Source organism: Bos indicus x Bos taurus, chromosome 24 (genome assembly GCF_003369695.1).
Source record: "Bos indicus x Bos taurus breed Angus x Brahman F1 hybrid chromosome 24, Bos_hybrid_MaternalHap_v2.0, whole genome shotgun sequence".
In the NCBI taxonomy this organism is placed as follows: domain Eukaryota; kingdom Metazoa; phylum Chordata; class Mammalia; order Artiodactyla; family Bovidae; genus Bos; species Bos indicus x Bos taurus.
The window spans coordinates 56,800,894-56,919,983 of record NC_040099.1 but is presented as its reverse complement, the minus strand read 5'-3'; the positions used below and the strand labels follow the sequence as shown (position 1 = coordinate 56,919,983).

The 119,090-nt window shown below is 46.7% G+C and overlaps 1 protein-coding gene and 1 non-coding gene across 4 annotated transcripts; one reads left to right on the top strand and one right to left on the bottom strand.

Annotated features, from left to right (window-relative positions):
* Window positions 1–30,252: 30,252 nt before the first annotated feature.
* ONECUT2 (one cut homeobox 2) lies at window positions 30,253–87,459 on the bottom strand. 3 transcript variants are annotated; one of them, XR_003508429.1, is made up of 3 exons: window positions 86,017–87,459; window positions 40,009–42,529; window positions 30,253–35,010 (listed from the first exon to the last, which is right to left on the bottom strand). XR_003508429.1 is itself a non-coding variant. In XM_027525803.1 (2 exons), exons 1-2 carry the CDS (start codon window positions 87,269–87,271, stop codon window positions 42,243–42,245), a joined length of 1,542 nt encoding a protein of 513 aa, XP_027381604.1. In that variant the 5' UTR covers window positions 87,272–87,459; the 3' UTR covers window positions 30,253–42,242. The 3 variants fall into 3 exon arrangements, 1 of the variants encoding a protein (XP_027381604.1); XR_003508430.1 differs by having other exon boundaries at window positions 40,185–42,529; XM_027525803.1 differs by having other exon boundaries at window positions 30,253–42,529.
* Window positions 87,460–103,355: 15,896 nt separating this feature from the next.
* LOC113883055 lies at window positions 103,356–103,462 on the top strand. Its single transcript, XR_003508541.1, has one exon. It is a non-coding gene; the product is annotated as a U6 spliceosomal RNA (small nuclear RNA).
* The last annotated feature ends 15,628 nt before the right edge of the window (window positions 103,463–119,090 follow it).

The following is a 119,090-nucleotide window of genomic DNA, read 5'->3' as shown; positions in this document are numbered from 1 at the left end:
GGATTTAGCAAGACGCCCCCGTGAAAATGTCCGGTGATTTGCACGCTCTGGGCTGATTGAGTTGCATTCTTCAGATGACCATTTTTAGATGGATTGTCTCTGTGGGCCTGTGTCCTTTTGTTTTCTGGGGTTCAGAGGTTACATCAAAAACCTCCCTGCCTGCTGCCTGATGTGACCTTTGAACTGCGAAGGGCACAAGATCACAAGGCCATAAAATCAGGCACAGACACGAAAGGTGCCATGCCAAGCGTCCTGCGAGAACGTGGAGTTTGGGGCCAGACCCCACGATTCCGGGTGGAGCCGTATGGAGACCGCAAAAAGGCAGGGGGCACCGCACATCTGAATCTCAGTCCAAAGCCAGGAAGGATGAGAGTGCCCTGGGGGATGGACATTATGCAAATTGCTGGAAATGTCAGCTGCATCTTTCTCAGCCATTTCTGGAAGGACAGCCCCAAGAGCATGCACCGGGCTCCGTCTGCAGCCTGCTGGGTGTGAGATGTTATTTTTTTAACTGTGTCACCTTAGTCAGGGTTCACTTTTCTGTGTGACTGCCCTGGGCAGCAGGAAGGGGACAGGAAGCTATCAGGAGAGGGTCTCTGTGCCGGCACTCAGTGTTCATAGTCTTAGGAAGGACAGCGAAGTGAGGCTGAAATCTGAGAACCGCAGCCTGCCCGGAGTGGAAGGAAGAAGTCTGTATTAGCTGTTGGTTTTTTTGTTGTTGTTGTGTCTTTTTTTAAAGGGGAAGAAGCATTGGCTCAGTGTCCAACCTTCCCAGGAGTCTGTCATTATGAAGGGGAAAAAATCCATTTGGAATAATGATAAAGGTCTCCATGTGGCTGGCTAGCATTTCAGGGCAAACCAAAACAAACATGCAAGGGAAATGCAGTGCAGCCCTTCATGGGCCCAGATGGAGAGGGAGGGCTCAGGCTCCCTGACATCAAATAAATTATCCAGATATTCTAAAACCGTAAATGGGCTGCTGATACTGATTTCTGCCGAGCTTTCCAAGGTCTTTCAAAAACGCACGTGAGGAGTGCTTCCACTCTGGAGTGGTGTAAGGAAATGGAGCAGAGCAGAAGGAAGGACCTGAGTGCAGCCTGGCTTAAAGCTGACATCTGCAGATAAGCTGCTGTAGCAGGGAAGCCTGTAAACAGGGTCAGAAGGTGGGGCTGCCTTTAGAGAGAGGTCACAGTCCACTCCGGGTTGTACAGAGGGGAACACTGAGCCCCATGACCAGGGGGACCCTGAGACATCAGTTCCCAGATGTTCCCAGAGGTTGCTCTCACACCCAAACCCAGTGGAAGAAAAGGATTGGTTTTTTAAAAACTTTTTATTTTGTATTGGGGTATAGCCGATTAACAATGTTGTGATAGTTTCAGGTGGACAGCAAAGGACTCAGTTGTACACGTACATGCCTCCATTCTCCCCCAGAACCTCCTCCCCATCCAGGCTGCCACATAACGCTGAGCAGAGTTCCACGTGCTATGCAGTAGGTGTCTGTTGGTTACCCGTGTTAAACACAGCCGTGTGTGCCTGTCCATCCCCAACTCCCTATCTCAGGAAAAGGACATCTTTAAAGGCACAGAATGGACATGAGTCTGAGCAAACTCCGGGAGATGGTGATGGACAGGGAAGCTTGGCGTGCTGCAGTCCATGGGGTCTCAGAGAGTCGGCCACGACTGAGCGACTGACAAGCAATAACAAAGGAGCAGAAATGAGTGGAAATCTGAGCCCCCCCACCTCGGGGGCGCAGAAAGGGACTCTCCTGGCCTGAAACTCTGTGTGGGGGCTGTGGGTTTGAAGGCGGCAGAGGGCCAGGCAGACATTTGAGAATTTTAGACTAAATACTTGCGAGTCAGCTGCAGCTGAGGGAGGAGGGGCCCAGGAAGGGAGACGAGGAGGAGGATAGGGGTCCTAGGGGCGGCCAGGGGGCACCGGGGGTGCTCAGAGGCGAGACGGCTGAAGCTAGAGCAGCGGGTTCTTCTCAAGCTGGACAGGGACTTGCTGTGGGCACAGAACACAGGAAGGACGTTTTCTCTGGAACAACAAGGTGTTACACTTACTGCAGGGCCTGGGTGTTTAGGGATTAGCTCCTAGGCAGAGCCCAGCCACTGGACCAAAAACTCTCATCTGTCTCTGTCCCTTAGAGCAGCTGTTCTGAGATGACTGTGTTTGGGGTATTTGATGCCCCAAGGCTTTTCCGGTGACTCAGTGGTAAAGAGTTCACCTGCCAATGTGGGAGATGCAGGTTCAAGCTCCGAGTTGGGAAGATTTCCCTGGAGAAGGAAATGGCAACCCCCTCCAGTATTCTTGCCTGGGAAATCCCACGGACAGAGGCGCCTGGTGGGCTCCTCTGACAGCCCAAGGGGTCGCAAAAGAGTCGGACACAACTTAGGGACTAAACCACAACCGCCAACGATGCTCAGGTGTCTTTGAAGGGTGGTGTCTGCCCAGGGAGGAGACCAGATCTCCTGACATGGGGTCTATGGGAGGTTCCCTGTGCTTTCTTGGATTTAGACCAGGGGCAGTTCAAGTGCCCGAGTGTCCCTGTTTGCCTGAGACAGAAAGAAGTCACCCTGGCAGGGAGGGGGATCAACCCCAAGGCTGTCGGAGGGGAATGAAGGGAGGACGATTTCCCCTGAGGAGAGCGATGGGAGGCGGGTGGGGAGACTCAGGGAACGGCCCCCTCTTCCACCACGCGGCGGGGAAGGTGCTCCTTCAAGTTCCCGCACAGCTGGTCACCGTGGTCTGGGAGCTTTGCTGTGCGTGGCCTGCCTTCTCCACTGTTTGAAGCCCACCTTTCCTCAAAAGACCCGGTTAAACTGCCCCACCTGCCGGAAGTCTTCCTGGACCAGCCAGCCCATAGTGATCGTTCATTTCCGATCACGTGGGGCACCGTTCATTCAACGTGCATCGTGCTTGGATTCCTACCATCAGTTAAATAGACCGCACGCGGGCACAGGTATATCTGTGTGTGTTTATCTACTTTGACATTTAAGCTCCTTCTGCGACCTAATTAAAGGCTCCTCCAGAGCAGGACATTCATCTTTCCTCTCATTCACCCCGCTCTCTAAAAATACTTCTTGGTTAATTGACGTGTTGACATCTTAGGTGCACCACACATCTTCCTTGGACGGACAGTCGTTTTATTAGAAGCTCAGCAAGAGAGCAGTGACTAGAAGCCCCCTCTAGCTTCCCCACTGCAGTGCTCCACGAGCCGGGGGATGCAGTCCCATGGCATTCCCACACAGTGGAGCTCTCGGAGGGTCCGTAGGAGCGTTTTGATGGGGGTACAGGGTGAATCAGACTGTAAACGGGGGCTCTGACACCTGGCCCCACTCTCAGGGATTCTGATGTAAGTGATCTGAGTTGGGACTGACCTTGTTACATTTCTTACAAGTTCCCCAAAGGACTCTAATGTGTAGTTGGGGTTGGGTATGGCCGGTTTGTATGGGGAAGGAAGACTGTCTCCTCACTCCTGTGTATGTTCACCTGTTATAATTTGTACCCACACAGGTCTGCCGTCTCTGAGTTTCAGTTTCGAGCTGGTAGAAAAGGACATTTGACTGGCTCAGCTTGGCGACTGGGGTCCACCTTGGTCCAGTTAGCCACGATGAGGGTGGCACTGGTCATGATAACGTCATGAATCACCAGCCAGGCTCCTGCTGCTCCTTTCAATTCAGTCTGTTTCCCGAGAGTTTGAGGTTGTGAGCTGGGCAGACACCCCCAGAGATGACTGGTACACCCTGTGCCGTCGTGGAATTGAGCTTCCCTGCAGTTATTTTGAGGTCTGAGAGCTCTTCAAGGGTAGAGCCTGTCATTTTGGGAAGTCCAGTGTCCTGATCATCTTTTTTCTTTTCTATATAATATGATGCTTTGACATCTTGGGACCTTGCAGATTGGGAAAAACTGCCCCTCCCCGTGTTCATTCCTAGAGCTAGCGAACAATGGTCTGCAAGCCCGCCCTGGATATGCAAACCACCAACCCCAAGTTCATGCACCTCACCCGCTTGCTTTCATCAGGCTCTGCTGCAAATCGGGGACATTCTCCTCCTGTCCAAATCACCCCAAGGCTGGGTACCAGAGAACAGGGGACCGCCTTTGTAGCCCAAAGCCTGGGGAAGCTCTGCAGACTGTCCAATGCCAAGCTTCCTCAACCTCACCCATCCCTCCCCGTGAAAACCGTCAATAAGACGTTGGTCCTTGCTTGCCCCTCACTCCTGCCTCCCGACTGACCCCAGTGCTTCTCCGTGAGGCCTGTACCCGGTGGCATGGTGCACCCTCCTCCTGGGAGCTGTAAATATCAAGCCATCTTTTCATTTTCATGTTTGCGTTCAGCCGTATAACACCCGTGCAGAGCCTCGTACAGAGCATGTTTAGCTTCCAGAAAGTTCCTGTGTCCTCTGTGTGCCTTCAAAGTCACCACCCGCCCACCCACCCCTATTCTGACTTCTGTAAGTTTTAGATGTTCTTGAACCTCATATAAACGGACCTCTTTTTGCATCTGGCATTTTAAGAACTTTTATTTAATTGTAGGATAATTGCAATATTGTGTTGGTTTCTGCCATACATCTTGAATGAGCCATAGGCATACACATGTCCCCTCCATCTTGAGCCTACCCCTCCACCTCCTGCCCCATCCCACCCCTCTATGTTGTCGTGGAGCCCCCGTTTGAGTTCCCTGAGTCATACAGCAAACTCCCTTTTATCTATTTTACATGTTAGTGTGTGTTTCCATGCGACTCTCTCCATTTATCTCCCCCTCTCCTTCCTATCCACCACCCCCACGTGTCCATAAAGTCTGTTCTCTAAGTCTCCATCCCCCATTGCTGCTCTGCAAGTAGGTTCATCAGTACGATCTTTCCAGGTTCCATATACACGCGTTAATATATGCTATTTGTTTTTGTATCTGGCTTCTTGTACTCATAATTATTCTCCAAGGTTCATCCATGTCATTGCATGGGTTTTCAGCTTTTTCTCTTTTTATGAGGGAATCTATCTGGCTGATGAAGGTCAGGCACTGTCTTTGCAGCAGCAGCCATCTCCTGATCTGCTGGCTTCACTGAACCTGAATTCAAACCAAAATTCTTGGTACATTTTTAGACACCACTGGCACCTGGCAGAGTGCCTGTCGCACAGAAAGTGACTGATAAATATTTGTTGAATGGTTTGACTTGGATGGATGGCATGGATGGGCGAGAGGACCCTTGAGAATTTAGCGGGGGCATGGTGTTTGGTGCCCTGTCCAGGCCTGGGTGAGGATGCCTGAGCCGCTTCTCTTGTGTTCCTTCCACTGTCATAAGAGCCAGAGGTGATTATAGAGGAAGAACAGAGTGGAGGGACCAAGGGACTGCCCCAAAAACAGCAATCAGACTGAAGACTCGGAGCAGAAGGAAAGGTTCAAGTTTAGCATCCGTGATCTGGTGGCAGATCTTCTTGGTGTTTGCGAGCAGAAATGATGAATCAACATGTTCAGACATCTATATCACCATGCCGGGCCCTCTGTCCCCTTCTCCTTACATTCCTTCTGCAGAATAAAAGACGCTTGGCACCAGAGAACTGGTTTCCCTTCCAGTCAAAGCTAAGGGAAACTGACAAACTCAAGCCTGCTTCATTAAAGCCCTCGGTGAGTTACAGAAAGTGGAGGCCAGTTGTGAGTGGAGGACGGTTAATGAGCCCTGGGCCTCCAGTGATGGACGGATGGATGGAAATGAATGTTAATCTACTCTCACTTGCTCCCATGATGTCATTGTGAACAACTGTGAGCATTACCCAGAAACCAACCTGGAGCCAGAACAGTAATAATGGGAGGCGGGGTTGCCGAGGAGAATGGTTAACTGGGTTTCAGGATCCTCACAGTCAGTCCCGCCACAAGTTCATTTAAATGCTCCGTTTAGCTCTTGAATTAAAAAACAAGACAGGCTAAAACTTTAATCAATCCAATTCAGCTGCCACACTGAGGCACGAGCAGAGAAGAAGACGAAGGTCACAGAAGTCCGGGAGAGAGGATTTGACAGTCTGTGAGATGAATGGGGTGGTGCCACATGGCCTTTGAGATGAAAAGGAGGCCCAGGTGGGCACTTCATTTAGAGCAGCAGTGCCAGTCTGTCGATAGCTGGGGCCTGATTCCTGATCCTTGTTTTTCCAGAGCTTGCGTGTGTTTCACCTGCCCAAGTAGAAAAATCAGTAAGAAGCTGCTGAAAAAAACAAAACTCCTCTTTCATCACATTCACCTAATCAAGAGGCTTATTTATGTCAGTTAGCAACCAATTTCCAGGGAAGGTTAATTCATATTTTGATGTTGCTGGTACTTCTTCACATAATCTGACTGCTTTAGTCTATATTCCTGAACTCAGGGCTTCCCAGGTGGCTCAGTGGTGAAGAATCTGCCTGCCGATGCAGGAGACTCAGGTTTGATCCCCAAGTTGGGAAGATCCCCTGGAGGAGGAAATAGCAACCCATTCCAATATTCTTGCCTGGAAAATCCCATGGACAGAGGAGCCTGGTGGGCTACAGTCCATAGGGTTAGAGAGTTGGACACAGACTGAGCGACTGAGCACACACACACCTATTTGTTTGTTTAGTGTCTCTATCCCCTTGCTAGGACGTCAGCTCCATGAAAGCAAGGCTCTGTCTATTTGCATCCACAGTGCTCAAAGCAGTGCCTTCCTGAACGGATGGGTGAATCCGTACCCTCCCCACTGCTTGGCACACGTGGGGACCCTCCCCACTGCGCGGCACACGTGGGGAACTGGCCTTCAAGCTGCTCCTCAGGGTTTCTGTCACAGACCTCTGCCCTTCGGGACCCACCAGTTAAGCCCTCTCTTCCTTCTACACTTCTCAGCTCCCTCAGCCCAGAGAAACTTTATCTAGCCCGGGGCAGAGCTGTCTGACTCTGACTGATCACCTATTCTTCCAAATCTATTATTTATGCCTCCACCGTAGGCCCTGAGTCCTTCAGGCCTGAGGCTTCTCAGGCTCAAAAGCCAGGCTTTGAAACCTAGAAAGCTTTCTTCCTCCCCCTTAAAACTCCAGTCTCTGCTGTGAGCTTCCAAAAGCCTCTTTTGTAAAACAGAAGTGAAAGCTTGATTCCTGTTACTGCATTTTGCAATGCCATCACTTTTCTAACGCAGGACCTGTGAATGTCCCTGTGGCTGCATGCATCAGCGGGCAGGCCAAAGAGTAGGGAATGTGCTAGGGCTGGAAGAACCAAATTTTATCTGCCACGTACTCTAGGGTAGAGGAACTCCCTCAACGTGTTAAAACTGTAAAGGACTTCAGTAACATCCATGTTTCTCATGGGTGAGAAGGAATTAACAACATAACTGAAAACATTAAAATCCAGTGCTGCTAAGGCTATGGGAAACACGAAACGTTGCTGATACTGCACTCTTTTGCACCAGGATTTCTAGAGAGCCATTTGATAATAGTGTAACAAACAAGAGCTATGAAATAATTAAAACCCTGTTGATGAGTTGGTAGGGCCCCTGGTCATCCCAACTGGGGAAATATACTCAATGAGTATAAGCCAGAAGGAACAAATGAAACAGCATACTTTGTTCAAAGATAATCATGGCATTATAGCAACAATAAAAACACCCAAGACAGGAGCAGGGTTAATCAGACTATGATCTGTTAAGATGATGGGATAGGACTTCCTTGGCAGTCCAATGGTTAGGACTCCACACTTCCACTGGAGAGTCATGGGTTCGATTCCTGGTTGGGGAACTAAGATCCCACATGCCTGTGGGTTGCGGCCAAATTTTTTTTTTTTTTAATGTAGAAAGATGATGGAATAGTTAGCTATGTCTTCGGGGTCAGAGTAGGATAACTGCTCTAACACACAGAATTTTATTTCTTGCCCATGTCACAATCCAAAAGGGGTTGGCTGGGGGAGGTTCTCAGCTCCACTCAGTCATTTAGGGACCCAGGTTCCTGCCATTCTGTGGCTCCACGGCTTCCTCTCTGCATCACACAGGTGGATTCGGGAACAAGGGTGACAGGATGGCAGGGGTAAGTTCATGAACCGGAACCGGAGGCAACCTTACTTTGATCCACATTCGAGTGGCCAGAAGTCAATCCACTGTGCTTAATTGCATGGAAGCCTGGGGAACGTATCACTATCTGCCCAGGCTGGAAGGGCGACGGGGTTCGGCAAACACAGCAGTGACTGCCACATCTTAGAAACGGTGTACATATTGACTATACTGATGTGGGGATTTAAATATTAAATAATGTTCAACAGGAAAAGCAGAACCCAGAAGTGCCAATGAGGACTAATGACTAGTAACTATATAATTAGGACTTTGCAGAGCCACCGACCTTTAAGTGATTTTACTTTTTTATTTGAAAATTTTGGCCATGCCTCACAGCTTGTGGGATCTCAGTTCTCTTACCAGGGATCGAGCCCCGGCCGTCAGCAGTGAAAAGTGCGCCGAGTCCTAACCCCTGAGCCACCAGGAAATTCCCAGAAGTGATTTTAGGGTATTGTGAGCTTTTTAGCTGTTAAGAGTCCTTTTCCTCATCTGTGAAATGAAGAAGTGTGATAAGGCAGAAGGAATAGGGGATGTGGAAATGTGTGACTGGAAGTTGAGTTCCATTATGTGTGTGTGCTAATAAAGTTGCTTTAGTCGTGTCCGACTCTTTGTGACCCCGTGGACTGTAGCCCACCAGGCTTCTCTGTCCATGGGATTTCCAAGGCAAGAATATTGGGGTGGGTTGCTGTTCCCTTCTTCAGGGGATCTTCCTGACCCATGTACTGAACCTGAGTCTCCTGCATTGCGGGCTGATTCTTTACCGCTGAGCCACCAGGGGTGTCCTGAGTCCTTCTTTAAAGAGGAATTACCACGTCAGAGAACACGATTATTTTCAAGGTTCTTGATACACATGGCCAAGCTGCCTTTCAGAAAGGTCATATAATTTTTATTTCTCTCAATTCACCTCTGTAGCACCCGGTACTATCAATCTTTCCATATTTTACTAATTTGATAAGCAAGAAGCTGTATTTGGCGATTCTATTTATTTTTTTGATTACTTTTTCTGGCTGAATAGCTTTTCTTCTATTAGGTGTATTAGGTAGACTTGTGTATTTTCTCTTTTGTAAATTGTCTATTTATAACTTTTACCCATTTTCCCACTTATTTTCCTTATCAATTTGTAGATTTCTTATATAGTAAGAGTAGTAGCCTTTGCCTGTCATGTACGTGGCTAATATTTTTCCAATTTATGGTTTGCTTTTAATTTTTTAAAACTAGACATCCAGATCTTCGTGTGGTATAATCTGTCAGTCTGTTCCTGTGTGGTTTCCAACACTGTTTGATGTTTGGAGAGTTCTTCCAATCAGGGACCAGATATTTACCCATATTTTTTTATAGCTTTTTACAATTGTGGAAGTAATATAATTTTTTAACATATCTTCAATTGGTTTTATGAAAGGGATATTTAGATGTTTCCTACCACCAAGAAAGCCAATTTTTCTAAAAATCACTTTTGAATAATTTATTCCTTTCTCACTGATTTGTAACACCTCCTTTATTAGCCACGAGGCTCTTATCAAATTGCACATTTCAGAATCCGTAAAGTGGAAATAATACTCAGCACCCAGAGTTGTCATGAAAATAGAATAAGATAAATCTGCGTGACATGGTTTCTCAAATTCTGAAACATTCCGCAAATGCTTCAGAGGCTAATAAAACTTAAAGAGAAAGGAAAGAGAACAAAGATGCTAAAGTGTTTACCATTTTCCTAAAGAAGACACATGTGATGACATCCAGTCAACTGTTGATTACTTTGGGTTTGAACCACCGTGAGTGTTACAGGCCTTTTATACCTTTCTTTTTCATAATTATGTCTCTCGTTGCTTGTAATCCCATTTCGCAAAGTTAGGAGAGAAGAAAAGATGGACTGTTTCCCAGCCAAGTCTATGAAGATGGGAAGGACATTTTGGGGAGCGGGAGGTTACAAGAAAAATGAACAGAAATGACACTTAGGCATTGTTTAGAGATGTCCATTTATTGTTATCCTTATTTCCCAGGCCTCCAGATGAGCCCTGGCTGGATTCAACAGTTCAGTCAACCGAACAAGGGTTCGTTGAGTTCTGCCGTAAGCACTGCCCTGGGTCTTGGTGAGAAAGACAATGAAATGGAATGGACTATTGTGTGCTGAAGCAGAGAGGATTGTAACCCAAGAAAAAGCCAATCACCTGAAGTCATATATGGCCAAGGGCCAAAGAGATCACAGAAGAGCCAGTGACTCATGAGCGCCCTTGGTGATGGGGAACAGAAAAAAAAAAACAAAAACCAAAAAACGAACAACAACCAATAAATATAAATACATGCCTCTTGGTGTGTGTGAACAGTTCAGAAGAGAGGAGGAAATGACAGCAGTAGGCCAGTTTGGAATACAAACAAAGACGACTTGAAAGCAAGCTTAGGTCTGATCCCTTGTGGAGTCGACCTCAGTGAAATTCTTCCTCGGATGGAGAAGAGGGGTCGGGGGAGACTGGTGCTGGTGTGAAGGGTGTGATGGTCGGATAGGCTTGTCCTTCCCTAGAAAGCTATTTCCCGTAGGAGAAACTTAGGAATGGCAGACTTCCCTGAGGCCCAGGGGTTAAGAGTCTGCTCCCAATGCAGGGGGCTGGGGCTGGCGGCCTACATGCCCCAGCTAAGACTGGGAGCAGCCAAATAAACAAATATTAAAAATAAAGAAACTTACGGATGGGAATGGGTTTGAGAGGAGAAGGTTGAGGGAAGAAAAAAGAGTAACAGAGAAATAGTTGAATGTTTTAGTGGCATTTTATTTCATTGTACAGACTATTAGACGAAAGTGGTTTTCTGAAGATTTCCTCCTCCAAGTACCGAGTCAGCTGGGGGCTGGTATACTCCTGATAAACCTGACCTGTGATTTTTGCTGGAACTGTGTCTCTCCGGGTTTTGACAGCGCCTGATGAATGAAAGAAGACTTGCACTCTTACAGTTCTGTGGATCTGACCGTGTCCATCCCCGTCATGCAGATCCCAGGGTTCTGGTGCTCACAGCCTTCCCGCATTCCCGACTTTTCTCCTCCTATTTTCAAAACAAGAAGTCATACTGTTCCATATGCAGAAAGCTGCATGTCTCAACAGGGGACTATTAAGTGGGTTTTTTTTTTTTCCCATGGAGGACAATGGTGTAAGATCTGACATCCATTCCACACGGCCTTGGGTAATTTTTTTCTGTCATCTTTAAGGATGATGCACAACGTGTGAATACGGCCCACAACTGAGGCCTAATTATGATTCTCCAGCGAGCGTGCTGCATTTTCGAGGAAGTCTTAAACGAGCACTTAAGCGGTAATGCCTCTGCGTACACCACTGTGGATCTGGAGGGGCGCTCCGACTCCTGCACCAGGAGCAGACGGCTCCCACGCTGCTCCCACAAGCGCTTTCATCACCAAGTTACGAGACCATTACGGTCTACGGTTGTCTTTTACCGCCTTTGCTTTTTTTTTATCCTGTTGTCAGACATGAGGAGAGTGATGTGTAATAGGATCCAAAATGCTCTTGTTTGTTTTAATCCGCTGTTTTAATATATTATGGGCTTCCTGCCATTACCCTCCTCCGGCCAGGCCCTGGGGCCCCTTGGAGACAGCGGGAGCCTGCAGTGTGCCAGGCACTTTGGGGCAAAATGTGGGCATGCGTACTGCTGCCGGGTGGGGACTCAGGTCACCAGGAAGGGGGACAGCCTGGAAACTGGGCAAAGGGAGATGTCCCCCCACCGAGAGGTCTCTCACAAGCTGCGAGTTCCAGCAGGTGCTGGTACAGATTTGGGGTCCAAAGCCTTCCTGGGCTTGAAGTTCAGGTCACTGTCCCAAGACCCAGCTTAGCAATGTTAAAGAAGCCCGTCTCCAGGAAGTGCTTCACAATGAGGCTTCGTGTTGGGGAGAAGTCACATGTGACCGTCACACACGAGCCTGAGCACCTCTAGAGTCTTGCTCCGCCACTAACTGGGGAAGCCCCTTTCCCACTTAGGCTCACTTGGGCCCTCATCTCTAAACGGAGGGTGTGAGTCTAAGTGACCACAGGCCCTTTCACAGTTCCCAGCCTCCTGTAGGCCCCCGTCATCTCCCTAGCCTTCCCAGGGGATTAACGAGTATCTGCTACATAGGTTGTGGTTTTTCCCCCGCAGGAGAAACTGCTGGCTTGGGAAGGTCAGTGGCCAGTGAACCAGGGGAGGTCATGACCACAGCTAGCTTCTGTTGCCTTTGGGGTGATACCTGGGGTCATTCTGGAAAGTCCTCTGGGAGAGAGGGCAGAGCCTGGGCCAGTCTGCCTGCCCTGCTGAACACTGGCAGGGAGGCTGATCAGCTCTGTTGGCCTTTAGCTGCAGAGCAGCAGGCCCTTAAAATGAGACATGTGCCTTAAACTCTTCATTGGATCAGCCAACAAAGTTTGAGTGACTAAGTGTCGATACATTAACTCTTCTCCTCCTTACATGGCCCTGTGAGAAACGCAGGAAGAGTGTTTATGCCCTCTTTACAGCTGAGGCTGAGAAGTGTCAGGAAATTATCACCAGAACTGAGAGTGGCTACGTCGAGACTAGAATCCTGTCACCTCACCATTAGGCCAGCGTTTCCCCCATACTGTAGACGACAAAGCACAGGCAAACCCTCAATTCCAAATCACTCATTTGTTAGGGGAGAAAGGGAGGGGGAAGGGTTGGGAGCATCTCTGTACATCCTTAAAAATGTTTCAACTTAGGATCTTGGAGAGGAAAATTGGACTCTGTTTAAACTTCCATGGAGACATATCACTAGTTAACAACATAAAAAAAAAAAAGACTATGCCTTGGCCAATAGAAGTTCTACCATGAAAATCAAGTTTCAAAGTCAAACACTTGTTTGTTAGTTTATGGGAAACAATGGCTTTAGGAGAGGAGAAATACTTTCTTTGAAGATAAGTGGTCTTTTGGTTTAGATGGCAGCTGAACGCAAAATCCTAGTGAAGTGTGAGAGTGACAGTCACTCAGTCGTGTCCGACTCTTTGCAACCCCATGGACCATACAGTCCACGGAATTCTCCAGGTCTGAATAAGCAGTGGGTGGGGTCTTCTCAACCCAGGGATCGAACCCAGGTCTTCTGCACTGCAGGCAGACTCTCTACCAGCTGAGCCACAAGGGAAGCCCAGGGAAGTGACAGTGAAGAATAAATCTCTCAGAGCAAGAAAGGAAGTGGGGAGGGGCTCCACAGCCCAGAGATTCTAAACACTGTAAGAGATTCCGTTAATGAGCCCAAGCAGAGCTATCTACAGGGAGGAAGTCAGCTGTCTGGAGAAGGCTGGGCTCCTCCTGTGAGTGCTGGTAAAGCTCTTTTAAACTTTTGGCATTAGGGAAGGGGTCTAAGGAGGTGCCAGCTCTCAAGAACTGAGATCCCCATCAGCCACCACTACTGCCCTGATTCAGGCAGGAGGTCAGATGATGTGTAGGAACGCACATCTTCCCAGAGAAAGCCCATCGTGGCTTCTTATGCTAGTCAACTGAGCATTTCATTCATAAGCACGAATGGGCAGTCCAAGATCAGCAGACAACAAACAAGGATTACACAGGTAATGTTTGTTTTAGAAGACTAACATAAAACCCAAAGGAAAAAGGGCACACCAATTTCTGAGCAGGAAAGAGAAAAAAAAAAGACTCATGTCTTGAGGTGAAGTAATATACCACAAAATAAGGAGGCAGTCACACCCCTGCACTGCCCAGAGCCAGTTGTCACATGGCTATTGAGATCGTGAGATGTAGCTGGCCCAGACTGAGATGTGCTGCAAGTATAAAATAGACACTAGATTCCAAAGATTCAGCGTGAGAAAAATAACCGGAAGGATCTAAACAATGACATGTGAAACACTGACTACATGTTGAAGTTCTATTTTGGATATATTGGATTAAGTGAAAATAGACCATCCAATTAATTTCACCTGTTTCTTTTTACTTCTAAGTGTCTGCTAGAAAAATTTTACAGTACATGTATGACTCATTATATTTCTCTTGAGAAATGGAGAGGGAAAGAGAGAAAGAGGGAGGGGGCATAAAAGAATAAGTGTATCGCAGGCACAAGACTTCTTGTCAAAACACTGGAGGACATAAATGATGGTCTTTAAATTTCTGAGGGGGGAAAATCTTAAGTTTAATATAAGAATATTATAGATCTATCAATTAAATATGAAGGTAAAAGAAACACTTTTCCAGCCATGCGGGATTCAGAATGAAACCAGAATGTTTATCTCCTAAGCAACCTTTTTTTTTTTCAATGCTGAATCACATGTGGGGTGTTTTTTTCCCCAACCAGGGATCAAATCCATGCCCCCTGCGTTGGCAGGACAGAGTCTTAATCACTGGACCATCAGGAAAGTCCCAATCAACCTTTCTTTTAAAAATTTGTATTTGAGAGTGTCCTCTATCAAGAGTTGAAGAAGGAAATGGCAACCCACTCTAGTATTCTTGCCTGAGATGTCCCATAGATAGAAGAGCCTGGCCGACTACAGTCCATGGGATTGCAAAGAGTCGGACACGACTGAGCGACTAAGCGTGCGTGCATGCTATCAGGAGAAGCAGCTCCCTGTCCAGGAAACAGAGGTGGAAACCAGGTGTGAAACAGGAGGGATGATACCTCTACCACAGCAGCAAAGGCCCAGTGCAAAGCACCAGGCCAAAAGACCCTAAAAGGAATTCCTCTTAGAAAGAGGATTAACAGGCAGGACAATTAACAAGCTCAGAGCTCTTAACCCAGTGGGGAAGAAGACAAGTTCTTTTTCCCCTCTCAACAAGAAAACAGTCTGAGAAATAAGAAATGCCAAGAAAACAATTGAAAAATTAGAGAAGAAAGTTTTGATTTAAATACAAAATGAGCAAAACTGTGTGTGGCCTGATTACTGGATGGAATATAGGAGAGTTCATTTGACTTTAACCTTGGGGACTTCCTCCTTTGAGAGAGTCAGCGACAAATCATGGTATTTTCAGTGCATGTAATCACACTGCTGCTGCTGCTGCTAAGTCGCTTCAGTCGTGTCCGACTGTGCAACCCCATAGATGGCAGCCCACCAGGCTCCCCCGTCCCTGGGATTCTCTAGGCAAGAACACTAGAGTGGGTTGCCATTTCCTTCTCCAATGCGTGAAAGTGAAGTTGCTCAGTTGTGTCCGACTCTTAGCGACCCCATGGACTGCAGCCTACCAGGCTCCTCCGTCCATGGGATTTTCCAGGCAAGAGTACTGGAGTGGGGTGCCATCGCCTTCTCCTCTAATCACACTACTTCTGTACTAATAGTTAAATGATCATATGGCTCAGAGGTTAAAGCGTCTGCCTCCAATGCAGGAGACCCAGGTTCAATCCCTGGGTTGGAAATGGCACCCCACTCCAGTACTATTGCCTGGAGAATCCCATGGACAGAGGAGCCTGGTAGGCTGCAGTCTATGGGGTCGCAAAGAGTCGGACACGATTGAGTGACTTCACTTTCACATAATTATAGTTAGATGGTTGCTAGTTTCAGTTTTTATGATCAAAACATAAGACCTAATTTTAGCTGTAGGACAGAGTGTGCATGTAATACAAGACGTTGTAAAGGTGACGCTCCAGCTGGCAGAAGTCAAGAGCAGGAGGCAAGAAGGGTTGAGTGTAGGGGTGCAACTCATCTCATTTTACTTTGGGATGAGACGAGAGATAGTATATAAAGAAGACAGAACCAAAAAGAACAAAGCAAGATTATGCACATGACTTCAACGTATAAAGGAACTAATAGAAAAACCACACACGTGAATATAACTAGTAACACTCAGAGAGATGTGAGCTGAATTCCTTCTCCATCAGATAATGGAAATGACTCTATTTCTACTGCTAGTAAATTAAGAAACTGAGATCTAAGCATGTTATTTAGAATTCATGGTGGTAATGTGGAGAACTGAAAACGAAAGCTTAAAAGGGGTTTCCTCTGATGTATTGGGTAGGGGAGGTGATACGTAGTTTTTATTTAATAACAGCACAGTACATAGCCTGTTTGAATTCTGAAACTGTGCATACATTTTAAAATGTTTTTGAAAATATACTTATAAAAATTGATGTTAATAGGCATATAGGAAGCCCTAATTACAGAGTCATTCTTCCCTGCTGGTGACATTTGCTAGCTTCGGTCTTTAGCTAATGATGCATCTCCTTGTCCTTTGGGGGGTCGCTACTCTGCGGCTGAGTTCCTGTTCTCTGTGTTGACACACTCCATCATTCTAAATCAACGTGTGCACTTAACGGTGCTATTTAAGCCTTAATAAATATTGTATCAACATTGGCAGGAGATGGTATGAAGAGAGATGGGAGCTTGTCAGACGGGGATTTTTCTCATCAGGGCCACTGTGCATTTATCTGTCAGAGATACACACAAATAGGAAACACATTTGCACTGAGACTTCCAAAACTGGATGAGAAATGTAGTGAACTTAAACATTTCCTTGGGAATAGGAGAAAAGTCAAGGGCTTTCTGGACTGCTCAGGGCTCATCTCCTGACCCCGGGTAAACCTGTCTTAATCTGTTTCTTTCATTTGGTTTGCAGCCCCAGTACGTTCTCAGCCAAGTGGTCACCCAGAGACCACAGTGTCCGGGTGCTTCTCAGAGCCTTCCCACAGGAAGTAAAGCCCCCGCCCTCCCCTCCAGCTGACTCCAGGACTTGCCCTCGCCTGGGAATGTTTCCTCCACCAGAAGCCAGCTTTCCTTAGCTCCAACCTGGGCTCAGGGCCCCTCTTCCCAACGGAGCTCTGCTCACCCCGGCTCTCTGCTTGTCAATTCTCTGCTGAGGCATGGGCTAGCATGTGGCTAGCTCCTGACCTTACTTCTCTTGCCTTGTGGCTCCTGACTCCTCTTCCCTCGGGCTGGACCCTTTCCATTTTCATTGTATCCCACTTGTGAAGACAAGAGGCCGGCGATGCAAAAATGAGTAAGACTCAGCCCTGCTTCTAAGCAACTCACTGGGCAGTGGGGGAAACAGAGAATCCAAGGTGGGTGGGTCTCAGGCTGGTAGAAACACAGGACTACAGGGACCTCTAATCCAGACACGAGTCTTTAAAGGTAAGCAGGAGTCCATCAGACAAAAAAAGGATGTTCCAGAAAGAGGGAAGAGAGAGCAACGGGGGAAAAAAGTAGACAGAGCTTTTAGGTATTAGTACTTGTGACTAGTAATTTAGGGTTAGGCTTTAAAGTGGGAGGCTGGATGGTAATGCTACCTGACCAGGGTCTTTTGGCCTGATGCACAACAAGCCCAAACGCTGAGGTTTGCAGCAAAGAGAAGGCTTAACTCGCAAGGTAGCTGAGCAAAGAGATGGAAAAACAAGCCTTAAGTCTGCCTCCCCAGGGCAAGGGGCTGGGGGTATTTATAGGAAAATGAATAAAGCAACAGAGGGGTCTGAGGCATGGGGAAGGTGGAGAAAGGCGATTGGGAAAAGGGGTGATAATTATTGTTCTGCCAGGTGTAACGAAGCTACAGACCTCTGCACCTTCGGAAGGTCACCAAGGGGACACCCGTGCATGTCCAGTTGAAGGATCAGTGGTCCTAACCTATCTCTACCAGCCTAGCTCCAACTAGACACAGCTGACTCCAAGTGCCAGAAAATAACTCTTATTTGTTAAGGCTATATGTGTCTTGGAGGATATGCAAGTCTTAAAATGACCTTGATTAGTGAAGGCAGATGACATCGATATACACATTAACAGGTGAGGCTGGAGATGTGGGCCAGTTTCACATGGAGAAAAGCCATGAGAGTCACGCTAAAGATTTTGGATTTTATCCTAGAACACTGGAGAAGACCACTGAAATTGTTTAAGGAAGGGACAAAATCAGATTCACGGTTTAGAAACAGTGAGCTGGCTGCAGTGTAGAGGATGAGCTGGAGGGAAGACAATCTTGGAGGCAAGATTAGTCAAGACCCTTTTTAAAGATCCAATAATGAAATGAGGGATGTGAGGCACTGAATCAGGGCAGTGAAGTCAGTAACTGTGGCCATGATATGTAATTAGATATATTTCTACAAAGCCCAGGAAAAAGTTGGGGCTGTAAATAAAGTTTTCATCAGTATATGGGTGAGATCAGTCAGGAAGACGCTTTAGAGAAGATAGAGTACCAGGGGCTTTTCATGGTTGGTCTGAGGAAGAGGAGCACTGGGAAAGAGACTGAGCCGGAGTGGTCAGAGGGGCAGGACGATGGTGTTTGGGGAGCCAAAGAAGAGTGTTTCCAAAAGGAAGGAGTGGTTAGCGGCGCTACGTGTTGCATAAAGGAACTGTCAGATGAAAATTGAAAGGGTCCACTGGGCTTACAAAGCAGGAATTCCTTAGATTTCTTGACGAAGCGTTTCTTCAGGAGGGTGGCCCAGATGGACATCAGATCACAAAGCGTTAAGGACTGAATGCGTCTTGAAGCAACGGTGATGGTGAGAGTCAAGTATTGTTTCAAATGTCTTGCTGTGTAGAGAAGGAGAGGAAGAGGGTGATCATTAGAAGGAGATACAGGGTAGACAGTTGGATTTAAAATTTTTCATTTAGTTGGTAGGAAAGGAGATTGGAGGGAGACATGTCGAGAACAAAGCAAAAAACAGGGGCCAGTTGATAGAGGCAGGAGCCAGACAAGGAAGGAGTGATGTCCAAACCTCAAGGGGGTGGTTTAGGCTTAGATAGGATGTGTAGCTCTTTCCTGAGATGAATTAGTAGAATGTGAGAAGGGAGGCTGGCAACTGGTTGAGAGAGTTCTTAGAGCTATGGGTGAAATTGAGAGTGAGGGTAGGTGGGGGAGTACAGCAAGCTGGAGAGGAGTGAAAACCATTTGAAAAACCTGGGCCACAATGCAGGCTGTGGAGCTGACCCAAAGATAGAGGAGGAGAGGGCTACTGATTTTGGAAACCCTGTATGTGTGGTGGTACCAGATTCACTGGGATTTTCTCCTTCGGCCGAAGTGTGGAGTCGAGGCAGCAGAGTAGGGTAACTCTCAGGCTGGGCTGTTTCATGGTATGTGGAATGCAAGCCAGCAGAGGTGAAGGAATTGAAGGGCTTGGCAACAGCATCGCTAGAGCTTGTTCAGCGCTCTAGACTGGATAAGAAAGGAAATCAAGATGGCAAGAGCCTAATTAACTGACAGAACAGAGCAGGTTGAGAAAATCTCCTCTGAGAATAGATATAATAGATATTATTTGTGATAATGGTTTCAAGTCATTCCTAGTCAAATCTGCTGAAGGTGTGTGATCAAATAGGAAGCTGTAAGATTAAAAACAACCATAAAAACCAAGCTCGCATGTGGAAGTAGAGAAGCTGGGTTTTCTTTTGTGATCATTCAACTGGCATTGGAATGAGCCCTACAGAAGCTCCAAACATACATGAGCCACGGGAGTGCTTTTGGTATGGGAGGCTTGTCCCTCAAGTCAGATATGTACATGCGCTATTGCGATTTAGAATAAATATATTTGTCTTCATCCTGTTTCTAGCAAAGCTCCTAAATCCTTTGAAATGTCCTAAGTGATGAGAGCTTGAAGGTGTCTCTTAGGTTAATTAGGTGACTTTTGGAAGGCTCCTGAGATCAGGGGTTAGTAGTCAGGAGAACCACGCGACTGAGTGCCTTGAGCACAGCAAAGTCCTGAGAACCAACCCTGTGACCAGAGAACTGGAGCTTCCAGCCCCACTGCCAGACCTTCTGGGAGAGGACAGAGGCTGGAGACTGAGTTCAGTCACCAATGGTCAGTGACATAATCAATCACACTCATGTGATGAAGCCTCCTTTATCACCCCAAAGGAAAGTGTTCTGAGAGCTTCCTGGCTGGTGAACACGTGGAGATTCTGGGAGAGGGGTGGCTTAGAGACGGCATGGGAGCTCTGCACCCCTTTCCCATCCCTTGCCCTGTGCATCTCGTCCATCTGCCTGTTTCTGAGTCCAGTAAGGAAACCGTTTCTCTGAGTTCTGTGAGCCCCTCTGGCAAATTAATCAAACCTAAGGAGGGGGTCTTGGAAACCTGAAATCAATATCTGGTTGATAAGCAGAGGCGTCTGAAGTGGGGGTGAGGGGCAGTTTTATAGGGCTGAGCCCTTCACCTGTGGAATCCGATGCCCGGAGTGGTGGTAATGTCCGCCTTGTGTTCACTGAAGGATGAACAGCTGGTGCCTGACAACTGCTTGCTCCTTGGATATGTGGGGAACACCCACATCAGAATTTAGGTGTAGAACCCCATTCACACATCTAGAGTAGTTGTTTAAACACACTCACGTTACTTTACACTGTTATTTAAGCATGTTAGGTATGCACCTTGACCCTCAACTGGATTATGAGCTCCTGAAGGAATGTGGATTATTCTATATTTTTTGTGTGCTTTTGGTTGCTTAATGTAGATGCTGGACCCCAAAGAAAGTGCTCCTAATTGCGAAAGGAATTCGAAGGAAACGTATTGTCTTCAGAATAGACAGCAAAGGCTGGATGGTCTGGACTCTTACCGACATAGAAGCCCTGGGAGTGGGCTTCTCTGATACTCAGCTGTTGAGAATCATTGAAATTCAGCTGCAGTGCTGGCACATTCGAAAGAGGCCTCATCAAAATGCAAAGTTTGTGCTGTCTCCAGTGACTTCAGCCAAGTCAAAATAAGGCTAGAGGGGAAAATAAACTTTTTTTTCCCCCTAAAACTTCACACAAGGAGAAAGCAAAAAGTTTCTCAAGCTTCTGAGAAATGACTAGTATTTCCAAAATGGGGTTTGATTAGGAATGTGAGAAACCAAAGTGGTAGAAAGTTAATGAGGCAAGTGGGAAGCGCGGGTTACCTTCCTCGGGCTTGGAGGGAGCGATAGAAATGCAAATTTAAAGCCCAGGCTGGGTAGAAACACCTAGAGGCCGAATCAATTTTACTGTTGGAGGACGACTGCCTTTTCTATAGGTTGAAAGCAGAGAGGTAGCTTGCTTTCAACATTCTCAAGAAATGACAAGTAAATGGATTGAAAATCATTGCTTTTGCCAACCCACCCTTTCCTGTTCTGGATACAGTTTTGCAAGCCCAAGTGCTAATGAGCTTATGTTGGTATCTGGCCTAGGAAGTAGGAGAGGCAGAAATCTAGGGCTGGTGGAGAGCAGGCCAGGGTGGGGGTGTTCAGCATGGGGGCATGGGGGGGAGTCTGGGGGTGCCTGAAATCACAAGAGGAAGGGCATCAAAGGAAAACCTCATCTGCTCCCGAGCTCTGCTGAAGCCTGCTCTGCACACGTACCGTGCACACGTGTGTGCTATCGATCTGATGACTGCCTTTTTTTTTTTCCTATCGTGTTGAGGATTAAAGCATATTTAGGGAATGCTGTATGGAATTGCTGAGACTGGAACTTTCCTGGCAATTCTGGGATTGTCGTCTCTGTTAATAGATAACTTTTCACGAAGATAGGGCTGCTCCTCCCGAGACTGAACGTGGGAAGGCCTGAGAGGAGAAGGGAGGCAGGTTTGCAGCTCTGCGTCACTGCGGGTGGCCTCTAGGCGCTCAGTCTAGAGCTGCGCTGAGCTGGAGATTCTGAAAAGATGGGGAACTGGAGGCAGGGAGTAGGGAATAGGAAAGGGATCCCACTCCTTACGTGTGGGCTGCATGCAGTGATTGCCTTCTAAAGTGGATGGCATGGAAAGGAGGAAAAAGAGTACTTTTTAGTGGAGAAAGCTGACCAACATGACCTCAGCCGGGTGGTCAAGGTCAGCCTCAACCACAGTAAGTCACGTTGATGCTGTAAGCCCTTGATCGGGTGTGATGAGGACGGCACATTGATACTGTAAGCCCTTGATCGGGTGTGATGAGACCGGCACGTTGATACTGTAAGCCCTTGATCGGGTGTGATGAGAACGGCACGTTGATACTGTAAGCCCTTGATCGGGTGTGATGAGAACGGCACGTTGATACTATAAGCCCTTGATCGGGTGTGATGAGAATGGCACTTTACCTTTGCGGTCTTCCTCCCCTAAACCCGTGACGTCAGTCTAATCATTAGAAAAATGTCAGATGAAACCCAGTAGAGGGGTAGTCTACAAAACACCTGACCAGTCCTCAAAACGGTCCAGATCAGATCCAGCAATTCTACTTGTGGATATTTATCTGAAACAAAGAAAGACTTTAATTTGAAAAGACATCTGCACTCCCATGTTCATTGCAGCACTATCTGTAATAGCCAAGCTATGGAAAAACCTAAGTGTCCACTAATGGATGAATGAATCAAGAAAATGTATGTGTGTGTGTATAGAAAGAAAGAAAGAAAGTGAAGTCGCTTAGTCGTGTCCCACTCTTTGCGACCCCATGGACTCTAGCCCACCAGGTTCCTCTGTCCATGGGATTCTTCAGGCAAGAATACTGGAGTGGGTTGCCATTTCCTTCTCCAGGGGATCTTTCCGACCCAGGGATCCAACCTGGGTCTCCCGCATTGCAGGCAGATATTTTAACCTCTGAGCCACCAGGGAAGCCCCATATAAATAATATATAAAATGGAATATTATTCAGCTATGAAGAAGAAGGGAAACTAGCCATTCACCACATGGATGGAGCTTGATGGCATTATTCTAAGTGAAATAAGTCAAACAGAGAAAGACAAATACCATATGGTCTCACTTGTATGTAGAAGCTAAAAAAAAGTAAACAAACAAACTGAGCTCATAGATACAGAGAAGAAACTGGTGGTTACCAGAGGCAGGGGGCTGGTAGCACTGGGACGGGGGGTGCCAAATGGGTGAAAGGAGTCAAAAAACTTTCACCTATAAAGTGAATAAGTCACGGGGATATAATATACAGCAAGGTGACTATAGGTAATAACACAGCATTGCATATTTGAAAGTTGCTGAGAGTAAATCTTAAAAATTCTGCTCACAAGAAAAATACTTCTGTAACTTTGTAGGCAATGGAAGTTATCTGGATTTAGTGTGGTGGTTACTGTGCAACATACACAAATATTGAATCATTATATTGTGTACCTGAAACTAATTTAATGTCATATGTCAATGATGCCTCAATTTTTTTAAAAATGGAAAAATGGTCAAGTTCATAAAAAATAAGGAAACTCTGAGAAATTAAGGGGCCTCAGAAGACATGAGGCCTAAATGTAACATGGAATTCTGAAGCAGGGCAAGGATATTAGGTAAAAACTAAGGAAATCTGAATGAAATACGGACTTTAATAATGTGCCGTTATTGGTTCATTAATTGTAAAAATGATTCATACTAATGTAAAATGTTGATAGCGGTGGAAACTGGCTACTGGGTATACGGGAACTTCTCAGTACTATCTTCACAATTTTTCTGTAAATCTAAAACTTCTAAAAATTAAAATTTATTAAAAAAATGAATGTCTACATGAAAAGATGCTCAACATCATTAATCATCTGTTTGTTAGTCATTAGGGAAATGCAGATCAAAACCAGGATGAGATCTGCCTTCATACTCACTAGCATGGCTAAAATAAAAAAAAAAATAGTGAGTGTTGATGAGGATAGAGAGAAATTGGAACCCTTTCACAGTATTGGTAGAAAGTATCAAATGAGGCAGCTGTCAAGAAAATTCATGGGGAAAGGACAGTCTTTTCAACAGATGGTGCTGAGAAAACATAGAATACGTGAAGAAGGAAGTTAGTCTACCTTCCACCATATCCAAAACTTAGAGTAGATCAAAAACCCACACAGAAGAGCGAAAATCATTAAACACTTTGCAGAAAACCTAAGTGTCCAATCTTCATGACCTTGAACGAGGGAATGGTTCCTTAGACATGACAGCAAAACCCAGCCCAGCAAGAGGAGGATGCTGTCACCCAGGAAAAGTGAGGGTGCACTGGGCCCCGTGGCTGAGCAGGAGGCCACACTGTCTCTCACTGTCTCCAGACCCACCCCCCCGATGCAAGTGGCTCAGGAAGAGCAACACCCTCATCCCAGGGCTGCAGGCACCGGCCCAGAGGTCGGGGACTCCCTGTTTGGGGTACATCTGTCCCAGAGCCTGGTACCTACCCAGGGCCGTACTTAACCCAAAGCACACATCGTGCAGTTTGGGGCTTCAGGCACATGTGTGTGAGAACAGCTCACATTTTCCGTATCACAGGCTAGAAAGGCAAGGAAGTGGCCAAGTGTGGCTTCACCCTGAGCAGTGTGGCTAGGTTGGTCTGGAAGGGGCAGCTGCTTCTCTGGGGGCGGGGAGACAAGCTGCAACTTTGGTCCGGCGGGCTTGGGCCGGCCTTCCTCAGCCCAGTGAGGACAAGGACCTGGGGCCTCTTGCCTTCCACCCTGCCCTGCCCTGTGGGTGGAGGCGGGCCACCCACCCAAGCCAAGCCAAAGTCTGAGTTGGGACCACATTCCTCACCTCCTTTTCTCTCTGCTGGACCCGTAGAAGCAAAGCAAGTCTTACCAGGTCACAACAGCTCAGTCTCTTGTTAAAAAAAAAAAAAAAACGAAACCTGTTTTATATAACAGCTGGGTCTTGGAGATGCCCTCCTTTCCTTCCTCCTCCCCCAGGTGAGTGTCTGGCATTTTCATGGGTAGAGAGAGTAACGGGGCCCATAAGTAGGTGTCCTGGTGGGGTGAGGGGGGAGAGGGTGGGCAGAAGTGAGAGGGTAGTGTGGACACACAGACACTGCCAGCCATCAAGGAGCTAGCGGGGAGCCGCGGGACAGCACAGGGAGCTCAGCTCCATGGGCGGGGGTGACCTTGAGGAGCAGGAGGGGGCTCCAGCGGGAGGGGACACGTGTGTACACATAGCTGATTCACGCTGTGGTGTGGCAGAGAGTAACACAACGCTGTAAGCAGTTATGCTCCAACAACAGCAAAATAAATACAAATAAGTCGTCGTTGTAGGTTCGGTCCCCTGGGAGGCAGACTCGGACACCAAGATCTACATGCAGGTTTATTGGGACTTGCTTTTGGGAGCAACCCCTGTGAGTGTGGAGGAAAGCAAGACTGAACAGACAGTAACGCTGGCGGGCAGTCTGGGGGATAAGTTCAACCCAGCAGGATTATATTAGGAAGCCCCTTTGGTCACAATCCAAGCCAGTTCATGTTCTCCAACTCGGCTCTACCCAAACCACAGATTAAAAATGTTCATGTTTAATTTTTGTGTCTTATTTTGTAATTAGTTCTAAGCTTGAAGGAGAAGGCAAGAGAGTTATTTATTAGTCTCCTGAAGATGCTGAAGATGAAGGTAATAATGACAATAAGAATGATGATGATATCAAGGACCACGTAAGTCTCAAGTGAGGTTACTCAAAAATAATCCTGTTAGGAGATGTGTTTGTAGCCACTGGTTTGCACCAACAACCTGCTACTTTCTTTGTGGTTTCAGTTCTGCAGCTCTTAGTGTCCTTTAAAAATTCATTTTTGTGGGCACTTTGAGTACCCACAGCCAACAGTGAGATCTTACCTGCACTTCCGTAGGCTTCTCTGTGGTCTGGGAAGTCCCAAATCATTTCTTGTCATCTCCATGGAGTTCCACACGAATGTCCTAGATGGAGTTCCCAAGAGCAGAATGGAGACTTGGAGCTGTGAGCAACTTCTCAGTCATAACAAAACGAGTGTTCAGCTGTGAACACACCTGGTGGAGACGCTAGAAGGACCTTTGAACTGCTGGTCTTCACTTCCACCCATCTCTGCTGCTTAATGAACAGGACTTCCTATTGAAAGAACCCAGGCGTAGGAGCCCCAGGCTGTGATTACTCAACTCTGCAGTTAACCCAAGGAAACTCTGCAGGTATAAGAGCTCAGCCCTGGAGTCAGGCTGCCTCGTGAGTGACCCACAGCAAGTTACCTAATCTCTCAATACCTGTTCCTTCATCTGTAACGTGGAGATAATTATAGTACCTGCCTTACAAGGCAGTTGGGAGAACAAGATGAGATAAATGGTGTCAAATGTTTTGCACAATATCTCATACATGATAACTATCCATCTGTGTGAGTTGTTATTATTAGGTGAGTATGAAACTGTTTGCACTTAATTATTCCATGAGAAGAATAATACCTGTACTACCGGTTGCAGGAAAAATAAGATGAATAAGTAAAGGAATAGAAAAGTAATTTTTATTTTGTTTACCTTTTTGGCTGCACTGTATGGCATGTGGGATCTTAGTTCTCTGATTAGGGATTGAACCTGTGCCCCTTGCAGTTAAGAACCATGGATATTTAACCACTGGACCAAGTCCCCAGAAGTAGTTTTTAAATGCCAGTGTAAAGTATGTATCATTATTTATGTGGAAATTAACATATACTCTCCAATCTTTCCTAACATAGGATGTGAATAAGGGCTGAACTGTTGTCATAATGACCCTGGCTTACCGTAGCAGGCTGAGCACGGAGAATGTGGTGTAGTGCATGTGCTCAAGCTTCAGTCTGGGCGCAGTAAGCTGCCCTCATCAAGGGTGTGCAGGAACATGCTTCCTAAAGGGTCTTAATCCCGGGCAGCCACTGCTCACATCTGTGCTTCAGCCATCCATATCTCAGTCCGTGCCAGGCTCTGCTAATTAGCACACTGAATGCCAGAAGTAACATCTTAATGGTGAAAATTGTAGCCTATCAACTATTGTGAGAAATGTGACCAATGAACTTTGGTGACTAGTAAGATTAAAGGTATTAAGATAGGTTGGAGAACCCCTCCTGTCTTCCCTTGCCTTCACAGAATGTAAGAATCCACAAAATTTCTCACTTGGAACCTGGGGGAATGCAAGGGAGGTCTGATTCCTAAAGGAACCTATGTTCCATTTCTGGTTTAGGAGGCTCATATGGAATCTGATGCTCATATGGAATCTGTATAAGGATAAAGTTAGGATGAGTTACCGCTATTTTTTTTTTTTTTAATCTCTGTGGATTAAGAATAAGGTCATCTTTACAGGGGCATCCCTAACCCTTTGTAACCGATGGCAGGGATGACAGATCTGGTGATGATAAAACCTGCCTTGCATCCTTTAAGAGGTAAGAAGTTGCTGTCTTACGAAGCAGAACAACTTGACTGTTCTTTCTGAAACCACAACGGGAGGCAGCAGGGAGAAGGACACTCAGACCTTCCCATGAAAAGAGAAAGAGGCCAGCTGAGACATGGTCAGTGAATGAAAGCAGTTTATTTGACATTAATTGCAGAATTTACAGCACTACCATTTAATGATAGGAATAAAAATAGAAAGAATCCAGTGTAAGTAATGTTGCAGACAAAACACCAGGGTGGGAAATGAGCAGAACTGAAAATGCAATTAACATTCAATCAAATCTTCCAAAGGACTGGGAGCTTATCAAGGGGTGAGCAGCCCCGAGCGTGGTGTGCTTCTCGTCCTCACCAGCATTTCAGGGCAGCCACCAAACATCCACCCTGTTGACCATCCCTGGAAAATCTTTCAGCACCGTCGGCCTTAACAGGTCCGAGATGGGGCAAAATCTGGATGATAGTATGCTTTGTCAGTATAGCTGAGGGTTAAAAGGAAATAATGTGAATTAACTAGTGTGTGTGATTTTTTTTTCAAAACAGAAAGGAATGCAGATTTTAGGAGTGTGTTTTCCTGATTTTAGGTAGGAGAGGTGAGGTCTCCTACCTAAAATAAAAGAGGTCACTTTTACTTTGACCAGAAGTAAAAGTTTAAAGTTTTCCTCCATGATTTTCTTGGAGATAATAGCTGTAAAAGCAAGGAACCCGAGCAAGAGGTATGTATGTGACTCTCTGATCCCTTCTCTTAGAATCTGGGTGGAGACCTAGCAAAGGTACCTGGATTTCTAAAGGGCTGGGTTTCTGGAAAAGCTGACCAAGAAGGCCCATGACTAAGCATGGGCTCTGATGGTAAAGCCATTTGTCTGTGACTTAATGAGTCTTTTCTTCCCCTTTTAAAACTTTAAATAGAGCTGGGACAAATTCTTCTCTCTGTCCTTCCCCTTCCTTCTCTCATTTTAGTCACTTTCAAAATCATACAGCAACCAACAGCTTGGAAAGAAGGATTCAAGACCCACAGGCCAGCCTGTGAAATTAAAAGACATTTTTAATATCCAAATTTAACACCTCTGAGGTCATCAGGGCCCAAAGGGAGAAAAGAGCCCTAACTGATTTGATCCCGAGAAGAAAAACCGATGGAAGACATTGGAACTTGTTCTCACTCACTTCGGTGGAAGGACAGTTTCTCTAGTAAGAAGTCATCGACCAAGTAAGAATCTTCAGCACCTGTGCCAGTAAAATATTAATTTGGGTAGAAATATTAGAATAAGAAGGGTGAAAAAAAAGGCCAGGCTTTTTCTTTGCAGTCCGGGGAAACACCTTCTTGAAGAAAAGCAAAGGATGAAGAAGGAAACTAATGGGGATGCTGGTCAATTCCAAACCATCTTTACGAAGTTCTTTGGCATCTGAGACCAGAGGAGACTCAATGGCTCTCGGACTGAGTGAGTGAAAATAAGAGTTGGTGATTGGAGGTGTGGGTTGGAAGAGGAGCCAACACCAAGATTAAGTCTGTATCCTCTCAGTTCCTGCCTGCCAAATGCAGACGTTCTTTATCATTTTCTCAGTGGGAAGGTTATCTTCTTGTTTCTGGAATTCCAATTTGCCAGGTATCTTATAATCTCTTGTGGGTTTTCCAAGTGGCACCAGTGGTAAAGAACCTGCCTGCCAACGCAGGAGATGTAAGAGACGTGGGTTCGATCCCTGGGTGGGGAAGATCCCCTGGAGAAGGAAATGGCAACCCACTCCAGTGTTCTTGCCTGGAGAACCTCATGGACTGAGAAACCTGGTGGGCTACAGTCCATAGGGTCACCAAGAGTAGGACACGACTGAAGTGAATTAACATGTACATTATAACCGTTCACGGTATGAAGTTTGCTGGCCCCATTTAGACTTGTGTAACACAAAAAGACATAGTAAAGAAGGGAAATAATATTCTAGCTTCAAGGAAGTATCTGATAATGGTATGACTACCTGTTCAACAGCTGGATGGTCTTTGAAGAGTTAACTCTGATGTCCAGGTAGCAGGTTTCCTGTCATAATCTGAAAAAATTTTTGCTACATAATAATCAGATTCTTTAGCTAAATGCCAAATTGGATCAAAGCAAGGGAGATGAAAGCTTCCCAGGTGGCACCAGTGGTAAAGAATCCGCCTGCCAAGGCAGGAGACTTAAGAGATGTGGGTTTGATCCCTGGGCTGGGAAGATCCCCTGGAGGAAGGCATGGCAACCCACTCCAGTATCCTTGCCTGGAGAATCCCATGGACAGGGAAGCCTGGCGGGCTATAGTCCACAGGGTCGCACAGAGTTGGATGCAAGTGAAGCGACTTAGCACGCATTGCACGCACGCGTGCAAGGGAGACGGGGGAAGCCCCCACATTGTATAGACTTTTGAAGAGGACTTTCAAACAGAGATTAAAGTAGGCATCAATGGGCCATGTTTTTGGTTGGCTCCATAGCTGTGGTTCAGCCTGTCCTCTAAGAAAAACCAGTAACACGGGCAACGTGCATGGTCCCCCGAGAGAGGGGCCAGGCAGAGAGGCACCGACATCTCCTTTCCCCTCGTCTATTTTCCAGATCAAAGAACTGGGGATAGCCAAAATATAAACTGGAAACAAAACAACAGGAAAACCCATTCATACCTCTCTTTGTTCTCCAAATAATTGTTTGTAAAATCTACAGATGGATTCACTAAACCAGGGTGCAGAGGAAGGGTGACGTGGGGGGCTCTGACTTAAATGAGCCCCACTGCAGTGTGGGACCCGGACCCCTGCAGCACAGTGAGGGCGCAGGTCAAGCCAACCAGATGGGCCACCCACAACCCTGGCTGGCGGAGCCCCGCCTGAGGACAGGTGAGTGTCCGGTGGGCGACCGAGGATTCAGGATGGCTATTTTGACGTCCTGGCCTTTCCTGTAAGAACTGGGGTCTGCCTTCATGCCGGCATGTGCTTAAGGCCAAGGGATGTCAGAGAACTGTTGGGGTCCAGAGAGTGAGGTTAGAAAGTTTGGACCCAGCTCTCTTCAAAGCTGATAGTTATGCAGATCTTGAGGAAATGGCAACCCACTCCAGTGCGCTGGCCTGGAGAATTCCATGGACAGAGGAGCCTGGCGGGCTGCAGTCCACAGGGTTGCAAAGAGGTGGACACGACTGAGCAACGAACACTCTCACATTCACGTGCCCTAGAGCCAAACTCTACCTTCCAGCCCATGACCTTCCTTTCCCAGGCCAGGCCCACATGTCCCCAAGAGAGCAGGAGGGAAACCCAGGCCCAGGTGAGGCACTTCCATAGTTCTGTGTCTCCAAGGAAAAGGACATCCACTGGCACAAGCATTGAGTAAAAACCCTTTAATAACAAAATAACATTCACGATGTAGCTACTTCAGTTGTCTGGAAAACTCAGCTTACACTTGATTCAACATATCACTTTCCACAAAGTTTTTTTTTTTTAAAAAAAAGGACATAAAATGGCATAACAAAATATACCTCGAGTTTCATAAGACAAGTCTTCTTGGCAAATGCTAGTTAATAAGCCAGACCCATGCGTCTCTCATAATAAAAACTGTTGGGCACACTCATGTCTCAGACACTCCTCTGTTTACTTCGGATTAAAATACATTTGAATTTCGTAGATTCTACAATACCTGCTTCGAAAGGATTCGTGTGTAGGTTTGTGAGGGTGAGGAGAACTTGACTGAAACATCCATTTGGTTTTACGGCGGAAGAACATAGAAAGCTTTCTGGAAGATTAAACACGATTACAATCATAAATGGTCAACAAAAATCGACTTAAAATTCTTGTATCCATTCCTGTCTTTGGCAGATTAATAAGGGAAGAAATCAAGACTATCTATTACAAAGCTTTCATTATCACGATCTACTTTATAAGGCCAAATAAAATGTTTCTTGGCATTATTAATGAAAGCGCATTTTCAGTATATTCTCATGGATGGTCATATCAATGTGCTACCGTGGGGTGATTTCCAACATTTTGCAGAGCGGGCTGCGGCCTTCCCACTGCTGTTTCCTAAGCTGCACTCCTATGCAAAACAAAGTGTGCTTGGCAACTGATTTGGTTTTATGTCAAGCATGTTGACTGGGGGAATAGGTATGAAACTTGAGAATGGGCCTCGGGACCCAAAATAAGAAAGAACGAGTTTGCCCAATCCACTGCAAGTGAAAATACTTTTTGAGAAATATAGGGGCCTCAGATAATTAGGGAGTTTATACAAAGAAGGTTTTACTAAACTAGGTTTCAAAACTTCTTATACCCGCTTTAGGATAGATGCAACATTGTTGGGCAGAAAAGAGTAAGCTAGAACCATCTCTCACTCTAGGGAGGAAAATCCATGATATGGGTGCACAGGTGAAGCTTTTAGGAATGGCCATCTATCTTTGCCCCCCAAAAACTGGAACAGCTGGTGGCGTTGTCCAGGAAAAGGGACAGAGAACCCAGAGAACAATGAATGATACTGACGCCATCTGAACTGCCCTGACAGAATACTCCAGTCTTCTTCTAGGAAATCGAGCACGAAGTGGCCATCCCCAAGCAAAGACCCAGGAGAGGCGAGTCCTGGGTCGATCTGCATCTCCATACAGGTGGCCAGTTATGTCTGAGGTCAGGAGCAGAAAGTCAAAAGGACTCTCTTGTGGGAACTTAAGATGCAGAGCTGTTTTTCAGTGCTCGTTTCCAAGCTCCTCTCGCATGGCGTGAGATAATGGGTTATGAGAATCTGGGGGATGCGAGGTGGCGAGCTCAGACTCGGAACGACCCTTCTCCTCGCACGTGAACTCGATTGAGTCTGACTCGGTTTGAAATCCCAACAGAGGTCAAGGTATTTTCGAGGTGAGACAGCTCCCAATAAAACCAATATTACCACTGTCTGAGGCTGAACTGTGTACATTTTCACAGTTTAATGTATACACAACCGTTCCACAACCACTAATGAACAATTTGGCGCCCATGCATACATCAAGTCCATGAACCAAAGGGGAAGATCTAGTTCAAAATGAAAACCGTTGCTATTTAAGACCACAATGCATCACACTGCTAAATTTTTAGCCTCATGCATAAAATTATAGCACTGATTGGCAGTTGCTAATTATAATACTACACTGTTAACACAGAACAATTAATTGTTCAGACCAAGTAGCACAAATGTAGAAAATAATAAATTTTTTTTTTCAACAGAGCAAATGAACACAGATTGTTTCTTCAGCAAAATATGAAACTGTAAACTTTGGGCTCATTCTGCAACTTTCCCCAATCCAGAATAAATAAAATTCAAAGGGGGGGGGGTGAAAACCATACATTTTTTTTTAAGCTCACCTTTTCATCTATTACAAAAGCACAACCTAAAACGTATAAAGCTTTTTTTTTTTTCTTTTTTCTTTTTTTAAATCACAGTTACCAAAAGAAACAGTGAATAATTTATTACATACGCTATAATAACATTACTCTAAACACTATTATCTATGAGGTATATCTGAGAAAATTCGGTAAGGAATTGCGCGGTCTGCATTGCCAACATGCCCAGGTTCATATTAAAGCTTTGGAACCGTGAAGAACTAGAAAAGGGAGAAGAACAGGGGAGGCAGAGGAGAGACAGAGAAAGAACCTTTGGTATTAGTACAAATCTCGTTGTTTGCAGGGTTGCATTGCAAAGCACCACAGTACAATAAGCCCACCAATTTACTGTATGGAGGCCCAGTGGAAGCTGAGGTATTCACAGGAAGGATTAAAAAAAAGCACAGAGAAGTCCAGACTGGCTAAATCGTTGCTTTGGTTCAAGCAAGGCACTCGTCCCGTGGTTACATCACACTTTGCAAGTGAAGCATGAGGCTGAGGGGGGAATTGCTGAGGAAGGGTCTGCCAACCGGGGCTGTTTTCTGTGTTCAGGCTGCCATCCGTCTCCCTGCACTCCCTCTTCTAGGGGCTTGGTGGTCAGAAGGCTGGGGAAGGCGGTGTTGGCTTACAGAGTACTTCGCTGCTCAACCACCAGATCGTCTTGGTCTGGGAGAACACCTGTCTCCCGGGTATTCGGAGAATGCTACTTCAATAGGAATTTGGGAAGAAAACCAAAGCAATTTGCTATCTGAAAGTCAGGCCTTACACCTTTGCCTGGTATGGGGGGACAGATGGTGCTTGGAGCCTGTTTGGACCGGAAAGAAGATTCACATGGGTCAGTACACTGTTTGGAAACTACAGGAAGGGATAACTGAGTGTTATCTTCAAATCTGTCAGTCTAGCTTCTAATTTCCTCTACTAGCTATACTCACATCCATGCGTGGATTGGAGGAATTGACTGGTCTTTTCCCTCCTTAGCTTCTTTGTGTAAATGGTCATTTAAAAAGCTGAAAGAGAACTACGTTAGTTGAAATGCAAAATACTAGTATCCAATAAACAACCAGACTGGAGGCTGATCTTCACATATGTCTGAAACTCATTTGGTCAACAGTTGAGAATGATTTCACCTTGCTCATGTACAAATCACTCTGGTGACTGAATCTTAGTGGTGAATTAATCAGTTAATTGACTCAAAAGAAACTTAAGACCAATTCACTTCATGAGTAAGAAGGGAAAAGAGAAGTAACTTTAAGCACTTGTTTCCTAAACTGGCAAATTGATTCCTCTGAAATTTTGTGGTCATCTTTTGTTCCTAATGAGTAATGTTTCAGCATCCGATGATACATGGCTTAAACTTCTCTCATAAGTACAGAGGTGCCCTCGAAACGATGTATTGTGTCAAGAGGAAAAGGGAAAAGCTGAACAGCTTAAATGTCACACGTATAAATGGTGATCGAATTCCCCTCTCTGACAAATACTGACAAATGCAAATTTTATGCATTTTTTATTTTTATGCAAATAAAAATATGCATAACAATTCAACTCAGCAGACCAAGAATGAATTTTCTCTTCTCACTGAATCAGAAGCTTGTCTTTACAACACTCTGGAGGCAGGAGGTTCAACAGTGATCTCAATGGAACAGCGTGTACTTCCAGGGCAAAAACCCCCCTGTGAGCTCTAATAGATCAAGGCTAACCACATTTACAAGCAACTGATCTCATGTGACTTTATGTTGAGATTCTAGCTAGACAGATACCAAAATACCTGTTCCTATTTCTACCGGGTAAAAATGTCCATGACAAGCTCCAAGCCCTCCTCCTCTTGCCAACGTGTGGCCCGTCTCAGGCAGAGGCGCTTGAGGCGTGAACACAGTAGTGACCCAGAGGCTTGACTGGGCTTTGCCTCTGGGTCAGTTACTTGCGTCGGGTAACTATTTCACTCCTCTGGGCCTCCAGGGGCTGGACTAAAAACTTCTTAAGGTCCCTTCCAGCTCTACCGTCCAATGATTAGGATTCTTATTATTGGAAATCTCAACTGTGGCAGCTCCAAAGCAGGGCACAGAGGTCGTGGCTGGGACCGAAGGCCACTTTCAACCAGGCTTCTTCATCAATCTGGAATTTCAGGACCCAGTGACGGCAACATCTGAACACGCATCCTGAACACGTGGGCGGGACAGCGAACGCATGAAGAAAAACACAGAAAACATCCCTTTCCCGATCAGCAGCCACTGTCGCATAGATTAACTATTTCTTTGGGGTATCTGAGCTGTGGCCATACATGCCATACGTCAGAGAGAAGAGTTAAAATTATAAAAGAGCACAAGCAAAATGCAGACCGCACAGAGAAAGAAATCTTTGGTATCTTTGGTGTCATCAACACGATTAAAATTACAAATGGAAAAAGTCAGTGAGGTAGCCTTCTTTGGTTCTCACTAGAAATAGAAAGTTTTTCCTTTTTTTTTTTCTTTTTTCTGCTTTTTTTTTTTCCTTTTTTGTTTGTTGTTTTACACACACACAGAGTTCATTCTTGGAAGCAGCTAGTGTAAGGGTTTCTTTTTGCTGTTCTGATTTTTTTTTTTTTAATTTATTATTCCAGTTTCTGTACAGAAGCCCCGAAATCCAGGCTGGTGAAGCAGGGTCTCAGCATGCGTTTTCTGAATGCACAGGTTCGGGTTGAATAGTCATTGCTTGTCCACAAACTTTGCTCTGTTGTCCGTCTGACAGCAAACAAACTGCAGTGCTTTCTGTTGTTTTAAATAAAAAATATAAACTATATCATGCACCTTTTGCAGATGCTGAATAAGTTAAATAAATAAGTTACAATATGAAGGCTCTGAGGGCCCCAATAATTAAAAGGTGAAGTTCGCTTGGTACCAGGTGGGGCTGCGAACTTAAATAATTTAATCACTGTTACTTAAACTATTTTCAAAGTTAATTCAAGAAAGAAAAATACCTCAATTGTTTTTTTTGTAACCTGTATTTCTTCCCTGTCTGTAACAGAATTTCTCTGCTTTATAAAGCAGACCTTCAAGGGGATTCTAAAAGGGATTGCGCATCTCTGATGCACCGTTGGTTTAGGTTCTGATAAATAAGCACAAAGAGTAAAATCAGAGTAAGGAAAGATTAAGTAATTATCAAAATCCTATACATTCAGTGTGCTAAAAACTAATTTAAATAAATTAATTACATTAATGGTACTTAGCTTGTTGGGTTATAACCCAAAGAGATAACGGGAAAAAAAAAAGGTTTCTTTGTCTTCATTTTTCAATGGACAAAACGTATAGCCTCGTTCCACAGTCTAAATGAAAATAAAGCAGAAAATTATAACCTCTGAACTTTCTCACATTCAAAAAGACCATTTAAATGTGACAAGCATGAAAAAAATATCACCATGTCCCTCCCTCTAGCTGACACAGCCCCCCCACAACCACATCACCATTTTCTCAACCCTGGAAACCAGAGCCCACTTTTTTCTTTATTAGTTCGTACTTTGCTACTTTTTCCTTCCTTTTCCTTTTTTTTGGGGGTGTGTCTTTTTTCAGGTCTTTGGATTTAGCTTTAGTTAATGAAAGATCCAGAATAAAGCTATTCAACCGAAGTCATCAAGCACGTGTGTCATTCTTACACAGATGATTAAATAAAATGCAAGGTTTCTTGAAAGCTGAGTTTACCTTGGATGTGACCAAATGAGTGGAATTCCAAGTATAGGGAATGAAGATGCTGGAATGTTCCCCCCCCACCCCGCATTTTGGTTTTCAATGTTACAATAAATAATAAAAACAGTGTACACTGTAGAAGTACCACATATATGTCAAACGACCATTGAAAACGTATTTATTGTGACAGGGACAGTATGTCTGGATGTACGGAGGTGTCTGTGCAGTGTGGACACTCACAGGCCATGGGTGTTGCTATAAGATGCCTTTGAGAATACATGGTGAAAGAGGCGTCTAAATCTGTATACACTCAAGCTGAAGACGGTACAAGGATTAGGCAAATGTGTCTACCAAGGTTTATGCGGTGGGAAATATCTCTGCTAAGGCTGGAGCAGAGTGGAAGACTTCTGTGGAATGAACAGATCTGTAGCCATGTGTGTTTTTCCTCCATTAAAAGGGAATGAACTGGTTAATTCCAGGCAACTAAACTCAACACCAGTAAGGAAAGCTTAGGCTCCAGCTTTCACTTGCCTCTGGCTGTCAGAGCCTTTTTGGTATCTGAGAACAGGAAGACTTCCGGTCCCCGTGGGGTTCATGGAACAGCCCATCAGCCTCAACTGTAAGTTCAGGGCCTACCTAAGGGAGGCTCTATGTCATTTTAATACATTAAAAAATTTTTATAACCAATTCTGAGACTTTCTAAAACAAATAAACCAACCCTCCCTCCCCTTGGCCCTTGGAAAGAAAAAAAAAATCATAGGTAGAAAATAGGCATTGGGACAGCCATATTTAAAGCCAACGTCATTAACTAGGTAAGATTTATACAGTGAACTCGGTACACTTGCTTCTTTTAGTAAGGATTTTGTGGCCTTATTTGAAAACTAGAATCTGCTGTTGCTGTAGAGGCGACTTGGTCTTTGCTAAATGTATAAAAGCTCTCCAATCTTACAAGTAAACATCAGAACGTTATAGGCAAACCAACCGTATCCCTTTTCTGTCTACCACGTTTCACTTGCTCTTACTGTAGGCTAACTAGTCTGAACCAAAAGGCATTGGCAGCAGCAACAAAAAAAAATCAGCTCTGATTGGTTAGGAATCGTGACAGTTACTGTCACAGTACTTGGGTTTGGGCTTTGGGGTCAACCTTGCTTGACCACATGGATCATCTTTTTCTCTACTTTTTAATATACTCCATTATTCTTCAATAAGACTGGAACCCAGCCTGCTCTTTTTCTATTTTTAAGAAATTCCTACTTCTACTATACAACCTCCTGAAAATCAGAGTTCACCACAAAGGTATATTGTCACGATGCTTCAGGAACAGCAATCAACGGACATGTCTATAATTCTACCAGCACTTTCAAAACTGGGAAAGCATTCCCCTGCACCCAGGTGGCAGTCACATCTTTCAAAAAGCCGTTTAACTTTAATATATCAGCATGAATAGGTGGACACCCAGCATAAAGAAAAATGGCTGACCATCTAAAAGGCATTTATGTTTGGCTCTGAAATACATTGTCTGACTTAACAAAAATGTGCGTGTGTGTGTATCAGATTTACTCCTAATTTTGATTTTATTTTAGCTAGAGATGAAAATAAGCTTGAATTTCCAGAGCCCTCAGGAAAAGAGACCCTGCAGAGGTGATTTCTCCCAAGTGTCAGGGCACCTGCCTTATTCCCACCTGTACTGCTAAGTGTTACAACCTACATGTTATTTTACATTTTGGAAAGGCCTTTAAATATTGTGGATGAGTTTTTATTGTTGTTGCTGTTTTCTTTTTTTTTTTTTTTTAAGAAATATATTGGCTCTTTTTAAAATAAAAGTTTCCTGGAATGAAAGAACTACATCCTCAGAACAAAAATCACATTGAAAACAAAAACGGAGGCAAACTTATTTCCCCAAAGAAATAAAGAATTTTCCAGCCAATAGCTTTTGGATTTCCATTGTCTCAAGAATGTGAATTTGGTTTGGAACTGTCCCTTCACTCTGCCCTGCCCTTTTCATTGCTAATGCCTGGAATTTTTCTTGGATTGAGGAAATGGATCCTAAACTATAACTAAGTCCAAAGAGTTTTTTTTTCTAAAATTGGTAACCTAAGTTTTTAAATGCTTGAGGAAAGACATAGTGGGTCAAATTCCATTATAATTCAGTTTGCAGGGTTTTTTCTTCTTTCTTTCACATTTTTAACAAATTGAAATTCTGTAGGACTTAACTTTTCAATACACAAATATATAGACACACACATGTATTTATATATGTACGTAAATAATTTTTCAGAAGCAAGCACTTCTCTCTGGTATGGCATTATTTGCTATGAGACATTTATCAAAACCCCGGAGGGAAGTTCTTGCCTTTTTTTTACATTATGATATCTCCCTGTGGTCCCCAGGAACACTGAGGGTATATGTGTCTACACTTGGTTGGACCAGGGTTGAAATCTCAGGCCACGAAGGCAGCCTCTTTCAGTGTAGACATCTTCAGAGGACACCAGAGACCCAAATGCTGAGACTGGCATGCCAAAGAATCACTAACCAAACCAAGCAGGCTTCGCTCCTCAGCCCAGTCCGGGAAGAACAAGCATTTCCATTGGCCATGAGTCACAAAGATTCATTAAGAAATGCCCAAGTTGAAATTTGCTTTTATCAACCCAATAGGAGCACTCCCCTGCTGAAATATGCTCTTTTCTTGGTCATTTGACAAAGGAGACATGGAGAATGAGCAAGAGACAAAGCAACACAGGGCAAAGTCAAGGAACATCCCCGGGTAGGATGATTATAAAAGCCACGGAAAGTTACTTTCTTGTCGTGGCTCCAGGCTGCTGCCTCTGCAAAGGGAGACTGATGTGGAGGGGCAAGGGGCTGGCACCACAGACAACAGGTCTTCCAAGCAAGAATCGGGGATCCTCCCTACTCCTTGCCTTGTGTTTGCTCTCCAGGACTGAGACACCCCTACCCCCAACACCACTGCCTCACCCCAGTGCCAGCCGTGGCTGCACACGGGCTTGTCTAAACAAATCGGTCATTACCACCCTGAGGAAACCTGGTGAACCCACTGCAGCAGGAGCTGGACTTCTGCAAGAAGTCCCTTCGGTGGATCTACTCATTGAGGGGCATCTCGAACACCCCGATGGGACAGGGCTCCTGAAGAAGACGTGTCTGGGCTGGCCTCATCTCTGTAACTGGTGGGAACGGACCACTGAGCTCCCCCAGCAGTTAGAGAAGACGAATACCCACCTCCCTGGCCATGGTGGATGGACGTCACTCACCACCCTGATCATGGCTGAGACAGAGAACAGAGATGACTCGAAATACAAATAACACTCATTTGTCCCATGGACCCATTTATCAACACGTTAAAACGTTGAAATGCTTGAACTTGACTTTCAACCTTTCCCAGGAATTTTCACAGAAATCAGAATACTCGAAATCATCCACACTCTGGGATGGCATGAGAAATGAGCAAAGCTCTGAACTGAGTACTTAAGTGATGAAGCACTTGACAAAAACAAGACGTGAATTTGAACAGCAATAACTTTGGGTTATCACCAATGTCAAGTTGAATCTATATATGTATTCATATATTATATATATCTCTTTCTTTAGAAATGCAACTTTACAGCTGATTTTTTAAAAAGCTAATAGAAAAGTAGAAACTGACAATCATTTTTACATGTCTCCCCCCACCCCCAAATGAAGCCCTGTTAGGATGTAGCAATCACATGAAGATGAGGCTTGTCAATTCCTCTACAAATTCTTTGGTTCTGTGGCTCGGGAGAGGATGCGTCCCCAAGACCCCTACTCCTGACCCTCACTCTCCTTCCCTCCCTTGATGATGAGACTCTGAACACAGAAGGAACCAAGAGTAAGGGAGGGTTAAGCAAAGAACATTCAAGTGACAGTAAGATTCCCCACGCTCTGCTGAGCAGAGAGAACTGCTCAGTACCCCCAACATCTTAAAGTGGAGTTCCATGGAATCTTCTGAGAGATTCCATGTTGGGTAGAAAGCCATAAAACAAAATGATAGGCAAACAATAAAATCAAATAAATGACCCTTTCCTCTCGTTGCTCAGAAACAAAATTGATTACCTTTACACACAGATCAATGGCGCTATTAGTATTTAAGCCAGGCAAGAGGGGATAATGAACTGAAGCAAAGGTGTGAGAAATCCTCATCTTTGGTATTGTAGCTGTTGAGGTTTCTGTTGCTCTGTTCCGTGTTCTTTTGAAAAACTGCATAGGCACAAATTAAAGACAATCTTCACCTTTAAGATTACCGCGTGAGTCGTCGGATGGAGCAGCAGCCACGGAGGCTCTTCCTTATTTCTCTTCCTGTCTCAAACCCTTTTTAAAAATCTGCTTCCAAAAAATGTCCCAAGAGGTCCGTTCGAACACAGTGTGTCTCGATGTTTTTTGTTTCTGTTTTTTTTTTCCTTTCTGGCGTGCTTCCATCTTGGTGGTGGTGGATTTTCATGGATGTCCGTTTTTCCTTTCTGGCGTGCTTCCATCTTGGTGGTGGTGGATTTTCATGGATGTCCGTGTTTCTTTATTCATTTCAATGGGACAGTTTTGTTTGTTGCAGAAGTAGGTGCAGAAAAAGTTTCTTTGGTTTCGATTAAGTAATTCATAAAAAAAGTCAGTCTCAAGTGTCTGTAAAGCATCATCGCAGCGTTTGGCTTGCTTTGAACACCCCTGTGGTGCCCACCTGGGGCCATTCACTGGTAAATATGCACATGGTGACTGTCGCAATCTCCTGGGGTCCTGTGGGCCCTCCTCCACTTGCTGTGGGAAGGTGACAGCCAGGAACCGGAAAGCCACTTGCTCGGTGGCTTGGCTAACATCCTTGGCGTAGCCGGTCCAGTTGGCCCAGGGATGAGCCAAATGCGAGCGCTGAAAGCCATTTGGAGTTGCACAGGTTTTCTGACTTCTAAAAGTAATCACAGTATTTTTTTCAGGCTAGAAAATGGCAAGTAATAAATGTCTTTGGTTCGCAGTATTCTGCTTCTTTGGTGTGCTGTGTTTTTCTCCAGATTTATTCAGCTGTTCTGCTAGGATGATTCAATAATGAAAGAGATTCAGGACTAGATGATGTTATGAGCAACATGTTCGGTGGTTTGAATTCTTTTTTCCCCTTGCTAGGAAACACTGAAAACATCCCTGTTGATGGGGTGGACAAGGGAACAACCCAAATCTGAAAGCGTGAGGCTGTATTATGTGGTGGTCATAATGCACAATAGGAGGAACCAGGTGATGGATAACCAAGAAGGATACATTTATGATCTAAAAAAATCTAGATCTTTTAAAATGCTGCATTTGCTCCGTATACCATAACAGTTAAATTGGCCTCCTGAGTGTGCGTTTTCATTACGTACAAACAGAATTTGTAGCAAACTGCAAAATGTGCTTGAAGCCATATTCCCAATGATTCCCTCTTGACTTCCCAATTGGTGTCTTGAAAATCCAGATGCAGTGAATCCAGAACCTTCCTCACTTGTCTATTTATCTTCGTTGTGCTTGATACTTGGCGCTCAAGTGAACTGACTTGGTTTGTTTTATTTTTTGATGGATCCAAGACCATGTGAGATTTCCAGGAGGTAAGGAAAAGAAACCTGTAAACTGGATCAACTTAAAGCTTTCTAAACCATTCAATGAAAACGATGCCTGAGTTGGGAAAAAACAGGTTCTTGGATTTGTTTTTGTTTTTGTTTTTAAACTTCCATATTTAAAACTTGTGCTCAGTAATTGTCATTCGGATGGTTTTTTATGTTATGGCTGTGAATGTTGGTGAACTACGGTTTGATGAAGCTAAGCACTTGGAAAGCAAATGAGGTCATTCTTGTTGCTAGATTCTTCTCTTACTGTAGCATCTTGGGAACTCAAACTCAAGAGTCCTTATACAAGCCAGAGTCCTACTATTAACTCATGGGAACGCTGACTGCAAGAGGCTGACAGAACCCAAACTGGGATGCTGACATTCTAAGCAATCCTGATTGGCTGACCCTACGCTGGAATTGACTTGCTCTAGGACGGCCCCATTTGGGTTCCTGGGGTGCTTAGCACGCTCGCTCAGAGGACAATGTCCGGTTCAAAGAGATTAGTTTTCAGCTTGCATGTGGATTCCATAGCCATTAAAAACAAACGAACAAAAAAGAACACCTGGCCTATGATTACAGCTAGAATAGAAAAGTTTCAAGAGAATTGTGCTTTCAAATCACCAGTGAAGGGCCCCAGCTAAGAATCCGGTGTCTCTTTCCTCTGCGTTTTCTTTGGGTATCTGTTGTCCTCGTTGGGAGGCGACTTGTGCCCAGCTGAGAGTCCTTCCGTCACGCTTTGGTGCAAGTGCCGGAGGTGGATGAGGCGCCGCCCGCGCTCAGGTCGTCCTGCCACTTCTCCAGGCTGCGGCGCCGGGCGTTCATGAAGAAGTTGCTGACGGTCGTGAGCTCCAGGCCCAGCTGCTGGGAAATGGTGATCTGCATCTCTTTGGACGGGCGCTTGTTCTCCTTGAAGATGGCGAACAGCGTTCGGCGTTGGAGGTCGGTGAACACCAGGCGGGATTTCTTCTGGGAATTGTTCCTGTCCTTGCTGGGCTCTTGCTCTTTGCGTTTGCACGCTGGAAGGGGGAGAGAAAGAGCAGAGAGTCAGGGTGAGGCTGAGACCCGGTCCTCCCCCCGAGCTGATGCACCAAGGAACAGGGGCAGACTCGCAGAGGGGATGTAGACCGTTAAACTTTATTCTGCGAATTGCCTGGCTGTCAGTAACCAGCCTTCCCAGTTCATCTCTGCGTGATGGAGGGCATCCGTTAGTGGGGGGACGGAGAGAGGAGAAAAGAACAGAGCTGTTCTACACACTCGGGTTTTTGAACCAAACGCCTGTTGCTTTCTCTTTCACCCCTGACCCCCCACCCCCACCCCCTTAAAACTCTTCATCTGTGAAATCAGGTATTCTGAAGAAAAGGACCCCTTCCCCGGGGGGAAGCCTGGTTACCCAGTTCCTCTTTCACAGTCTCCCTCTAGAACTGCTGAGAGCTGAGCCACAATGACTTTCTGGAGTCAAAACTTAAAAGTGGTGTCATTTCTCGAAATCAAACCTTCAACCCACATGACTCAAAAAGTTGTGAACAGAATGAAAGGAGTGATGGCATCATCCCAACCCCAAATCCCCTTCCTCTAGACTTTAGAAAAAATTAAAAAAAAAAAAAAAAAACAACATAAAATCAAACAGGGAGGGGAAGTCCATGAAAAAGTTGGTTTAACCAGTTGTAATTTGGCTGGTCTGATGTGAAGCCAGTACATGAAGACCAGGGCTGAGGTTGGCAGAAGAACCCACATTTACAGAGGATCAGATTAGAGCCCTAGAAATGTGAATAAGTAGATGGAGAGTGTCTGATTCAGTAGCTAGGTCTCCACACCTGGGCTGCCAGCACACTTTAATATGTGTTGCTGCCTCGCCTTACCCTACACATTCCTGGAAGGCGGGCATCAGGTCTGTGTGATGCTCCCGACTGGCTCTTTTTGGAACCGCGGATATAACTGAATGCCTGGGATACTGAGGACAAGTGGTGTCTTGACTCTTTCAGGAATGTGCACATTTCACAGACAGAGTGGGTCCCAGAAAAGTAACCTCTAAGGGCTAGTACAGTGCATACAAGTCACAGATTTAAACACGAGAACATGCGCTAAAATCACTGAACAGAAACCTCAGCTCATCCAAGGTTTTTGTGTAGCCTCAAGAGCCGACTCATTGGAAAAGACTGATGCTGGGAAAGATTGACGGCAAAAGCTGAAGAGGGTGGCAGAGGATGAGATGGTTAGATTAGACGGCATCACCGACTCAACGGACGTGAGTCTGAGCAAACTCTGGGAGAAAGTGAAGAACAGGGAAGCTTGGCGTGCTGCAGTCCATGGGGTCGCAAAGAGTCGGACACAACTTAGTCTGTCTGAACAATAACAGACACAGCTAATCCAGGAAAGGCAAGGAGGGAGCAGAAGTCTAGCTTTGAGCATCCTTCCCTGAATCAACTCCTACTGGACATTCTGGCCCCAGCTGAGCTCTCCTTGTACTCTTCTGACGTTCCCCCAAGGCGAGCTGTCTGGAGTACTGTCTGGAAGCCTTTTCAGACTTCTCAAAGCCCTGATTTGTGAGTCTTGCTTCTGAGCTTTGGGTCAGGCCATTCTTCTCTCTGCATTCTGCAAGGAGAATGAGCTGTAGTGGGGCTGCTGCGGTGTGAGTATCAGGGGAACATCCTTCAAACGGCGGGGTCTTAGGATTTAACCTGAGGACCAACACTCACAGGAAAGATATTCTGGAAGCTGAACTCCCCCCGACCCAACTGGCCAGCCTCCTTGTCAGATGCCATCAGCCATAAAGGCATCACTCCTAAAACAAGTAAGAAGCTGTGAAAAAGGGCAGGGGCAGGAGAGCCCTCCGTAAAACTGCTGGGCGACGTCAGCTCTACTAAACCCTCTCCTCCTGACTTTTCCTTCTCTTACTTCCACAAGTAATCGTGTTACCTTTGAGAATTAAACATAGCACACATATGAAAGTGAAAGGTGCTCAGTTGTGACTCTTTGTGACTCCATGGATACACAGTCCATGGAATTCTCCAGGCCAAAATCCTGGAGTGGGTAGCCTTTCCCTTCTCCAGAGGATGTTCCCCACCCAGAGATGGAACTCAGCTCTCCTGCATTGCAGGCGGATTCTTTACTAGCTGAGCCACCAGGAAAGCCCACATATACACACCTATAAGAAACAATTTGTTTCATTCCAAACCCCGATTTCTTGGAAAGCTTGGATTCTCTCAGATAAAGGGCACTTGCCCTGCAATGGGAACTCAGAAACGGCTGAAACAGCTTACAGTTACTCTTCTCCCATAGGAACTTCCCAGTTAAGATTTCTTCTTTGATTATCCCTGGGAGGTCACACTTTTGCTGGGTTTTGGATATTTACTTTAATCTGCGTTGGTAAACTTACTCTCTCTAGTGCAATCCTCTACAACCGTGCTTCTCAAGTTCAGAGTGGGGACTTCCCTGGTGGTCCAGTGGTTAAGAACCCACCTGCCAATGCAGGGGACGTGGGTTCGATCCCTGGTCCAGAAGTTTCCATATGCTACAAGTCAACTAAGCCTGTGTGCCACAGCTACTGAAGCCCACACGCCCTAGAGCCTGTGCTCCACACCAAGAGACGCCGCCTCAGTGAGAAGCCTGCACGTCGCAACTAGAGATCAGCCCCTGCACGTCGCAACTAGAGAAAGCCTGCCTGCAGCAATGAAGACCCAGCGCAGCCTAAATACATGGATACTAAAAAAACAAAGCTTAATTGCTCAGGGATTATCTGGAAAGCTTGTTCAAACGCAGGATCTGAGGCGGTCAACCTGGGTGGGGCCCAACAGTCTGCATTTCTAATGAGCTCCCAGGTGATGTGGCTGGTCCATGTCCTGCTCCTGTTTGACCACGTCCAGTCTTGATTCACGAACCTAACATTCCAGGTTCCTGTGCAATATTGTTCTTTACATTGGCCTTGACTTTCACCATCAGACACACCTCTACGATGTCACTTCCGCTTTGTCCCTGCCACTTCCTTCTCTCTGGAGCTGTGAGGAGTTGCCCTCCGCTCTTCCCCAGCAGCACACTGGACACCTGCCAACCCTAGGGGCTCCCTTTCCAGTGTCGTGTCTTTTTGCTTTTTCACACTGCTCATGGGGTTCTCGCGGCAAGAATACTGGAGTGGTTGGCATTCCCTCCTCCAGCGGACCACGTTCTGTCAGAACTCCCCACCGTGACCCGTCCATGTTGGCTGGCCCTACACGGTATGGCTCATAGCTTCACTGAGTCACGCAAACCACTTCACCACGACAAGGCTGTGACCCATGAAGGGGAACAAGGATCTGTCTGGCTCCCAGAGTCTCAGAGGAGCACCCTGATGGAATGAAATGTTCGGGAGCCCAGCACCTGGATTCTAATCTGGGCTCCTTTACCTCCAACACTTGGCATCTCGGTAAATGACATAACCTCCCAGTGCCCGTCTTCCTCATCAGCATAATGGAAGGAAGATGCTCACCTCTGTAGAGGCTTCCATGAGGCAAAGTGTGCGCATGCCACCTCCCCTCTGGCTGGATTACCCCAGGAATCCCAAGGTAGGTAAGTGGAAGAATTATTCTTACTTTAAAATGAAATAAGTGGAGACCTGAGGGTGTAAGTGACTGAGCTAAGGTCACATTCCAGGCTGGCTGCAGGCCCAGGGCAGGCGTCCAGCCCTTGGGTCTCCCCATCTTCGTCCTCTACAGAGATGGCACTCACGCCCCTGGCCCCTTAAATAGAATCTATCTGCAGGGCAGCCCCGGGGGTCTGTCCCCAGAAATCCTGACTCTCACTATGTGGGGTAGGGTTCTGGAATCTGAGCTTTCACAAACCTCTGAGGGTGCTTCTGAGACATGAGAGCCTGTGTGCTTGACCCCACAGCCAATTCAGGTTCCTGGATTGCTGTTCTCACCCCAGCCTCCCGGGACACAGGTGCCAAGCCCACATTTGGAAGATTCTGAGTAAACAGTGATGTGGGGAAACCGCCTGATAATAAGATCTGGCCACATAGATTCTGCCAACATCGGCTGAGACCCTCAGTCAATTCATTCTCTTTGGGTTAATCACACAGTCCTCAGCCTTCATACCAGTATTGATTATTCTTCAGATAATGCTTTATTGGTGCCTTAAAAAAACCCATTAAGAAACTGAAGTGTAGTTAATTTACAATGTTGTGCCAGTTTTAGGTATACAGAAAAGTGATTCAGTTACACACACACACACACACACACACACACACATATTCTTTTTCAGATTTGTCCATTATAGGCTATTACAAGATATTGGATCTAGTTCCCTATGCTGTCCAGTAGGTCCCTGTTCTTTATTTTATATAAAGCAGTGTGTATATGTTAATCCCAAACTCCTAACTTAACTCTCCTTCCCCTTTCCCTGTTAACCCCTTTGGTAACCATAAGTTTGCTTTCTGTGTCTGTGAATGTATTTTTGTTTGTAAATAAGTTCACCTGTATCGATTTTTAGATTCCACATATAAGTAACATCAAATATTTCTCTTTCTCTGACTGACTTCACTTAATATGATAATCTCTAGGACCACCCCATGTTGCTGCAAATGACATTGTTTCATTCTTTTTTATGGCTGAGTAGCATTCCACTGTGTGTGTAAATGCACATTATGTGTGGCACACGTACACACACACACACATATGCATCTCACATCTTTATCCATTAATCAGCTGATGGACATTTGCATTGTCTCCACGTCTCGGCTATGGTAAGCAGTGTTGCTGTGAGCACTGGAGGTGCATCTATCTTTTCAAATTACAGTTCCTCTGGGTATATGCCCAGGCGTGGGATTGCACGGTCACATGGTAACTCTATTTTTAGTTTTTTAAGGAACCTCTATACTGTTCTCCATCACAGATGCACTAATTTACACCCCCACCAACAGTGTGGTAGGGTTCCCTTTTTCCCACGCCTGCTCTAGCATTTACTACTTGTATTAACAGACTTTCTAATGGTGGTCATTCTGACTGGTGTGGGGTGTATTTGTGCTTTTAAGAGGGTACTTAGGCAGTGCTGATGCTGGTCCAAGTTGGCCTGTCAGGTTATATTTGAAGATATATCCATATACGAGTTAAGAGACAAAATGTTAAAAGTTTAACGTTCAGCAGCCTGCAGAGAAAGAACAGATCAACACATCCTGTATATTCCTTCCCAAGAGCTTCCCAAAGCCAACAGATCTGATACCAACGAATGCAAAGCTGCAGCTTGTGGTTTGACAATGCACGGCAAGTCCAAAAGCCCAAAAGAATGAGGCAGCAAATACGTAACATGCCCAAAGTCCAGACACTTGGCAGCTGCCACCCCATGATTCCTACAAAAGCAGTTGGTCAGGAGCTGAAGGAAGGTACAAAAAGAGGGCAAACACCTGCTATGCGAGTCTAAGAAAAAGCAGACAGATCAAACGACATCTGGGAGTTCGCGTGAAGGCAGGAACCTCAGAATTTCTCAGACAAGATGTAAAGTCAGCTATGCCCAGGGGCACAGTCAAGAGTGTCAACGGTTTTGGTGTCAGAACATTGCATGCTACAGTCAAATACCCATCTCACAACAGCTCGGGAAATGCCAAGTAGCTCCCGACAGCCCAGGAACATGTGCTGGAAACCCAACAGACGGTGCTCATCAGCCGTGTGGATGAGCTGAGCTCCTCCCACTCGAGGTAAGCTCTGCTCCCAGAGGATGGGAGGTTAGCTCGGACTCCTGCCGGCGCTGGGGTCTGCTTCTTCTCCTCCCTCTTCCAGGAGAGAAGGGAGGGCGTGCCACGGGGCCGTGTGTGTGTGTGTGTGTGTGTGTGTGTGTGTGTGTCTGTGTGTGTCTGTGTGTGTGTGTATTGCCGGATGGGAGGAGGGAGTCATTCCCCAGCCATTCCCCATCTTCCTTCCTCTCTTGGGAAGTGGTCCCCAAGTGGGCCATGGAAGTTTGAGAGCTCATGTCTACGGCAAAGACAGGAGAAGTCATTTGCGTGCAACGAGGCTGTCTATTGGGGTTACAGAGCTTTTCCTCCCCTTCTGGGGCAGGAACAGTATTAGCTCAGATGGATAACACTACCTGTCTTTTGTGGCCCACGACCTGGGACCAGCAGATTACAGAGATGGAGGCATCTGTGTTCAACAACAGAGGTGACAGCTACTGCCTAAGACAAGTGGACAAAAGTTTCAGACTACCGGGCTCGCAGGGTGAAATAAGAAGAGGGGAAGCGCTGGTTTGAGGCTGAAGCCCTCTAAGATCCCTGAGATGCCCATTCACCTGTTGGCTGGTGGCCACCCTTCAGAGGGGCAGAACCTGACAAAGAAAGTTCATCTCCAAGCCCGTGCCACTTCCCTGGAGCAGATCTTCCTACACCAGGAGCGAGAGAACTTCCACCACTGGCCCTTTCTCCCTGCGTCCCCCCAACGGGGCCAGGCCACTCCTGGGTATCCTCAGGGGCTCAGCTGTCCTCCGGCAGCCAGGGCAGCTGGCCACAGCGCTGTCCAACACTTGCACACGGGCAGCCAGGCACGTGGCAAGGCTGTACAGCCAGAAGTCATTCCCATCAAGAGCGGATTCAAAGGGAGGCGGGATAGGGTGAGGGACAGCATCAGAGACTCAACAAAACATGCAGGAGGCGCGACAAGTGAGACGCATCGCCATGGGCTTGCCTTTCATGCACAGCCGGGTAGGGCACTCCCCCCAACCCCCACCCCGCCGGCCACAAAGGGCAGAGACCATGTCGTTCCTCTGACGGAAAAGGCTCATTCTCACCCATCACTGATCTTCCTTACTGGGACAGAGGTCTCTGGTATTTGCATGCCCTGAGTGAGAAAGTTCAGTGACTTTAGGGCACATGACGCGAGGAGCCGACTCATTTGAAAAGACCCGATGCCGGGAAAGACTGAGGGCGGGAGAAGGGGACGACAGAGGGTGAGGCGGTTGGATGGCATCACCGACTCAACGGACATGGGTTTGAGCAAGCTCCGGGAGCTGGTGATGGACAGGGAAGCCTGGTGGGCTGCAGTCCACGGGGTCGCAAAGAGTCGGACATGACCTAGCACCTGAATGACAAAATGAACGTCGGGGCTGACACGTAGGCCTGGAAGCCCCTTTCCCGCCGCTCTGAGTCCCGAGGGGCCAGCTGCGGCCCTGCTCTGCCAGTTCTGCTCGCTTTGGAGCTGAGACCACCCCACTCCCCAACCCGCCCCACGCCACGGGGATTCTGCCCCAAGAATGCAGGTCCCTGCTGAGAAAAAGCGCAGGACAGCCTCCCGTCTGTTTCTGGGGAACCCGTCCCACGATCCGCTGCAGAATCATGAGCACCAGAAGGGTCCCGTGGACTCCGGCCTAATTGCCCCCGTTGGCAGAAAGGAAAGTGTTTCACGGAAATGAATAACAGGCCTACGACTTGAAACAAAAAGATGCTGTAGGTTTGCTTTTCTGGAGGCCACGGACACGGGGAGAAGGCTGAAACGGCCGCGGTCAGGGCAGGTCCAGCCCTGCCTGAGTCCGGAGCTCTGCCGGTGCCAGCCGGGTGGCTGGGGCATGGCCACTGCGCCTCCTTCCCCCTCCCGGGGACTGGACCGAAACAACTGCGGTCTGTCCGTCCTCCTGACGATGTGCCTTCCGCCTTCCTCTCCCTCCGCCTGGTGCTGTCTTACGTTATCTTCCCAAATGCAAACGCGGTCTTTCTCCCTGACTTCTCAAGGGGTCCGAAGAATTAAGGACGTCGTCAGCCATTCCCTCCAAGCTGTTACCACACACAGCCCTTTCCTCCTCTCGAGTCCCGTGGTGGGCAGGTGCCTCTTTTGGGGGATACTTACCCTACCTGCCCTAGTGGGAAATGGAATCAGGGTGTCTCTTCCCTTCCAGTCTAGAAGCTTCAGTCTTGTTAACCCTTTGGACCACCTCGCAGGGGTCAGGAACTGTCTGCTGGTGAAGGCAGTCTGAGCAGGCACCACGCGGGAGTTAGTGGGGTCACTGTGGGTACCACGCGGTCTCTGGGGTCCAGAAACATCAGCCTCCCAACGCTTGTGCTCTCAGCTCACATCTTTTAGATTTTTTATTTTTTTCTCTTTTTTTAAAATTAATTTTTATTAGAGTTGTTTTAAATGTTGTGTTTCTGCTGTACAGCAAAGTGAATCAACCTTAGATGCTAGGTATAAAACAGATAACTAATGAGAACAAGCCTTACAGCTCAGGGAGCTCTGCTCAGTCTCTGTAATGACTGAATGGGGAGGAAGTCCAAAAGGGAGGGGATTTTTTGGATGCATGCACGCACGCTCCCTTTTGGACTTCCTCCCCATTCAGTCATTACAGAGACTGAGCAGAGCTCCCTGAGCTGTAAGGCTTGTTCTCATTAGTTATCTGTTTTATACCTAGTATCTAAGGGCTTCCCTGATGGCTCAGTGGGTTAAGAATCCACCTGCAATGCAGGAGACATAGGAGATGCAGGTTTGATCCCTGAGTCGGGAAGATCCCCTGGAGGAGGAAATGGCAACCCACTCCAGTATTCTTGTCTGAAAAATCCCATGGACTGAGGAGGCTGGTGGGCTATAGTCCAAGGGTTGCAATGCGTGTGTGTATATATGTGTGTGTGTGTGTGTGTGTATACGTGTGTGTGTATCCAAAAAATCCCATTTTGGACTTCCTTCCCATTCAGCCACCACAGAGACCGAGTAGAGCTCCCTGAGATGTAAGGCTTGTTCTCATTAGTTATCTGTTTGATGTGTAGTATCTACAGTGTGGATATGTCAATCCCAATCTCCCAATTCTCCACTCCCCATTTTAAACTCCCATCTTTCCTGCTTCCTCTCCGCATGCTGGCTTCTTCTCGTGAGCTTTCTGGCCCATCCCAGTCCTCCAGGAACCCGGCAGCCCTTTCCAGCTCGGCCTCCCCTCCTGCCCCGTGCCCCCTCCTCCAGGCTGCACTCCCCTCTCCCCTCACTGCCCAGCATCATCTCCCATGTCAACCAGCTGGCCTGGGAGTCCTGCAGAGGTAGACCTTTCCTTCCAACCCTCTTCCCTGGAAACCACAAACACACAAAACAAAGAGAGATCCTTGCAGAGGCCTGGGCTGGCAGGGGTGGTGGTGAGGGGGCCATGCCTCCACAAAGCAGAGGAACTGTGGCCCCACCGGCATAGCATGATGCCTGGAGACGCTCAAGGATGGTCAGTGGAGAGCCACCCCTTGCCCCGCACAGTACCCAGAAGACACACTGGCCTCAGATGCAGGCAGAGGAGACTCCTTCTTGGTGTGGTTTCTGCCCCCGGCTGGCTGATGCTGAAGGCGGCCTGCCTCAGCTTAATCAGGTCAGTGGCAGGCTTAACCCCTGCCAGACTGACTGCATCCCTTTCCCCTGGGAAGAGGGCCACTGAAATCCTGCTTCAAAGTCATCCTGCGCAACAGCCCCGGTACAAACAAGAAACAGCTCTGAGGGCAGGTGTGGCGAGGAGGGAGCAGGGCAACTGCAGCTTCTAGGAAGCAGGGGCAGGCCCCGGGGGAAGCAAGGCAGCCCAGCAGCTGGACCAAGGCAGGCAAACTGCGAAACTGGCCCCCCTTCTTCCCTGCCACCATCCCGGCCTCCTGCCGCCACTCTGCAGGGCCTCCCCGCACGAGATGGAGGCGCTCTGCTCTTTCTGGATCCGGGCTGGTCTGGCGATTTGCTCTGGCCAGCAGAAGGGACAGCCTACACCTCCAGAAGCCGGGTGATTTGTTCACGCTCCCAGAGCGCTGGATGTCACGTGACAAGCCCAGGCCAGCCTGGGTCCGCCCACCCCAGCCACCGACTGTAGCGGACCCAGCAGAGACCACCCAAGCATGGCCTTGAACAGCAGAACTGCCCAGCTGACCCATGGACTCCTGAGCAGAAATAAACGTCCATGGCTGTATGCCACCGGTTCTGTGGTTCTGTGGCAGGTGGCATCCCTGTGGCTACACAGAGCTGATAAGGAAGCAAAGAACAACTGTCGCCTTCCTGCCCAGGCTGTGAGTGAATGCAGGGTGAAAAAAAACCTCGGCCTGAAGTCCAAGACCTGGTCGCCAATTTTACGTTGGCCACTTATCAGCTGCATGACCTGGAGCCTCCGTTTCCTCATCTGTAAAATGGGGATGGATACTAGTGCAAACCCTTCAGACATCAAGGGGTAGTTCAATGCTTGGTGCACAGTCGGCAGTCCGTAAATATCCTTCCTTGCTTCACAGCTGCTGCTGCTGCTGCTGCTGCTGCTAAGTCGCTTCAGTCATGTCCGACTCTGTGCGACCCCAGAGATGGCAGCCCACCAGGCTCCCCCATCCCTGGGATTCTCCAGGCAAGAATACTGGAGTGGGTTGCCATTTCCTTCTCTAATGCGTGAAAGTGAAAAGTGAAAGTGAAGTCACTCAGTCGTGTTTGACTCCTAGCGACTCCATGGACTGCAGCCTACCAGGCTCCTCCGTCCATGGGATTTGCCAGGTAAGAGTACTGGAGTGGGTTGCCATTGCCTTCTCTCCTTGCTTCACAGAGAAAGAAGAAAAAAGGGTGGGGCGGGGTAAGAAAGTGAAGTTAAGAATTTAGAGGCTGAAATGATTTGCCAAGACTTGATCAATTGTAGATGAACTGTCCAGAGGTCTTATGGCAAATAAAAAGTTAAAGAGTTTTGTCTTCCTGGTGGAAGTTGCCTCGGAGCCAGCTCCCAGACTCCTAGGAAAGGTAAGACTGTGACGTGTTTTTACATACGTGTCCAGGATCCTGATAGGTTTGGGACCCCTGGTGTTTCCTAGCATCACTAATTTATGTCCAAATACATTCTACACGTGATGGGTATTGTGAGCCCCTGATAAATAATACAGTCGCGCTCTATTCTCCCCGCATTCAGTAAACACTTGCCCTGAACAGTTCAATGTGATCTTGCCGGGGCACTGGGTGGGGGTGGGGCCGGAAGCCATCAGGGTGTGCATTTGACAGAGCAGTCACTTGACCCCCCAGGATACGGGTTTGAAAATAGTGCCCAAGGAAGATGTCTCCAGCTTTCATCTGGAGAGGCTGAAGCCGCTCTCCTCCAAGGGCTCGTGCAGAGAGGGGGCCTAATTGTCTCCAGCAAGGAGGGCACACACAGGGGCTGTCAACCGAGGTGGTCGACTGGGTGATGCAGAAGTCCATTACAGAGGAAGGTCATGTCTGTACCTCCAGCCTCATTCCGAGAAACCTACGGGGTTTTGAGGTCAGAGCAAGGGAAATCAACTCCCTTACTTCTCTGTGTTGCTGTCAGGATGGGAGGAGGGATGGTTGTCCAGGAAGGCCCCTGTTCCTCAGGAGTTAATCTGCACGCTCAAGAGCTTTTGAAATAATAACAGCATGCCTTGCATTCAAATAAGGAAGCAAGAATAGAAGAGTTACGCACTCTGATAGTACATATTTAATGATCGGGAAGTCGTAATGCTGATAAACCGTAGCAATGCGGGCTCCTCCAGCCAACGGGATAGGTCCTGGCACAAGGCCACAGGGACCAGCAGAGGTGGGGTGTGACACCCAGGCCCGGGCTCAGGGTGGCCCGGCGCGCTGATCAGTCCCTGGGGAGGCGGGAGGGCTTGATGCAGGGGAAGGGACTGCCAAGGACAAGATCTCTTCATCATTTATCTTGTGCTAAGATTTGGAAATTATAAATACTTTGCAGTTCAATGCTTTGCAGTTTTCCCTGCTTCTCTGTGACTCCAAACCTTATCATCAAAGGCCACCTTGGTCTAGATGACCATAGAGCAAGTAGGGTAAACTTGACCCCCAAGAGCTAAATTCCAACTCCTCTCTCATTTCTCCAAACGTCCCTGGCCAGAGTCAGGGGGAAACTTAAACCCGGCTTTGTCTCCGGGCTGGGAGCTGACTTTCCTCACAGACTGGCTGCCCATCCACATGGGCAGCAGACCCAGGGGCACCCAGGCCAGTGTCCACTTCGGTGGCCAAGGGCAGAGAAAGGGGGGTTGCGCTTCCCAAACCGACTTGGGGTCATTCTTGGTCGCTGGGGTTTTATCCCTCCTTTTGCTCCCTTCTAATTGGCCTTCCTTGGTGAGAAAAACTCCTAAACCATTTGACACATCATCCTCAGCAGCCAAGGCACTCTGAACCAAACACCACGTGCCAGGGAGCAAGCTGCTGCCTGGCTTATTATCTGAGCAAATATTACTGGCAGGAGATGCTGGAGCAGGAGGGAGAGAGGAGAGAGAAAAGAGACGAGGGAGGGAAAGCGGGGGGGGGAACCACGTGTGTGTGAACATGCACCCTTCATTCTGAAGACCCTGGAAGGGGTCTGGCCCCAAGTGCAGAGAAGCCAGGAGCCCTGGGAAGCCTAGCGTTGCCTGGAATGTTTGAACCCCACCTGGGGCTTCACCTATGACCTGGGCACATCTCTGCCTACCTGGGAGTCCCGCGGTGCCCGCTTTCTCCCATCTGGAAAACATGGGTGATAAGTGAGAACTCGCTGTGCTTCCCCTAACCCCACCCCTGCCTTTACCCGGGCTGGGGGATAAGCGGGATACGTGGATAGGTTTACTCGCTCAGTTGTGTCCAACTCTTGGACCTTGTGGACTCTAGCTCGCCAGGCTCCTCTGTCCATGGGGATTCTCCAGGCAAGAATACTGGAGTGGGATGCCGTTTCCTCCTCCAGGGGATCTTCCCGACCCAGGCATCGAACCTGGGTCTCCTGCATTGCAGGCAGACTCTTTACCAACTGATTCACCAAGGAAACTGGTATAAGCGGTTGGTGGTGACAAGTAACAGAGCACCTCCCCCAGGTCTATTCACTGTCGCATGAGTGGCAACAAGCCAGCCACCACCCGGAGCTCCCGCGCCTCGAAGGCCTCCTCGGAGGGCGACAGGCTTGATCTCCTCTGCCTGTTTGCCCTGCAACACAAAGTCACTGGAGGGGACTCAGCCAGTGGGGTCCTGGGCTGCCTGACCACTTGCTCAGAGAGAGGCCCGCAAGGCCCCAGAGGCGGGTCTCCAGAGGGGGGGTCTCCAGAGGGCGGATCCCCAGAGGGGGGTCTCCAGAGGGCAGGTCCCCAGAGGGCGGGTCTCAGAGGGGGGTCCCCAGAGGGCGGGTCTCAGAGGGCGGGTCCCCAGAGGGGGGTCTCCAGAGGCGGCGCCGGGTCTCTGCATCGTGCTGCCTGCTCTTCCCACGGTCCCTCCAGGTACATTCTGTCCGAGGGTGTGGCTCAGCTGCCCAGCGTGGACGTGCCTTCTCCTCCCCTGCTCCCCTTTCAGCAGAAACTCTGGAGGAAAACAGGGAGCCCCAAGGAACAGGCTTCGAACAGCAGAGGTTCCGGGTCAGCTGGTAAGACCACTGAGTCCTAGACTGGCAGGGTGTTAGAGACCACTTGGTCCTCTCCTTTACTTTAGAGAGATCCAACCAGTCCATCCTAAGGAAACCAATCCTCAATATTCATTGGAAGGACTGATGCTGAAGCTCCAATTCTTTGGCCACCTGATGCGAAGAGCTGATTCATCGGAAAAGACCCTAATGCTGGGAAAGACTGAAGGCAAAAGGAGAAGAGGGCAGCAGAAGATGAGACGGTTAGATGACATCACTGACGCAATGGACGTGAGTTTGAGCAAGCTCTGGGAGATGGTGAAGGACAGAGAAGCCTGGCGTGCTGCAGTCCATGGGGTCGCAAAGAATCGGGCATGACTGAGTGACTGAATTACAAAGGAGTCCGGGGCTCTCGGGGCTCTTAGAGGTGTCATGATTTGCCTAACATTGACCACAGGAGTCAATGACTGAGACCTGAAAACCCAGATTACCTCCCTACTAACTCAGTGGGGTGTTTTTTTTTTTTTTAGTTTCTAACTGACTTTTGCTGTGCTGGGGTTTCATTGCTGTGCAGACTTTTCTCTAGTTGCGGCGAGCCGCGGCTGCTCTCCAGTTGCGATACACGGGCTTCTCTCTGCCGTGGCTTCCTTGCAGCAGACCATGGACTCTGGGCTTGAGAGCATACGCTCAGTAGTTGTGACGCACGGGCTTAGTTGCTCTGAGGCTTGTGGGATCTTCCCAGACCAGGGATTGAACCTGCATCTCTTGCATTGGCAGGCGGATTCTTCACCCCTGAGCCACCAGGGAAGCCCCTCAGTGAGCTTTTTATTCTTTCCTTGGCTATTAGAATAAATCTTTAGGGGGCACTCAGCTTTTGGAATCATGATTTCTGGTCATCTATTCTGCCTATGAAGAAGCCTGGCAAAGAGAGATCTTTAGAACTGCTGCGGGCTGCGCTCCTGCAAGCTATCCAGGACGTCGTGAGTTGCTGAAACAGATATTTAATTCTGGACAGAATGCTTCCCTAAAAGTTGGTAGAAGAATCCAGTACAGCCTCGCCTAACTTCCCACTAAAATCATCTTAAAGACCGATTAATAGAATAAAACATAGAACTCACCAAACTGAACACCAAGACTGCCATCAACTTGCATGGGGGACATTTATGAGGAATTTTCACCTAAACACAAGGCTGATGGAACTGGGTAGGAAAAATAACACCTGAGTCCTCCAGCTGTTCAGAAACTCAAATTAAGCAGCGATCACTCAACATGATGGGTGATGCCTTTTGAAACAGCCAGAGTGCTATCCACTCCCTTCTATTAATACCTACTAGAGTTGAGAACTGCAATTCTCAGAAAACACCCAGGAAAAAAAATGAGGGTGGGTGGGTAGAAGAGGGGCATCAGTGGTGGCAGAGCAAACCCCAGGAGGTACAGTTTCCCAAGGGTGCTCCAGGTGAGAATAAGGACGAGAGGACGATCGGGCTCATGGCATACCAGGGTCTGGGGATTCCTCAAATGGCAAAGAACCTGCCTGCCAATGCAGGAGACGTGGGTTTGATCCCTGGGTCAGGAAGATTCCCTGGAGAAGGAAATGGTAACCCACTCCAGTATTCTGGCTTGGAGAATTCCATGGACAGAGGAGTCTGGTGGACTACAGTCCATAGGGTCACACAAGGTTGGACACGACTTAGTGACTCAACAACAATGACATATGGTGAACTGATGCACACACATCATTTGAGCAGCTTGTCAGCAGCCTAGGAATGGACACAGGTAATGAATCTATGTCAGTCCAGCAGAGCCAGATTACAAGAAAGCTAGTTAAATGGTAGGAGCTGCGTTAGGTGTATTAATTGGCAATTTACTGTAGGTCTACAAGGTTGAGCACACCAACATCCAGGAAGGAGGCTGGGAGGAAAACACACACCCTTTCTTAATTCCATCAGGCCTGACTGGGTCTTCTTCCTTTGAGAATGAATAAATAGGACAAAAGGAAAGAGATGGAGAATATTGGAAAACAGAAAAACAGAAGCTACCTGGAATCAGAGAAAACTCATCTGAAAATATCTTATAGAAGCTTAAAAGAACATTTTAGAGAATTATTTGGTATCTCAAGATGATGCAAAAGAGAGCTGGATTCTCTGAACCAGGATCAGAAAATAATTAAGAAGAAAATGAGACAGAACTCTATAAATAGTAGTATGTAAAAAAATAAGTTAAGGAAAGAGGTGAGAAAGAAACTCTTGAAAGAAAATGAGAAATACATAGCATTGGAGGAAATGAAGAGCCAAACAGATGCCACACTTGTTAGGTTAGAATTTATGCAGTTCAGGTGGTCTTTCCTGCAGGGAAGCATTTTCAATTATATGATGACTCAAAACATGTATCTGTATACACTTTTTGACAGTTTGAAAAAAACTTTTAATTTTGTATTGGGCACAGCCGATCAACAATGTTGTGACAGCTTCCATCTGTGTACTCTTTATGAAGGGAAACTGAAGACATACTTGGAATATGATCAAAATTAAAAGCTCGAGAACATGACATTTTGCTAAAAAGGACTGGCCAACAGGTCTCGTGAATATAAATAGTCCTTCATGCAACCCCAACATCGAAAGGAGTATCATTACGTCAACAAACAGCACCTTTTTGGAAAGATTTTATGAATGAATCTTCAGGAACATAGAAGGGTCAATACCTCTTTTTACAGAAAGATTTCAATGATATTTAAAAAGAAATAATTCCATTATTAATGGTTTTCATCATTATGTAAATAGCAGAGTTTGACAAAAGGAAATTCCTCTAAAAAATTACCTTCCTCTAAAAAGTTATCTCCCTCTTGCAGAATTTAACGCAGGTTCATAAGTGCAGTTAAAGGGGGTTGAATATATGTCAAATGATGAAAACCAAAACCAAATAACCATGCCTTTAAAAAAACCTAGAAGGAATATTTCAAAGTGTTAAGTTTCAGGTGAGGTCTGAAAGCACCAGTAAGATTCAGTATTAACACTGGAAAAGTAGCCAGTGCGATCAAATGAGAAAAAAACAAGGGGAATTTAGAAAGGAACGACGCTAGTATAATTAATAAAATAACAGAAGTCAGCATAAACTGAGTGCTCATGACTTGACAAGTATTTTTGAAGTTGCACGAACTCAATTTTTAAGATCAACCTATGAGGTGGTTTACAATTAATTATCCTGAGTCACAGAGGATTAGGTAAATTATTTAAGGTTACACAGAAAAGTAATAGAGGTGGGATTCAAACTCGGGTAGTCAGATTCCAGACTCCTTATCCCGAACAGCTACCCTATATTGCTTCTCTCGGCAGAAAGAGAACACTCATAATGATAAGTTAATATGATTTTTTTAACCTACAAAACATAAGAGCCTCAACACCCAAATTATTAGAACCAATAAGAAAGTTGAGTAAGGTGGTCAATTTTCAGGTGAACATACAAACATCAATATGGATTATACATCCATAAAAAATCCAAGATAATACACTGGTAAACTACTAGAATTAATATGAGAATTTAGCAAGGCTCCTAGACTCAATATCCACAGACAAAAATCAACTGTATTTCTACAAAACACAACAAACAGAAAATGAAAAAGACACCATTTACAGTAGGATTAAAACATCAAGTACATAGAAATAAATGTAACAATAGGTATGCAAGAGTTTAGCAAAGAAAATGATATACTCTGTTAGAGAAATTAAAGCGTACTATAAATGAATTGTAAGACTCAATACTGTAAAAAATGTAATTCTCTCCATATTGATCTATAGATCCAACCAAATTTTTAGTAAAAATCTTAGCAGATTTCTCTTGTTCCCTTCCTGTCTTCTTTCTTTCCTTTCAGCTTTTTGGATTTAACAAGCTGATTCTAAAATCTAGGGGAGGATACAAAAAAATCAAAGAACAGTCAAGCTATTCTTGATGACGAATAAGAATAGATGGGAGGACTTGCTATATTAACTATCAAGACCTCTAATAAGACTCTAATGGTGCAATAGCGGGAAAGGATATACAACAAGACCAGCGTAACAGCACAGAAAGCCTACAAACAGATCCACATCCGTACGGCTGTGCTGTGCTTAGTCCCTCAGTCACATGTGACTCTTTGCGACCCCATGGACTGTAGCCCGCCAGGCTCTTCTGTTCATGGGGATTCTCCAGGCAACAATACTGGAGTGGGTAGCCATGCCTTCCTCCAGGGGATCTTCCCAACCCAGGGGTTGAACCCAGGTCTCCTGCATTGCAGGCAGGTTCATTACTATCTAAGCCACCAGGGAAGCCCACGAATACTAGTGTGGGTAGCCTATCCTTTCTCCAGGGGATCTTCCTGACCCGGGAATTGAACCAGGATCTCCTGCATTGCAGGCAGATTCTTTACCCGCTGAGCTACCAGGGAAGCCCCATATACACATGACACGGGATTTAATAAGACGGGCACTGCAGAACATGAGGAAAGGTAGTCTTTCTAATAATGGAGCTAGGGTAACTAGACAGGCATGGGGGCAGGGCTTGATTCCTGATCCCCTACTTTATGTCATGCACACACAAAAAAGTTCTGTAGGAATCACAGAACTCAGTGTAAATGGCAAAACGATAAAGTTTTATAAAATAATATAGGGTAATATCTTAATAATCTCAAGAAAGATTTCTTAAACAAGACTTAAAAAATACTATAGCAAGGGAAAAAGACTGATGTATTACAGCACATTAAAATTGAGAGCTTCTGTATAATCAACGCCACAAATAAGAGAGGAAATAGACAGACACAGAGAGGGAGGGAGGGAGACAGCGTGCAAGGAGAGCCACGGATATTTTCAGCGCATGTGACTGACAAAAGGCCTGAATCCAGAATGTATAGATATAAAGTCTTTTGGAAATCAACCAGAAAAAGTCAGACATCCCAATAGGAAAACAGGCAGAGACCTGAACCAGCACTTCACAGAAGAAGAAATCCAGATTTCCAACAATTATATAAAAATGTACTCAAAATGACTAGCAATCCAGGAATTATACACATAAAACACCCTTATATATCTACAAAATGGCTTAAATGAAAACCTCTCAATCTCAACTACTGGCAAGGAACATAGGAACACTTCCAGACCGCTGGTGGCAGTGTAAATTTATGTAACAGGTTAGAAAACTGTCTGGCAGGATCTGATATGGTTGAATATGCCCATGTGCTCTGATGTGGAAATTCTGCTCCTAGAGAGACCACCATGTTGCGGATGCTGTCACAGGCTGGCCTGCCCCCCGCTGGGTTTTTGAGGCTGCCATCCAAGGGACATGAGGACACGCAAACTTTTAATGAAAAGACGTGAGCAGCAGAGGTCTGAGAGTGAACCAGGCTCCCAGAGTCTAGCCCATGCTCAGCCACATAGCTGTTAAAACGGAGGAAAATCTTGTTTTTGTTATTACTTCCCAACTACGAGTTCTTTGGGTAGATTTCTCTGAGCACTCTCCTATCTCAGATTCCGGGACAGGCTCACAGAGATGCTCACCTCCCACCGGGAGCTCCGCCCCTCTGCTGCGCTGGACTCCTTCCAGAGGACCCGACCTCGGTACATCCACAGGGCGGGGGCGAGGGTGCAGCTGCAGCCAGACCCCATCAGAGCCCGCCGGAGACGCGCCTGTGGATCAGAACTAATGGCATTAGGCGATCACTCAGGGAATAGAGCTGCAATTACCCCTTGGATGCTTTCTCCAAGATGACCACATGCAGAACACCAAGAGGGGAGAGAGTAATGAATCACCCAGCGAATTAACTGGAAGCCGCTCTAATTAGTGTTATAATTTTTCATGAAAACACTAATGAATATGAAATAATGTGGCCATGAAACCGCTAGGACAATTAATGCTTCGGAGTAATTTGGGGTCAGGGAAGGATTCTACAGACTGTTTAAATAGACTTGCATGTTGAGAACTCAGTGGAAGCCCCTGGCTTCAAAATCTTCTATTAGCAGGTAAGTTTGTTACCTCAGGAAAAGCAAAGTGTCTGTGGGTTTTCTTCCTTCCTTTCTTTCTTTTTTTCATGTTAAGGCTCCTGGCTTTGGGAATAAAGATGATGCCATGAAGAGGACCTCTTCAGGATCAGGGGAACAAGAGAAAAAGGCAAGATTCGGCCATACCGAAACCAGAAAAGAGGAAACAGTACTTGGCACTTTTAGCCTCAGCACTACCTGGATGTTGGAGAAAACAGCTTTCTGAAATGACTCCCAAACCTGCGATCATGAAGACAAGCCGAGCCTCGGTGGTGGAGCTGCAATTTTTATACGTACAATTGTACAATTCTAGCAAATGCAGAGTTTGTGCTCAACATGTACCACACTTACAGAATGGACCTTATCCCAAAATCAGTCAGTAAGGATGCCAATCAGAACGTACTGCATGCATAGCAGATTCCTGGGTTCTAAGCCCACACTTAGCAAAATGCTTATAATTGTTAAGAGTCTTAAAAGGACCTGGGGGTGGGGGAGAGAGGGAGTGTGGCAGGGTAACACTGCTGCGTGTCTGACCAGCTTGCAAGGGGAGCACCCAAAGACCAGTGTGGTGTCTGGCCATCTCTCTCATCACAGTTCCACCAGTGAAACTGACATAAATTCTGCCCCTGTGAAACGGGATGATCCTGGGTATGCAGGCAGTGCTAAATACTACAGCGTCTCATTTAACCAGCACACCAACTACCAAGTCAGCACCAACCTTGTCCCCATTCTACAGGGAAAGCAACTGAGGTTCCTCAAGGTTAATGACTTGAGTGAGCTCACACAGCTAGCTAAATGGTATAGCTGGCACTGGATCTGTCTAGCCCCAAAGCTCATGCTCTCAGTGACGACACCAAGCAATACTCCTGATATGTAAAAATGATGGAAGAGTTGGTGACTCAGGCCAAATCTCCTGCTAATGTACAGAGAAGTTACAAAGGTAATATTAATCAACTACTACTAATTATAATGATAGCAACTATATTAGCAAGCATTCACAATGGATCAGCAGTTTTAAGTATCTATATGCCTGAGCTAATTTAAGGCTCACAATAATCTTCTGATACACTCACTATTATTTGAGGCACAGAGACTGCTATAGGCTGAATGCTTGTGTTCCCCACCCCCACTGCCCAAATTCATTTGTTGAAATTCTAACCTCCAAAGATGATGGTAGCAGTAGGTGGGGTCTTTGGGAGGTGCTTACGTCATGAGAGTGGAGCCCTTATGAACAGAATTCAGTTCAGTTCAGTCGCTCAGTCGTGTCCGACTCTTTGCAACCCCATGGACTGCAGCACGCCAGGCCTCCCTGTCCATCACCAACTCCCGGAGTTCACTCAGACTCACGTCCGTCGAGTCAGAATTAATGCCCTTCTAAAAGAGGCTCCACAGAGCTCCCTAACCCCTTCCCCCAGGTGAGGATACCATTAAGTCTGCAAGCTTGAAGACAGCCCTCACTAGACCGTGCTGGCATACTGATCTTCCAGCCTCCAGAACCATGAGCACTACGTTTCTACTTCTGATACGCTATGCAGTCTGTGGCATTTTGGTACTGTGGACTAAGAGATAAACAAGATAAACTCTGAAAGCCTTGACGATTCTAGTGAATTCTGAAATGTTTAAAGGTTAATTAACAAAGCAACAAAAAGTCCATCTTTGGAGCTGTTTTATTTTATTTTTTATACTAAAGCTGTGCCTATGGAATGTGAACGGCACGGCCGTGTCAGGGAGAGCCAGGATAAAAGATGACGAGGCTCTGTTTTTCTTGTATTCGGTGGTAGAGGGTGGAGTTGAGAGGTAAGGACTTTCTCCTGGGTTCTGCGTCCAAAGATGAAACACTGGGAATCATGCCTCGTCCACTGGACGCATCCTCAGACAGTTCACCCTGTTTGTTTTCAAACGCCATCTGGAATTCTATCCACCTCTGTTGTGCAAACAAGACTTTTGTATGCCCTGGCTTCCCTCGTAGCTCAGCTGGTAAAAAATCCGCCTGCAATGCAGAAGACCCCAGTTCAATCCCTGGGTTGGGAAGATCCCTTGGAGAAGGGATAGACTACCCACTCCAGGATTCTTGGGCTTCCCTGATGGCTCAGATAGTAAAGAATCTGCCTGCAGTGTGGGAGACCTGGGTTCGAGGAGGATCCCAGGAGGGACCCCTCATACCTGGAGAAGGGTATGACAAGCCAGTCCAGTATTCTTGCCTGGAGAATCCCCGTGGACAGAGGAGCCCGGCGGGCTACAGTCTAAAGAGCTGGACACAACTGAGCGACGAAGCACACACTCGTGCCCTAAAGGAGGGAAGCAGCCTAGGCTGGACTGTGAGCTTGTGAACAGGAGTACCAGAATTCCAGCTCATCCATGAAAGGAGTTACAGATTTTGTTCACAATGCTCAGAATCTGAATAAATCAGCCTAGCAAAAACCACAGACACGAAAACACAAGGACTTTTTGGAATGACAGGGTGAGCAAGTTCAGTAACCAGAGACAGCCTGTTATGAATAACAGGAGACTACATTTGCCTACAGGGTGTCATTTCTTCACCTCCACGGAAAGTAGAAGCACCGGGTATTGATTCATAGGATGCCATTTCATATGCACGCAGAACAAATCCAGCTAAACAAAGTTATCTGCCCAATGGAACTTGAAAATATTTCTCAATTGAATTTTAAACAGACCTCGATGTGAAGGAAATTTAATTAGGTGAGTAATATAGAACACAATGAAATGTCCATCAAAATTGCTTCCAAAGGTTTAAAATGTTTTCCTTTTCAGACAATGTAGTTAGAGCTGCTGAGATATCTGTGTTAGTAGCGTGTCTTGAAAAGTGGGCCTGGGAAATCAATGTGATCACCTCTCTGAATTACGTATGCACAAATGAGAGCAACTGAGACCCATATAAATCAGCTCAAGGAGCCCACTGTGCACCAGACCATTAGGGGACAGGCAGGGAAGAAGGAAAATGCAAATAAACACATTATCTGAGGCATACTCACTAATGGAAGGCATCTCTTAACACCCTCATTAAGGACCAAGGCAAAACCCGTCAAGTATTTTTAACACTGCTTCTGATTTTAAAAAATAAAAGCACACCAGAGGTAGAATCTCAGGTTAAAAAAAAAAACAAAACCCAAAACAAAACAAACAAACAAAAAAAAACCCGTCAACAAGCCTCAGACATTGTGAGAGTCACAAATGAGTAAATCTCTCGATCTTTCTGATATCACCTCCAAACAGCCCCTATATTCATTGGCAAAATGAATCAAGGGCTTTCATTCTTTGGATTTTGTCCACTCAGAATAATGAACCTCTCGATTGGATGGCTTAACTTCTGTAGGCATTAGCTTTGGACTTGGTTCCTCAGATGTTTGGTGATTATTTCAGTGGGAAAAAAACAGAAAAATTTAAAATGAAATCTTATAAAATACATGGAGAGCCACATATGGTCATCTAGTGAGCCTGGAAGGGATGCCCTGCTAGGACGGCAGAGGTGACCCTAGGGATCACCAGGATTTGCTGAGTGCCAACTATGTGTTAGGCACCGTGCCACACTCAAGGGAAGAGGAAGGAGAGGGATGCTTGGGTCCTGCCTGCTTCTATCCAGAGGGCAGGTCAGGCACAGCTACAGACAGACTTGAACATGGCTTCTAACAAGCTAGGCATAGCTCGCTATTTGTATGAAAGTTTGCTACTTTTTAATGTCTTTAACAGCCGCGCTGGGTCTTTGCCACTGCCAGCGGACTTTCTCCAGGTGCAGAGAACAGGGGGCTACTCCACCTGGGGGCACGGGCTTCTCCTCGCTGTGGCTTCTCCTGTGGAGCCCAGGATCTAGGTGTGCTCCTGGGCTCCACAGATGTGGCTCAAGACCTAGCTGCCCCACAGCATGCGGGACTGCCCGGACCAGGGATCGAACCTGTGTCCCCTGCACCAGAAGGCAGATCCGTAACTGCTGGAACACCAGCAAAGCCCAATAACTGGTTTTGAAATATTTCCACATTTATTTTCCATTTGTTGTCCTTATCCCAACCATGGAAATGGCATACTCCAAGAATGGTAGTGAGCTAAAATATGTGGTAAGAGGTAGATGGCAACACACACACACACACACACACACCCCAAACCGCTCAAACTCCAACCCACACTTTCCTGAACCCAGGCACCCTGCTGTGACATCGTCTAGTGTCCCCTGCTCTGTCTGTAGGCTCAGTCACGTGACCTGCTTTTCCCCAGGGAATGTCACGGGGTGTGTCATTGCTGTGCCTTCCTCTTCGCCATTGCTGGGAGGATCCACCCAGGGTACACCAGAGGTCCCCGGAGGGGAAACATGGAGCAGAGCCAGTCACACACACACATGATCAAGCCAGCCAAACCACAGCTGCAAACCCAGCCGGGATCAGCCTAGGTCAGCTGAGCCCTACAGATATGTGAGGAAAAAAATGTTTAGTGCTTTTTTTAAATTCATTTTTTTATTGGAGTACAGTTGATCTATAATGTGTTTATTTCTGCTGTGCAGCAAAGTGGATCAGTTATACATAGACACAGATCCACTCTTTTTTAGATTCTCTTCGCATGTAGGTCATTACAGAGTACTGAGTTCCCTGTGCTACACTGTAGATTCTTATTAGTTATCTATTTTATATGCAGTAATGTGTATGTTAATCTCAATCTTCCAATTTACTCCTCCTCTCCCAAATATCATATGATATTGCTTATACATGGAATCTGAAAGAAAAAAGGTACAAATGAATCTACATACAAAACCGCAATAGAGTCACAGGTGTAGAAAACAAACTCATGGTTACCCAGGGGAAAGGCAGGGACGGAAAATGTTTATTGTTCAACGCCGCGAGTTCTGGGGTGGTTTGTTAGTTACTATTATGGCAATGGGTAACTGACACGTAGCACATTATAGATGTTCAATAAACTATGGACTTTATTTCTTTTCTCTCCTTCGCCCCAACATCCAAGGCCATCTTGTCCCTTAGGTCATCATTCTAGGCAAGGGTTTCTGTGGAAAGTCCTGAAGACAGCTGATCAGCCTGCTACCTGACAAGTGGTTGTCCAGGCCGTGGTACCCCAACCAGAGGAGAGGACAGCCTCTGACTCGGGGCTCAAGGTGCTTCAGAGAGGCCTCAGAGCTGCCTCCTGCTCTGCCCAACCCCACCTGTCTCTGCCTCCGTGTCAGTGGAAAGCTGGTTTGTCCACCCAAAGCACACAAATGACGGTCACTTAGGCCAACTGCTTATCAAGCATATCTAATCACCACGCACCACTGACTGTGGCTCAGACCATGAACTCCTTATTGCCAAATTCAGACTTAAATTGAAGAAAGTAGGGAAAACCACTAGACCATTCAGGTATGACCTAAATCAAATCCCTTATGTTTATACAGTGGAAGTGAGAAATAGATTTAAGGGACTAGATCTGATAGATTGCCTGATGAACTATGGATGGAGGTTCTTGACATTGTACAGGGGACAGGGATCAAGTCCATCCCCATAGAAAAGAAATGCAAAAAAGCAAAATGGCTGTCTGGGGAGGCCTTACAAATAGCTGTGAAAAGAAGAGAAGTGAAAAGCAAAGGAGAAAAGGAGAGATATACCTATCTGAATGCAGAGTTCCAAAGAATAGCAAGGAGAGATAAGAAAGCCTTCCTCAGCGATCCATGCAAAGAAATAGAGGAAAACAACAGAATGGGAAAGACTAGAGCTCTCTTCAAGAAAATTAGAGATACCAAGGAAACATTTCATGCAAAGATGGGCACAATAAAGGACAGAAATGGTATGGACCTACCAGAAGCAGAAGATATTAAGAGGTGGCAAGAATACACAGAAGAACTGTACAACAAAGATCTTCATGACCCAGATAATCACGATGGTGTGATCACTCACCTAGAGCCAGACATCCTGGAATGCGAAGTCAAGTGGGCCTTAGAAAGCATCACTACGAACAAAGCTAGTGGAGGTGATGGAATTGCAGTTGAGCTATTTAAAATCCTGAAAGATGATGCTGTGAAAGTGCTGCACTCAATATGCCAGCAAATTTGGAAAACTCAGCAGTGGCCACAGGACTGGAAAAGGTCAGTTTTCATTCCAATCCCAAAGAAAGGCAATGCCAAAGAATGCTCAAACTACTGCACAATTGCACTCATCTCACATGCTAGTAAAGTTATGCTCAAAATTCTCCAAGCCAGGCTTCAGCAATACGTGAACTGTGAACTTCCAGATGTTCAAGCTGGTTTTAGAAAAGGCAGAGGAACCAGAGATCAAACTGCCAACATCTGCTGGATCATGGAAAAAGCAAGAGAGTTCCAGAAAAACATCTATTTCTGCTTTATTGACTATGCCAAAGCCTTTGGCTGTGTGGATCACAATAAACTGTGGAAAATTCTGAAAGAGATGGGAATACCAGACCACCTGACCTGCCTCTTGAGAAATTTGTATGCAGGTCAGGAAGCAACAGTTAGAACTGGACATGGAACAACAGACTGGTTCCAAATAGGAAAAGGAGTATGTCAAGGCTGTATATTGTCAACCTGCTTATTTAACTTATATGCAGAGTACATCATGAGAAATGCTGGGCTGGAAGAAGCACAAGCTGGAATCAAGATTGCTGGGAGAAATCTCAATAACCTCAGATATGCAGATGACACCACCCTTATGGCAGAAAGTGAAGAGGAACTAAAAAGCCTCTTGATGAAAGTGAAAGAGGAGAGTGAAAAAGTTGGCTTAAAGCTCAACATTCAGAAAACGAAGTTCATGGCATCTGGTCCCATCACTTCATGGGAAATAGATGGGGAAACAGTGGAAACAGTGTCAGACTTTATTTTTTTGGGCTCCAAAATCACTGCAGATGGTGACTGAAGCCATGAAGTTAAAAGATGCTTACTCCTTGGAAGGAAAGTTATGACCAACCTAGATAGCATATTGAAAAGCAGAGACATTACTTTGCCAACAAAGGTCCATCTAGTCAAGGCAATGGTTTTTCCAGTGGTCATGTATGGATGTGAGAGTTGGACTGTGAAGAAAGCTGAGCACCAAAGAATTGATGCTTTTGAACTGTGGTGTTGGAGATGACTCTTGCAAGTCCCTTGGACTGCAAGGAGATCCAACTAGTCCATTCTAAAGGAGATCAGTCCTGGGTGTTCATTTGAAGAACTGATGCTGAAGCTGAAATTCCAGTACTTTGGCCACCTCATGCGAGGAGTTGACTCACTGGAAAAGACTCTGATGCTGGGAGGGATTGGGGGCAGGAGGAGAAGGGGACGACAGAGGATGAGATGGCTGGATGGCATCACCGACTTGATGGACATAAGTTTGAGTGAACTCCAGGAGATGGTGATGGACAGGGAGGCCTGGCGTGCTTGATTCATGGGGTCGCAAAGAGTTGGACACGACTGAGCGACTGAACTGAACTGAACTGGATCACCATGCAGCACAGCAATGCATTCAATCAAAGGCATAAAACAAAGGTCGGGAATGTTTTAAACCTTCTGCTCACATATGCATAGTTTTCATAGTTTGTTACTCGTGTAATATGAACATCAAAATGTAACTGCAAAAGGAAAAAAATATCTCCAGGCAACATATAGTTTCCACAGAAGATACACAGCAAATTACCTTAGTTTCAGTTTATCACCAAAGTTGACACAATGTAATCACTCGATTCTGTAGGGATATTACAGAGAGAAGTGAGGATTTATCCACTCAAATCTTAAAATTCCAGTAAAATCAAGGTGAAAAAAAGCTAGTTTTTCCCTCATGCATAATTACTTAGTTCAGTATTGTGATGGTAGAACCATATATATCCCTGAATACCTCTGAACAACTAGGTTTCAAAGATCTCAGGTAACTTTATGTACTTCTCTGCCAAAGATCAGGAAATGAGAAAGAAAAAGGATAAACTTATAAAAGTGCTGATCCCTGGCTTTTTTTCCTTTTTAAAATCACCACCTTTCTTAGCCTGTGCCAGGCCTCAGTTGCGGCATGCAGGACCTTTAGCGGCCCCGTGGGAACTCTCAGTGCAGCTTGTTCCCCTAGTTCCCCGACCAGGGACTGAATCCCACTCCCTGCGTGGGAAGCGTGGGATCGCCCAGCCTCCAGACCACTGGGCAAGTCCCTGGCTTTTTTCTTTACAGGTAAATTTAAGTCAATAACAATCTAAGAATTTACAGTATATTAAGTAATGGCCATTTAAACGCAAACTTGGCCTACAGATAACCAAAATGACTTGGAAGAGGAAAATAGTCCTCCTGATTTGCTGATGTGTTTGCAGGCTCAAATATTCTCAAATGGGTAACATTTTCAGCTTTGTGTGGAAGCAGAACCACCTTTGTTATTTACAAGACATCGTGAGCACTGTTTCCTCTACACAGGAATCTATTTTTAATTATGTAAGCAAGTATTTCAAGGATTAAAATATTAACAAAAAAGAATACTCCTTTTCAAAGAGCAGAGGCTAGAAAAGAATGCCGGATATAAGCAGACATACAAAACCAATTTCCCCCACCCTCCAACTGAGTGACGGAAATTAGGAGAATCCATTAAAATAGGCAGGAATGCATCAAAATGACTCATTTGAAAAGAAATGACTACTGTGTGTTCCGCCATGGGCCAGCACCTGTGGGAGACACGGGCGTATGGCTTCTCCCCTCCAGAGCCATAGGGAAGGGATACAGAGAGATATAGAGAGTGTTGTAAGACTCCAGCTAAGAAGCTGCTTCGTAGTTTGGAAGAGATGACTACAACCAGAGTTGAGCAAACGGAAAAAAAACAATGGGCTGGAGTTTGTTGTGAACGTTCGGAGTTGGAGGACCCGAGGTGGCCAGGAAGGATGGGGAGGGTCTGGAGAGGAACAGATGAGATGTGACACCCCAGGAAGGAGGAAGAGAGGGTGCGGAGACACGGATGCGGTGAAGAGGGCAGTGTGTGGGCAGGGCGGCAAGAACCACCTGTTCAGCAGGTTCCCTTGGCAGACTCGTCCACCGTAACACGGGTCCCTGTATAGTGCTTAGTGATCAGTACTGCACATCCCTCCCCTCGGTGGCGATAGTCTAAAACTTTCGATAGGATTTAACCCCACTTTAAGATTCCCTTTAAAACTCATACACACCTATAGTAACTGAGCTCAGGAGGAAATGTCATTAATGAGAACTTGATACCATGAAACATGAAATACTGCTTCCAAACAATGTACCAATACTGATGATTCTTTTTCAAATGCCATCTACTAACTTGGGAGGGTAAAATGGGCAGAAACAGCATCATATAAAGGCATTCATTAATTTATTCACAGGTGTTTACTAGCTGCCTGTCATATGCTATATCCAATCTTCGGTCTCGTAGAACTTACAGTCTGGGTGGGGGAGGCCAGTGACAAGTAAGCAGGTCATACCTATCTGTGTTCTATGTGAAACGGGAGGGGTGGTCCAAGAAGATCTCAATTTAGGAGACCAGAGGAAACTTCCTAGAGGCAAGGACGTTTAAGCCGCCAAGATGTGAAGTTGAGTTGAGTTAGTTGAGTGAGGGAAGAAGTGTTCTAGGCTAAAGGAATGGCCTGGCGTGTCTGGGGCACAGAGTGAATGGGTGCGTTGAAGGGAGATGAGACTGGAGGTGGGCAGGGGTCAGTCTGTCTGGAATCAGTCTATCTGGAATCAGGACCAGTCTATCTGGTCCTGGAATCTGGACCTTCACCAATGGGCAAAGGGAGCTAACAAAGAGTCTTAAACAGCGGTGTACTGTGGTCAGATGTGGGTTCCAGAAAAACCACTCTGGCTTAAGGCTGGAAAATGGACAGGATAAGGTTAAGTCTGGAGGTGAAGAGACCAGCTTAGAGGTTGTTGAAATCGGTGATGCCTCCAACAGTGACTGACGCTGAAGCTCCAATATTTCAGCCACCTGATGTGAAGAGCCGCCTTGCTGGAAAAGACGCTGATGCTGGGAATGATTAAGGGCGGGAGGAGAAGCAGGTGGCAGAGGATGAGATGTTTAGATGGCATCACTGACTCAATGGACATGAATCTGAACAAACTCTGGGAGATAGTGAAGAACAGGGAAGGCTGACGTGCTGCAGTCCACGGGTCTCAAAGAGTCAGACCTAACTCAGCGACTGAATAACCACCACCAAGGGCAGTAGTGGAGGGGATGGAGGCAGATATTTAGGAGGTATGATCCACGTGGCCAGTATGGCTAACTTGGGGGGAAAAGAAAGAATTTTGAGTTAACTTCCTGGTTCCTGGCTTGAGATTCTGTGTACAAGATGATGCTACTGAGAGAGAGAGACTCATATTTGGTGATGAGGGGCAGGGGTTAAGAAAAATGAGTTTACTTTGAGATAGACTGAGTTTGAGGACACTCAGGCAAAGATGTCCAGATGCAAAAGGAAATAGAGACCTGCAACTCAGAGGAGATATCAGGGCTGGAAAGAGACCTAGAAGTCCTCAGCAAAGAGAGAAGACAACCTGATGGATGCCCTCTTCCGGGGTGAGTATGTTGAGTGAAAATAAAATAGCCTAGGCCTGAATGATGGGCAGAGTCCACAAAGGAGGCTGAGAAGGAGGAGCCAGAGCTCCAAAAAGGAAAGTAAAAGAGCACAGTGTTCCAGAAGTCAAGGGCAGAGTGGTCAGGAGACTGTCACAGGCCACGGAGAGGCCAAGGGAAGAACTGAGAAGTAGACACTGGGTTTAGCTACAAAGACCTCAACAGCGACGCCGGTAAGAGTGGGCTTAGTACACAGGAGTGGCCAGAACAGGACAGCGAAGGGCAGACTGAAGGGCAAGTCAGAAGCACACGCTGAGCTATAGCAGCTCTTCCCAGAAGTGAAGGGAGGGAAGAGCCCGAGTTAGAACAGGGGTCAGAGGAGCATTAAAAAAAAAGATAAGCAAGTTTGGAGCACAAAAATTCAGATGGGAAAAAGCTAATGAGGTGGGGGGCAGGGAGGAAGGAGAGGGTGGGATGCAGGAAGACAGTAACATGGAAACCCACAGGACCATACGCAGAATAGACAGGCTGCTGCGTGACTCGGGAGCTCCAACGGGCTCTGTAACAGCCCAGAGGGGCCGGGTGGGGAGGGAGGCGGGGGAGGGGCAAGAGGGGGCGGACACAGGTGAGCCTGTGGCTGATTCATGCTGATGTGTGGCAGAAACCAATACTGTGCCAATTATCCCTCAATTAAAGGTGAATAAATAAAGTTAATGAGGAAGAGGTTCTATGCACAGGAAGGGATCGGGTCCTGAGAAAGCAAGAGAGGCAGGGGCCCAGAATGAGGGGAAGGAATGGGTTTTCTTGTTTTCCTCTTCACTTTTTAAATTATGAAACTATGACAACACATTCACAGGAGACTTAGAAGAGACAGGAAAAAGTTACATATAGTTCCAATATATGTTCCAATTATTTTGTAAGTAGATAATATTAAGATTTTTAGTTGGAAGTTTCAATATCAAACTCTCAAAAACTAATAGAATCAATATACAGAGAAGTAGAAGGATATTGTATACCTGAGAAGCACTATGAATCAGAGGAAGTGGTTTTTTTTCCTTTTTTTTGTCTTTTTAAAAAATATTTATTTTTAATTGATGATTGGTTTACAATATTGGTTTGATTTCCATCATGCATCAACATGAATTAACCCCAGGTGTACATACGTCCCCTCCCCGCTGAACCTCCCTCCCACCTCCCACCTCCTGCCCATTCCCACCTTCTAGGCTACTCCAGAGGCCCTGTGTGAGCTCCCCGAGTCACACAGCACGTTCCCACTGGTGTGTTTACACAGGCTGGTGCACACGCATCCCCGCTGCTCTCGCCATGGGTCTCACCCGCCCTCTTCCTCCGCCTCCGTGTCCGTAAGTCTCTTCTCCATGTCTATGTCGCCACAGCTGCCATGTGAATACACCCATCAGTACCATCCTTCCAGAGTCCATGTACATGTGCTAGTATACGCTATTTATTTTTCTCTGACTCACTTCAGTCTGTGTAATAGGCTCTAGGTTCATCCACCTCATTACAGTGGACTCACATGTGTTCCTTTTTATGGCTGAGTAGTGAGAAATCCAGAGAAGGCGACGGCACCCACCCCAGTGCTCCTGCCTGGAGAATCCCATGGACGGAGGAGCCTGGTGGGCTGCAGTCCACGGGGTCGCTAAGAGTCGGACATGACTGAGCGACTTCACTTTCACTTTTTAGTTTCACGCATTGGAGAAGGAAATGGCAACCCACTCTAGTATTCTTGCCTGGAGAATCCCAGGGATGGGGGAGCCTGGTGGGCTGCAGTCCACGGGGTCACTACAAGTCGGACACGACTGAGCGACTTCACTTTCACTTTTCACTTTCATGCATTGGAGAAGGAAATGGCAACCCACTCCAGTGTTCTTGCCTGGAGAATCCCAGGGACGGAGGAGCCTGGTGGGCTGCCATCTATGGGGTCGCACAGAGTCGGACACGACTGAAGTGACTTAGCAGCAGCAGCAGCAGTGAGAAATTGGCTTTCAAAAGGAAGAATGTCTCTTCCTTTTGAGAAGAATGGAAATAAAAAGGGGATCAGAAGGGTTAAACATCAAGAGTGGACTAAAGAATTCACTTTCATGCCTTGAACATAAACTGATATAAACTCTGATATATGTTAGGAGGCATCTGAATCCAAGATTTAAAAAAAAAATCCTTTAGATTTGTGTATCTATCACTCTTTCAGAAAAGCAAAAAGTTCTTTTACTTTTTTTTTAAAGTATTTGGAGTCAAAGAAGACTACAGGAGAGGTCTTGTTTACACTGCAGTCTTATCAAAATAGAATATCTTTTAAAAACCACACTGAGTTCACTAGAAAGGAAATGCATTTAGTATAAGCCCTGGTGGAGTGGACAGACTTATTTTAATAAGATGCAGTGATGCATATAAAACAGACTAAAAAAAATGACTTTCCTTACTGTCAAATCCACGTTTTACTGGAAAAGGTTTTGGTAGTATAACCCAGCAACTACTAGGAAACGCAGGTCTGCAGATTTGAGGACCACATGACGTGAAGAAACTGCTTTAATCATTGTTTATCAAATAGATTTACAACCAGCTCTTAGACCTAATTCAAATGTGTTCCTGCTCATTTACAGAGCAAAATTTCAGACGCAGAAAATGATTTTTTTCCCAACACTGAGACTGAATGCTTTACCAGGTTTGTTTTGCTTGGGGTGGATTTTCTTCCCTTCATCCAAGTCACTTGGAATTTAAAGATGAATTGTCACAGAGAAGAAAATCTCATTTATCATACCCCTGACTTTCTTTTAAAGGGGATACACTTGTCTGTTCCTATGCACCACCTTCCCGAGAACCACTTTAGCAATATATTAGGCTTGAACTCAAGTTCCCTGATATGCAGCAAAAGTTTTACATTTTCATTAGCTTTGGGAAGTCAAGGGCCATTTTACTAGAACTCTAAAGAGATGGGGTCGTGCCTAATCACAGACCAAAAGGACCCACCTGCCTCCTTTCTCTGGACTAAAAGATGCAAATAAAGTGGAGCAACTGACTGAAAACGGCCAGAGGCAGGGGTCAAAGCCTAACGTCAGCTCTCACTGTGGCCAGGGCCATGAGGACGGAAGTGGTGGAGAGGTCCCTCTTAAAGACTGCCCCATCAAGGAATAATCTCAAGAACTCCAACCTGCCTCACTGGAGGCAGCCAGGCAACATGACTGCTGACATGATGTGAAAATCTTGGTTAATATAATGAAAACTGTGTTTGCAAAAATCACGTGGTGGGGGAAATCCGTTTTTGTGCACTTGTGTTTGGGGCAACCAGACGATAAGCCTTCAAAGGAAACTCTAAATCTGAAATACCATGTTGAGAATAGCAGTCAGTGCCTGCAGAAGCCAGTTCAATTCTCCCCCGGCCCCCTCTCTCCCAACACACAGAGGTAACGCTCTTACTCTCCGAAAGGAAGGCGTCCTTCAGCATCTCTGATCCTCACGCCATCATCTCTCTCCCTTTATTACCCTGACCTCACACAGAGAACCGAAGCCGCAGGCTAGAGAGGACAATCGGAGGCCTTGTTCAGACTCGGGCTCCCAGATCAGAGAGCTGGAGCTGCTGATCAGGGAGGGCCCCACCCGGACCTAACCCTGCAGAGGAACCATGCCCCTTCTCTGGGCTGAGATGTAAGTTTGCTCTGCTCAGCGTGGGCGCACGCTGGCTCTTGGGGCGCTCCGTGGCGCTGTTCGTGGTGCTGAAGTCTGAGCCTGGGGCGGGCAGGCGGCAACCCACCCACCGGCGCTCCGCTGTCAGGGGCGGCGGGCCGGATCAAGGGGCGGCGAGCCTGGAAACAGCTGCTGCCCACAGAGCCTCAGCCAGCACCCCAATCTGGTTCCAGGTGTAGCTCGGTGGCTTACTTCTTTGCAACTGCAAAATGGCTGGTTCACTTCTTCTTTTCCCAGGGGATTTTCGAGAGCCCACCTTCTGGCTCATTGACCTGGCATGTCTTTCCTGATGCCCTCTCTGCACACACTGATTCTCTCTCACCCACCTCTCCCCGGTACAATATTTTGCCTTTGCAGAGCACGTTATAGTTGGCACAGTGCTCACTGGCACCATCAACTGAGCCATTTCTCTTACACACATAACATTCCTCTTCTCTCCCACAGATATATATATATATATATATATTTGCTTTCTCTGCCCCTCTTCTCCTCCCAAGCACTTTCCAACTAAGCAGGAGACTGTTACTTCAATGTGCAGGGTGGGCGAATCATCTTACCCATCACAGCAAAACTGACGATTTCTCCTTAGCAACTTATTAGAACAGGCAGAGGTTAGAGTTCCAAGGGACCAGGAAAAAGCCCTCTAAGAAATTCCTAGGAAAATACGGGTAGTGGTCGGGAGGTGGGGAATGGAGACACAGATACTAGGAACAAAGTGAAGCAAAGAGTGTGGCCCTTAGGGGCGCAAGGCTTACTGCAGTTAGGAGACTCCCGGCAGGTGGCGCTCTAGCTCAAGGTGCTCTTGGTAGAAGCCTGGACTGTGCTCCTGGCTCCACCTCAAACCTTCTTTCTGTTAACAACCCCCTCCCCCGCCCAGGTTTGGAGCTCTGTCTTCTTGATTCAAGCACTTATCCAGACTATATTCCTGCTAAAAAGCACCGTTTGCACAATTCTATTTACTGTAACACACAATGAGGAAGGGACATAAATAAGAGGTCAAGGGAGGATTTTTTTCCTTCCGTGTGTGTTTGATGGGTCTCAGATCAAAACTGTGTAATCATCAGTAACATGATTCAGCAATTGGGAAATGCAAACAAGTTGTGCAAGTGCTTGTTCTGGGCAGGGCCCTGGAGGAGCCCACAGGGCTGGACCGAGCTTGAAGAGGGCCATGCCAGCAAGGACACCTCCTCCCTCCCACCAGGGCAGAGCTGGCTGTGCCTACAGCCTGACTGGCGTGACCTTTGGCTTTTGCGACACACACGCGGCTGGGCCGGGGTTAATGGCACTTTGCAGGGAGCTCCAATTGAGTAAACAAAAAATGCCTTGCCCTGTTCTAATGGAGCGCATTATTCTGAGGCCTGAGCCTTCATCCAGGCCGCTGCAGCTGCTCTGCAGGTCAGTGCTACCAATAAAGCAATTAGCCAATGAGAAAACTCTTCTTCCCTAAGGGGGACTTGGGGGGGCTTTGTTGCCATTGCTGTGCTTCTGCTTTGGGTTTTTAAACAAGCAATCCAAGTTGATCTGAGCCTCTTACATCAGACTCCAGGATGAAGACAGTGAAACTGTGTGTTTGCCGAGTGTGATATTTTAAGGAACTGGTCTCTTGTTCAACACAGGCTGGAGAGCTCACAGCTTCCTGTTCAATTAACCTGAACCATAGCTGAACTCTGCCCTTTGAACTCACTCAGCAGATAAATACATTAGCTCACCTAAGGAATCATTAATATTTTCCAATCACATAAAACAAACATGAATGTCTGAACTCAACCCAATAGAGAGCCAATTATGTATACCGCATAGAACATGTTGGAAAAAAAATCACAAATGGATGTTATTTACAGAACAAAAAGGGTCAAGGAAGAAATAAAACAGATCATGCCCACAGTTCTGGAAACAAAGGGGACTTTCATTTTCATCTCTGTAAACATGAGGGGTACCAAGCAATACTTAAGCAATTCCTGTTCCATCTACACTGCTCTAGAAGGAAAAGTGGTTCCTTACTCCTGGTCTGGTTTCTACCCCCTTCCATCAGAAGGCTCCAAGCCCTCTCTTCCAAAGTGACTTCAGTGCTCATGCTCAGATACAGAGTCCAAAACATTGCATATCTGGGGACAAATTTTATTCCCAATCTGCTACAAATGAACCAAAAGAATTTCTGTGGAAGTTTTACTGCCTTTAAGGGAACCAGTTTTAATGAAGCAAGCTAGCTTCTTGATTGAAATAATTTCACAGTAGAAAGTGATGTTCCCATGATGTTAGTCTAGCACCTAAACAGATTTTGTTTTGGGGGGAGAGAGGAGGGGAGGGGAGGGAAGGGAAGGGAAGGGAGAGGGAGAGGAGACGCGTTAAATGCATCTATTTTGTTCTTATCCCTGCGTGTCATCTCAGAAGAATGAGTAAAGCATCCCCAACCGAGTCATTATGTGTTTCAGTTTGATTCAGTTTCACTTCTCACCATTCTGCCTCATGACTCCTCCCCTCCCACCCCCTTTCCATTTCTGTTTGGCTTGGAGTGTGGGCTTAATGCCCAGCTAGCCTAGATGAGGACACTTAAAGGAATATCACAAGCGCGAAGGGTAAATCTATTGAACGAGGGTCTTTAACTATGTGGTTTCCTTAAAGGGAAAGGTTGGATCAATAGGATCAATATGAAAGGTTTCCCTGGCCCTGCATAAAAGGGTAAGGGCTTCTCTTTTCACTGGTTTAACTTTACTCTCTGACAAATGCAAATCAATGGATCTGTGTTTACAACAGATTCCCTAACAGACCCAACTTGGGTACAGCCCAGAGCCTCGCTCTGGGGGGTGGGGCATCCGGGCTTGTTCTGGGGGATGCTCCAGGCCCTGGAGGCGGGGTGGGCTTGCTGCCCACTGGGATCCTGCGGCTACTGCCCGTGGTCTCTCCAAAGAAAACAGACAGAAATGGAGCAATGGAGCACCCGATTCTTCCAAAGATGCCTCAACGCAAACACAAAGCCGAAATTCCTAGGAGTCCATCAACCTACTATTAACTGGTTGTACCAATACAGATCTGGCAGGTTGACTACACAGAAGAAGCTGGAGTGGGATACTTACAATTGGAGCAGCCCATATATTTCAGTTTCTAGAATGTTCCTTCCATCCTTTCTCAGGTGGTAACTGGCTCTCTTAGCTATTACAAGGCAAACCACCGAAAAACTATGGGTTCTCTTCCCCGTCAATTTTACCTTTCCCTTTAAAAATGTGATGCTTTCCGGAGATGACATGACTTCAAGTCAATGCCGGTTACAGAGAAATTATTTTTCTTCCTGCAGGAGAAAGTATATGTATATTTGATTACGCGAGCCAAAGTCCAATGCTGATTAAATTACGTTGGAGGTGTGCTTCCAACCCAAACAAAGTCTGCTTTCGACAGAAGAGTAATGGATCTTCAGATGGTGAGAGGGGCACCAAGGTGGAACACAGCGCCTCCCCTCCCTCTGGGACAGTTCGCGTGGGACGGCTTTCCTAACAAATGTCCACAGCTCTGAGGAATCCTCCCCACACCGAGACTAGCCCTGTCTGCACAGCCCACGCTGGGCCCATCCACGCCCTGCTGTGCATCCGATGGGCTCAGTCACCCAATCGGGCCCCTGCCCCTCCTCCCCTGCCTGCATCCATTTCTCAGAGCCTTAGCCTGGAGATCTGGGGATCATAGAGCTTTCCCCAAAGGCACTGACGTGCATTAGGGGGACGGACGGGGTGCTGGGGGGTCCCCAGCCCACGTGTACAGGCTCCGTACCTGACAGCATGAAGATCCTTCTTGGAATCCCTCATAACAGCCTCCCCCCACCAGGAAAAGCAATTTTCCCAGGTCAGGAAAAGCTGGGGCCTCTGAGCGGGCCGGGGGTGAGGACAGTCCAGGGTCTGTAGATGAAGGTTCAGGCCCCAGGCTCCTCACCATTCACCCTTCTCCCCAGGGCCCTTTATCCAGACGGTAATCGCTATTTATTCCCTCCTCGGTTCCCTTCCTCTGGCAGGAACCCAGAAATGGAATCTCTCTGCTTTTCCTCTGAGGTTTCCATTCCTCCAGGGACGCCCGACACGACGCCACTTCTCCTCCAGACAGTTTCTGCCAACACCAGCCTCCGCAACAGTGAGAACCCTGCAACCCCCTTCCCCCAATCTTTCCTTAGAAGAACAGGTTCTAAAGCCCAGAAAACTAAGGCTCACCCTAAAGCGAGGTTGTGGAATGGAGGCAGAGGCGGCCTCGTTTTCCCTTCTAGGTTCTGGCCTGGAGCTCCAGGAGGTAAACCCTGCCCTGGGCCCCCTGTGATGTCTGGGCAGACCCGTGTCTCTAGGGAGAAGTGGGCCCACTCTCCTCCTGGAGACACAGAGCACCTGGGGGGCTCCGTGTCCCTTCGCTCCACCCTCACCATTCCCCAGGAATCCAGCCCTGTCTGAGGATTCTAGGAGCGGATTGAAGATTCTAGGATGGGGGTGACGAGAGATGAAGAGTCCACTCTGCAAAAGCCTGCTCACCTCTCCAAACCGAGGGCCCTTCCCCTGGGGCTTATGGGGAGGGGCCAGCAGCCAGCCTCACCAGGCGGAACCACTAACCTTAACCCTTTTCGGTTTCTGTATCCAATCACCTGAAGTGATTCACATCCATTTTCAGAAGAGGGGCTAGGCATCAAGGAACCGTTTGAAAGCCCTCTTCTTTAAGGAAACCCATTGGTGGGAAGATGACCCCGTCTCTGGGGAGAACAGAAAGAAAGAACTGCTTCCCCTTGGCCGCCCCTCAAGGCAGAAAAATACCAGATTTGTTTTTGTCCTCTCTCCTTTCCTTGCTCCTTCTTCTCATCTCGTTCTTGGAGAAGGAAGGAAAACACTCCTTTCTTCCAGGCTGAAACTTTCTTGAAGGGAAAGCTTTCGTTTTTCTCAAATTGGAGAACTTACAATTAAAAAAAAAATCTGAATGATTTAGTTCTGATCTCACCTGCACCACTGCCCCAACTTTCTCTTTCTTTCCGTCACCCACCTTGGTGTTCCTTCTGGAAAAGTCAACCACTGGGCCAAGACGGGAAAGGTTGGCAGAGTGGAAGTCTCCCTGAGGAACAGCTTTGAAGTTCTTTCTGTTTCCCCATCAAGGTAGATGTCTCAGAGAAAACTTTCCTACCAGGGGGCCAGGCCTGAGTCCGGGGTCCCAGAAGGAAAGCTCGCCCCAGTCTCCGGGAGACTGGCAGTCCCCCCGGGGCTGTTTTTTCTCATCATCCTGCCCCCAGCCGGGGAAGAAACAAGATTCTTCCCTCGTTGACCCAATTAGCCCAGAGCAGAGCAGACAATACCGAGGGCTGACGCCTAGGCCACTGTCACTGCGGCCTCGTTTAATTGTCCAAATAATGCGTCGGTGGGAAAGTGTGCGACTGGGAACATTTAACTCGAACGTTCTTCCCTAAGGAAGACAAATCAGGATGGGGGCGGATCAGGAAGCTGCGAGGTTGGCAGGCAGCTTTAGAGACCTCGTTTCTAACGTTCAGCTCGGAGTATCCCGTGTAACGAGGGGTGACCAGATTTCCCGGGTGGTTTCGACGGAGGAGAGAAGTTGCCTGGGCCCTGCTGGATCCGATGCGGGCTGCGCGGGGCGGAGGCGAAGGCCCCCGAAACGCGGGACGGGGAGGCCTCGCGTCCCGTGCGAGCCCTTCGGGGACACCCGCAGCCCGGGGAGCGCGGGGACGGGGCCAGAGGCCGGAAGCCCGGCGACAGACGAGACCAAGGGTAGGAAGCGCTGGCTGGGGCAGCCGCCAGACCCGAGAGCCCGAATGGAGCTGGCGAGGCGGCGCGGCGGGAGCGCCGGGGAGCCAGGCTGCTGGTGTGCGCTCTGCTGGGAAGAGGGCGCCCGTCGGGTTTACTGGAAACGCGCCGGATCGGATTCCGGATCAATGAAATCTGGGTCCACACGTTTACGTTCTCGTTGCCAGCATTAATGCTCTTTTAATCTTCTAAACATTATCAGCATCGATCTCCCTCCATATACACATTTGTTTGAGAAAAGTGACATACCCGCACGGCGCAAAGCCTGGAAGGAAAATAAAGGCGCCGCCTCTGGCATCCAGGGCGCGCGGCGGCGGCGCGCGTGGGTTCACTGCTCTCCGCAGCTCCCGCCCTCCCCAAAGCAAATTAGGAAGGTGTTCTCGAGGCCACCGGGGACTTGACCAAGATAGGATGGCAGTGAGCTTTCCAATTATTCACCCGACCAGCCGGCACAAGAGAACACCGTATGTGGCGTACCGACTAGGGAGGCAAAACCGTCAGGAAAAACGCGCTGGGACCGACTGGGAGTCAGCGAGGGAGGGGGAAGGTCTCTGCGAATGGGTCCCTGTCCCCACCCCGAGGCTCACCCCTAGGCTCAGCGTGGCCTCAGGAAGACCCCTCGGTCGGCCCACTGGCCCGCTGCGGGAGACATTCCGGTGGGTTGGGTGAGGGCTCTCCACTGGAACAGAGTTGGCTCCAGATCGGCCGCCTGGAGCGGGCTAGGTGCCTGTCTGACGTGGGGACGGGAGACAGGATCCCTGCCGGCCGCCTTGGGAGTCCAGCTCACAGGAGGCCAACCGGCTGGGAGAGTCGTCTGGGGGCTCCGCTGTGTCTCTCGCTCTGTCTTCCAGCTGTCGGAGGAAACCAACTCCCGCCATGGGGACCTCGATTTTCCTCCAGGAGGTGCCCCTCCACTGTCTTGCCTGCGTTCTCTCCGTATCTCCTGGTTCGTGTCTGTGCTTGGTTCAGAGGCCTCTTAGGCTCAAAGCCAGACAGAGTTTGTGCTGGAAGCCCCTGGGGAGTTGGTTCCCGCGTTCTTAAATCTCTTCCCCGGTTAATAAAAACTGCCCTGCAGGAGTCAACCCTGGACACCGCCGAGGAGGCCCAACCTGGTGTGGTCCCAAACAGTTTCCACTGTGGCCACCCTTTATGAAAGGAGTCCTGCACTTGGAACCCCTTTCTCTGAAATCTAACCTGAGTTTCCCCGACATCTTCACCCTTCCCCTTTAAAATACTACCTGGGGCTGTGGATCCAATACCCCAGTGGTGGGAAAGGAGGAGAGCCAGGCCCCCTTCTGCTGTGATGGGGTGCACTCCACCTCCGGAAGAGGGGGCCAGCGCTGGCCCGAACCAGTCATCTTAATTCTTAATTCAGGGTTCCCTCAAACCCCTGTCTGCTTAGGCCTCTGGCAAGACCCAAAATGAGAACGAGAAAGGGAAATTAAGAAGAGACAGAGAAGTTAAGAGGACCTAGAGAAATTAAGACGAGACTGAGAGAGACTTGGTCTTTGTGAGATGGGGGCCGGGCGCTCTCTGCCAGATTCCAGCACCGGGGTCTGCAGAGTTGCCCTGTGGAGTCACCCGGTTTGCTGAAAGCCCCCTGGAGCCCTCCGCTGCCCTGTGAGTCCACTGCAAGAGTGGGATCGATACTCCTGGTAGAGAAGGCCTCGGAGTTTCTTTTCCATTCGCTCCCATTCGCTAGCGCTCCTAAGCACATAATACCTACTTACCAGGCCCAGCTTCTGCGTCAGTGTCTGAAGAGACTGATCTACTGACCCCAAGCTGAAAAGACTCCTGTGTAATAATAACCACTCGACACACTTGTAGTTGCTGATAAAATGGCCAGATAAAAAGGCTAAAGCTCTTGTCCCTTTTCAACTCGGGGTAATAAAACAGACACGCATTTGAATGCTTGAGCAAAGTGGGGTACCTGGCAGGAGATTTCCACTTGCCGAAGGAGGCTCTTGGTCTCCCACTGAGGGGGCTTTCTGGCTCCTGCTCAGAAAAGCCCCCAGGACTGGCCCCAGGACTCTTTGGCGTTGGGTGATGGGACTGCGGTCTCCCACAGATGCCACACTCTCCCTAACCCCCTGATGCTGTTGCAAAAAGGCTTGAAACCGGCTGACCAGCAAAGTGTTTCTTTCTACCTCACTTTCAGACAGATGTGGGCGGAAGGCTTGCTTTTTTTAAAAAAAAAAAGCTCTGTCCTTTTCGGGACAGGCATGAGGGGGCGGCAGTGCTCTGAAATGAGCCGGAGTAGATCGTTGTCACTCCGTCTTCACCCTACCCTGGCCTCCCTTCCCCGAGACCCACCGCCAAGTTTCTTCTGCTGCCTGTGCCCAGGAAGCCCATCCTCGCTAGAACTCTCAGAGACGGACTAAAGGCATGTTCGGGGGCCTAAGACAAAGGGGGACCACACCGTTTGGAATTGTCAGTAGGCTTCCAGTCCATTTTTCACGGATACTCTTTATTTCCTGCTTAATCTTTTCAAGGGACCAAGAGCAATCAGAGTTTTCTAGGAGAGGATGAAGAGTAAGCTAGGGGAAAGATAAAGTAGGTTTCGAGTTCCATGCAGAACTATTTGGAGTTCACCGACTTGGGGAAGCTCTGGGGGTGGCGGACCTAGTTTTCATGACCTTTTCCGATCGACACTGAGGGCGGTTACGGACTAAAGACTGGAATTCTCCAACAAGCGAAGGCGGACGGCGGCTGTCAGAGTGGAAACGCCCCCTCCCCACCGCCTGTCACATCCCCCAACCCTGTCCAGCGTCGGTAGAGTGCACCCCATAAGCCAGACTCATTGGTGCGAGGAAAGCCCCAGGGAGCCGGAGAGGAAGCTTGTGCTCTAGCTCCGGAAGCCCGTTGTATGCGGCTCGGAACTTCGGGCTCCCCGCTCCTGTATGTAAATCACCGCCACCGCGAATTGTCCCCCAGACAATCTGACTATCGGGAGAGGTGTCTCAGTCCAAAAGAAGCCGCCCAATCCCGGCCTGCAGTCGGGAGCCGTGCGTCCTCCCCGGAGGGGCGCCTGGACACTTCGCCCCTCCTGGCCTGTGGCAGGGTCCCCGGGGGCGCAGCGCACCCGCCACGCATACCGCGCCGGGGCACAAAAGCGCGCACCCGGGTGCCAGCCGCAGCCCGGGCTGCGCCTTTCTCTTGGCTCCCGCCGCCCACACGGGAGGTTTCTGCACTCCTAGAACAATAGAGGGCTGTACCTCGCGGCTCCGCCGCTAGAGGAGGCACAAAGAGCCCAAGCCGGCTCCAGAACAATGTAACCGGCGCGCCGACCCGTCCCCTCCTGCCGGCCGCCGGCCCTCCCCGTCGCCGAGCCCGGCGCTCCATCCGCGTCCGCTTAATGCAAAGGCGAAGCCAGGAGCCCAGCGCCCAAGAGGCGTTAACTAACCTGCATCTTAATTTCTCAGCACCCTCTTCCGCGAGCTCCCAGCCTCGTCCCCGGGGTCCAGCCACACCTCGGCACATCGCGGCCAACGCTGGGAGCCGGGCAAAGGGCGGCCGGCCGGTAAGGCAGGACGCTTCCCGCTCCGAGTTTCCTCTCTCCTATCCTCCCAGAGCGGTGAATGTGGCAGCCCCAACCTCACTGTGCGCAGGGACGCGGGCGCTGGCCCCAGCCCGCTCTTTCCATCACAAAGTCCCCGCGCCAATGTCAAGGCCGGAGACCGGCTCCGGAAGCGTGGTTGTATCCCGGCCCCCCCGGTTCTCCGCGTGGGCAAGGCTGTGCTTCCTGTCAGTGACCGAATAAGTTTGCCCAACACGGTGGGGAGAAAGACAGCAGAGAGAGCTCTTCCCCCTCTAAAGCCCACTACCTCTCGCCACCAATTGCCTCTATATAGGGAGACCGGGCAGCTGGGAGAAGTGAAATGTATTGTCTGAACAAGAGTTCAAGTGCACAGGGTTCTGAATAAAGGCAACCCCGCAGTCCCCGGGAGTCTGGGAAAGACAGGGCTCCTAGTGGACACCGCACACCCTCCTCGTGCCTCCCACAACTGGAGAAGGTCCGAAAGAGAGGGCAGAGTTGTTGGCACGGTGAGCAGAGTGCGAACAAAACCGGGACGCGGGTCGCTCAAGAAGCTCGGGAGACAGGGAGGTGAGAAGGGAGAGAAAGAGCAAGGGAGAACAGAGAAAAGAGGAGAGAAAGAGTAAAAGGAGAAGGTCTGAAGTAGAGAACAAATGGCAAGCCTGGAGGAAGAGGGGCAGGGGACCCGGAGGGGAGGCTCAGTGCCCGCACCCGGGGCCAGGGCAGCCGGCAGCCCGACTCCAGACGACCCTCTGGGCTTACCTGCCAGGCGTAAGGCGGACATGCGCTGGAACTCGGGCTCCTGCAGCCACTTCCACATCCTGCGGAAGGTCTCCCTGCCAGATTTGAGTTTACTCCACGGTTTGGGGTTCCGGAGCAGGTCGGAGAGAGTCCCCTGAGACCGGCACAACACCCTCTGCGCGAAGATCGCCTGTGGGATGCTGTAGCGCTTCAGCTCGGCGGTGATGCGCTGGGCCACCTCTTTGGTGTTGATCTCCTCCAGTTGGCCGGAGGTGGCCACCTGCGACCCCGAAGACGACGAGGGTGGCCTCTCGCGGCTGGGCGCCAGCACCGGCCCGTGGGACTGAGCGTGGCCCGGGTGGTGCAGGCCGTTGAGGTGCGACATCATGGCCGCGGGCGGGGTGCCCAGGCCGCGGGACAGGTGCTGGTCGCCGCGGGTCAGCATGGCAGTGTGGTGCGCGTCGAAGTTGGGGCTGAGCATCTTGTCGGGGCCCGGGGGCCCGTAGTTGGGCAGGCTCTGCTGCGCGTTGTGGAGGCCGCCCAGCCCGTTGCCCAGCGGTGTGGCGGCCAGCGGGGACAGGCTCTGGCCCATGCCCGGCATCTCCTTGTAGGGGCTGTAGAGGTTGTTCATGGTCGGGAGCCCGCGCTCGTCGCGCAGGAGCGTGAAGCTGCCGCTGACGTTGCCCGAGAGGCGCTGCTGGTGGTGGTGATGGTGGTGGTGGTGGTGCGGGTGGTGGTGCGGATGCGGGTGGTGGAACTTGTCCGACACGGTGGAGATGGGCGGCAGCGGCTGCAGCGGCGTCAGCGTGGTGTAGGTGTTGCTCATGCCCATGCCGGGCGGGGACGAGTCGCAGGACATGCTCATGGCGTGGTGGAGCGGGATGGACAGCTCGGGCCGGTAGTCGCCGCCGTCCAGGATCGAGGTCATGCTAGTGACCATGGCCGAGCGCGACGCTGCCGCCGCCGCGGCCGCGGCCGCCGTGCCCAGCTCCTGGTGCGCCGTTGGCGGCGGCGGCGGCGGCGGCGGCGGAGGGCCCCGCAGCGAGCCGGCGGCGCCGCGGCCCGCGTGGTGGGGGCTGGGGCTGGCCAGCAGCTCCGGCTCATGGCCCGGGCCTCCGCCGCCGCCCCCGCCGCCCCCGCCGCCGCCGCCCCCGCCACTGCCGCCGCCGGCCGGCCCGTGCAAAGTGCCCAGACTTTCCATTGTCAGCTCTGGGTTCATGGCGCAGCCTTCTAGGTCTTTGGTGAGGCATCGATAGGCGGTGTAGGCAGCCTTCATTCAGTCCATCGGGGCCCGGGAGCGGCGGCGGCGGCGGCGGCGGGGGCGGCCGGCGGGCTGGCGAGGTGCGCGTGGCGGAGCTCAGCTGCGGGCGGCGACGGAGGGCGCGGGAGAGCGTGTGTGTGTGTGTGTGTGTGTGAGCAGGGAGAGCGCGCGTGCGGGTGTGCGCCCCGGGCTGCGGGCGGGCGCGCCCGGGGCGGGGGCGGGCGAGGCGCGCGTGCGGGAGGCGGGCGGGCGCGGGAGGGTCACCGGGCCCCGCCGCGCGGGCCGGCGCGCTGCCTCGCCATGTCCGAGCCCGCTCCGGCGCCGCCGTCCTCCGTCTGCGCGACCGGGAGCTGTCCAGAAGGGCTCTGCCGCTCGCCGGGGCGGCCAACCTAACCCGCCCGGGCCCGGGGCGGGGCAGCGTCCGATGGGCGTCGCGGGAAGCCACTCGGCGGCCGCGGCTTCCTCGGGAGGGGCGGGCCTCCTGCGCGCCGCCACCAATGGCTGCGGAGGGGGCGGGGCCGCGCGGTTCAGGTTTGGCTGACGGCTCTATGCCTCTTTTTTTTTCCTCCTTGGCCGCTGAAACCAAACGTCAAGGGGAGGGACGGAGGGGAGGGGAGGGTGGTGCGGAGAGAGAGGCGAGAGTGCGGGCGAGGGGGAGAAATCACGGTGGAGATGCTGCTCTGTGTCTCCTCCGAGCTGCCATGACCCGGTCTAAAGGGCTTTGCTTCACCCCTAAGCTTTTCTCGAGGCTAGTAAGCCAACTGCGTACGGCTGTTAAACGCAAACTCACATCTCCTAACAAGCCGCTACCCGAGGGTCACTAGCTGGGAGCCAGTAATGCAGCTTTTTAAAAAACGCAGTTGCCAATGTATTGTAATGCACGGTAAATCCCCGAGACTGGGGAGTGCATAGTCTACGGGGCGAAGGGAACAACCAGCGCCCTCGCCGCCCCCGAGCGGGCCGCTGTGATGCATGCAAAGTTAACACGATCACATCATTTAATTACCCGGCGAGCCCATAAATCTCTTAGTTATGAGCCTTCAGAAGGGCCCTGCTAGATTGCAAAACAAAACTGGAACACCAGGAGCTGCGGTTTCAAGGTGACCATATGCTGGCTGCGGGAGCGAGTTGGAAAGGAGTGGGTGGGGAGTCGGGGTGGAGAGGCTGGGGGTGGGGGCCGTGTACAGTAGGCTTGTTGCTGGTGCCTGTAGCCAGCAAACTTCGGGGTGCAGGGAGTGTGTAAACCGTCCGGGAGATTACCGATCTTTACACACACACGCACACACACACACACACACACACACACACACACATGTCCCTCAAATCCTAGGAGAGGGACGCCCGGGGTTACGGCTGTGGGTAGAAGACCTAGAGCCCAGATCTGCATATCCAAGCCTTGTTTTTGAAAAGAACAGAGCCCTGGTCAGTTCCAGAACGCTCGCAAGTCGCAGCTTTGAAACGTGCACCTTCACGTACCCAGGATTTCCGTTGTTGACTAACCCCAGGTCGGCGACTGGGAGTGGAGCGCGCGTAGAGAGAAGGGGCAGATTTCTGCGGCCCGGGGTTGGGGTGGAGGGCTGGTGGAAGGCCGAGAGCCGCTCGGCACGGAAAGCCTTAAAAGTAACTGCTTCTTCCAAAGCAGGTTGCGCTCTGTTTGCCTCCGAAGATTCAAGCTAGCTGAGGTTGCGCAGATGTTGCCTTTGTTTAAAGAGACAGTAATTAAGGACAGGGTGGACATAAGTTTGAGAAGCGTGACCTATTTTCTTTTGATCAGCTGTCAAAAGAAGAGCAGGGGGTCTCCTTAAGACAGCCCCCTCCAACCACTTCCAGCTGTTAGAGAAAACTTGATAAGAAAACAAGGACACACAGTCTGGAATACTGTATGCCTTCCTGGCGCTAGAGAAAGGTTTTATTCATTTGGAAAACAGTTCTTAGTCTCAGTCACCTTTTATGGCTGCCCTCCTCTCTAGATACAGAGCCAAAAAAAGAAAAAAAATCCTCCCCCCATCATCCTGTCACGTGAATGTACGGTGACATTATTTACAGATCAACTTTATTGAGTTCTGGTTAAAATCTTGCCAATTAGTCTTTCAGATAGCCTCTTCTCTGTGCTATCAAAGCCTGGGCAAGAAAGTGGATGATCCCCTGATTTGCTAGATATACTTTTCTTAGCTGCTCAAATTTTTAATGTCACAGCCCTAGGCAGGTAGCATCCCTCACTTTTCTGTTTCTCTGACTTTTCTCTCTCTCTCACCATCTCCTACCATCTCTCTTCCCACTCTCCACCTTATAGATGGTGACTGGACAATTGGGGATAACTTGAACGTTAAATGTTTGAAATACACATCGAGTTGAACAAAAGTACACAAGAGTGCAATCTCCGGTTGGCCCAAGAGTGTTCAGGGACTCAAAGAGGGCAGGAGAGGAATCCAAGTGCCCTAGTACTAAAGGCGGCCTCCCCTCTGTCCTGGCTTCAGGCTCGAGGAGTGGCCCGTGACCCCAGGCTGGGACTTCGGTAGGCACTGTCGCCGTTTCAGAAACCTCCGCATATAAACTGCCATTTAAATAAAATTTCAAAATGATAAACTCATTTACCAGGCTACCAGGATAAATCTGCTCCTGGGTATTGCATCTCCATGTGCCTGGAAGCAGTCACGTGCTGGGGAGCTGAAAGGTGAGTTGCGTATTCTGGCCTCTTCCTCACTCTCCCCTCCCTCCCCCACTCCTTCCCTCGATCAATATTGGCGATCTCAGGGAAATCATGAAATCGTATTGGCTTCTTTGTGTATAATTTCATTGGGCTAGATTAAAGCAGATTTTTCACGTTGTTTTTCTGATAGTGGTTTGACATTTTTGTATTTCAACCCCCAACCCATTGAAAAGAAAAATTAATGTGCGTGTTTAGTCAGCACCCTAATTTTTTTTTCTGAATTACGTTTGCATGTTTTCCTCCTTTCTTTTTAAACAGGAAAAATATTTAGTATCTACTCGAAGATAATTTTAAGAACATCAGTACTAATTGAATACAATTTTCAAATATGTTTGAAATAGCTTTGATTTTTTTCCCTCTACAGTTCGAGAAAATAAAAAGGAGGAGTTGCTTTCTGACCACCTCTTGAATAGCACATATGCTCTAACCTTCAGAAGTTCTGAGACTCAGAATTATTTTTTTATTTTAAAGTTATACTCTTGTTCCCCTCGACTGTATAGCAATGCGACAGCAGAAATGCTACTTCATGACTATTAAAATTACCAGTCATTATATCAGGAGCAGACTATCCATTACTCAGGATACCCCCATTTACAGCACCGACTTTCTTCAAGACCACACACTTAAATGGGTCAAAAGAACCCTGTAAATAAAACACACTGACAACAAATGTAAGCTATTGTACTTCAAAAGAAAAAAACAAACAAACTGAATTTGAGTTAGCAAGTGCACGAAAAGACTGGAAAATTTTACTGTTGGAGTTTTCATATGTGTTTTCACATTAAAAAAATTTTTTTTAAGCATCTGAGGAGAGAGTGTGAACATTCAATTAAAACAGAGAACTTATAAATTATTCACACACACACACACACACACAATAAACAGACCACAAGTAAACCCAACCTGGATAACGGGCCCAACAGCTCTGTTTTTCACTAAACAACAGTAACCACAGCCCAAACCCCGGGGTAGAGGGGGGCGGCGGCTTATTTTCATCTCAACGTTCAAAATCCTGAAGAAGGTTTTGTGTTGGGGAGAAGGCATTTGTGCTACAACTAGGTTTATCAGAGCAATACAAAAAGACATAATGGTGGGTTGATTTGGACTATTTTATTTTTGTCCTTCCCCAAACCATCTGGCGTGTGAGTGTAGGGGTATTGATCAGGATCTGTGCACTGCAGACCCCATGCCAATCCATAGCGTTTCTGGCAATCAGCATCGCCCATGAATTGCAGCTGTCTGTGCAGCTCCCGAACAGAAATCTTCAAAAAAGTCCCCCCCTTATCAAACACATCATCCGTTCAGGGGTAAGTCAATACCATTTCTTTGTCATTCCGTGAGCAGGGATTATGTAGGAGAAAGTTTTTGTTGTCAGTTGTAGCTGCTGCTGCGCCCTTTTTTTCCTTCTTTTTTTTTAAAGGAAAGAGAGCAATTTTCTAGCCATTGAATGGTAATGGTTTTCCAGAAAGGCCTCAAGCGTTTGTAGGAATCGGGAGACAAATGCTGTTTCAATATTGTGGGGGAATTTTCAAAGGAGGGGGAAATTCTTATGTTGCTATACACAATACTAGTGATAATAGAGGGTTCCTTTTAATGACGTTGGATTTTCTCGGAGCCCCTGGTGATGAAGACGCCGCAAGTCTGTGATTACCCTTGCAGATGGAAGGTGGGTGCTAGTGGCGGAAAGGGCGTCTTCGGAATCGTAACTGTTTGATATCTCCATTACCTCCAGTTTTCTTCGGCCTGAAAGCTCGGGCTGGTTGGTTGGGCACAGGGAGAGGAAAACCAAAACCCGAGCCTAGCTCACTAACTCCCTCCGGCCACTCAGCTCAGAAATTCACTGATCCTTCTCAGATTCCAGGTGAATCTAGGAAAGTTGTTTTTAAAAGTTTTTTATTAATAGGTGGTAAGGCCAAACCGGTCCTTTTTTTTTTTTTTTGTCCGTTTCTGGCGCTGTGTGGATGTTGTTAATTTCGGGAAAAAACCCTACCGAGTTAGTTACAAGAGCTGGTGGGGGACTGCCCTGAACTTTCAGGTGGACAAAGGACACTGCACCAGGTCGGGGGAGAGCGGGGAGTTTGTTAGTTATTCCCACCCTCAACTAGCCTCTTAGGGAAAGAAAAACGAGGCTCCTGGAGCCCTCCCTGCCGGGAGAACTGTTCTCTCGGAGCCCCAAGCCCGTCGTCTGGATTCGAAGGTGCGGAGTAGGGCCGCCGGCGCAACCCAGCGGCAAGTCGGAGCCTGGGCGAAACCCACCTAGCCTCAGTAGTCCGGGAGCGGGAAGTGGGCGGGCTTGGGGGAGGGGAGGGGGTGGCGGGGACCCCGTCTCAGGGAACTTCGGCACGTGCTCTGGGGCGGCCAGTCTGGAGAGGCAGCGTCAGCCGGAACGCTGAGCTTAGCAGCAGAGCTTCTTGCCCTTCCGCCTGCCTAATTTCAAAGAAAGCCCGGGACTAGGTCTGCCTATCTTGATCGCACCCCTCCACCCCGTCAGGTGGGGAGCCTGAAGGACAGACAACACACACACACACACACACACACACACACGGATACACAGAGACACACACACAGGTTTTTGTCTTTCGTCCTCCCTGCCCTCTCTGGGTTCCCTGGCCCTCTCGCTGGGGGAGAACTTCGTCGAGGGTGGGTCCCCCCGGCCTCCGACCTGGATCCTAGGTGACTGTAGCCAGGGCTGGGTACTGGGACCGCAGTCCCTGCCCGGGCACAGTCCTGCCTTCGGGGTTCACAACAGAACCTCGAGTGGAGCCCCACCCCCTCTTTCCGATTCTGGTTGCGAGGCTCCTACCACTTCGGAAGCTGGTGGGAGAAATAATCTGATGCTTGGGGGAAATAAAGAAGTGAAGGAGAATTTGAAGTCTCGAACCTGCAAAGATCAGAGAAGGCTTATTTTATTTATTTAGTTAGTTAGCTGGAGGAGTAGGGGCGGGGGGTGGGGGGAGCCTGACTCTTATGACCTCGTAGCATTTCCCCCCTAGAAGAACGTTGAGCTTTAAGAGAGCAACTTTTTAGCCTGAAAACCGCGTCGACGAATTTTCTTCGCATCGGCCTTAAGTTCCTCTCGCGTGCTTTCTCTCCCCGTAAAGCCCTGAAGTCGGTTTTAAGCCGTGTGGAGCTGCGATCGCATTTTCTTTTTACAGCGGGTTTCCCAAAGTACAATCCAAGTATACCTCAAGTTCTCCTCTCCTCCAGTCGTCAGCCCGCAAAAAGAAAAATTGGCGTGAGGTCCTTTTGTTCAGGTCAACTTGTGCGTGAAATCTTTTTGTTGTTCTTTGAAAAGGAAGGCAAAAGTTGCAGTTGATTTTTAAAAGGACTCTGAAAGTGGAGCTGTTTTCAAGTTGTTCTGAGACACCAAGCACGGGCGTCGCTTTTATTTATTACCTTCTTAAAACGATCATTTATTTGCTCTGGACATAACCCTTTTTGATTGCTGTTTTCAATATTGTTTAGACATTAACACAACTATCCAGCACTTCTCTCTTTGAAAATGGGAGCGTTTAAAAATCTTTTTATATAATTTAGATCGTCTAGCTACCACTGATTTAAAAAAAAATACAGAATTTAAAAAAAAGAGTTGGTCTGATTAAAAGGGTAATATTTCTGTTGGAAAACTAAAAACCAACTGAGGGGTTTAAAATATTCACACGAATCATACCGTTTCTTTTTAAAAAATCACATGATACATATATATTTTTAGATTCCTGGGACATCAACCTCCAAGGATATTAAATTGCCAAGTGAGTCTGAGCTGATCTTTCAAAGTAATACTATCAAAAGTAGAATAGAAAACACACTCGAGATTATTTCAGGAGCATTTAATTTTGGGAAAATTGCTTCGATGGCACTTTTGAGACATTCTGAATTGTTTCACTTCCAAAACGTGTCAGAAAACAGCAAACTCTGACCGACTGCAGGGTTCCGGGGCGGCCGTGGGCGTTCGAGGAACGGGCCACGGTCCCCGCGGGCCACTGCCTCCAGCGCCGGGCCGGGCCTGGCCGGGCACAGGTGGTTCGGCTGCTTCTGAAAGACGCCGGGCGCCGAGGGCATCCTGCCGCCGGGCCTGGCAGAGCGATGCCCGCAGCGCACCTGACTCGGGGCAGAGAGACCTGTTGGCCACGGGGAAGCCGCGTTTGCGCGGAGCGGCGTCGGGGCCGCGGGCGCGGGTTGGTCGCCCGCGGCGGACCGCGCCCTCGAGCTGCCCGGGTTCTGCCCTCCCGACCCGGGGCCTGCGCCCAGCCGCAGCTCGGGAGGCGGAGGAAGCCAGCCAGGATTGATGTCTAAATCAATGCCGTTTCTAGGCGCTTCTCTCTGCTCCTCTCCGTCTTTCTCAAAGGCAGAGCGCCTCCCCAGAGTGGATTTCCTCTCCCTGCGCAAAGTCAAGGAGAGGCGAGTGTCCGCAGGAAACCGAGATCGCTGCCCTGCGCGGGGCCTGGGAGAGGTGGGGGGACCAGGAATAAGCGCCAACAGGGGCCTGGGAGCCCCCCGTGCGTCCTCGTCCTCTTTTTCTCCCAGGTCGCCCGCCACCCCATCAATTCCTACTTCCTTAGCCCACCTCGGAGGGCTCGGCCCCGGCTCGGGCCGCTCTCGTGGCGGTGTAGCCGGCGAGGCCTGACCCCGTGCGCCCTCGTAGGTCCCAGCCAGGCCCCCAAGTTGACGAGACCCGGGAGGGGAGTCCTTAGTCTCCGATGCCAAGCCCGGCCCGGCTAAGGCCGGCCTGGCCGCTTCGGATTTAATTCTTCACCGACGAATTAGGCAGCTGCAATTGTCGCGGAAAATCAGCGGCCACTATTGATCCCCGGGACGAGCAGGGGATGGGGAAAGCCTGGGGGCGCGGGCGGGCAGAGGGCGGGGCGGGGTGGGGGATCGGCTCCGGCCCTCGGGTGCCCTAGATCGGGCGTCCTGGTCGGGCCCCCCGAGGCCCCCGCCGAGCACGCGGCCAGGTCAGGCCTCCGTCCGAGACCGGCTCCTCTTCTCGAGCGAGGCCCGGCGGGGCCCGGGTGGGCGTGCGCTAGGCCGCCCGGCCTGCTCCAGCCCGCTGCGGGCCTGCCCTGCGGAGGAGAAGGAGGGGGACTGAAGACAAAAGGCAGGACCGAGGACGGATGCTCTCTCAAGGTCTGCGGGGGACGCCTGGGCCGGGGCGGGGAGCGGTACCCGCTGCCTCCCAACCCCGGGCGGGCTCCCTCGGTCAGGAGGCTGAGGGGAGGCCCCGGGGCGCCTCCGGCCCCCGCACGCCCGGCTCCAGGCGCCCCCTCCGCCCGGCCCCGGCTCCCCGCACAGGCTGCTTCCTGAGGGACAGGGCAGGCCTCGGCCGCTGGACAGGGGGGACTTCCCGCCGCCACCGCCGGAGCAACAAGTCCTCAAGGCAGAGGCCCCCCGAGGGCAGGCGGTGGAGGTCAGTTTCCTCTGCTTTGTCTCAAACAAACTTGAGAAGGGTGTGTCCTCAGAAAAAAGGAGCTGACCCAGTTGTGTGGACAATGCATGCTAAAGAAGCCGTTTTGGTTCTAACTGATGCAGAAAGGTGGAAAGGTGGGATGTCTGAAGACAGTGTGTAGAAAAGCACCCTCACCCCTTTATATATGGGAAATGCACCGGCAGCCAGAGTAGTCCTCTGACGTCTACATTTCACGTTTTGCTACTTTGGACATCTTAAAGCCACGTGGGTTTCCCTTACCTTTGAGATTACTTTTTTATAGGACGTTTATGGGAATCACATATTATACAGAAAGTGTGTAAGCTATATAGAGCAGAAGTATCAAAGGTATCAAGCTCCTCATTTACTTTGTTTCATTTTTCTCTTTCTTTCCCAAACTGCCTTCTTTTGTTGGAGGGAATGTGTGCTTCAGACTTTATCCTGGAAAGAGTTGAGCACTGGCTCCCTGGAGATCAGATATAGAGTCAAAAAGGGCCTTCTCACTACATTGCCTGCTCCATAATCCATGGGCTGAGTATAGGTCACTGAACACAAAGTGGCCTTTCCTCTCTTGCTTACTGAGATGGTTTAATGGATTTTATAATGGTTTTGCAACTATCAGACTGGGGAAATCTGGTTTGGGGGCATTGTGTTCATATCAACCAACCAAAGGCAATGCATTATGTCAAATTCTTTACCTTATCAATATAAACTGGTGACAACATAATGGAATTTCTTAGGATAATTTTGAAAGATCAGGTTTTGTTTTGAAACACCTGTTTTGAAACACCAGGTTCCAAACATGGTTTGTAATTTTCATTGTGGAAAAATCCTGAAAATTCTCCATTTAGTTGATCTTGGGCTTGGTGAAAGTTCTGAAAACCCTTTTAAGCAGCAATATTCTATATATGTCTGCTACAAAACAATGATGTTTGATCCCATTGCAGTTTTTAGCATGTCTTGCTCCCTCTTTTTTTTTTTTTTTTTTTTAAGTAGAAGACTTGTTGGGAAGGCAGTGAATTAGAGTGAATTTAAACCTCCAGTAAAACAGAGATGGGGGTGAGTGGAAACATTTTTAGGAGTTTACCAACACACTAAGGTTGCTTAGATTCATACATATGAATAAGGCAAGGATTTTGTGTTCTGGGAGGACAGTTTTGCTTTGCAGATGCTGTTCCCAGTGAACTGTGTTCACCCCCTTGAACTTGGAGAATGTCAGCTCATATCTGAAATTTCAGTTGCCATTTTTATACTTCTTTTTTAAAGCTACTTGCATATCTGAGTTTTGGAATTATTTTTACTTCCTTTTTTCCCTCATACTTTAGTTTTCCTCCCCCAGCTTTTAATCTAAACTTCTCTTTTTAAGAATTATTACTTAATTAAATTGCCCATTACGTAAGTGATACACTCATCATGGTAATTAATACTGTATCATGACATACTTGGGGAAATAATGACTAACCCTAGTTTAGTTAAAAAAAATTTTTTTTTTTTTACTTCACTCTTTCATCAACAAGAACTTGCCTTTTTAAGATATTGTAACTTAAATATTGGGACATAAATGGGGGATAACTTTGTAATGATGAACTTCATATTCCAAACGCTTTCAAGATTCTCTTTTTCAAAAATGAATTTTCTTGTAGTTCTAATTCCAAGTGACGTAATTCAGTGAGTGGGTTCTGGGTTTTTTGGTTCCTATCTGTGACTAATTTACAGACCAGGAAAGTCAGCAGAAACAGAAAACAGAGAACAAGAGAATAGAAACTGTCAGAATTTAGTGATTCATGAGACCAAAATTGCTTCAGAATTATGTCATTTTTTAGAATTTGTTACACATTTCAGATTGAGGGAATTTTTTTTTCTGAAGGGACTTTTAAATTTTATGTGAAAAAATTGCTTAAGCCCTGTTTTCTCAAAGTGGAACCATAGTGATATTTACTATATCATCAAAGTGTCCTGAAGGGAGAAATGTGGGGACAGTTTCAAGGGTCATGTTTAACCTTAGGCTTGTTACACAATGTGAGCAAACAGTAGCAACCCTGCATATTTTGTATTCTTGGTATTCTGAAAACAATTGGGTGTCAATCAAATAAGCATATTAAACCAGGGTCACTTACCTTGTAAATGAACGTCTGGGTGGACTCGTTTTAAAAGTGAGTAATCCCTTGGAAAACCAATCGATCATAATTATGTATATATATATTATCTGTATGCTTAAAATATTGATTTCTGTATGCTGGGGTTACATGCAGTAGTGAGTGGAGTTGGGGTAGGGTAGGTGGAGTGAAGTGGGCAGTGGAAAAAGTTACATCTATAGGAGTCTATTGATCCATGACAGGGTAAAATTTTTTCCCTTGGTGTACTCTCCCTAGGACACTTTAGATCATACCAACCTTTAACACGGTGTTTGTAAACTTTCTGGGTGATATCCACAGTGAGAAATGGATTTTTATGTTACAACCCTAGCACATACGTATGTATGTACATTTCAGGAAGGAATGGCATGTTTTTAAAGTGCCCTTTTGTAGACCAACTTGTCTTGGAAATTCTAAAACTAAAGTTTTAGAACCCTGTCTGATTGTTCTGTGTTATCTTCTTCCCAGTATAGCCTCTGTTTTTCTTGCTGCTCATTTAGTACTTGTTTTCTCGTTTGGTATTATTTGTGTATGAGGTTCACTGGCTGTTTTAGATAGTAAGCACAAGGAGGGAAGTGTCTCGTAGTACGACACAGGGCTCTTGATCCTACCTTGTTCATTATTTTTTTGAAGTCTTTACTGAAGGTTAGAAGATCTGCTCATCAAATCTGTAGGTGACAGAGAGCTAGCAGTCATATCTAATATACTGAAAGACAAAATCAAGATTCAAAGTGAAATATGAATGTTGGAATGAAAACCAGTATCGTTTAATCAAACACAGACTGATATAAAATCCCTTTATTGAGGCTGAAAGTAGAAATCAAAAGAGATTCCTGGATTGCCACAACAATGCATGTGCAAAAATAGAGGTGTTAGTTTACTCTAAGTGCAAAATGATATAAACATATTATGCTCCATAAGCAGCTAATGTAATTTTGGGCTGAACTAATAGAAATGTGGTATATAGCTTACAAAGAAGGTAGCAGTTTCCCTGTACTCTGGGCTAGAGGCTTGTCTCGCTCTACCTACCTCATTTTAATACAGATATTGACAAGTTAAAGATTACCGTGGGCTCTCAGGGTGTGAGGGAAGAGGAAACCATGCTTTATGGGGAGGAGTTCGAGCAAATGTTTAGGCTGGAGAAGAGGTGAATGGTATGATTGCCACTTCAAATATTTGCCTAGCTGTCATGCGGCAGAGTTGGGGGAGAGTAGTTTTTGCTGATCCCCAGGGCAGAGTTGGGACCAAAGGGTAAAAGTGTCAGGGGAGTTGACTTTGATTCTAATAATTAAGGTTGCTTGAGAGTACAGCAGGTTACTGCATGAAAAGTGAATCGTTTATCCACATGAGTACTCGGCAAAGGCTGAGTGACCATCTGGCTAGGATGCTATAGTACGGATCAGCTGAATTAGGCATCAGGTTGAAATAAGTGATCTTTCTGGTTGAATTTGAGAATCTTCTCAATTATTTTAAAATATTGTGAAAGTGATTTTACATGTAGATGAATTTAAGAGATAGATTTAATATTCAAGCTTGTAGGAACTTCAAATGGACATGGTAGAGCATTTTCTGTCTAGAAGCTCTGTGAAAACAATCTCTTATTTATAGAAAACACAACCTCGTTATTTCTTTTTTCTTTAAGCTTTTTATTTTGTACTGCAGTATAGCTGGTTAGCCATGTTGTGATGGTTTCAGGTGAGCATCAAAGGGACTCAGCCGTATATATGTACACATGTTCATTCTCCACGAACTCCCCTCCCATCCAGGTTGCCACGTGACATCGAGCAGAGTTCCTGCACGACACAGTAGGTCTTTGTTGATGAAAATGGATTCATTATTTCTTGTCTGCATTTTTTAAATCCAAAAAAAGCTCTGAAAATCAAGTTTTTCGAATCTCATGTTGAAACTGCCTTAACTGAACGGAGGTGAGATATCTCGGTCTTTATCCCACTTGGAATGAACGTTCATACATATCTCTGCAGAAATAGTAGTGTGTTTAATTACCAGGTGCTTTTCCAGACCCTGTTGGGGGTATGCAGTATATGCTTTTTTGCTGCTAACACCTTTCAAGTATGTGAAAAAATGTTCAATTCTAAGCCATCTATTTCCAAATGATTTCCTTAAAGGATTGTTATTACTTACCTTATAATTAGATAGTTCTTGTTTTTTCAGAGTTGCTTGAACCCATTGGTCAGAAATCTAAACAATAAGCCACTTTACTAACGTAGGCTAGAATGATTCTCGGAACAATTATTGAGTCCCTAAACCTTGTCACAGAAGGAAATTGCTTTACAAGCCAAATTTATCCTAGATAATAAAATGGTAAGTTGCTCTGCCATTTCCATATTTATTTTATGAAGAGGTTAGTGGCAAAAATGATCTGTGTCAAAGGTCTCCTCCGAAGCATATTTGATATTACTTAAGACGGGCAGCGGGTGACGGTATCACACTTTGCTGGCCTGGGAGGAGGATTTAGTGGGATCCATTAATTAATGGCTTTCATTTTACAAATCATTTCTGTTGCTATTACTCATCCTGTAGACATTTATGGAACACCTACTCCAGGCTGGCCCTCGGCTGGGCAAGACGAATGAGATGGAAGTAGTATCCTTAACACGCTCACATAGTAATTCCATCCTCAAAACAACCTGTCGGATAGGCAAGGCAGATATTATTGTTCCCATTAAAGATGGAAAAGTGGAGTCTCCAGGGAGTTAAGTGACTCTGTTAGGGTCACACACCCAGTAAGTGGTAGAACAGGACTTGAATCCAAGGCTGTAATTCAGAATCTACGTATTTTTCCATCGTATTACCATATATTAAGGACCTGTTGTTCACCATACAAAGTGTATCTTCTCATCCAGACTTTATCTTCGGCTTTCCTTTTAGCTGGCTGCTCAGAATTTGTAGCCACTTTTTATGTGTGGAGAAGGCATTGTGAAATGAATTTTATGGGAGATTGGTCTCCAATTTCTTCTTTTTAATATTTATTAAAATTAAAAAATGTTTTATTTGGCTGCACTGGGTCTTAGTTGCGGCGTGTGAAATCTTTAATTGTGGCATGCGAACTCTTGGTTGCAGCACGTGGGTTCTATTTCCCTTGACGGGATCAAACCTGGGCCCCCTGCCTGCCTTGGGAGTGTGGAGTCTTAGCCACTGGACTACCAGGCAAGTCCCTCTAATTCCTTCTCATGAAAGCCCGAATGCCCAGACTCTCCCTATTCTTCCCCCAGCAGTCCCCTGGCAGGTGGGGCTCAGGGACATCAACCAAACTCAGTCAATAAGATACGCATTCCTCAAAGTAAGACACCGAAGAACAGAGGCTGGGACAGCCTAGAATTCACGCTGGTGAAGCTGGTGCGTTCTGTCCAGCAGCGTCAACTGGTTCTTTGGCTATGATTCCTTTTTCTAAACGTCCCTGATTTCAGACCATTTTCTGGACCTGGTTCTCATCCCTTTGGGTCTGTTCTGTGAGCCATCTGATTTCCTTTCACTTCATTTGTTCGCAAAAGTTAGCCTGCATCAGTTTCTGTGGTTTTCAAGATAGGACTTTAGAGAACCGTCTTACAGACTACGTAGTGGGAATTGGTCAGATTTTAGACGTATTTTGAAGAGAAACCGGACAGAACGTGTTGAGGCATTGGACGTGGAATGTGAAAGAAAGAAAGGAGTCAAGCACGCCTTCAAAGTTTTCGTTCTGAATAATTGAAAGAATAAAGCTACCATCAAGTCCGGTTCTCTATTACTGCAAATCTCCTCCCCCACCCAAGTGGTGAATTAAAACAACAACCTTTTTTTAAAAAAATATCTCTGTTGAACTGGGCCTCTTGCAGCATAATGGCTGGGTTTTGAGAGGGAGCAGTCCCTGAGGGTGAACGTTCCAGGAGAAGAACCTGGAAGAAACTGCCGGGTCTTTATGACCTAGTCTCAAAACTCACATCATGTCACTTCCTCCATCGTCTATGCCTAGAGTTATTCATGGACTCATTCATAGAGGAAGGGACGCTGGAGCAACAAAGAATCTGCAGCCGTGTTTTGAAACGTTTATCAAAGAATTCTAAGAAAGGTGGGGAAGATGAGGAGAGGAACAAGGTGAAGGGGCTTATCATGTGTTTGGACACGTTAAGTAGATGTCTGTTAGGATTCAAGAAGGGATAGTGGGTAGGCAATTGGGTTATGAGTCAGGTGTTCAGGTGAGAAGTTGAGGCTAGAGATAAAAATTTAGGAGTTGTCTGTGTGTACTTGGTATGTAAAGGTTTTGAAGTCAAAGAGTGCCATACCTCCAGCTTTATTGTATTTGCTCGAAATTGCTTTGGCCATTTGGGGTCTTTCATGGTTCTAAATGAATTTTAGGATGGTTTTTTGTATTTCAATAAAAGTGCCATTGATATTTTGATAGGAACTGTGTTGAATCCACAGATCACTTTGGAAAGTGTTGACATTTTAACAGTGTTAATTCTTCCAATGCATGAACATGAGATGTCCTTCCAATTTATTTGTGTCTTTTTCCTTTTGTCATTGTTTTGTTGTTTTCAGTCTACAGGTGTTTCTGTTCTTTTGTTAAGCTTATTCCTAAGCTTTTTCTTATTTTGGATGCTACTATAAATGGAATTATTTTCATTTCTTTTTCAGGTAGGTTGTTGTTAGTATATAGAAACACAGTTTTTTATATGTTGATTTTACATCTTGTAGCTTTACTGCATTTGCTTATTCCGTAGTTTTTGTAGAGTCTTTACAGTTTCTACATATGGCATCATGTCAGCTTTAAACAGGGGTAATTCCACTTCTTTCTTTCTGATTTGAGTGGCTTTTATTTCTTTTTGTTGGAATAGCTTCTCTTGCTAGGACTTCCAGTACTGTGTTGAAAAGGAGAGGTAAGAGTGGGCATCCTTGCCTTGTTCTGGATCTTAGAAGGAAATCTTTTGGTTTTTCATTGTTGAGCATGATGTTTGCTGTGGGCTTTTATTGTATTAAAGTAAGTTTCTTCTATACTTAATTTGCTGAGAGTTTTTTTAAAATTGAAGGATAATTGCTTTACAGAATTTTGTTTTCTGTCAAACCTCTTGTTGAGAGTTTTTAATTGTGAAAAGATGTAAATATCGGGAAATGGTTTTTATGATCCATTGTGATGATTCATGTGATTTTAATCCTTTATCCTGTTAATACGGTATAACGTTGATTGATTTGTATGTATTGAATCATTCTTGTATCACAAAGATACATTTTACTTAGTCATGGTGAATGATATATGCTGTTGTAATGAGTTTGTGGTATTTTTTTGTTTTTTGAGGATCTTTGTATCTGTGTTCAGGAGGGCACTGATCTGTAGTTTTTTTCTCTTGCGATATCTTTTGTCTGGCTTTGGTTTCAGACTAACTTCATAGAATTAGTTTGAAACTGTTTATTCTAATTTCAGGAAGCATTTAAGGAAGGTTGGTGTTCTTTATAAATGTTTGGTAAAATTCACCCACGAAGTCATTTGATGCTGGTCTGTTGCTACGTTGGAAGTTTTAAAACCATTCCTTTGGTTTTTTTCATTCGTTATTGGTATGTGCAGAGTCTCTGTTTCTCCTTGACCCAATCTTGGTAGGTTGTGTCTAGACTGTCCAGTTTTTTGGCATAGGATTGTATGTGTTTAGGTTGTCCAATTTATTGACATATGATTGTTCATAATAGTCTTTTATGAGCCTCTTTATTTCTGTGAGATGAGTTGTAATGTCTCCTCTTTTATTTCTGATTTTATTTATTTGTGTCTTCTCTCTTTTTTTTACCCCCTAGCCTAGTGAAGGGTTTGTTGATTTTATTTTATTTTTCAAAAATTAACTCTTAGTGCTCGCTTCAGCAGCACATATACTAAAATTGGAACGATACAGAGAAGATTAGCATGGCCCCTGCGCAAGGATGACACGCAAATTCGTGAAGCGTTCCATATTTTTATCAATACAGTATACTAACGCATATATATGGAATTTAGAAAGATGGTAATAATAACCCGGTGTACGAGACAGCAGAAGAGACACTGATGTATAGAACAGTCTTACGGACTCTGTGGGAGAGGGAGAGGGTGGGAAGATTTGGGAGAATGACATTGAAACACATAAAATATCATGTAAGAAACGAGTTGCCAGTCCAGGTTCGATGCACGATACTGGATGCTTGGGGCTAGTGCACTGGGACGACCCAGAGGGATGGTATGGGGAGGGAGGAGGGAGAAGGGTTCAGGATGGGGAACACATGTATACCTGTGGCGGATTCATTTTGATATTTGGCAAAACTAATACAATTATGTGAAGTTTAAAAATAAAATAAAATTAAAAAAAAATCAACTCTTAGTGTTATCAATTAAAAAAATGTTTATCTGTTCTCTAGCATTTATTTATGCCCTAATATTTGTTAGTTCCTTAGTTATCCATTCTTGGAAATGTTCCTTCTTTCTGCTAATTTTGGGCTTAGTTTCTTCCCTGAGGTGTAAATTGAGATTGTTTATTTGAGATCTTTCTTGTTTTTCAGTGCAAGTATTTATTGCTATCAACTGTACCTTCTGTACTGTTTTTTCTGCGTCTCATTAGTTTTGGTATGTTGTATTTTTATTTTCATTTGCCTTGAGATATTTTCTAATTTGATTTCTTCTTAAACCCAATAGCTTTTTAAAAGAATGTGTTGTTTAATTTCCATGTGCTTGTTAATTTTTCCAGTTTCATTCCATTGTAACTGGAAAAGACACTTGGAATTCTCTCAGTATTCTCAAATTTGTTTCGTGCCCTAACATGTGGTATGTTCTGGACAGTGTGTTTCTGTGAAAGAATGAAGGCTGGAAATGTCCTATTTTGCCATCTTGCTGATCTTTTAGAAAAGAAACTGCAGACTTTTCCCCAGAGTGACTGTACAGCTTTGTTTCCCACCAGCAATGTATTGAGTGAGTGAGTTTCTATACATCTTTATCAGCTTAAGTATTGTAAATATTTGTGTAGTGATGTTTCATTATGGTTTTAATTTGGATTTCCTTAGTGGCTAGTGATGTGGAAGATCTTTTCATGTGTTTACGTGCCATCGGTATACACATCAATGAAATGTCTGTTCATATATTTTGCCCATTTTCCAATTGGATTATCTTTTACTGTTGAGTTTTGAGAATTCTTTTTATATCCTAGATAGTTGTTCTTTGTCAGATAGGTGGTTAGTAAATATTTTCTCAGTCTGGACCTTGCCTTTTCACTCTGGTAAGTAGGACCTTTCACAGAGCAAATACAAATTTTGGTAAAGTCCAATTTATAAATTTTTCTTTTTGTGTACCATACTTTTGATTTCAAGGCTAAGAATGCTTTGCCTAGCCCTAGATCAATTGTCTCATATTTAATTTTTCTAAAGTTTTATAGTTTTACATCTAACATTTAAGTCCAAGATCCATTTTGTGTTAATTTTTGCAAATGAGTGAGGGTTAGAACAAAGTTCTTTTTCTTTTTGTTTATTTGCCTGTGTACACCCAATTAGTTCAGCTTCATTCATTGAAAAGACTATTTTTCCTCCACTGAATTACATTTACGCCTTTGTAAAAAATCAGTTGGGCATAGATATGTGGGTCTGCTTCTGAGTTCTCTATTCTAGTTCATTGAGTTATGTGTCTGTCTCTCCACTGATACTACATAGTCTCAGTTACTGTAACTATATAATAAGTCTGGAAATCAGATAGGCTAATTCCTTCTCCTTTGTCTTTCTTTTTAAAAATATTTTAGATATTTTCATTCTTTTGTCTTTCCATATACATTTTAGGATAATTTTATCTATCTCTATAAGAAATCTTGATGGGATTTTGATAGGAATTGTGTTAGACCTGTGTTAAACCTTGATCCAAAGGAATTAGAAAAAGAATGACAAAGCCTGGAGTCAGCAAAAGGAAGAAAATAATAAAGATCAGAAAGGAAATAAAGAGATTCCCCAAAAGAAAATATCAGTGAATCCAAGAGCTGTTTTCTTTTTTAAAGGATGAGCAAAGTTGACAAACCTTTAGCCAGGCTTATTAAGAAAAAGAGAGGGAGGACCTAAATATAAAAACTAAGAAATGGAAGAGGATAAATTACAACTGATATCACAGAGGTACAAGAAATCATGAAAATTAGTTATATGCTAACAAATTGGACAACTTAGAAGAAATGGATAAACTTCCAGAAACATACAATCTTCCAAGACTGACTCAAGAAGAAATGGGTAATCTGAATAGATTGATTACTGGTAGTTAAATTTAATCAGCAATAAAAAAATTCCCAGCAAACACTACTCCAAGATTGTATGTATTGGACATTTTCATAAGAGAATTCTACCACAATTATAAAGCAGAGCTAATACCTATCTTTCTCAAGCTATTAAAAAATCTGAAGAGGAGAGAACACTCCCAAATTCTTTCTCTGAGGTCACCATAACTTTGATGCCAAAACCAAAGACATTATGAAGAGAAATGTTTTTTACAAGCCAAAATCTCTAATGAATACAGATGCAAAAATGATCAACAAAATGTTAGCAAGTGAAATTCAACCATATATAAAAAGGATCATACCATGATAAAGAGTGGTTTATTCTAAGAATGCAAGATTCTTTCATTATCGGCAAATCAATGTGGTACACCATGTTAACAAAATGAAGGATAAAAATCACATGATCATCTCAAAAGATACAGGAAAAGCGTTTGACAAAATTCAACATCCATTCATGGTAAAAACTCTTACCAAGTTGTTCCACAGCAAATATATCTCAACATAATAAAGGCCATTTATGACACACCCACAGCAAACATATTTTATATGAAAAGCTGAAAAGATTTTCTCTAAAATCAGGAAAAAGACAAGGATGCCCAGTCTTGCCACTTCCATTTAACACTGTTTTTGGGAGTCCTAGCCAAAGCAAACTGACAGGAGAAAGAAAAGGCATCTAAATTAGAAGGGAAGAAATAGAATTATCACTATTCTCAGATGACATGATCCTGAAGATAGAAAACCCAAAAGTCACCACCAAAAAACTATTAGCACTAGCAAAGGAATTCAGTAATTAATTAATTACTGAAGATTAATACACAGAAATCTGTTTCTTTCCTATAAACTTATAAATCAGCAGGAAGAGAAAGCAAGAAAATGACCCTGTTCTAAATTGTTTCACAAAGAGTGAAACACCCAAGAATAAACTTAACCAAGGAAGTGAAAGAGATGTCCTATGAAAACTATGAAATACTGATAAGGGAAATTGAAGGTGATACAAAGAAATGGATAGATATCACATGTTCATGGTTTGGAAGAATTAGTATTGTCAAAAATTCCTATCAACCAAAGCAGTGTACATATTGAATGCAATCCTTATCAAGATACCCATGACATTTTTCACATAACTAGAACTTGACTGAGAGACAGAGCGTGAGCATGAGAACAAATAACCCTAAGATTTATATAGAACCACAGATGACTCCAAATAGCAAAAACAATCTTGAGAAAAAAGGACGAAGTTTGGAGCGACCACACTTTCTGGCTTCGGACTATACTGCAGAGCTATGGTCATCAAAACAGTATTGTACTGAAACAAAAACGGACACACAGATCAATGGGACAGAATAGAGAGCCTGGAAGCAGACCCGTGCACATATGCTCCACTGCTACATGATTTCCCTGGTAGCTTAGTGGTGAAGAATCCACAATCCGCCTGCAGTGCAGGAGGCAGAGGAGATGCAGGTCTGATCCCGGGGTCAGGAAGATCCCCTGGAGGAGGAAATGGCAACCCACTCCAGTATTCTTGCCTGGGAAATCCAATGGACAGAGGAGCCTGGTGGGCTACAGTCCATGAAAAGAGTCGGACGTGACTGAGCATGCACGCATACACTGAAAGACAAAGAGGGCACGAATATACAGTTGGGAAAAGACAGCTTCTTCAATAAGTGGTGCTGGGAAAACTGGACAGCTAGATATGAAAGAATGAAATGAAAACATTTTCTTATACCATACAAAAATAAACAAAATGGATCAAAGACCTAAATGTAAGCCCAGAAACTATAACACTCCTAAGAGAGAACATAGGCAGAACACTTTTGGACATAGTTTAGGAATATTACTTTTGGATCAGTCTCCACAAATGGGACCTATTTAAAAGCTTTGCAGAGCAGGGAAACCACTGACAAAACAAAAAGACAGCTCCTGAGTGGGAGGAAATATTTGCAAACGACATATCCAATAAGGGTTAAAATGCAAAATATATAAACAGCTCATACACTGAAATATCAGAAAATTAAAACCCTTAAGCAAAACAATTTGAATGGACAGAAGACCCAAATAGACATTTTTTTTCCCCCAAAGAAGACATATAGATGGCCAATAAGCACATGAAAAGATGCTCAGCATTGTTGCTGATTATCAGGGGAATGCAAGTCAGAATCATAAGGATTACAAGTAGATATCCCTTCATGCCTGTTAGGATGGCTATCATCAAATAATCTACAAATAACAAAAGTTGGTGAGGATGTGGAGAAAAGGGAGCCCTAATACAATGCTGATGGGAATGTAAACTGGTGTGGCCGTTATGTAGAGTAGTATCGAAGTTCCTCAAGAAACTAAAACTGTCTCCCGGAGTTTGAGCAAACTCTGGGAGACAGTGAAGGACAGGGCAGCCTGTGGCCCAGTGGTTTCGAGTTTGCCTTCCAGTGGAGGGAAGGCAGGCTCGACCCCTGGTCAGGGAGCTGGGAAGCAGTGTTGCAGTGTATTCAATGGAGACTTTAAAAAAAATGGTCCACCTCAAAAAAATCTTAAAAAAATTAAAAATAGAACTACCATAGTGAAGTGAAGTTCCTCAGTCGTGTCCGATTCTTTGCGACCCCATGGACTGTAGCCTACCAGGCTTCTCTGTCCATGGGATTTTCCAGACAAGAGTATTGGAGTGGATTGCCATTCCTTTAAGACCCAGTAATTCCACTCCTCCATGTGTGTGTCTATGTGTGTGTGTGTGTGTGTGTGTGTGTGTATATATATATATATGAAGAGTAACCCTTATTCAAAAAGATATATGCATCCTCATGTTCATAGAAGCCTTATTTAAAATAGCCAAGATATGGAAGCAACCTAAGTGTCCATCAGAAGATGAGTGAGTAAAGAAGAAGTGGTGAACATATACGTTGAAATATTCCTCAGCCATTAAAACAGAATGAATTTTGCCATTTGCAACAACATGAATGGGCCTGGAGGGTATTGTGCTTAGTGAAATAAGTGAAAGAAAGGTAAACAGTGTGTGTTAATCACATATATGTGGAATCTAAATAAAATGGTGAATATAACAAAACAGAAGCAGACTCACAGAAAACAAACTAGCAGTTACCAGTGGGAAGAGGGATGGGGGAGGCAGAAGATAGGGGTAGGGGACTCAGAGATGCAAGCTACTTAATGTATAAGACAAATAAGCTGTAAGTATATATTGCGCAGGTTTCCCAGGTGGCTCAGTGATAAAGAATCTGCCTGCCAGTGCAGGAAATGCAGTTTCCATCCCTGGGTCAGGAAGATCCCCTGCAGGAGGAAATGGAAACCCACTGCAGTATTCTTCAGAGAAAGCTGGTGGCTACAGTCCAGAGGGTCAAAAAGAATCAGACGTGGTTGAGCGACTCAGCACAGCACAGCAGCATATATTGTACAGCACAGGGAATCGTTGATAATAACTTTAAATGAAATATAATCTATAAAAATATTGAATCACTATGGTGTACACCTGAAGCTAATATAATATTTTAAACCAACCACGCTTTAATTAAAAAATAGGTATCCATCTCAAGATAGTGCAGAAAGACAGGAAATTGTCAAATAAAGGGGAAGGACTAAAACAATACTGGAAGAAATCATTGAAATAGATTTCAAGCTTCACATTCTAGAATATTGGCTACACCAATATATACCTATGTGGGGGCAAGTTTACATTTATTTCTTCAATCAGAAAAATGAAGTCAAGTTATAGCAGTTTGATGGACAGTATAGAAAGACTCTGGCTTAGACTTTTGCATGCCTGGGTTGTAACCAAAGTTCTGCCATTAAACCCCATTAAACCTCTTCATACCTCATTTGTATCTTTTTGTCAAATAGGATTATAATCAAGTTATTTCATATGATTTTATATCTTGCTGTGTTGGAATAAATATAAGACTAGGTAGAGATTTGAGCCTAGAATTATAGGTTCTAGCCCTGCCCCTTTTACCAACTTTATGCCATGAAGTCACTTATCCTCAGTGTCTGTTTTCATGTACAAAATAAGAGAGTTATACTTCCTCCTAGCTTTCTGCATTAGGAAGGAAAATTTTATTATCCCCATCTTACATATGAAGTATGTAGGTTTCAGAAAATCCTAAAGGAAATTAACCCTGAATATTCTTTGGAAGACTTGATGCTGAAGCTGAAGTTCCAATACTTTGGCCAAGAGCCAACTCATTGGAAAAACCCTGATGCTGGAAAAGACTGAAGGCAAAAGTAGAAGGGGGCAGCAGAGGATGAGCTGGTGAGATAGCATCACCAACTCACTGTTCGTGAGAGGACAGAGGAGCCTGGCATGCTGCAGTCCATGGGGTCACAAAGAGGCAGACGTGACTTAGCAGCTGAACAACAGCAACGACAGGTTACAGGTTACAGAAAATCTAAGTTGTCTAAGGGCTCACGGCTTATTGATCAGGGACAAGACTAGGAATAGTCAATATCTAAACACTTTTATTTTACTTTTTAATATTTATTTATTTGGCTGTGCTGGGTCTGAGTTGCATCATGTGGGATCTAGTTCCCTGACCAGGGATCGAACCTGGGCCCCCCTCTTTGGGAGCTGAGGGTCTTAGCCAGAGAAGTCCCTAAACATTTTAAAATTAATGCAGAATATACTTGACAGAAAAGTGACCATCTACATGGTATGATATGAAGGACTGATGGTTGTTGAAACTTTTGCTCACAATTACTCTCTTCTTGGCTCACCAGGGCATCTGAAATTTCCATCTCTCTTCATTTGTTTAGGTTCAGCCACCAAAGACCTTGTGAGAAAGCGATGCCACACTGAAAAGGCATATATAACCCACCACCGAGACTGATGCTGAAGCTCCGATAAAGGCTCTGATACGAAGAGCAGACTCATTGGAAAAGACCCCGATGCTGGGAAAGATTGAGGGCAGGAGGCAACGGAGGATGAGACAGTTGGATGGCATCGTGGTCACAATGGACGTGAGTTTGAGCAAACTCCGGGAGGCAGTGAAGGACAGGGCAGCCTCACGTGCTGCAGTTCATGGGGTTGCAAGAGTCGGACACGACCGAGTGACTGAACAACAACACCACCCGAGACTTTAGCACGGGTACTTCGATTGCATTGTTCCCCCGCGGAGGGAATGGAGCCTGCCAAGGGCGCTTTCAAGTTCCAAACAAAAGCCAAGTTAAGGCATCACTGCTGGAATCTATGGAAGTCTGTGTCCCAAACGGAGTGGACTTTACAAGTCTTTCAGAGTGATATCAATGTAGATCATTAATGTGAAGAAACAACATTTTATAATGGGAATGATTTTTAAAATTCTGTGGTATATTTCCTCTGTGAAATGGAAACCTGTTAATCAAACGCCAAATGCAGCTCAGTGTGTTGGGGAGTTCTCATAGAACTATTAGAGTTGTTTCCATGATGCCCAGTGGCTCCGCGTGCCTTGGGCTCAGTCCCGTGGAGGGGAGCCAGTGCTGAGCAGAGTGCCTGGCCTGGCCTCTGGGGTGGTCATTTACAGAGGGTGCAGGGGGAGGGGACATTCCAAGTGTCACAAAGGGGGATGGGTTCTAGAAAATAATATTCATTAGGAAGGCACGCAGAGGGCTTCTCAGGTGGTGCTAATGGTAAGGAACCCACCTGCCAATGCAGGAGACATAGGAGTCGTGGGCTCCATCCCTGGGTTGGGCGATCCCCTGGGGGAGGAGAAGGCAGCCCAGTCCATATTCTTACCTGGAGAATTCCGTGGACAGAGTAGCCTGGCGGGCTACAGTCCATGGGGTCACAAAGAGGCAAACACGACTGAAGCGACTGAGCACGTACACACGTGAGCTAAGTCAGGACAGGGAAGAAGGCATATTTAGGAGGCAAGATTTGTGATGGTCCTAGCGCGAGAAGGCTAATTCAGAGTGGGGGTACAAATAGATAAAGAGAAGGAGAGGAGGGGTGAAGGCGAAAGTTAGCCTTACTCACAGGAAGGGAATACAGAGTTTAGGGCTGTTTAAAGGTGAGATTAAATGAAATGGATTGGATTGATGGAGTTGGATTGATCATCCTGTTCTGGCATTATGTTTGAATGTTTTTTGAATTCTGATCTGTGTATTTCCTCATAATACATATGCCAGTATTGAAGTGGTTCAGTGACCCAGGGATCTGAGTTCACAGAGTCACTTTAAGGAGACAGAGAGATGGGTTTCTAACCTTGCAACTATTAGGCTGCGTTCAGGTCCCACTTAAGAATATTACCCGGATTTAAGATAATCCTCAGAGGATTTTGTTTCCATTAAAAATCTGGAGCACAGGATAGATGTAATCCTTGATCCTTCATTTAATAAAATGTAAGGGGAAATGGGTGCACATACACCAGGACCCTGAGATAGCAGATGATTAGAAAAAACTTGATTGGAATATATTCAGACCAATAAAAATACATTTGAAATCTTTGGGTGACTTTTCATATGGATCAGAGAAATGTAGTTTCCCCTCTCCTTTGGTACTCTAATCCAGAAAAAAAATCTCTTTGTCAGAGTATTACAGAAGCATTTATGCTTGCCAATATCCGTAGGGTGCCAAGGCCTGGTATTACTGATTCTTGAAAGTCAGGGAGAAGATTTTAAGCATCTGCCCAGTAGCAAAACACCGCACTAGATGCTTTGAAGTTAAATGATGTTAAGGAGATATGGCCAAACCTCTGATAAAATGTAAAACATCCCCTATTGAATATATTGTGCTGCTTTCAAAATTGGTGGTGTTTTTGTACCGTGTTGCAGTTTCAAAGTAATTTCGTAGGCTTCTTTTCATTTGATACTAGTCATATGTGGAGCGTTTACTGCGTTCCAGGTATCATAAAATATCACCTCATTTAGTGTTTCCAAGAAGCCTCATTCTAAGAATTAGGCAGGTACTGTTATCTTTACAGAGAAGGTCCTCATGGCAGTTCTGACGGTAGTCCAAACAAGCTTTTAACATAGTTTAGGAGACAGGCTCACTGAAGGTTAAATGACTTCCATAAGGCTATATGACCTGATGACCTAGTCTTCTTAACACTTTCTCATAGACTGCAATGATACCAGCATGTGAACTTTCTGACATTAAATGTCTTTAACGTAGTATGTTTATACCAACCCTTGGTTTTTATCTTTATATCTAAGGCCAACATTTTATGTTGAGAGAAGCAGGATACTATGCCATGGATTTATTCAACAACTTATGCAGCCTCATAGATTAGACTGAGACATGGAGGGAGAATTACCCCCCCAGATTTTAAGAGGGCAGGTATATTTGATTAAGTGGAGAACTTTGTTAAGGAGATGGACCCATGGTAAGAAACTTCTCCTGTTACCTGTTCCAGTGCAGTCTTGTTTGGGCCGTGTGATGATGTGTGTGAGCATGGCTATCTTACATTGGGTACTTGGAAATAAACTTTGAGACAGATTTTCATGCAGAAAGTTTGCTCCAAATGTATTCAGGAGAGATATCTATAAGGTCATGGGGAAGACAGGACTGGGCTGAGGGAGGCACTGACCTGTATTTCTGTGGCTTCGGGACCCCAGCTGATGTTACAGGGAGCTCTGGAGCTCAGATGACCCTCTAGCATTGTCCCATATTGAGGCGTGGGGACCAGATCTTTGTTCTCCTTCACGAGCCAGTCACTGGCCATAGGTGGTCCCCTCAGAGGAGCCGAGATCCTGGATCCGGCAGATCCCAGCGGTAGAGGGCAGTTCCCGGGGGGAGCTCAGCTGTGAGTCACCAGCATCCAGTCTTCTTAGCAGCTGGGCTGTGAGTGTGTCCACCCTGAAGAGGGGACATGGGTGGAGTGCCCTAGTGTGCACTACATCCGTGCTGTGCCACTCAAATCCACTTTTTGTTGTTGTCCAGTTGCTCAGTCATGTCTGACTCTTTGTGACCCCATGGACTACAGCACACCAGGCTTCCTGTCCTTCTCTGTCTCCCGGAGTTTGCTCACATTCATGTCCATTGAGTCAGTGAGCTATCTAACCGTCTCATCCTGTGCTGCCCCGTTCTCCTTTTGTCTTTCGTCTTTTCCCAGCATATCAGTATTTTCCAACGAGTTGGCTTTTTGCATCAGGTAGCCAAAGTATTGGAGCTTCAGCTTCAGTCTTTTCAGTGAATGTTCAGTGTTAATTTCCTTTAGAAGTGACTGATTTGATCTTCTTGCAGGGGACTCTTAAGAATCTTCTCCAGCACCACACATTGAAAGCTTTAGTTCTTTAGTGCTCAGCCTTCTTTATGGTCCAGCTGTCACATCTGTACACGACTATTGGAAAAACCATAGCTTTGACTATATGGACCTTTGTTGGCAAAGTGATGTCTCTGCTTTTCAATACATTGTGCTGTGCTTAGTTGCTCAGTCGTGTCCGACTCTTTGTGACCCTGTGGACTGTAGCCCGCCAGGCTCCTCTGTCCATGGGATTCTCCAGGCAAGAACACTGGAGTGGGTTGCCATGCCCTCCTCCAGGGGATCTTCCCAACCCAGGGATCGAACCCAGGTCTCCTGCATTGCAGGTGGATTCATTGCTGTCTGAGCCACCAGGGAAGCCCAATACACTGCCTAGTTTTGTCAAATCCACTGGATTTTTATAATAAATCTCCCCTATCTGGGAACATTTTTTTTTAAATCAGATTTTGATTGGTCTTATTTTCTGGGAACGTACAAATGAGGCTTAGTAGGAAATACTATGGCTTTTGCAGCCATAGTTGATCTCAAGGCTGTAACTAATACTTGTATGATCCTTCTCTACCGTTCATTCTCGGTTTCTCTCAATTCTGGCTAACCCCTCTGCTGGGCTAAGTGGCTTACCTCTCAGAGGGTCCTGAACTCCTGGTTATTCCTGTGCCCTTCTTGGGGTATGGCTGCTGGTCTTATCCATCTAGCAGGCTTAAATGGTAAGCCTGAGGCCATCACCTGATTGCCAGACACACTCTTTACTTATGTATAGAGCAGAAGTAAAGCTCCCCCTGTGGGCAGGGTTAATTACTCTAGCCCATGTGGCTGATTTTGCTGGTCTCTTGGCATGAGGACCCCCAAGTAGTTGGGTGGCAACTGGAGCCTAAAATTCAAAGAGACTCCTACTGTGTGCCCAGGAAGTCATTTCCCTTCTTTGAGAGTTAGGACCTAGAGACCCTCAGAGCCTAAGCTTGTATGGATCGCAAGTGAGTTCCTGGAGGCAGGGGCGGTAGATAGTTCCACCTCTTGGTTTTGGGACCCATGCATTCTACCTCAAGGGGTCACAGGACCACGTGTCAGTCATTAAGAGTGTATATCGAGTCCTAGAGGATCCTGCCACCCTCACAGAATACCATCTCTGGGACGGCCCCTTGTGTCACCAAAGAGACGTTCCACTGCTGGTTCACAGCAGACTTTTCAGTGAAGCGGTGTGTAATCACAGTTCCCGTGGCCGTATGCTCCCTGCCACAGCACCTCTGCTGTGAGGTGGGCCCCTTGGTCTGAGGTGGTGTTTTGTGGAACCCTGTGTTGGTGGATCAGACACTCTTGTGGGTCTTTGATGATACTGTAACGTCTTACGGAAAACCCGCACGAACTTTGTGGCACACCTGATGGTTGACTTGCCCCTTGGAGGCTGGCTGGTCTCTTTGCGGGATGGTGCCACATGTTGGCTGTCTGGTGATACTCAATGCTAGCACTGGGTAAGTGGGAGCCTGGGCTGTTGGTTTCATGCTTAGGTTTCAGCTCTGCCAACGTGGCTTCTGTGTTTCATGCACTGTCCCAGGCCTGGGGTGACTGATGACAGATGGGTCAGTTCACTCTGTCCTGCTGGCTGTGTAATGTCTGCTCCCAGAGATGCTCTCTGGTGAGAATTAACACGTGATACAAAAGTCTTCAGCGTTTGTGCCCTGTCCCCTACATCATCCGAATGCCTCTTCCCAAACCTGTTTCTCCCCAGGCCTCCAGATTGTCTCTTGCTAGCCCCCTGACTTGGAGAAGGCAATGGCACCCTACTCCAGTACTCTCGCCTGGAAAATCCCATGGATGGAAGAGCCTGGTGGGCTGCAGTCCATGGGGTCGTGAAGAGTCAGACACGACTTCACTTTCACTTTTCACTTTCATGCATTGGAGAAGGAAATGGTAACACACTCCAGTGTTCTTGCCTGGAGAATCCCAGGGACGGGGGAGCCTGGTGGGCTGCCATCTATGGGGTTGCACAGAGTCGGACACGACTGAAGCAACTTAGCAGCAGCAGCCCCCTGACTAACCAGCTAGGCCACTGACCGCGAGTTCATGGAGATTCTAGCCCCCGACCCCTTGTCTTTCTGTACAAAGTGGAAGACTGGTGTGTCACTTGAAGCTCTGCCCTCGGAGAAGACTGCTGTCATCTGGGCCTCTAGAGCGGGCTGTATACAGCAACATCACTGGGCCTGGAGGCTCCCCAGGCGGCCTCAGGAGAGAAGCTAGCGCAGCAGCCCTGGAGGGCGAGTGGGTTTGTGCCGCTCGCTTACGCAGCCTCTGAACATGCTCGTGCCTCGTCCCTGTGGGACCACTTCCATCTTTTAACAATTCTTTTCTTTTGGTCTCCAAAAGATGTGATGGTACCTTGCCCTCTGGGAAAGTTCAGAGATGTAATAAATTCTGTATTTCCTGGACTAAGGCTTAAGTAATAGCTTGTGAGAAAGAAAGGCTGGTATCAGTTGCCCATAGTTCAGCAGCATCTAGGGAATTTGGCCACACGCTAGAAAGAGAGTTTCAGAGAGAGTCAAAATACCTCCAGTGTCTAAACTGATAGGGCTCGCCAAGGCTGAACTATGAAGGAGGCAAAAATTTTTTTCTTTTTCCTTTTTATACAGTTCTTTACTTGAATGTTTTCATAGTAAAAATTGGAAAGTTTCTCCGTTCAAAAGACTTAGATGCTAGCTCCAAAGCTTTTCAGCTATGTGACCTCAGGCAAATTATTTAACCTGTCTGAGACTCAACTTGCTAGCTAAACACTGGCAGTCAGTCAGTTCAGTTGCTCAGTCGTGTCCAGCTCTTTTCAACCCCATGGACTGCAGCACAGCAGGCCTCCCTGTCCATCACCAACTCCCAGAGCTTACTCAAACTCATGTCCATTGAGTCGGTGATGCCATCCAGTCATCTCTCATAGGGAGAGAGGATTAAATGAGATATTCTTGGGGCTTCCCCGGTGGTCCAGCAGTTAAGGCTCCATATTTCCACTGCAGGGGGCCCAGGTTCGTTCCCTGGTTGGAGAACTAAATATTCCATATGCCTTAAGGTATGGTCAAAAAGTAAAAAAATAAAAATAAAAAAAATGAAAAAGAAAAATCATGCTTAGCATATAGAATATAGCATTTAAATGAATACCGAGTAAACGATTGCAGAAATGACCGCTATTTTGAGCTGGTAAGTGTGGAGCGCCCAGTGCAGAACTTGTGGAGGAAAGGTAAAGGGGATGAAGAAAAGGATCAAGAAGAGCTGAATGAAAGTGAAAGTGTTAGTCGCTCAGTTGTGTCTGACTCTTTTGACCCATGGACTGTAGCCCGCCAGGCTCCTCTGTCCATGGGATTCTCCAGGCAAGAATACTGGGGCCAGTTGCCATTTCCTTCTCCAGGGGATCTTCCCGACCCAGAGATCGAACCCACGGTTTCCTGCACTGCAGGTAGACTCTTTACTGTCTGTGCCACCAGAGAAGCTGAAGTTGGCTCAAATGTCAGACTCTGCAAGCTGGGAGGCAGCAGGTACTGCGAATGTTCAGGAGCTTGGAACCATCTAGAATCGTCCCCCTAAAATCACTGAGAAATTACAGGGAGACCTGGAGGCAGAGGGTGTGAGATTGGTGGGCAAGACCATTTTAAGGGGTGAGACTGGTGACATATTTATATTCCTTGAAGCTCCTCTCTTCCCAAAGTCTGTCCTGTGTTTGATGTCCCACCACCTAGGCTTGCTAGGCCTGGTGTCCAGCCCTTCCGCTGCTCAAGCGCCCCTCCTCCTCCTCACTCCCCCTCCCCTGCACCTTTCCTGCACCTTTCTTTCCGTTTGGATCGCTGCTCAGCATAATCCTTCTGATTCTATCTCCTCCATTCATTCTTCTGGGCTGAGGCCCCCTCACGCGCGCCAAATCAGCCCCCAGTGAGCACAGGATGGGTGTCTGCTTACCTCATTTACGTGTCTCTCAGTTCTAGAGAGTTTCTGGAGAGTGGCCATCACGGTGCCCACCGCCCCCCCCCTCGAGATAGTTCTAACTCAGTGTATATTTGTTGAATAATTATCACTTGTCTATTTAGACCTTCCGGTAAATTAAAAGGGAAGTCCGTGAGCAGAGAGTCCTGATTCCTTCTCAGCGTGTCTTTGGAGACACATGCTCCTTCCCTGAGTCTCATAAACCGAGAGCACTGGATATGACCTCTGAGGTCCTTCTCAGTAAGGAAAGTGCACAATGCTGTGGAACAGGAAGCAGTGGTCACGACCACATCTTTGCGTGGCGGGCTTCTCGTCATTCAGGTCGGCTTGTCACTCAACATGTGACCTTAGCTTTCAGTTGAATTTATTTATTTTTTAATATGTATTTATTTGATTGCCTCTGGTCTTGTTTGCAGCACCATGGGATCATCATTGCAGCGCAGAGACTCTCTAGTTGAGGCGTGCGGGCTCAATTGCTTGGCAGCCTATGGGATCTTAGTTCCCCAGCCAGGGATCAAATCCATGTCCACTGCGCTGCAAGGTGGATTCTTAACCGCTGGACCACCGGGGCAGTCCCAGCTTTAACTTCAGATCGTGATACGTGCAAGGAAGAAATCGCCTTCGTCCCTCTTTTCCCCTCCCATCCTTCTTTCTCTCCAGTGTTTGTCTATTGGTTTATTGTCTGTCTCTTCTCACTGCAGTATGAGCTGCAGGAAGTCAGTTTTATTCACGGCTGTGTCCCCAGCATCTGTAACAGTGTGGAGCAGGTGCCCTGGAAGTATTAGTTCAAGGAATGAATGCGGTCCACAAACTGGGTTTATATTTGGACTGTTCGTAGCCAGGCTTCTCACGGCTAGAAGAGTTCGTCCCAGATTGCACCTACAACTACACGTAGGTTGGCTCCGTAAATGGGCTTCCTCATTGCCAGCAAGTCCTCGGGTGAGAAGTGCCACCGCAGCTTGAGCTGCTTAAGCCTGATGTTTGCCATGTTGTTCTTTTTAACTTTATGTTGTTCAGTGGCTTCCCACTGCCCTAGCTCCAGGAACCATATGCGTCAGTGGCTGCAGCCCTGTGAGAGAGTCTGAGGATTTGTTTCAATTTAGGAATTATTTGGACCAGTCTCCTCTCCCTTTCAAAACAAGTCTGGAACCATAATTTAGAGAGCCCCGTTGATACCTTTTCCT

Coding starts and splice junctions, on each gene's coding strand:
- ONECUT2 (XM_027525803.1), bottom strand. CDS start 87,271: ATGAAGGCTGCCTACACCGCCTATCGATGCCTCACCAAAGACCTAGAA. Junction 42,530..86,016: donor GTCCGCCTTACGCCTGGCAG/GTAAGCCCAGAG, acceptor TCCCCCTTCCAG/CGTGCAAACGCAAAGAGCAA.